Here is a 118142-nt window from a genome sequence, read left to right on the forward strand (position 1 = left end):
ATTTTGTGGTGACCATGATACAGCATTAGGTTTAACTTTAATGTAATTTTATTTCGGGCGAGCTAGGGAGGTTCTACAAATTCCCTGTGTTTGGATTAACAAAGACAAGTAAAAACCAGCATTGCAATACCAATTTCAGGTAGTTCATAGAAATTAATATTTTTTCATATGTTTTGATTCAAAGTCTAAAAGCATTATAATTATTGCATTATTATTATTATTATTATTATTATATTATTGTTGTTGTTGTTGCTTTTTTGACTAATGCATTTGATTGCAATATGCGAGTGTAATCTTTTTAAAACTAGATCCTGAACTAAACATCTAATTTTGCCAATAGTATCTATTGACAAGCTGTCAATTACATGTCAACTAAAGTTCAGAGAGCCTCGGCTACGGTGGCCGATGAGGAACAAACCTTATCATCAAACAAAAGCGCAAAACGCCGTCACCTCCAGTCAGAGCACGCGGAGAAGCTCAGCAGCCTCATTACCGAAAGGAAAGCGAGGAGAGGGTGAGAGGGAGACAGCGACAGAGAGGGAGAGAGAGCGTGCGAGCATGTGAGAGGAAGAGAGAAAGGGAAAAGAGAGAGGGGCAAAGCCAAAGCCAGAGCCAGGAGACCAGAAAGATAAAGCGACGACAGACGGAACGATAGACGTAAAAAAAAAGTATATAGCCGCTTTCTCTTCTTTTCCCCCTTGTCAGTTACCACCAGAAAAAAAACAAAAAACAAAAACTGCTTGGATGAACCAAAACCTATCGCTCTGTCAACACTACACCTGGATTCACTGACCGGCCACGCAGCAGGCATGTCCCGAAGGAAGCAGAGCAACCCCAGGCAGATCAAACGTAAGTTATTTTCTTTTCTCCTTTGCATGTTTTATGTCAGATCTGCAGAAACGATTTCCAAAAAGACCCCGAATCAGCTCAGTGATCGGCATTCGCGTAACGCACGTCACGATAAACGCGCTCCCCTCGCACTTAAGTGTGTCGGTTCTGCAGAAAGGAGTTCTGGTGCAAATCTCGTAGTGTCGTCTCGTGGCTCAAAAGTTTTACTAAAGGTGCAAACTGACTGAGTTCAGTCACTTGACTTGGGTTCTTTGGTCCGACTTTAATTTGTTTCCATCCACAAACGTGTCTTGTTACTCCATCAGCTGTATCAGTTTAGTGTGCGTGCATCCTAATTAAAAATGTCAAAATTAATATCCATGTGTCCACAAACATTCCAAGCGAGTAGCTTCAAAATACTGTACAATTGTAATTGATTTGTCTCTTTCGAGGCTTTAATTGACGCTCATTGTCTCTGACCCATAAATACGCACGCACTTACGCACGAACACGCACACACACTTAGTGATTGATCCTCTCGTACAGGTGTGTGTACCTGACTTGATACACACACGATTTACTTTTAATAAATGCTATTTGACGATAATGTTATCAATACACATTTCTACTAATTTATGTAATGTGCATTGTTTATTCAATAGATTATTTTTATTTACTAAAACAGTGTTTGGGTAATTTAGTGTCAATGCTCATACCCTTTGCACAGTCGACATATTTTAATTGCAAGTCTCTGAGTGTATTGGGTAGATTGCCTTATTAATATTTTTTATAATTCACTATTTTTATGATGTTTATGAAGGCACAAATCGTTGGCCTACACTTGAAAATTATTGGAAAATAGGTTAATCTGTAGATTGTTATTCTTTTAATTAGGTTATAATTTTGATATATTTGATGATTACTAAATTAGTGTATTTCAACTGTTACACTTACACAGTGGCACATCACCATCGGAATTCTTTAATCGTAAATACAGCTGACGTGTGTGTTCAGTAAGGATGTTTAGTGTTGGTGTTTCTTTCAGCACTTCAGTGCTGCAAGCGGTTGACACACTTTGGACAGTAATTGGAGCTCACAATATTAAAAGTCCACTGTAAATCATTTTACTTGAAGTCATAATATATTTGCTTCTTCACCATTACAACCACTTTGAGCGAAGGGCTAAAAATAAAAAGAGAGACTGAAGAGAAAAAGACTCAAGTAGCGTGTGTTTGCATATTTTTGCATACACGTTGCATGCTCAAGTTCATCTATCCAAGAGAAGACAGAAAGGTATTAAATAGCTTTTGTTACTTTTGTTCCATAAAAATAAGCCCCAGAGCCAGAGGACTTTGTGCTATTTTTAATTCTAGAATTTGTTCATGCATCTAATTACATTTATTGTTGTTGTTTTTTAATTTGGCCCTGATTTTGAACTTTACGTTCCAACATAAATGATAATTTGTTATCACTTTGATTACAAATTTACTATTGGAAATATTTGTTGCATTTTATATCATTTACATTTAAACTTTTTACTCACTATAACTTTTTTCCTTATACCTAAAAATAATTCATTCAACATACAGGGCCTTCCAACACTGGAATCTAAATATCAATTCTTTAATATCAAAACAGAAAAAAACTTTTGAGGAAAAGGTCGAGTAAAAATAATGCAAATGTATATTTATTGATGTTTTGTTTAACTGTTAGCTGAACATAGCAAAGCCTTGAAACATTTGATAAACAACAAAACACGAGTGATGGACCTGTTCATGTTTGAGCTAATCCAATTGCAGCATCCAAATGTTGTTGTCAAGCGAAGGAAGTCGAACATTTGTGTTGCAGCATTGTGACCCGGCCGTGTGTGAATTAATATGTCATGTGTAAGATCATGTTAATGTGCAGCCGATGTGCGGCTGTATAATCAAGCTCTAGTTGCCACCAGAAAGGTCACGAGGAGCCTAGATCCTCTCTCCCACCCCGGGAACTCTGGGGAAAAGCCACTGCATCGAAAGTCAGCAGAGACAGTCATTCTAAAGGACAAAAAGGTTGTTGGGCGCAGTGCCCCCACCAGCAGCGCTGCCACCCCCACCCTCTCCTGCATACATTGGACTGTTATCTAAAATTGTGATTTATGCAGTATTTTAATATTTTGCTTATTCTTTCCCCTTGGGTGCTCTCTGAGCGGTGATAAAAAGGCAATGCTGAAAGAGCACCATTAATTTGCTCCGATGACTGGGGAGATAAGGGCAGATAATGGGAAAGATAAGCAGGGAAGATATACCATCAGAAACCCGATTATTACCATTAAAATTCCAGCCTAGCAATCTGCAGCTGCCTGATAATTCCTTCTCCGTTTCCACCACTTTGGATGATAAGGCAAAAAATAGTCACTCAGTACTCTTGATTAGGCTGCCTGGATATCCTGATAATACAGTGATAAATTATGTATTTCCCCCCTTGTTTTTTTCTCTGCACTGTTATATATATATATATATATATATATATATATATATATATATATATATATAAAAAATTCTTTTCAACCCATTTTCTGTATTGTCCACCCCTTTTCCAAGAAAGCGAAACCCCATACACTTTTATTGTAATAGGAGTTTGATAGAAGAAGAAGATAGTGGTGGAGGTGTTTTGTGTGGGAGCACATATCAATGTTATCAGCTCATCTCCCTGGCCCAGCTGCTCGCTGCTGTTGTTTTTAGCCTTATCACCCCGTGCCAATATGCCAATAAATTGCCCAGATTGTTAGGCAGGTCGGTAGAATTGGACAGGAGTGATGAAAATATCGCTGATACTCTGCGGCTTGCGCTTAGTTGCTCTAATATGATGTGTGAATGCCACCAAGTTCTCTGTATCCTCTCTTCTCACCCCCACCCTTTCCTCCTTCGCTCTCTCCCTTCTTCCAACGGCTCCTGGTGTCCATACCTCTATTGGAACTGAGAGGAGAACATTTTGATGCTTAATAGGAAGGAAAGATATGAACAGGCTGAATTGAAACAGGCCCCTCGGAGTAATTTTTCTGTAAAATTGCCCCCCAAAGTTTCACAGCATAAAGCGGAATCTGGATGATGTAGAGGGTGTGCCTTCACTATTGTTTATGGGAACATATTGAAGCAGCCCTCTGAGGCCATGCTCAGGCATCTAATGTCAAATGTGCTTATTAAGCTGACTTAGTACTTTCGCCTTAACTGTTGTCATCTTTATATGGACCACCTGGGAATTTGTGCAGCTTCTTTTTTTCTCCCTTTACTTCTCATTATCCGATCAAAACGAAGTAGTGATTACTGCTCTTCAACGACACGGTTGTACAGCACCCGTTTCCCAGGGCTGAACACTATGTCATACTGTCATTATGATTAAGCTACTCTTGTGATAGCGATCTCAATTCCGAAAAGATAATCCAATGCAGTGTACAATCATGTTTCTGTTTTTTGTTTTTTTAGCCGTAAGCTATAGTACTCAATGGAAAAGTTGAAAAGGGGTCATCCTGATTTTGTAGATCATAAATGATATTTTAAATGAACATCAATTTTAGGTTTTTGCTATTTAAACAGCATTGTAAATTACTAATTGACTTGTACATTTTGTATATTGTTTTGGATTACCCTAATTTCAATAAAAACACGGTAGTCAGTTTGAAGCAAAAAGAAATCAAAATTTACAAAATATTTGTTTTTATTCAACAATTTTCTTGACTCACTGTTAATCTTTACATATGGCCACTTATGGAACACCAGCAAACTGTTATCATATGAGGTGACATTTCTGTCTTTGAGGGGCATTTATCAGAGGCAGATTACAGTAGTAAAGGATAAGAGAAGTGTTTACTGAATTGTCTGCCAACATCCTGTGTGTGCTAGTGTTTGTGTGCACGTGCTTGTGTATACATTAGCACATGTGCAGTACAGTACGACAAGAATGTGCTTGTGTGTTCAGAGCTGTAAGATGTGTTGGAGTATTTATTTTGTGCAACTTTAAAGGGAGCGCACGATTTTCACAACTTAGTGCACCGTTCTTGTGGAGATTGCTGTATACTGCAAGAGTTGTATCGTGCTGCCTTTCACCCTTGCCCACAAACGCTGGCAACTGTGGCTGTCACATGTTTCGGGGGCGGGAAATCATAAAACGTCTGTGTGTCTGCCTCGCTGTATGTTTAAGGGTCTGTCTTTCATTAGGTGACAGTCCTTTTGGTTCTCCTGTGTTTTTTCCTCTTGATCTGTTTCCGAAGAGGAATGGTTGCTGAATGCCAACTTTCACGCTGACATCTGTTCCCTGACAATAACAGCATGTGTTGTTTCCCTGTCTTATACGGAAGGATACACAACTGCCTCATTACTTTTGTTGCACACACGCACGCACACACACACACACGTACGTGTATATATATATAACGTAATATTATATATATAGACATACTATATATATAGTATATACTCTTTATATATATGCACTTATAGCAGTGATCCTAGCTACTGTTATGTAGAGATATATGGAAAAGATGGACAGCAGCTGTTGTTTCCTTTGTTAAAAGAAGCTGTGTGTCATGTTGGATGGGTTTGTGCTTAGTAGCCGACAGAATGCCAGTGTCTAAAGTTGTCCTCGGTGGCCCTGCAGCCTGCAAAGCCTAGACAGTGATATGATATGTGGGCAGGGTTGCAACCAAGGCATAGGTCACTTCCTCACATGGTTTCCTCTTTATCGTCCTCTTTCCTGGATTCTTCTGTTATTATTTCAATAACTGCTTGCCCAGGGCATGATTGTGTAGGTTTTGTTTTGGTACTGTTGCTATCCTAATAATAAAAAAATAATAAAATCACTTAAATATTGTCGATTAAATACCTTTATTATATATGTGATATAATGTCTTCTAATACTTCTATTGTCACTTTGTGTTGTTTTTCTGTGACCCACCACCGTGTAGCTTTCTGTTTATTCAGATTTGATATCAGGGTTGCCTATTGAGCCTCTAGGTAACAATGACTTTCAGCCTGCTTTAAGTTAATAGCCTTGGCTCCTGCTTGTAGGGATCAATATTGGTAATAATTAATCACCATTATCAAGCTCAGGATCTGGTTCCATTTGTTGTTACATCAGGAAAATATCAATAAAGAAGTAGACTCCCTGATTGTCATGGCAACTTCATCTCTAAGGTCAAAGAGAGTTTATCTTATCTTGCTGCTGAGAGTGGCAAACTGCGTAGGAATCTAGTTTAGACTCAAAGATCATTGATTTAGGCTTTCTTTTACCCCCACCTTGTTGTTCCAGGACAGGGGGGGGGGGGGAGAAAGGCAACATTCTAATCACAACAGAGATGTAAGATTTAAATATTGATGTCCAAAGGCCATTACAAGCAAAGAGGGCCTCTGGTCTTGCTGTTGTTCAAGTACGTCCTTTTAAGGCCCAGACAAAGCTTTGATTATCAGAGGTGTCACTGTGGAGTGTGTCTGGATAGCTGACAGTGTGGGACTGCAGGGGAGATCAGTTTCCTGCAAACACAGCCACAGAATATTAAAAGATCCTACTCAGCACCCTACTCTGTATAACTGTTTGTTGTTATGACGTATAGGATTCATTATGATATAGTTGAAAAAAAGTCATTGTAGCAATATTTTAGTTTTTTTTTTTTTTGCATCATGGGATAAATATAGATAAAGAAACAGAATAAATGAAAATGAATAGAAAGCCTCCATAATAGTAGTAGATCATTTTAGATTTAGATTTCACTATTAATGAACCAATTCTATTCCAGCTGACTTTGGGTAATACATTCTGAAATGGTTGCCAGCCAATCGCAGGGCTCACATAGACAAACAATCACACTTAAGGACAAAAGAGGATTCTCAATTAACCTACCATGCATGTTTTGGAATTGTGGGAGGTCACCGGAGTATCGGGAGAAAATCCATGCAGGAATCGGGACATGCAAACTTCACACAGAAAGGCTGGATCCGGATTCAAAACCACAACTTCTGCACTGTGACATGCTAACCATTCGACCCCCGTGTCGCCACATCTATTATTATTAAGCAAAGATCTAAATGTATATCCAAGTGTACGTCATCTACAAATGTGTGTTGACATTCCTGTACTGACATTCAATGTGCGCAAAACATGTCAGAGCCTGGACTTTTATCAACCGATCTTAAATCAAGTCAAATGATGATTTGAACTTAAAAGAAATGATACTGTCTGCAGAAATACAATAACTAAAAATCTTGTATGTTGGTGTTGCTGGAGGTCAAAGTGTCATTATTCTAGGTCTCAATGTGTTTCATTTGTAACTGCAAGTAAAGCGGTTTGTTTTCAGCAGAGGTACTCTTCATTCTGAGCTATTTAGGTAGAACAGCAGGGTAGGGTGCTTAGATGTAGCTCATCATGCTGCAGAATGTTCCTTAGGGTTGGAGCAGGGGCAATGCCTGCTTTTATTTTTTCATCCTCTTCTTGCCTCCGGGACACAATTGCCTCATTTAACATTCTCTAGCCCAGCCAAGAGAGGAAATAGCTAGGCTGAGAAGAGAGGCTGCCACACATCATGAATTCTTCTTTCATTTAACTAGCACTGTTCCTTTCACCTTGGTGATGCACATAGATTAGGAATGAAGCCATTGCACAATTAAGGGGTTGAGGGGTATTGAGGTTGTTCTAATGCCACCAATTGGTTTTCATGTTCTCTATTGTGAATACATATTGTGGTTTCATCGAGCTTCGCTATAGGCCACAATTGTTTTAAAATTGCATACAGCAAGAGAATATTTCTGACAGTATTAAGCTTTCATTTTGGCAGTCTTCCACTATGTCTTTAAAAATAATTTGAGTCAACAGGCCCTATTTTGGTAGACTGTCGCTAATTCATTTTCGTGCCGGGGCAAGTTTCCCTTGTTTGGGATTTTTGCAGGCTGCATTTACGCCAATTTGGGCGTTCCGGCGCAGAGAGATGTCACTCTCCCAATGTACTTGACAATTTGGTGACTGTGCTCTACATAAAAACGGAGGCATTATCATTTTTGTGACCACTCCTTGCAGAAATTGGGGTGTCTTGCACGTTCTGTCGTGTACAGACTTTTTATGCAAATCAGGCGCGCCATATTTTAATGGATGGAAAGAAGCCGCTTGATGACGCCCACATGGTGCCGACAGCCCCCCGTTTCCCTGCGCCCAGCTGCGTCGGTCTACAAAATTGCCAAAACTCTGTCTGGCCCCACCCCATCCACATTTTTGCTGCGCCGTGCGCTAGACGTGTGCCTCGGATGAAAATGAGTCTAATGAGGTCATTAGTTCTGTTTGATTGATTTCAGTCAATCAAAGCAGCAATACTCAGATATTACATTTTTGTTTTGACTGAATTTTGGATGATGAGAGGGAACGTCAACCCTGAAAAAATAACTCACCTTTTAGACATTGTCACATTATATTGTAATGAACAGAAAATGCATTCATGTCCAAACTGTCATGAAGGGGATAATTTAGTGAACACCATTTACAAAGAAGTGTAGTAGTTTGCACATCACAGAGTGACACACTAATAGCTGTTTGGGCCAAATCTGTAGCTTGGCAGGAATTACCAGAGATGATTTTTTTTTCTTCTTCTTTTTTTTGCGTGAGGGGTGGGGGGCAGCACAGAACTTTACATTTGGATGAAATGCACCAGAGTGTAAGGATAGTTAGGTGGCAACAGAGGATTAAGGCAACAAGCCTTTCAGTTCAATTTGTACATCAGCATTTTCTGCCAGACGAACGGCATAAAACGCAGAGCATCTTAAGGGTTCAGTGGAAAATAGCTAATGACAAGGCTTTGTAAATAGATAAACAATTTATGTCAAATATGCTTAAAATATAAAACAAACTTCAAAACATGTTAATGTTTTTAAAAAGCTGTGTTTTCATTTCTGCCATTTCAAAGCCACTAAAGCTGTTGACTGCGGAGCTTACACCTCATGAAATCGGGGCCATATCTTTCTTCAGACGATTAGCGGAAAGTGCTGCAACATAAATAGTCGGAATGCAGTTCTAATCAAAAGTGGTTGATAACGACTGATTATATTTTCGATGACTTATGAAGATCAGATAAGACAGTGTTTGTGACAAAAGAAGTGACATGACGCAAAGTGCACATCTGCTCCTTATTATCTCAAACGGGCCTTGCTAAGTGGCTAAGTGAGTAAACATCCAGGGAGAAAAGCTTTCACTATTATTTTCGAATTAGCCTATTTTCTTTGTGCATTTCAGAGAATGCTTATCTCGTAATTACTGAAAACTGTTGACACCGAGCAAGTGTAAGCCAGTTAAAATGGCATTTTTTGTTCCATGCTATCAGATTGTATTTTTTATCTACGCTTCATGCATTCCTGAAAACCAAGGATAATAGGCTCAAACTCGCGATTTCCAGAATGACAGCAGAATTAAGTGGCAGATATTAAAAAGCTACAATCATCACATAAGGCGCTCAGTTCAGAAAGTGACTGTGAGACATACATTTGACCATAATCAAGTTTTTTTTTAAGCTTCAGAGACAGGGTCAGTTGATAATCTTGAGAAAAACAGAAGGAAAAAAAGCCTTTTCTGATAGACGAGGAGAAAATCTGATTGATTGATGTCCGCCGGCTTTGCCACCGTCACAAGCCAGTTGACAGTTAGTTTGGGATCAGATGATTTCACTCTGAAGATTGGGCTCGAGGGGAAGCTAGGCAAATATGAAGGACACAAAGGTCAATGGCTTCTCCCCTCTCTGTATCTATCTCTCGCTGGCTATAGCTGGCTTTGACAAACTGTAATATGTTGCCAAGCTTTGTGGCAGCAGGACACATGGTCGTAGTTTGTACAGTAATATCCTATTGCAGTAATCTCACAGGGAATGATTGAAAGTGGTGGAGGAATCTGGTACCAACAGAGACCCGTTGACATCATCAGCTGCAGTCGACTGGCAGATGTCTCTTGACTTGTTTGAACCAAATGTTCCCAGGGGATGGAGTAAGTTAAACAACAGCTTTGACTTGAAGCGATCTGTTATTATAAGCAGAATCTGATAAGACAGCACCCCCATACTATGTGTTTGTGGAGCGGAGAGGTCAAAGTGTGTGTGTGTGTGGGGGGGTCCGCAGTAAGTGTTGGTTTGTGGTTTTGGAGAAAGACCAAACTTGATTTATGACAAAAGATGATTGGATGTATATTGTAAATAAACACAATGATTTCTCGGTTGCCTCTTACCGTCCTCAGTGTCTCTCTTCTATGCAACATTTGGTCTTTTGTCACTGTTTAGATCAATTTTGGTGATGTTTAAGTGGAGCCGTATGTGCCCGCAGTGCTGTTTGATATTTAATAGAAAGCGCTGGCCCCTCTGAGGGTCCATGGACATAACTGACACATCCATTAGCTTTGTATGGAGCTACTTTCAACATCAAGGTCTCACTTGTGATGAAGTGGCTGTGTAAATGGAATTCAAATTCAACAAATGTGAATCTTCTTTTAATCAAGTTTTCATTGTGCAAAACGTAGCCTCCATTCAGAGCCACTAGTCAAACAATACAAATCATAATCTCCCCATACCAATGGAAGTGGACATCATTTATGTGAGGAGACAACAACTCTTTTGTTTGTTTCAAGTGGTGGATATGACAGTGTTCTTGTCAAAGGCTCAGGGTGAATAAAATGGGTTTGTAATTACCTTAATTATCTCTTATATGTTTTCAACTAATGATGTCCATTAAATGCTTGAGGCTTCATTTGGAGACTGGCTCGCTGTAGGTTGGCTTAGGCTGGCTTATAATACAGCATGTTACATTACAACTAATGAACTTCTTTCATCGAAGATGCTTATCATACAGTGCCTCTTAGGGGAAAAGCCAATATACTTCAGCCTTTTGTTACAGTTGGATTAGAACAATTCTTATAGTTCTTACTTATCTTTCAAATTTTCTCTACATGTGATAGTAACCCAATTGGCTTCATGTCTAAACAGGATGGCGCTCTAATCTGGACCGCTGCTCGCTTCATGTAAAACATCTCATTTTGTGGCTCAGCCCGGTCGCTGTCTTATCGTTACACAATTCACTGAACTCTCTGTGATTTTCTTTGTGGCAATTTATTTAAATTCCCTCATGTTTATATATTTCCTGTCTTCTTTCATTCATAATGATTGCCTTTCATAAGTTCAAAGACTCATCTTCTCAGACTTTTGGTAACTTTGCAGATACGGAGTCACAATGGGGACGGGAAAAGCTGCTTTGTGGCAGTGTTAGTATGCTTGACGGCCATCGCTGTACCGAGACGGGATCCTGGGCTAACCTTGATATACAAGGCAGATTTAAGCGCTCTAACAGTTTGCACCTCAGCAGGTACAGAGATCATGCTTGAATTCGTGCGGGCTCCTCTGTCCAGCGCTAAAGCCTTCAGTCGTGTATGCCGCTTGGCTCCTGTGGCTGCTTTGGTCTTTGTCCATCACCTATCAGCATATCAACAGTGTCTCTGAAGCCCCGGTTGTATAATGCACCATTTATGGCTTTGTGGATGGAGATGGCGGTTGGGCGGTGGAATAGCTCCAGGCCTTTCCCTCAGTGAGTGGATTAACGGCGGCCTGCTTTAGTGCACTCTGCCACGGTGTGAAATCGGCCTCGCTTCGGCGCCGGTGCTGCGGCTTCCTCTCTCTCCCTTTTTTCTTTCTGTCTACTCTTCTCTCGCTGTTTCCTCACCTCCATGCAAAGCCTCTCACTGCCATCTGTGAAATGTGGAAACTCTGTGTCTAAGTTGAGTTCAGATCCCATCCCCTTCACCAAGCTGAAGCCAGGAAGCAAATGGGTAGCCAGTCGGTAAAAAAAGGGGGAGGGGGGTTGCAGAGGAGGTGGGAGGGAGAGCTCAAGAGATGAAGCAAGGGAGGGAGGGTGATGAGCTCACTGATGTTGTGCCGCGTGTGCAGGAACCCTGCCTGTTCTCCGCGGGCGAGTTGGAGGCGGGTCCGGGCCTGGGTGCTGGCCGAGAGATCTCTGGTTCCTGCGAGCGGGTCCAAATCCCCCCTCTGTGTGTGTCTGTGTCGATGCGAGGCGGTGGCACAACTCCCCTGAGCCCCTGCCCAGTCCTTTGAAGATAAGATGGTGATACAGAGTCCCTTTCGCTACGTTGCTAACTGATGGTCTTTGTGTGACATGCCTCTCTCCACTGGAGCCTGCAGCTAAAACACCTATGGTCTTGACTGAAATGAATTGGCTCTAAGGCCTCAGGTCAAATGAGATTATCAAAGGCCAGCTCGTTTTTCTATATAGGACGTTTCTCTTTCTTAATCATTATTTAATGCTGATGCATCAATAGCTATTGTCATTTTTGTTCAAATTAAAGATTTTCCAAAATCCCAACGAACCAAATTATTGTATTGGGAAACGCGATGCAATGTGGGGTTTGTGGGCACGTGCTGCGCTGCTGGTGGACGAGCCATCTTGAAGGACATCATGTTAAAGTTTAAGAAAGGGAAGAGGATTGACACGGGAAAAAAATAGACCGTGCAGCAAGAGAGTGATATCCGACAAATGGATTAAATCCGGACAAAATGCTTAATTACTAAGAGTGGCGCACCCACTGCATTTCGTTAGATGGCCGATACATCTGTGATGCAACGCACTCTGATGACACAATGCCGAGTCTTGTTGACCATTTTCAACACAAATAAAATAGCATGTCCCTCCTGTACATCAATATTATTTTTAATATTTATTTTGTGGCACCCAAGGGCAATTTTTTGCATCTTTGCCACTGCACTGTAGCTCTTTTTAAGCAGGCTGCTTTTAAAATGATGAACTCAACATTTCCTCTCCTTTTTTTCTATTCTTTGCGGCTTTCTGGTTAAGATCAACGCATAATATCTTGTGATTGCACTGCATTATGATGGCTCAGAAAGCTGAGTCGGGGTCCAGCGACACATCATCTTTTTCCATAGACATTGTGAATCTCTGTGGCTCATCAGGGATGGGGCGTTGATTGCTTTTTGATACCCCTCCAACATGGATGAGGTCCTGCATACATCAGTTAATTAGCATGTACTTACAGTGTGTGTGGCAGACCTGACAGACCCCACAGTTGTCATCAGATCCTCAGTCCAAGTGCTCTAACCACACTCACTGAAGGTTTGGTCGAATGCCTCGCAAGAAAAGCTATACGTGTACTATACGGGTTAATGCTTTGTGACTGTACGTTCATGTAAGTGAGTGTATGTGTGTGTGTGAGAAATGGAGTGACTGCAAATCATGCAGACACAAAAGCAAGCAGTATTGTCTAATTTGTATGGTTTTGGGTTACGCACAAACTGTGATAGCACCCTGACGACTCTCAACTTCTTATGCTCCTACTCTATTGCTTAAGTTACAACATGATGACTGTAAATTTACAGTCTAATTCTGATGCCACCATGCATTGGTTCCGCAACAGTTCCGCTCAACATGTTGGTCGTCATTCAGATAACTTCATCATCCACATAGTTAATGTTGGCTGTTTTGCTTGGTGCTTTAAATGGATGGCGCTGCGGTGGGCAAGTTGCAGCAGTTAATTAGGCCACACAAATGACTGAGGAGTATCATTCTGTGAACCTCAGTGATAATGTGTGTGTAAAGCATCACATTAGGTCCAGCAATGCCTCACTGGCATTTTGGATCGTGGGTCATTAAAGTAAGTCACGTTAGTTATTTTTGTTGGAGGCCAAGCAAACACATGCATTGAACTGTGGAAGCTACTAGAGAATCGCGATATATTTCATAAAGGTATCCTGTCACACTCCCATGGCTTGTGGTAAACAAGACAATGTGATATGCTCCTTAGAATAAAGTGGAAGATGTCGCAGGAGAACAGACATCTAACTGCTTTTTCTACAGGTAATCTTGACTTGGATCTTAACTCCAATACTTTTTCTTTTTTTTTTCTCAGCACAAGCCAGATCTAAGCAGGAATGAACACTCCACTCCATATTTCTGTGGTCATACTTTATTGAATATCATTTCAGATAAGCACTATAATCCTTGGGTGGAGAAGTGATGTATATTGACCTGCTCAATGGTGGCGATACAGTGCATGTCTCAAATGTGGAAACAGTAAATACTGATTTGTGTCACTGCTACAATCATGTAGCGAGGAATATTGAGGGCAGCCCTTTTTGTTGTCTGTCATCATTGACCCCAAGTAGTTAACATAGCACTGTTATTAATTTGTATATTCAGCTGACTACTGCAAATGAAAACATATCAGGGTGTGGTAAAACAAATGTGCTGAACTGTACAATGAAACATTTAACTCAAAATCTGGGGTGAAAGTACAGTATCAATACTGTACTTAAATTACATGCACCAATTAAAAATGTATATTTTTAAAACTCATCTATGAGAGCTTACAATGGGTGAGGCCTTGTGATACGAGTTTAATTCATTAGTGAGTACCCTTTGAAATAATCTTTCCTATTGACATGAATGGAAATGCCATTTAATTCATTGGGCCTCCCAAAAGAAGCCAAATAATGTTTTAGTAATATGTTTTTTATCACTGTATAATATTGTCATAATAAAAAATAAACAGCTCGGAACTTCAATTTTCTTGCCTAAGCTAAACCTCCGCAAGCCAGTCTTCTAAACTGCTGCTTGTTGTGAGTTGAATCATCGCGACCTTACAATTGAACCCCAAATTTTGAAGGAGACTTGCTTACCACTCAACTGCCACAATTTGTTTTATTTCTAAATCAAATCAGTCAAATCAAATGTTTATGCCATCAAGCAGTAAGGTCAATACCACATGGTAACACCTCTTCTCACCTCTCCTGGGTTTCCTCCAAGTGAGAGCAGAACTCTTTGCTTCCTCATGGTTCATTTCATCAGGATTTCCTTTATCTTGACCGACCAGGCCCATGACCCTCACAGCACTGATAGTTTTTTTTTAAAGCATGAAACAGAACTTAACTGGGATAAGTTCTCCCAGTTAAGTTTGGGTCATTGACCTGTACATACAAAATGTCGTTTCAAATGTTTGAGTTGAACTTGAAAAGTTACAAATGTTCAATAATTAATGGAGCGTGAGAAAACATGCACATCTTTATAAATGTGTAGGTCAGTAAACAGTAAAGGTATACCCCACTGAATTTAATTTTTATTTTGAAAATAATTAATTGTACTGTATTTGAAGAATAGCAGTTATTGTTCAAAATGTAATACCAACACCTTTTTATCACCATTGGTCCAAATTGAAGTTTGATGATTTTGAACATGGTTTCTGAAAATGCTTAAGATTTCATTTTTTAGAGGTAGAAGGATTTTTCTTCTTTTGCGTAACATGTCTTAATAGTTATTTGCATTTGTAGTTCTTTTACAAATGGTCCATCTTTGTCACTGAAGTTGTCTTTATCATGAATGCCACCGGAAAGAGCCTCATTATGTCATTGACAATTTAAACATAAGTTACTTGAGTAACTGGAACAGAGTAAATGTATAATATATTGCTGTATAATTTAATTCTGTAAATAAATGTATAATATATTACATTATATATTTATTGACGGTATTTTTTGTCATTATCCTGGAACTTTCTCTTTTTGTTCGCCTGCAGAGTATACAATATATGAAAATTGATGCAAAGTTTTTTGGTGCTTTCTTTATTGTATAAAGCTACGGCGATGCTGCTGAGCTGGTGTTTGCCATCTGACTGTTGTTTGAAGTCAGCACAAGTAGACAATATTTGCTTTGCACCAATTTCCGCCCACTACGTCTGACTGCTGCGTTTGAAAGTGCAACCTGTGTGCACTCTATCAGCGCACGGCCTTGAAGAAATGGTTCAAATTTGTCGTTTGGTTTGCATTGACAATATGGTTGTTGGGAGTGAAGGTTTTTACCGTCATGGCTGTGATGGGGTATATGTGATAGGCAGGTGGGGGAGAGAGAGAGAGAGAGAAGGGCCAAGTGTGATGGAGGTTGCAGTGCACCAGATTGGGCCATTAGGAAATGGCAGATACCCTCAATTCAGAACTGCTGGGGTGCGATCTCTTGAAAGCCCCAAACTGGGCCAGTTTCAGTCCACACCCTGACTGCCAGGAAGAGAGGACAAGTCAGACAATAATGAAGAGAGACAAGAGTTCACAAATCACAAACACCTCTAGAATTTAAATGAATTCCAATCTAAAACCTTTTTATTTTGTTTATGAAATTGAGAAAGTAAAAAAAAAATCTATAAACAGGAACCAATTGAATTGCAGAAATTGTTGACTTGAGGAATACATTTTTGTATTGCAGATGTAAAAACTGAAACAACCTGAAGTACCCAGTGGAAAAAGTAAACCCCAGATTATTGTATTAGCCTACATTCCAAGATGTTTTTTTGTTCATTAACTATTTTACATGTATTACTATCAATTCAGAGAATGGATGAAGGCTTTACCAGTTTATACGTACAGTTCAGAAATCCAAAGGCTTTCCCGGTGTATACAGTTCAGCAGTCCAAACAGTATACAGTGGTAACTTATATTTGTAAAATATTTTTATTATCTCTCTCTCTCTCCACTGATTGGCTGTACTGCATTATTTTTTTTCCATTTTGCATTTAGATCATAAAGTGCTCTGTCAAATAGCCTCAGCGAGCAAATGTGTATGAAAGTTCTTTTCATTCCGAGAAGTGTGTTTTGAGGGAAGGCTAAGAGGGGGCTGCTGAGACCAACAGCGTTATCAGCACCAGATGCAGGTTGACTTCAGACTTCCATTGCAAGGTAAAGAAAAGAGAGGGAGGAAATTAATGAGAGCTATAAAGCCAGCAGGATAAATAATTAGCCAACTGCTCCTTAGATCTGTCTCTCCATTTGCAGCGGCAAATAAATCCATCTTGCAGTTTATTTGTCAAAAAACGAATATATTATTTTTGTGTGATTTAAGCCTTCTGTTGGTAGTTCTGTGTTCTTCTTTCTTTATCTGTCAAATAATTACTATACCCAAATCACAAGTTTCAAAGTCTTGCCACTATCTTCCAAACATTGTCAGCTGCTGTTGTCCGTAAAGTATTATATTAAAAATTCAGTCAACCTCATTCTATTTTATTGAATCTAGTTTTAGTCGACTATAAGTCAAGCATTTTAGGATTTTCTTTTTAGTCTTAGAAAACATAATTTTATTTGTCTAGTTAGTCAACAAAAAATGCCAACATTTTAGTGTAGTTTTAATCAGGGCAATCATATTTTACCCTTTTACATTTTTGTCAGCAGATAATATTGAACATTTTCAATACACATATTGTATTATATGTCTGAAAATGTAGGTTAAAGTTGTTTTGTTTGGCTTCAGCTCCACAGTTGCCTGACCAGAATAACAAATCTCAGCACAAATTCAACTTCACACACAATTATGTCAACAAGTGGCCACTATCATGGCATGCTAAAAGCTAGTAAGTTAGTCAATATTTGTTTGGTTTTATCTTATGTTTGTTTATAACATAACCCAACTTTTTAACTTACCACAGTGTCTTTGTGGTCTACTGCAATGTGTCTCTTTAGGTTTGTTGTTTTTCCAGCTACCCCATGCCCACATGACATCTTTTTGACTAAAATCAAGGATAAGTATGCTTTTCTCGACATTATTAAATGTATCCAATATCTCATCTTCTCTCTTTCCCGGATCCTGTGCAAAGCTTGTCCATGTCAACTTTTACGCGGTGGTTATTTTGTCTATTGAGGTCTTGTAGTTTTTCTTCACTGCTGCTTTCCTATGCCTTCGTTAGGATCTAAAGTAATTTCCCTTGCATTTGAGGACATAGCATGCAAGTTTGCGTTGATCTGGAGTGTTTACATGGAGGCTCACTCCCTGAGGATTTTGTATTATTGTTGTCACACTATATGGAGCACATCCACTTGTATTGTTCTAATACTCCACCGGTAGAATTGAAAAGAGCTGAGAAATCACCAAGAGACTTACATTATCCTCCGTCTTTGAATGCTATTCATGTGTCTTGCGTTTACTAATCTCCCCCTCTAATCTCATTCAAAGATATAAATAAACAAGTAATGATGCAAATGGGGAAAGCACATGAGTGAACAGCTAGAGGATTATGGTAATTAATGATTATAGATGTTTTCTTTTTTTTTTACTTTAATATTATGTATCTGGGTAATAAAAATAGTTTTTGTTTAAATCCACACATGCAACAAAATATGTTGTCAGGTACTCGTCCACAAAGGCAATTCACTGTATCAGAACGCACCTAGACAGACACTGCATCTGTCTTGATAGACACTCTGCTCTATTGATCTGCCCAATCGTGTATGAATGCCATCCAAATCGATAATGTTGCATTGCTAGATTTACCACCCCCGCATCTCTTCAGTGTGAAATCAATCATGTCTTTAAAAAAAGAGTTCAATGTCGGCCTCCGTCAGCCTTTTATACACTACATTAGAAAGTAAAGAAAAAATGACAGCGGATACCAGATCCATAAAAAAAGACTTTGAAATAGATTCCTGGGAGGGTAGGGGGTGTGGGGGTCCACTCTGGCACAAGTCGTGGCATTGATGCCACAGCCCCTGGGCGCAGGGATAGTTGGCATGGACAAGTTGGTTGCTGGGCTTGTATCAGTGGGCACGGGCCCATCCTGTGGGAGCTCCTAAGCCATGCTGTCTGAAGAAGGACTGATGAGTTTGGCAGCACATATGGGCATACTATGGGTTTTTATTTCAGTCAAAGCAGTGCCGATGTTATCATCTTCGCTTCCCAGCATGCCAGCGTCACCGAGGCCGATGATTGGGCTTCACAGGGCCCAGCCGATTTGTCTACGACTGTTTCTAGTGTGTATATTACACTGAGGTGACAATTTGTTCCAGCTAATTGGAAGTTTGTGTCGGTCTTCCCAGAACAAAACACCAGCCTATCACAAATTACAATGATATCACAAACATGGATTCAGCCCGCCTCAGCTCTTTTTCCAGTCGAGACAGGAAGTCGACGGCTGCCTCGGTTTGTTGATAAGCATCCACAGGGTAATGAAACTTCCACTTTGATGAGAAGTTGAAAAGAGTGTGTCCATGTTGGTTTGGCAGAACATTAGACATGGCTTCAGGCAGGTGGGGCAGGCGAGGGATGGCGCCGCTTTAATAGGGCTCATCCAGAGGTGAAAGGAGCACTGCTTGCAACGAACTAAGGGTGGGCGCAGGGGCTGCCAGTACATGTCTTTTGTCTTTCATTATCTTTATTTCCTTATTATTTTAAATGGCCATCCTCTGCACGTTTTTTTTCTTCTTCACTAGAAGCTTTTTTGATATCCATTTAGATTGGAGCTTCATTAAAAACCTCAGACAATGGGGTGACTTCTAATTAAGTGGCGCCGCATCTGGCCTCTGGCACCCTATCCCGTTGTTCCATCTATTTTGCTGCGGAGAATTCATTTGTTTCTTAATTAAGAAAAACACCAATAGCGTGGAAAATCTGCTTATGGTACCTGAATTGTAATTAGTTAAGTAGTGAGGGGAAGGTGAAAAACACCTACCAGTAGCTCCAGAAATGAACTCAGAGCTGATAAAAATGAACAAACTAGCCCTGCATATATCGAGGCTAGGGAGAAAAGTGTACCATCATTATGGCTAAGACAATATGCCAAACTATCTTCAAAGAAATCAAATTGCTAGAATGTTTTCATTTGCATGTATTAACCATTAACATAATGAGGAGAAGTGACATTGGACCCGGATTGCGTGTCTGTTCGGATTGATAACTGCCGCTTCTGCAAATTGTCTCCTTTGCAAAATTGCTAGTAGTCAAACCGATCGGTGTTGAACTGTGAATTGGACAGTGAACCTGATGCATTGTTGAATCTGACACATTGCTCTCTGACGTCTATCCCTAAACAAGAAATGGTCTTTTTTGTTTCGAAGGATATGCGGAAAGCTTATTTGCATGTGTGTGTGCGTGTGTGTGTTCAAGTGTGTGTGAATGGTTGCGGCAGACGGTGTTCGCATGTGGACGGTTGCACATTCGGTTCTCTTCCCCTCCCTCCTTGTACATACAAACAGGCACGCACATACTGTAGACCTAAGCCAGCGTTCCTCTGGCAAAAAATGAACTCACACATCTGAGTGCTAGCAGGCTACCAAAGGCTTATCAGTTCTGCAAAAACTCACCCTGTAGCCCAGTTGGCGAGTTGGCGGGCAACCAGCCATATCCAGTGTTTTGCAAAACTGTATTCAATATTCCAAATACTGTAATTTTCTGTATCAACGTGCCATTTCCCCACATCAGCATCGTAGGTCAAATTATTCAATTAAGTGTCTGTTTATTACTGATACCAAAGCTGGATGGTGTTCCTACTTATCACCTTTTTTGCAGATTGGTGTTTTTACTGAATACCATCATAAAGATTGTCTTGGCTGTAATTAAAATGGCACCGAGACAAATTTGGCACACGGCTAAGACACAGTGAAATGAAGGCGGTCAGGGGAATTGCAGAGGCTATATTCTGTCATCCATTGAATCGGTTTAGGCTGTAAAGCAGCAAAAGTATTGTCAAAGTGCTACTGTGCCCCTTGGAGGAAGAGGGATGAGAAAGGAAAAACACCCTGCGGTGGCGTTGTTGTGTTCCCGGTGCTTTTAAGAAAAGGTCATCAAACTGGCTTTTTTTTTTTGCTTTGCTGACTTAAGACAGTGAATGGCGGTTGATGGTTTTGTGGCGTCCTTGGAGCCAGCCAGGCTTACATCCATCCATCCATCTACAAGCTTGTGTGTTTGATGCGCTACCGGCAAGCTATGTGGACACGTGTTTATATGCCTCATGGCAAATACGTATGTATACCTTTCACCGTCTTTGACTCCACAAGCCTGTGTGACTTCTCAGTGAAAAATGAAAGAAATCAAAGCCCCAATAAGCTGAGGGTGTTAAGCCACAGAGGGGGAAAAAAACTGAGCGACTTTGGATTTTGACAGAATCTTCCTGCGCCCGGTGACAAAAATTTGCATTGTTATCGCTGATAACTGGTGATGTTTTACTTCGTTGTACGTTTTTATAAAATATGTAAAATGTAAACCAAGCCTCCAACGATTCCCTTAATGACACGGATCTAGCTTTTTCTTCCCCGAATCGTCTTAGCGAGCTTTTCAGTGCCGAATGTCTGATATCTGAATATTAAAAAGGAGTTTCAAGCTCATCTGCAAATGTGATTTTCACATATCACACTTCTGCAGTCTTCAAGCTGCTTCATCGCCAAGCTTCTGAGAAAAGATGGCTGAGGAAGGGGGGTCGGGGGAAAAAAGAAAAACAAGATGCACATATGGGTTGCGATTGATGTATTCCATTTCTGACCTAATTTAAATCCCTGCCAACTAGCTCATATGCATACTGTACATTTTCAAAATTACTGAATATTAAAAACCTTGACTTCTTCGTGCAGATAGTTATAATGTTGTTATAATGCACCAGCAGTAAATATATTTGCAACCAATAATAATGTAATGGAACAAAAAATAATTTGGACATCATTTTGATGCCTGATAGGCCCAAGGGACTGGCCAGCCGAAAGACGGTGGCCCATTGACATGCTAGCCTCGCCAAGAAATAATTATGGCTGCCTTTCTTTGTTCCTCCCAAGCTTTCTCTTCTCAGAGCACTAGTAATTTGCTTGTGATATTTTAGTTTTATAAATGACTTATTCTCTGTGGACTTGAGTATTACGCGGGGGTAAATTAAGGCGCATATCAGCTGCCCGGTTGCCACATTTTACGGCTAGAAACAGCAGAAACACCATACCGAGAAAAGTAATTATAATCATAATTTATTGTGACAAGTCTAGATGTATTGAAGTGCTCCATTTGTAAAATTTGGACACAACCACACCCCACATGGCCAAACGCTATTGTGCTGGAAACACTGTGTGGGACATTGGCCGCAGTTGGAATATCTTAAGAGGACGCAGTGTGTCAGGCAGCGGTTTGTTGTCATGATAATCCCCTCATTTATAATGTCGAGATCAGCAGGTTACCGCTCGCCACGTGCATGCCATGTCAAGACTTGGGACAGGCGTAGTGGATTGTCATTTCTCAAGCAATATTTTGACAGTTCCTTCACTTTACTCATATGCTGCAGCTCAAAGGTCAGCGCTGTGCCACTTCCATTTACTATGAGCATTCAATCCCTGAGGATGAGGAATGGTGCTCTCGCCCCTCTCAGACACACAGACACGCAGACACCCACAGTCGCTTACTGCATCTTAGTGTATTTACTTTTCGCTAAAAGCCAAATATGTCAAGATTACAGTTAGTAGGGAAAAGGCTCCAGATGTTTATTGTTGTACCAAAATTTAACAGCGATTACTACATATTGCATGTTGTCATTTATCGAATTCATATTTTCCGCTCTTGCCATCAGTCTAATTAGAGTCACCCTTCTAACTTAGCTACGTGTCACATTACCAACTATTTTAAAGTCAGGTATGATTGCTGCTGTCTCAGTGGTGTAGCTGTCATCCACTTTCCAGTGCGATTAGTGCTACTCCGCAGGTTATGTCAACCAAAAAAGGGTACTTGTCACTTGTACAAAAAAAAAAAAATCATTGTTGCTGTCCCATTGTTACCAGCTCTTCCAGCTATCATATGGAAATTGATGGAGTGACGGTGTTTTAGCGAGAGGAGCAGTTTTGAGAACCCAGGGGGGTTATGGGTGTAAATCTCCCTCATACAGTTCTGCTTCAGGCCACGGAGAGCACCATCATTAGCAACAGCAGATGGAGCGGCTTCCGCAAGGGGTTTCTGTCACTTCTGATAGGCTGTCTCCGGAATTTTCGATGACAAAATGGATTTGGGATGGAAGTAAGAACGATGAAATCCACTTGAGATCAGAGAAAATGAATAGCAACACCCAAAACAAAAGGCTTCCAAACTCTTCTGTAACTGGTGAAATATGTTAACAATGCAATGTTATTGCAAAATACAATATTTTGTCATTATCAAAATCTAAAACCTTTTTTTTTGAGTGTAGAAATTTTACATTTAATTTTACATTGTGCTATATACACAGAAAATGCAAGTCAATCTAAAACCAAATTACAGTTACCAATATAATCTAGAATTAATAAATTAGATTAGATTAATTAATTAGAGTTCAGATAAAATTATTCCATGCATTTATACATATAGTTTGTATACATGTGGTGCGTATTGATTCATCAATTCAGATTTTTTTTTTTTTTTACATGTCGCTATCAAATAGTATAGAAACTTAAAAACAATTTGACATTCAATGGAGGAAAACATAATGTTTTGTTTTTTCTTTTTTCTTCTGTTTTTTTTTGTTCATTGTGGTACTTGGTAAAAACTACAGTACTGATATCCATTTTTATATTGGTACAGTTAAATAAACTAAAATCAGTGTATATTTTAGAAACATAGAGATGTACAGTTTTTATATGCAATAAGCACTTTAGAATTTTACTGGTTACAAGGGTGGCAGGCCTGCTATCCAGGAAGTGTGTGTGTAGTGTGTGTGTGTGTGTGTACGTGTGTGTGCGTGCGTGTGTGCGTGTGTGTGTGTGTGTGTGTGTGTGTGTGTGTGTGTGTGTGTGTGTGTGTGTGTGTGTGTGTGCATGCGTGTGTGTGAAGCGCTGGCGCAGTCGTAATCTTCCAGCAAGAAGTTTCACAAGGCCAGATCAAGAATTAGGAGAGGCTGCGGGTGGGAATCGGGGGGTTGGAGAGAGAAAAGCCCAGCTCACTCTCTGTTTTAAAGGACAGTGCTTGCTTTGAATGTCATTTGACAATTTCCTTTTAATTAGAACCAATTTACAGGAAGATGCCCAGCAGCTAATCTTAACAGGATAATTAACTTCTATTTTCTTTACTTTTAATTAAAAAGTGGAAAAGATTGAGCTGATCCATAAAGAATTGTTCTTTTGAAATGTTCATCAGGCTTCACACTTCTTTTGGCATTGGTAATATTTAGATCATATCTGCAGCTCACAGTCTCTTCTGAGTTATTGCCATGATTTGCTCTCCTTATCCGAGGTATTAAGAAGTAGAACTATCAATAGTATAAATGGGAACCAGAGGCAAATAAGAATTAAATTAATGAAGAATTTATTGCTTAAGACAACCCCCTCTCTACATAATAGAATGGAATTGGAATCACAGATTTGTTAATTTCTTTGAAATTCCTTGATGGAAAATATTGTTTTATCTACATTATTTGATACACGTAATACTCTTTTGTGTATTCCCATTAAAATAGGTTCTACTTTTGAACTCTATTACAGAACACAATGTCATTAATGACCCCCTCAAAACAAAAAAGCATCTACATATAGATATGTATGTAATCGTTAGGATAAAAAAAAAAAAATTCCCCGGACAATCGCAGCTGGTGAACAAATAGATTTTTTTTCGCCACTGTTAGCGTCACCCAACTGACTACACTTAGTGGAGATAAAGTGAGGCAGTATGAAGCGAGCGTGCTTTCAACAGTGCCTCCACTCGTCTGCAGATGAGCTGATGGCTGAAGATGGATGCCCCCACTTAACCATGATAGCTCCCCGGAGGAGCTGCACTCAATGGCTTCATTAAAAGTCAACGTTTGTGTGAAAAGCTTGCTTAAAAAGCCGTAATTAAAGCCAAATATATTTTACCTGCTTTGTTTCAGCTGTCATGTTAGGTGTACAGCACATGCTTAACTTTTATTTCCATACAAAAAGCAGACCGAAAGCAATAAATCATCTCGCTGGCACTATGGCACCTCTGCAAAGGGAAATAGATTCCTTTAAAGGAAGAACTAACAAATTCTATATTATTAAATTACAATCTCTGTGACTTTTAAGTGCGCAAGCCATGTACCAAGTCTGCTTACACTTGTATGTGTAAATTGCAGGGGGGGAAGCAGGACCCAGCTAACCCCACAGAGAAACTGGCTGGCATCTGCTAAAGCCTTCGGGCATGCTCAGAGGTGCCTCCAGCATTTTAATGGTGTAGTCAAATGCCAGCATGTTTTTAAGCCAGTCCAATTCCAATTCACTGGATAAAGAAGCAAGCGCGTGTTATTCTCCTTCAATAGACCATACTGGGCGCAGCAACAGTCAACCCAGCAACTCGGAAAACACGACACGATCCAACGTTGGGTCTGATACTAAAAAGAATTTTGAGACACTATTTGAGACAGATCATAGATTTCTTTGAAATAGTATCCTTCGACATCTGGGTAACACCTTCACATGCTCTCCTCATTTAAGAGAGGCCTCACTATCAAACGGACGGCGTTTCACTCTATGATGTACAAATATAAACATCGTCTTAGGCCAGCTAGATGCTTGATGTCATCTGACTCACTTTACGTAGATATTATCCATATCTCCAGATAACTGTAACCCAACTGGTGTCTTTTACGAGAATGTGAATGCCCAGGAGATATCCACACCAGGCCTTTTTGTCGCAATTTTCCAACCAAAATCCTTACTGCTGCGTTCCAAACAGTTTGTTGACTGTTGATTGTTGCCCAAATTTAGAAAGGCTGCCATTTCCACCCTTGGGAATTAGATTGCTTAGCAACTGGATAATCAAGTTAAACAATACCATAGCTTCTTCACAGTCTCAGGCTGTGACTTTGAGAACACGTGATCCCAGCACACTCTCATTTACTATTTTCAAACAATCATTTTATGTACAAGCGGCAATTTACATAGCATTGGCTTCACATTTATTTTGATCAGAGAAATACTTCAAGAAATACTTCAAGAAAGGGCTGCTTTTTTGTAATATGTAAGACTTATAGGGAATGGTTAATTCCTCTGGGGGTTCTTGTAAGATATTAACCTATTAAGAGCAGCATAAACGCTATCTATTTCATTACGGTGATCAAGGATTAAATTAGAGGCCTGAGCCCTGTAACATATACACTAAGTCTTCTACAAGGCCGAGAGAGCCCTCTACTTCCCAAAGGTCATTAGAGCTAAGCACAGAATATGGCCCCAAGTCTCTTCTTGCATTTCTCCTCCTTCACTTTCTCTCCCCCCTTACACAGGTGTGTCAAAGTCTGGCCCGCGGGCCAAATACGGCGCTCAGTGTAATTATATTTGGCCCACGAAGACAAATTGTGCATCGACTTTGTGGCAATACTAAAATTCAAAAAATATTTTTAATTTTAAAAAATAGAGCTGTTGCTAGGAATTTTATAAAAAACTAAAAACTCCAATCGCTCACATTGAATAAACTTAGTTAAATCAATACCCATTTCATTGTCAAGCAAAAGTGAACGTTTTCATCTTTGTAAGAGCAGAACATTTTACAAATGTGTTTTTTTTTTTTTATTGGATATCATTATATTGTGTATGTGGTTATGTTGTAACAGATTGGTATTTATTTTTAAGCACACACCCAAAATGATATCCATGTTTCTAATCCATGTTTAGTCCTAGTCTCTGCCATTGTGGTTATAACCTTTTTTTTTTTTTTTTTTAAAAACAACACATTTCCAGTTGACCCTTTGGGTGTAAATTTGTATAGATGGGCACACAAATGATTTCCATGCTTATAGAGATCGATAGCTTTGTTCTGTCAGATTCAATTACCTAACCTCTAATTGGGGAACTATAGAGGGGGCCGGAACACACATCACACTGTGAAGCCTGCTCATAATACGAGGTATAGCTATCACAGCTTGGCCAAAGGAGACTAAAAATGCATGCCATTAAATTAGCAGTTACTCATCCCACAAATGATTTTGTTTAGCAACCTTCTTCTTTTGTCATAGTGTAGTTCTACATATTGTCCATTTTTAAATCTTGTTTGAAGACCAATTTTTATTCTTTGGCTTTTGACTGACTGACTGTTCTGCTACTGTTTATACATTTGTGTCTTTTGTCTTTCTGATTAGTCCATCACTATATGTGAAGCATTTTTCTACAGCTGCAGCTGTTGTAAAATGCGCTATATAAATAATGTTGTATTGTATTTAATTGTGTTATCAACGGCCTTGATTGTTAATTGTGTTGTTTCCATATATGGTACATGTGTGTTTTTCCCCCAATTTCCTGTTGTAGAATTTTTCCTGTTAAATACTATATGAAGCATTCCACAGCTTTCTTCTACGAATATCCCTTTCCTTTGTAACTCATTAATCCTCTGTCCATCATGTGGTCTGCGAGTATCACCCCATTTTTTAAATTCGGTGAGGCCATTAGCATAGCCCGTGCTGGAGCGCCACTCTGCATGGGCGATCTCTATCAGACAGAGGCCATGCCACGAACAAAAGAGCCACTGTGATCACCCTGCATTCAGCGACCAATGTCTCTATTAACATTGGCTGCTCCTGCCCACTGCTCCCACCACATGATTATTAGAAAAGGGCGATGGCAGAAGAAAGGCTGATGATATAGTTCAGAAAGCATAAAAGAAACAGATCGAAAATGTACATATATATATATATATATATATATATTGCAAATACTGGATTTGTATTTGTAACAATTTCTAAAATTAGGCCTGTTATAATGTCAACCATCACAAACTGATTGTGTTGTTTCTTAGATAAAACGAAAAGCAAATACTCCTTCTTTGGTGTCACTGGCCAACTGAACTCTTGAGGAGTCATAAGTGGGTGAAGCCGAAGCTTGCATGCAAAGCCTATCAAAATGCACCAAACAAGCATGGATCACACACTGAATGTGACAGGATTTTAAACAGTACACAACTAAATATAGCAGGGACACCACTATCAGAAAATGAGTTAGGAGTGTGGTGCTAGTCGTTTAGAAAGTCATTATTCTTATCATTGCTGTCTCTGAAATAATTTCAGGTCCCTCCATGCAATGAATACTGTATAATAAACTAAATGTTAGAATTTGAACAAACTTAACTAATCTACGTAGTTGGCAAGAAGTTGCCATCTGGCCTCTGTAATGGCTCTGACCGTATGGTGTATTTCATTTTTTCATATTCAGATAAACCTGCAGTATCTCTATCGGTTGGAAAATGCTCCATTTAGTTTTTATCTTTTCGAGAGGGGAAGTGAGATGCCCTTATTCAGAGTCTATTAAACTGCAATTCTATCTCATCTTATCTACCTAATCTTTGTGTCTTATTGACCATGAAGTTTATCTTTAATCTCTTTTCACCCTTATTATCACACAACACTGTGGGTCCATTTTCTCTGGTATGCACTAGTGCTGCCGTATTTGTCCGCACCGAGGAAGAATAGTTTTGCTGCACACACAGCTCTTATTCAGCTGTGTAATAGAATGTGTTTATCGAAATGTATTTTCCTGCTTTCTTGCACCTTCTGTCTCCGATTGCCTTGGCGCTAGCTTTTAATGCCAGTCATACAATCTCCCCTTGATGCTGCCTTGTTTATCACTCCGTATCATCTTAAGTGATACTAGAGTCACGTCACGCTTCACTTCACTTTTCAGCAAATCAGCAGAAGGCATCCGATACGATCATAAAACTGCATCCCGATTTAAGCGTGGCATGACGACTTTTGCAATGTCTATTTGAGATGTGCGCTAATTCTTTTCATGTCCAGCCCTCCTGCTGATGTAGACCTCTACAAAGGAGTCATTTATAGGACTAATGAAAAGAGCAATCAGTTTATGGACATCGGGGGGGGTCTCTTCTGTGGCTCTGATTGAGAGAAACATGAGAGGGACAAGTGCCGCTGAACTGAACTGAAATCACTGCTTTATTATAGCAGAGGGATTCACTTCCACCACAATAGAAGAAACATATCGAGAGGTGTCGAGAGGATATCAGCGCTCTGTGTTTGAGCTTCAGAATGATGCATAAGGGGCTGCAACTCAACTCATGTGACGGGGAGAAACCGATACAGCACCCAAATGTTGCAGGCAGCGAGCAATGAAAACACTTCAAGCGATGATTACCCTAAGCTCAAGAGGGATTTTTCAGAAAAAAATAAATAAAATAAAATAAATAATGCCGTTTTCTTGCTTGCACTGTATTCTTTCCAACTTCTCATTCGCTGAGTCTTTGGTATACAAACTCTGGAGATGTGTTGTGGTGTGAAGGAAAAGTGGGTGAGATTATCTTAATGACATTCAAAGGCTGGGTGAGATGTTTTTCACAGCTAATACAATTCAAGTTGCAAAAGAGTAATTCCATCAACGGCCTTGATTGAAGCAAAATGGTAATATGCAAATTCCAAAATAGATGTACAGCTACAAGCAAAACTCTGAAATCATTTAGATTTAAAGAAATAATACTGCACGGGAAGAGGAGGTATGGGGGGTTATTAATCACAGAGAAAAGTGTCTGCTTTAAGATTGCACTGGTGTATTACCTGGAGGCATGGAATGTAAATGGAAAACCTACATTGTACCCTGTGATAAGGCTAACAAATTAATAAAAGTATTTTTATTCCCGCTCCCGTGCTGATGCCTGTATAAAAACTCTGGAAAGGAACTTTTTTTTCTTTTTCTATGTGACGTTTTGTTTTTCACGGGCTGTAATTAACATCATCGCTGACCTTGGCTGCACTACAACTTCCCAACAGAAATAATAAGTGACTGCTATCTCCTATTGACAGTACAATAAGACTGCACAAAAATAGAATGTGCATTTGTATTAGCAAAGAAAATGAAACAAAGTGACACCTTTTTTTTTTTACTTCTCGAAAGCCTGAAGGATCTGATGAAACTGCTTAACATCGGCTTGCATGTGTGTGTGCACGTGTGTGCGTGCGTGTGTGTGTCTGTGTGTGTATGTGTGTGCGTATGCGTGCGTGGGCGCGCTTGTGTATGCACCCTCAGGTCCTCTGGAGGATGGCCTGGAGGAAGAGGATGAGGAGTGTGTCTCTGAGGAAAACGAGCTCCTGGCCAAAGATGAGTTCTCAGTGGAAGAAAACTTCCCTGCCGAGTTTGATACTGAGAACATGAGCTGTGAGGACATGGAGTACTTCTGCAACAAAGGTTAGTATCGTTGACTTATTTGAAACCGATCCCCCATGATTCTCCACAAGGCGTGTGCGACGCTCTTTTTGATGCCTAATGCCTGACAATATGTTGGGGAAACCCTTGTGCCAAGACATCAAAAATAAGTGTGACGCATGCCAAAGGCTTTTAATAAAAGTCCTGTTCAAATCAAGCCTGGCTTGAATATTTTTTTCTTGTACTTTTCCAGCCTCATTATCTACAGTGGAAACTATTCTTTTTGATATTTTGTTCCCACAATCCCCACCTAAGAGCAGTGGTTTGATCTGAGAGATTGGCAGACTGATAGTGCTATGAAGGTGTGTTACGGTGCACCAATGCACTGGAGAGCGTGGCGGTTCCTTTTGAGGTCGTGCTGACTCCACTAAGCAGCACCTGCTACTGCTTGGAGGTCCAAGACTAGAAAGAGCAGAGCTTCGCCGGGCAGGTGCTAGTCTTCTTTGAACTCCAATTCAATTAGATTTCGTCTTTGTGTTGTTTGTTCCATTGTGGTCATACCGTGCCATCACATGAACTAATTTGTGGTCTTCTCCAGGTTACAGTGAGAAGATGACAGAGTTGTCCAACCTCATAACAACCCCCCTCCAACCCCTCCACCCACCTGCTCTTACCCTCAGGTCGCATGTCTCTGCTAGCCCAGGTGTCCCCCTCACCGATGCCATATATTTCAGTTTTTAATGAAGCCACCGTTCTTTTGAATGAATGGCCTTGTTTCTCCTTTCAAATGAAAATTGTTTAGAAATATTTCTTTTCACACTTCTAAACTGATGTGCCTCGTGGGATTACATTACAGACGGAAAATGAAACTTTCATGTTTCAGGTAGGCTATGCCCCAGTAATTGTATCAATGTCTTCCTTTTGTTCTCTGGGAAAAGTTGAACGGCGCATTTGTTTAGAAATTGCAATTACCAGCAACACCGCGTCTGCTTTTAGCCTTTGTCTCTGACACGATGTGTCCTTAAACTTCAAAGTGGTGTGTATATAGGCTTGTAATTGCCCACTAGCTATGATATAGATGCCGCCTAACACATTGGAGGCTGCTGCTGCTGCTGCCACAGCAAAAGAGAGGAAACAAATATTCGGAATATCTTCAAAGTAGTTTGTCAAAGCCCGTGGTTTATCCTTTGTTTTGGGTAAAACCATGTGACTAAACTTGGCCCCAAATCTTATTTTCATGTCCTGCGTTTATGAATAAAGTTAAAACTAAAAAGTCAAATGTGACATGCCGCTTTTCCTGGTGGAAAGTATTAATCGGCTCCTTGTTATATACAAGCGCTACACGTCAGATTTTTGTATTACTTCTGTGTCTGCACTTCCAGTGGCTAAGTCTCTTTTGGCTGCTAACACCCGAGTGATACTTTATCCACATTTTTTTTATTTTTTTTATCGTGGCAAGTTTTACGCCATCGTCAGGTGTAGCCTCCATGATCCCTTTCTCAATTAGATCTATTTAAAACTAATGTCAGAGGGGCTTAAATGTACCCCACTTGTGTGAAAGTGCCGTGAATTAAGAAAGACGCATTTCAGGCAGCATTAAATGGTTTAAGTGTGTTATTACTCGACTATAGGAGGAAAAGGGACCCCTTGATTAACTAAACCCTCTCAAATGCGATGGCGTGCTGTAATTAGCCCTGTGCGGACTTGAACGTGGATTTTAAAGCAGCCACTCATCCCATGGCCTTTATCTTGTGCCGCTTTCTGGAGAATAAGGTCTCCCGTGTAAGGTTCCTCCACTGAGCAGCGACTCTCTGGTCTTAGCTTAGCCTTGTATCTGTGTAGTCATTCTATGAAATGGGCTTGTCAGGGGGACCTAAAACCTCCATTAAAAGTTTCAGTCTATAATAGGTATTAAAAAGCTGTTGGAACACAAAGAAGAGTACCAATTTTCATTAACATATGAAGCACTTATTAACTTTGATCAGAGTGCGGTGAAGTAGTAAAGCTGCTTAAAGGCGCAAAGGTCAGGAAGTTGAATGCCACCAAAGCCTCAGCCATTTTGCCTTACCCTTGCAGAAAAGAGACTAGAGACTCCCCAGATAAGTGTAGGGAGCACCTTCATGTCCCATGTCTTGTTCTGAGGCTTGGAGGTCTCCACATGAGGCAATGGTTGGCTTCAGAACCTGTTCAGCTAATGGCGGCATGTCCTGACTGGTTTGGGTGAAGCACACACAGAGCCTAAAGCCACAAATACATAGAATTTCTACCTACCAAGGTTTCTGTGTGGTGGAAAATAAAATAAGATTAAGAAATAGCCCTACCTTTTCCTAGCTTCAGAGCCACAAACTTAAAACAGTTTCTGATGATAATAAAAAATGATGCTCCATAATGGAAAGATTGATATATGTACGTATGTACACTGAGTGGCGTCTTTCATAGTGAAACCATAAAATTTAAACTAGCTGTTCTTACCCCCTTTGGATATCCTCAATGTGTTCCGTTAAGTGCCTTTCAATTGCTGCCTTATGACAAATAACGAGTTTGAAGGCTTCGTGACAATTTTTAAAACCCACCCTTGATTCGTACCCATTTTTCAACCATGTGCGTAACCGGTAATTTTCTCAATCAACCAATACAGACAAAAACACAATGTACAAAATTACAAAGCTTGACCAAATTGACCTGCAAAACGGCAGAAGAAAGATGACACTTTTCTCCACACAAGCAATCTGAATCTCAAGCAGTGGACCGGAAGGTTTTCTTGGCTCTTTTGCCACAGCTGCTAGTGCCCAGAATGGCGATTGTGGAATTTTAATGCACAGTTGATGCAGGAGAATATGGGGAAATGCTAATTTGTGGTGCGATAAGGTGAATCAAGTCATCCCTTTAGCCCCATTTGACTCAGTGGAGGAAATTAATCATTAATGTTTGTTAAGTATGACAATCTAACTGGGCCAGATCTACATGCCCAGAGACGGAAGCAGAGCGAGATAAAGACCCAGGCTGCAGACAAGGAGGAAAACTGCCAGATTCTGTAATGATGGGAATTTATTGGCATTTAAAGAGACAGTGGCAGAGCATTTCACTAATAGCTTCCCTCCATTGGAGTTGTCTCGCTGCAACAAATTGAAAATAATTTCAACCTATTTTCCGGACTGCAGAGAAGTCCTACAGCTCTGCTTGACTTTGGAGAAAAAGGTTGCTTATGAGAAAATGTAATCTGTGGTTGCATATCCATCAGCAACTAAATATGCATCATCAAGTTCGGCTTGAAAGTGGCATCACATTCTGAAACGTACTGCACACGACTGAGTTCTTCTCAAAAGGGGGGCCTCAGGGTCAAAGAATCCAAAGTTGAATTTAGTAATAAAGGACACTCGTTTATGAAGACTTGAAAATGCTTACAGTATCTTCAATATTGCTGAAATCGTGCCCTGTCTCCAGCCTCAGTGGTCAGGATTAGAAGGCTCTGAGCTCCTTCAGCTCACACACACGGATTGACATTTTCAAGGGCTTTCTTAGCAGAGACAATGCTAAAAGGCACAGAAAAAGCCAATATGACTTTGTTGCTACCTTGCTCGAGGAATTGTTTGTGTAAATTGCCTATAAGCTTATTGACCTGAATGCGTGTCACACCGTGTGTGACTGTGATTTGGCTCGAGTGCTGTCCTTTGATAAAGCGGCGATAGGACTAACGTGAACAGCTCACTGGGTCCTCATACATGCCCGCCAACCTTGCAAGCAGCAGGCCACCTCACTCACCATCCTTTCTGTTCTGGTTAGCCCTCTCTCACTCAACCTTTGGTATATCCGCTTGAGTCTGCAGGGAAAGGAACCGCAGCCAGATGTAAATTATGATGAAGGCGATAATAGTAGAAAATGATCATTGACAATCTGTCTTCTTTGATAAGGCTTCAGCGGGTCTCAGTTCAAGTAATGAAACTGGACATTGTCTTTATTACTTATTGTAGACCTCTGTGAGTAAAACTGAGCACCTCAATAAATCTATTCCGATACATGAGTGGTTACAATACCATAAAATGACATTTCTCCTTGTTCCCGGCGACTGTGCAAAGGACTGCTGCCACAGCACATCCTCTCCTCCTGCTGTGCTTTTTCCTCATGACATTTGTGCAGGAAACTTCATCAAAGCCCTGTGACATTGTTCCCTGTAAGGCTGCCTGGACGATTGTGTTTAAAATGCATTGCAAACGGTGTTAGATAGAAGGCAGAAAATCCTTAATCACTCCTTAATTAAGGAATCATCTTGTAGCTTCATTTCCCGGGCTGTAATTAAACACTTCCAATACATTTAGTTACAGGGCTTAACATGTTCGCCTGAGATCAAGGTAGTGCCTTTAATGTTATCTCGTCAGCTTTTTTTTTCTTCTATCCATTGGAAGGAACTGTAGCTGTGTGTCGTTTGTTACCCCATTTTAATACAAGTACGGTATGCAAAAGAGGTTCTCCGGTCCTGACAATAAATGGGGGGAAAGTTGGCTTAGTGGGCTTTCTGATACCATACAGGGAGGGTAAAGGAGTGAACGGAAAGAGATGCTTGACCAAGTAGACACTCACATAAACAAAACCGGGTCGTAATGACCTCAGGTGCTCTAAGTAGGACGTCTGAAGACTTCAGTGCAATATTACTTGTCTTTCTTTAACATCCATTCAAGTAGGAGGATGACAACTGATCCTTTTGGCAGTGTTTGCCTCCTTGTTTGAACTGAACCAAAAAAATCGAAACAAACGTGTGTCTGTATGTGTGTGCCTTCGTGTGTGTGTGTGTGCTTGATTTTGAGATTAACTTTACCAAGGATGGACATTGTTGTCTTACGTCAGCTGTCATTTGAAAATTCTTAACCAACACCTGCTCATGCACTTATAGGGGAATATTGGAGCTATAAATCCACATGCGTTGATGTTTTCTTTTTCTTAAAGATGTATTTTATTACGGACTGCAATCACCCAATTTCAAAATGATTGTTTATATCTTGCTGAACTGTAGGGCCATACTAACTCGTATGAAGTGCTGTATTTCCTTTAAACATTACTACTTCACTTGATGTCCTTTAAGGAGACTTGCAGCAGCTGCGAGTTTGGTTAAGAAGTGCCAAAACATTTGCATGACAATGATGGGCGCCAACAATTAACAGAACACACAGAACACAATTATATCTCTGTAAATATGAGAGAATTAAAAGATAAGTCCATGTTCTCTACACACTGCAACAGATTTACTTCACGTTCCGAGTGACGTCATTTTTCTTCTGCGCATGTAGGTCACTATGGGGACGCGTATGTTCACGTACCCGGACTAAAATTAAGAGCATATGAATAAACAAGACCCAAAGATCATTTGTATATACTTTACTCTTCATGATGCAGAGCTCTGCCTCCCCTGATGACACGTCCCTTGTAACTAAGCATGCAAATTTTCTTTCAGTAAATGCATCCAAGATGTCTCACCAAACAATCCCTTCACTGTCACTGCTGTGCATTTGGAGGTGGTGTCGATTTAACAAGGGCTTTAAGCCCTTGCTTCCTGGAGCGAGATACCCAAATATCCCTAAGCACGGTCTGTCTGAATCCAAAGACGGCAAATCAGCCCTACATCCTATAACACACATTCTCACTCGCTCCACAATAGATCAAACGGTAATAAATAGCCACCTCTCCCCCCGCACATGGCTTTCCTTCCTGTTTAATGGCACTTCCTCCTTTTCCTGCAAGAACTCATGGGAAATCCTTTTACATAAAAGTGTGCAGCTGGACCTGGTGAACACACGGCTCAAGCTAATGTACATACTCTGCCTTATTCTCAAAAACATCTTATCAGGTTATTACTGTACAGTTTGTGGCAAACACAAACTATATGGGGGTGTTTCTAATTAATATTTATTTTTCGTGCAGTGCGTCATACCGTATTTGTGCTGCTCATTTTGTGTTTTGATTTTTGTTGGATTTGTTTTCCATTCTTTCAGGAGAAGAGAATGGCAACCGAGAGGCAGGAGAACCAGAAGTGGACAGCCCGGCTGAGAAGACGAGGCGTACTTCAGTGGGGCCGGATGAATGGGATGGTCCAAGTAAGCAAAGCATTCACATGGGCACTGCTTGAAAACCTTTGAGTGCCATCAACACTTGCAATGCACAAAGAATGCCCCGAATAGGATGCCAATGAGTAGAACTGATTGGGCTAGCAAAGTAAGGAAGCATTGTGTCTTCGATTACATGGTGGCTCAATCTGTCAGATGTTTGCATGCTATATTGAGTTGGAATTTACCAGCGCTTTTATTCATAGACAGCATTCCTTTCTTTTTTTCCTAAATCTCCATACAAGGCAGAAGATCTGTCTAACTGGAAAGGTGTGTTTTCTCAAATTGTGTTTTGCCATTCTACCAAAAGGTGACTTCATCAAAGTGACGGGTAATACATTGAACAGCCTGCCTACACGCTGCTGAACTCTCAAAACATGATTCCATTTAATGTCTACAATGACCTCAATAATGCATTGCAGGTAGAGGCGTTTGCAAAAGGAGTGAGAGAGACCAAAAAAAGAATAGAGTGAGAGAGAAAAAGTGGATTTGGGCAAGTTGTGCTTGCTCGCTAAAAGCCCCCTGGGGTGTGTATTTTATACTGACAGTGAATCAACGTTATCACACCTATCAGATAATGCATTTATCATTAAATTTCACATTTGCATTTAAATCTGGGGAAGGAAATGAGCATTGCTGGCTAAAGATAAGAGTGCCGGGACGACAGTAATAAACCATCACTGTGATCAGTCGGGAGACAGGGCTGAGGGGGTCAGCTCAGAACTATGGGGGCCATGACAAAAAGAAGGCATCACATGCAGAGAAAAGACAGTTTGGGCCAAGAAATGCTGAGCTTAAAAATATGACTTTGAAAACCAGGAACGGATGTGCAGCAGCGTGGTCAGATGCACGACTGACTGTAATTATCGCTTGCCTTCTACTTACCCGTCAGAATGAGACTTAGAGGCTCAGAAACACACAGCTCGACTGGCAGTAGAGACGCATAGGACTTAGTCTCTTGCATATTCTCCACTGCGGAGGAGGTTGTGTGTGTTGCCCATTTCATGTTTTACTAAAGTGCAGCCTGAGTGGTTCTCAGCTATCAAGCAGCCTTTGGTTTGTCGACTTCCACACAGTGCCCTAATCTCTGGTGTATTACATCCGGGGGGAAAAAAATAGCTGTGTCCAGCTCTTATACATCCTGCTTGCACTAGCTTCATCTTGACAGCAAGGCTTGAAAAAGAATCCTGTTTAAATCAATATGTTGCTGCAAATGCGAAGCTTATGTCACCAGAATAGTGAGTTGACCCTGTCTTTCCTCTGTTTTCTCGTTGGCCCGCACGGAGTAGGCAGAAATTAATCTTGCAGAATAATAATGCCATTCATTCTGCCATCAAGGCGGCCATGAAAGGTCATTTCCCTTTTTAATTTTTCCCATTGTGCTGCAAAAGTCAGATGGGCATGTTATAATTTGAATAAAGAGGCAAATCAGACAATCAGATCGGGCCATTTGAAAAGACATGACTTCCTGTTCAAAGCGATTAAAGCAAATTTATTTAGTTTGTGATTGTCTACCTTTTAATCTCTTTGTAAATGTTCAGATAGCTCCACATTGAAAAAGTTCTTTGTTAGTGGCTGGCTTAAGTTAAAGCAGGTGTGATTATGATCACCCACAGGTAATTTTTAATCACTCCATGCGTGCATCTGAATAGGACGTGTAATGGCCGTTCCATTACAAAAAAAAAGCGACAAGCCTTTTAATGAGGCGGGTTAACTCGGAACATGCCCACCTGCTTTGGTGATTCTATTGAAACACCTCTGTACACTTTCCCTTTTGCTGAGTAACAACAAAAGCCTTCACAATCCACATTCTGTAATTGAACATTTCTTCTCTTTTTTTTTAGTCGCTGCTTTTCATCTCCACTGTGCACATATCAAGTGACTGTCCGTGATTGGCCCTTGTTCTCTGATTGGTTCTCTGTCTGCAGCAGCAGAGAACCATGCACGATGACTCAATATTAATCTGATAGCTGTCTCTGTTGTTCCGAGTGCAGAGTCTCTGATGTGGAACACCCAGCGAGCTGCCTTTCTCTCCCCTTGTCTTTACAAGTATGTCCTCAAGCAAATCTGCACGCTGATCTTCTGTCTCGTGTTCATTTCTTCTCATGGCACTTTTGCAATCAGCCGCTGATTTGGGAGATAGCGTGTCATGCTATTATTGTAATTTTCATGGACGAGTGGTGATAGGAATCTCGGTGTCTCGCTCATCCCCCTTCGCTTGCTCTTCTCGAGGCTAATTGGGAAAGGCGTGTTTTAACTAGCGAACTTTGCTAATGAACTTGTTCCCAGCCTTATCTAAGTGCTTGTGAGTGTAAACCACACCCCCTTTACAATGCCATAGGAAGATTGTGAAAGAAGTGATTCTGAGTAATTCTGAGTTAGCATTTACTCTCACGAAAACTGACAGTCATGGGGCGTCAGCAAAACCTGCGACGACAAAATTCTGTGAATACCAATGGCTGAACTGCAACGTTGCTTTTTCTTTAGCTTTTCAAAAACCATGTTATCCCGAAAATAGCTTTTTTAACAATACTGCATTGAAAAATGGCGGTACGGAAGATGAATGAATGAAAGTAATTGTCCTGATCATATGTCAAAGTGTAGGATTTGTGAGTAGGCAAGTGTGTGTTGTGTCCTCAGTCGTGCCTATTATCCTAAAAAAACTACTATGATTAAGAATTCAAATGGACTTGCATTTAGACCACTATGGTAAAAATCTGTGATTGTGTCTGGTTACCATGCAAAAGGTGTTGCAGGACCAAAGTCTGACAGAATGGAGCAGAAGCAACGTGTTCACTTTGTCCACAAATCTTTTCGCTTGGCTGTCCTCGATGTCAGCATGGCCCACCTTGCTCAGCTCTTGCTGCCAATTGGCCATTGGCCAATGGGTCAGCCAATGGATTCTATCTGACAGCCACAAAGACAAGAATGGAAGTTCCATAGCCACCCGCTGCTTTCCTTCCATTTTCAAGACATCAAAAACACACATGCTGAAAATGCAGCTTTACGCAGATGTTAAAAGCCTCATTTGTGACTCCATCCAATCCAGACTGCTCTGTAGCCAATCCGCTTTCAGCATGCCCCCACTTCTCACACACCTCCAAAAACATTTCGGGTTTAATGCACATATGTCATACGAGGAGAACAGGAGGACCAGATGGCCACGATACTTTGGCAGGTGGCTCAACAAATGTTTGTGGTTGCCCATGCAGCTATTTATGCCATGGTGAAACAAAGACACGCAAATATTTGCTAAAGGACGCTGGGACCTTTTGTTGTGATTCAAAGAGATCACTTCTATAAACCAGTGGGTGAAAACCTTAGTGCATCAATCAGTCAGATGAACTTTGAATTCCCTTAAGCCTGAGGCACACGGCAAGATTTTAAAATTGTCGGCCGACTTCCAAACTATCCAAACAAATGATGAGAAAAAAAATCACAGGTATAGGTTTTGAACATACCGTGTGTCAGCCACACGGCAAGAGCAACAAAGAGGCGACAGTTTTTGGTTAGGTTTTAGCAGACAAAAAAGGCCTTGGTCAAAGGAGTGAAGACAGAACGAGACCTTCGCGAGATTTTGGATTCCCCACTGCGCTTCCCCACCACCTCATCAATTTGTCTTCTGATTGGCCGCATGTCACTGTCAGACGGCTGCATGCTTGTTTGTCCTCGGGGGACACCGCACAGTTGAAGTCATGCCAAAACAGTCCAACATCCCCGGTTTGAGGTCAGGCGTCCTTCTGAGTGGCCGAAATCAGCCTGAAGGCACCACACACGGCATAATTATCTGCCAAGATTATTTATAGAGGCATTATTAGAATCTGGGCCGACCTATGATTGGAAAGGGGATTTGGGGCATATATTTGAGATTAATGTTTCATTAAATAAACAACAACATAAATGTAACTCAAGAGTTAAATAAGAGACACATTCGCAACACATATGAACGGTAAGGATTAGCTTCCATACTGCAACAAGTCAACATGTGGTGGAGACCTCAGCACAAATTGTATGCACGCCTGTCTCACAAGCAACCAATTAATGCTAGCTGGTGTAAAATAAGCTTACTAGAGTTAATCTGAAAATTTACAGTCTCTTTGGGGCCTTAATGAAGTTAATATTCAAATGTAAATATATAGCCATTGACTGTTGAATTATGAGGCTAACAAGTACATTTCTGCTAACAACTTAAAGCAATGTATTTTTGCAATTTGACTTTATGAAACTCAAAGTGAATTTGATGCACAGAATGAAGAGCAAAACTCACACAGCAACAGTCCAGTCAGGTTGTTCATTCTAAACAAGGGACTTTCCAACTTGGCACTCAGCTCTTTTCTAAAGTCCGGGTGCAGTCTTGGGAGAGAGGGATACGCCAAAATGAGAGGAGAGAGACAAACGGAGCACCCAGATGCAGATTAGGCTGCAGAAGATGAGGGTGTAAAAGGGATTTAATGGTAGGATGGATTAGAGAAATCCTTGTAACAATGTTAAATAATTATGGTTCCAGTCGAGATCAAAGCACCATTGATTGAACCCCTCAAGCCTTCAGCATACGGAGTCTTAGAAAGCAAAGATTGGTAAACTAGTGCACAGACCACTCTGGCTGCTCCACTTAAATTGGATTGGAAATATTAGGATACAGATGAATCCTTCAGGAGGCTTTCGCAAAGCTTTTGTCACCAGAAATGTAGCTTGGGAACTGTATGAAAGGTTTGATAGTGTACTGTCTCGACAGAATCATAAGACGAGGGTGTCACAGCTGTCTCGACTGATACCTAAGCTTTTTAAGTAGACTTATAGACACACTTGACTGTTATATCAGCAAACTGGAAACTTTCTCTGCACGATACCCCCCTCCCACCCCTCCCCTGACTCCCCACCCTCCTCCCTATTTGCCAGCAACACCGCCGTCTTGTAATCAAGAAATTTGGATGTGCATCACAGCATTTTTGTCTGGGAAGAGAAAGGTTTTTATCTTGTACCTGAAGGGGTTTATTCAAACATCTTCTGACAAGTCTGACAAAACTTGAATGGCGCTGATTTCTGATGCTTATTACAAAAGTCCATCATCAGCTTTTGTGAAACTTTGAACGATATAAAACGAGTTATCAGTGAAAGAGGTTTTTGCAAATATTCTCAACGTGTATTTGTTGTTCAAGGCATCACCTGTGCGAGCAGCAGCCGCACACACTTTCACAACATGTGATTACATATAATGATGAAATATGCAAGAAGAGATTAGACAAATCACTGTACTCCTGTGCTGCATCGCCTTGATGCAAATTTAGTCACTGATCCGCAATACTAAGAGGCTTTATGGAGGAACTTCATGGTTGTTAGTTATATAATCTAAAATAGGGCAAAATGTAATCAATGTTCTTATCATCTCAGGAAGATGTCACCACGTTCAGTTTTATACAGATGTGTGGGATGTAGCCTAGTAAGAATGCCTTTAATAGGATAATTCAGTCCCAAGCATTTGTCCGCATATCATCGGAAATTATGTCCACTTAGAAGACAAAACTCACAATACTATCTTTTTACTGTGATTCCACATGAGCAAGTCTAAAGAATTCCGAGACAAAATGTGGGTTGTCACTAAATATAAAGCCGAGCTAAAACGCGGCTGGTGGTGCAGTTTCTGCCCCGCGGCCCTGTCACCAAGTGCGTCTTTCTTTAGCGCTTTGAATGTGGTTGCTCGGCAATACGTACCCTTGCAGGCACTCTGGGCTGCACACATTCGAGATGTAGCATTGGCACAGGTTGAATATTTGATGTGTTTATTTAGTATTAAGATGGAGACAATGCAAGCTGAGAGTGGGTAAATAATACTTGATTGCTTCACTGGAACTGACTTGGTTGTTGAAATACTCTTTTTTTGGAGGGGGGACTTTAAAAAGAAGTCCGTGTATTTTTGTTTTTATTATGTGTGACTTTTGTTCTGTTCAGATATTGACTTAATACTGCTTTGCTTGTATCTAGTCATAATTTTCTATTCAGACAATCCAATTCAGTAAAACCCCAAACTCCATCCCCCTCGAGATCATTTTGATGGCCATGCCGATGGAATATATCAGTTGGTGCCCTTTGGTGTGAAGGCCTCTCGTTAGTGATGCACAACATTACCTACTGGTCAATCCTCTTCTTTTTTCTATTCAAGAATGGAAGAGGCGGAAACATCTTGTCAAAGGGAATTAAAATACATAGTAATTGTATATGATAACAATAATCAAAAGTTCATAAAAAAAATGCATGTTCCTCCCTGATTGCGCCTGTGTTGCAGTATTCAATTATGCAGTTTTCATTGGCATATTAATCATCTTTTCAACAAACAAGCCACTGTTAATTAAAGCAAAGCATGGATAAAGACGTGTTGCCGGATCATCACTCCGTTTATCACCACGTACAGACCCAGCAGTTAAGTAAATTCAGGCTGTGGGATGAATTTCAATCGTTCTTTCCGTGTGTGCGCGTGTGGTTAACCATTTGTTTCTTGTCACGTTAGACTGTGACGTTTCACACCGGTTGGTTGGTGTGTGAGTGAGTGTCAAAAGCATGTAAGAGTGCACACCAAGAATTCATGATGAAGTCTGTAATCTCCTTTTTTTTCCTGTATATCTCAAATGTTAATAATTTGAAAATAGCCTCATTCAGACTGTTCAGTCTGTAGTTGAATGGATTTAGATTTGAGTGGGTAAAGGAAGCTGGCAGAACCATATGACATCTCTGTACACAGAGCTCCTATCTTTCTTTTCCCCATGTCTCCTTCAGTGACTTTTTTTCCTGTTGCCTCCGTGCTCATTGATGGAAGGGGATGGAGATTATTCAGGATCTGGGCTTCTCTAATCATAACTCCCTTCCTGTACTGTCATTCAGCACAAGTGAGAAAATGTCTTGGTGACGAGAGCAGTCAGACAACCATGCAAGTATTTAAGTTTTCCGGGTAGGGAAAAAAAAAAAAAACGGCAAGCCATCTGTAAAAGCATGTCGCTTGTCCTCATCCTACACTGCGAAGCAACATTATCAGCTCGAGCCGTTCACCCACTTGCTGAAGTAGAGGACCGGTAGCCCCTTAACTTAAACACAAGATCTTTGTGGTTTGAAGCACTTGGCTGCTCTGCACCCAGTGTGGATCTGAAAAGCAAATATCATTCGAGTGTTGCTGTTGCCCATCAGAAAAATCACAGCTTGCGGAAAAGTTACTGCTGTACTCATTTGAAATCAAATGCACTCAAACAGGCTGTTGCGCAGGATCCACCCCTGCTCCCCAGTCACCCTTTCACAGATAAAGAGGTGGCAAACTGAGAACAGAGGAGAAGAGAAAGAAAGAGAGTGAGCAAGGGAGAGATGGAGATGGAGGAATGAAAGCGAGGGACGGTGCAGAAAAGTCAAAAACCTCCACATGACAATGCCAGAGAAAAATCAGAACATTTTCCACCGAAAGATGGGCCATTTCCAAATCCTTGTGCCCTATCAGACAAATTAAAGTAAATCAAGCATGAAATGAAGCAGAAGAGCCCGGAGATAAGGCTCCTTTAAGTCGTTTACAGATTAGGACAGAGAGAGAGAGGTGCATCTGGTCTCTGGCAGTGAAGGAGGCTAGTTTCTCATTTCACAATAGCAGCCTGTGTATAGGATTACTCTCCCCTGTCACTGACATGAGGAGCAGTGAGGGGAAAGATGTCCACAAAATGTGTCTAAATATGTCCCGGTGGAAAGGTTTTGGAGCACAAACCTCTCAGTGCTGGCCTGATGTGACATCTGATAAGTAAACATGTTGGGAGTTTGACCCTGTGTAACATCATTGACTTGTTTGTTATGTTTTCCGCCACCTCACCTTTCTTTTGCTCGAGTGGCTTCATTGTCGTGTGGCTTAAAATTCAAATGAACGACACAATATATATATACATACATACACACACAACACACACACACACACATATATGGTAGATGCTGGATGGCTCAGTTAACGGCAATGCTCAATTTGTTGCTCATTTCCTATTTAATATCAACAGATTAACTGCTGCTTTATTTCAGCACTCCCAAATAATCAAAACCTAATTATGAAGCCAGTTGCTCATGAGTGGATTTTTACAGTATACAAACACACAATGGCAAACGCGCTCACCCATTGCTGCGCGCACACCAAACTGGGACAAGCAGGGACTAAAACGCTCTTTTTCTTTCTCAGGCACACATTTGCACCCACACAAGGCGAGGGTGCGCCGCTCTTTGAGCTCTAGCTGGATTTTGTTTCACTTCTTTCGTGTATCTTTTCTAGGAGTGATGAGAGGTTGGCTTGACGACGGCGCTCGGCTCGCTCCGAGAGAGAGGGGAGCTGGCCTGTCATGGGGTAACTGCTCTCTAAAGCTGCGACCTTGACCTTCCAAGCCCAAGTCTTAGGTTTAGCTCCTTTATCACACTATCTCCAGGCATTTAAAAATACTCCTGAAAGTCAATGATTTAACCCGCTTTTACGCTGTTCACATCAAAACTGGATGAAAAAAAAAAGCTTAATCCATCTTATCTGTTGGCTGTCAAACTGCTGCTGCTAAAACCTACTCACAAAAGACAACTAGGTCACCCAGGAAAAAAAAAACACTGAATTTGCCGTTACCCAGGGGAAGTTGCAGACTGGTAATTGACTTGGGAGGAGATTCAAGCCCACTTCAGAATTAACTAAACAATGTCACTGTGCAATGTTAGCTTCAATCTGAAAAAATAAAATTATTGTACGTTTAGGTGGGTTGTCATTTGGGTCCTTGAAATCGAATGCTATGGTCCCCAAATTTAGAATCTAATATGCCGGTGTAGGTACCACATTTTAGGACCCTGAGCCGATGTGAACACCCGAGTAGATGTGGTACCTACACCGGAACACCACACTACATGGTGGAAACAGTGCTTTTAAGTTCAACCATTTGCCATGCAGTGTTTGAAATATTTTATTTCTGAAAATACTGAACAAAGTGGATGGCAACTTCTTCTTGCCCCTTAAAATTCATGCCAAGTTAGCAAGCCCATCCATTTCTCAATCATGCTGACATTCACAAGTAGAGTAATGACCTTTTGATGGGTTGGAAATTTTGAGTAGAACATTTAAAAGAATTGGATTGCAGCAGGGGCGGTGTGTGTCCTCTAGATGTTGGCGGCGATATGGGATATATCTTTGTGTGAGGACAATCATTCTTTAAGTTTTTCTGTCTCTCTTTACATGCAATCACTCAATATTGCTGTGCTTCTCCAACGATGGATGTCTTGCAGATTGTTGTCAGCAGGCTGGCTGTTCACTTTGCCAGGTTTTTGATGGAAGCGGCTACTTGGCAGCTGGGTCTAATTTATCTGTTCAATGATAACCAAAGTTTCAGTTCAGTGAAGATTCGCCATTTGAATATTTGAAACTCATTCTTAGCCCGTCTTTGGATTACCGTAATTTTCGGACTATAAGTCGCGTTTTTTTTTCATAGTTTGGGTGGGGGGGCGACTTATACTCAGGAGCGATTTATATACATATATATGGGGTTTTTTCACTTTTTTGGGCATTTTATGGCTGGTGCGACTTATACTCCGGTGCGACTTATAGTCCGAAAATTACGGTACTTAGTGTACTTAATTTGTAGTCTCAAAAGAATTGATTTGGTGCTGCATTCAGATGAACGATGCCAAGAGAAAAAGTTCCTTAAAAAGCATCTTCAGTTGCCTCACGACTTATTTCCAGTCCGCCGAAAAAATATTTATTTGTAGTAATGTGTGGTAGATTCCTGCTTGTTTTTTATTTAAACTTTGTGTCAGATCCGCCCATGGTGATACCTCATCTGTCCATCAACACTCAAGGTTGACCCATGATCAACATATCAAATAGGCCCGTGCCCAGACAAAAGAAATGTGTGAGCTGTTTGCTTAAGTTTTAATATACAATATATGTACAGTAACCATTACGCTTCAAAATCTGACAATACTGTCTGTATTCTCACACAGTTGGGATGCTGACAAACGAAACAGTTCCAGTCGATAAAAAAAAGAATCTTTGCCTTCAGCTCTTCCACCATTTCTGTTTTGATTGATGGGAATGTGACGGCACAATCAGCACAGGAAATGGTTTACTGTGTTGACAGTTCAGATGTCACAGTGTCATAAATAGGACAAATAAGTAATGTTTGATATTCTCAATTGTATGGTTATTTTATGATCAATATAAATAGTGATCCACCCCAATCTGCAAAACAATTGGAAAAAAAAAAAACTATATTTTTGTTCGTTTGTCTATGCCTATTTATACGTCGCGTAAAAACAAGTCTGACCCTAAGTGAGCACATCTTTGCTTTTTCTTTACACACATGTTGAACAGAATCATGTTGCTGCCTGGGAACAATCGATCAGCTCCTTCTTCCTGCTGTTCAAAAGGAACGGAGACAGGAGCAGTACCCTTTAGGCTTTTTGGGGATAATAGAGGTGGGTGCCGAGAGTGAGCAGGAGGATGAGATGTACTGTGTGCTGGATGAGAGGTGTTTTAAAGCAAGTGCCTCTCACAAGAGATAATAGTGGGAGCTGTGGGTTATAAATGTTGCATTTTGCTCAGTGAGACCTGATAATAGTAGTTTGGGTAAGGGGAAGCAGAAAGTTCATCGCTCTCTTATCAAAGCACTGTGACATTTCTCCTTCAGCTGTAAAATTTCATATCTCATAGGCCTATCTGCTATAAAGATGTGACACCTCTTGTTGAACTGATACAGTGCATTCTATTTCACCCCATATGCCTCTCCTGTGGTATATTAATTTATAGCCCATTTGCTGTCTCGACTGCGCTGCCTATCAGCGAGGATGACTGTGATTCAGTAGAAACATCGCAAATGCCCCATGCGAGTTGAACTTTGAACAGCAGCCATTTATTAGCTTTAATTCAAAGCTACGGCTTGATATCGAGTGTCTGTCTTTGATTCATGATTACATCTGCCCTTTCCCATAGGCTAACCAAGACCATCTACCATGTACTTGGCAAACCTTTTGTCATTTTCAAGTCATTTTACCACCTTCAAGTTGGTTCTTTGAACTAGTGAGACAAATTAAAATGAATAAATTAAAGTTTAGATGGAAATATTTAAAGCGCTTCCACTGCTATAAAAAAAAAAAAAAAACTGTTCTGCAGGAGCAATTTGATTAAGTAATTTGTCTTCTCAAATTATTAGCAGGGCCATAGCTCAAGGTGAGAAATTACATTTCAAGAATTCATTGCTATATCTAACATGGAATAAAGGAAGCATCATACATAAATATGAATATAGCTGGCTTAATTCGATAGCTTTACTCAGTATAGTTCCATTGAGGAAAAAATAACTTGATTACCAACAAACAAAAACAGATCTAAACTGGCAGTGCTGAATGTAGATGGTGGTTAGATGGTTTCATGGCCTTCATGTATAAATAGTCTACAACAATTTCTTCTTTAAAACATACCAGGCTGGCACTCTGCCACCAAGAAACCTATTTGCATTCATTCATATGCTACTGAAGTGAAAGAGGAGCTATCCTATTCTTCAGCACAATAACCAAAAAACAAAATGGACACCCAAAAACAAACAGATGCCAGCATGGACCATCTTGAGTGCTATCTGAGGAGGATCTATTCACACAAAGGGACATTCATTGGTCTGCCAAGTATCTGTGGAGTGCAGGAACAGACCCTAGAGTCTAGCGACAGATGATGATCTTATCGAGGGAGGTCCAGTGGGGTGTGTATGTGGGGGACGGGTGACTGCTAGGTGCAGTTGGGAGGAGTAGAGGGTGAAGGTGGCAGGGAGGTGCTGATTGCAGGGTGGAGTAAAGCCTCGTTATTGTATGTTAGTTGGCGAAATATTTGGCATTTAGAAATAGGAGAAATAGTGATCTGTCATTTTGCTTCATTTACCATAATATTTGGACTATGAGCCGCGACTTTTTTCTCAAATTTTGAACCCTGCGGCTTATAGTCCAGTGCGGTTTATATAGGATGTTTTCTGTGATTTTTGTGATGACTTGATCACTTTTATACACTCGTAAAAAGGCTGTGGACCGCTGTTGTGCGGCACCGTTTTGCTGGGCGGAGGGATATATGGCACGGTCACTGGCAAACACAACACAAAGAAACTTTCCAGCGCCAAAGGAAGTGAATTATCATTCACAATCAAATACACTTGACAGCAAAATAAATTTATAATTTGAAATATTCACAAAAGTTACAGAGTATGACTATGGGATAAATCCACTCGACATAAGAGGCTATTGACTTGAGAGTGAGTCCAGATTCTTCAATCTGTTTTGTTTCAATTTTAGAAACTGAAAAAAATGAACATGGATCATACAGATATATAGTTCATGAAGGCAACTCATTATTCACCCTTGGGTGTTTTTTTTTTTGGCGGAGAGGGGGGGTCCATGAGTACCTGCAAACAGATGTGACCAGCCATCTGTGCACCGAGGTCCTCCGGCAACATTTGTTGTGAGATGCACACAACTGGAACCCAAACATGGTAAACCACAAACCATACAAAATGCCCCTTAAACACCCGCCTCACCCTCCCCACGAGCAGAACCCCACTCACAAAATGGACAGGAAAGACCAAAGAAAGGAAGAAGAATAACTGGCTGGAGGTTGGTTGAGCTATGTGTCAAGTAGTGCTAAACAGCAACTTGCATCCAAGCGGTTAAAGGCCGCGGGTCTTATCTGAGGACAAACAGAATGCATCAAGCGGTGGCTGTTGATCTCAGTGATGATGACCAGCTGTGCACCAGTGTTTAATTATTTCTCCATAATGAGCTTAACCACCTTCCACTGCAGCAACAGGGACACAAGAGGAGAAATGAAGAGGTAACTTAAAAATTGCGTAAAGTAGATGCATGCACACATATTTGCAGATATAAAGACGGACTGAATACTGTAGCAAATTACCATTATGTGTGGCATTTAGGTTTTCCCTATTATGCTAGTGATCACAATTGATGAATCAGCACTGTTGACGAAGAATGCGATTTGATGTTCAGATTATTTTCAAGCATGTAAGAAGCATAAAAGCTTTCAATAGCATCACACCAGGCACATACAATAGTGTGCTGTAGATACGCATCTGGTATTTAAAAAGTACTGAAGGCCTGAATAGTCCATTGTGGCCCAGGACCGTTGCAAAGTTCACACGACATCAGATCATTGACAACGCTACATTAGTGGCCATTTCCATTACATTTAATTTATAGCAGTGATTCAATTGCAGAATTAATGTGTATACGTGATCATATCCAAGATAATCCTTCTTGTGCTGTTTTTAGACCCATTCTCCTGGTGTGTAACTTTCTGACTTCCTGTTCCTGCTGGCCGTCTGTCCAGGGGCAGGACGACAAAAGCCTTTAGTTCATCATTTAAACAGTGTAGCGAGCGTGGCTGGCATATGGAATTATTTCTTTGACTGCCTGTGGGTCAGTTGCATTCTCGAGCTATAATTTAATTTCAGTAGTGAATCATTCAGGACAAACTACAATGCTAGAAATCACACATAGTATTGATATTGGTTAATCCTAACAAAAGATCAGAAAGTAAAGGAGAGCACAGTTGTATCATGACTGTTACATTTGAATTGTCTAAAGTTTTGGGGATGTACAAATTTAATCAAGGCTTGGGCATTTCTTGGACCTTGCCACAGTGCGTAGTTTCATGTGTGAGTCTGCCAGGAGAAGGCCACAGTTTTGAGCTGCATTCACTCTTTGTACAATATACAAACAAACGTGCCCCCGCAGAGAAACATCCGCCTCAGTACACTGTGCAGCGGCCTGACTTGGAGTTCATCATAACTATTTGATTAAACACCATTCCTAAAATGTACACTCAATCTAAGAGATAAGATAGCTGGGGGTGTCAGGGAGGTGAGCACCGGTAGTACTAACAGTGCTATCCGGTTTCACTGTTAATTAAGTGGAGCGCTGTGAAAAGCTAACGAGGGCCCTGCCTTCCTGGAATTACAGAAATAGTCTTGCCACTATCCAGCCTGCTGTCTGCAATGTCTCACAGGGATTGTCTCAACAGAAGACACCTTTCAAGTAACGTTACTGCACAATGCATCTGAGGCGCACCATCAGATGGCTGCTTGCTTGATTTGTTTATCTATTTTGAAACTGCTTAGCTTTAACCTTTAAATGTTTATACTGCAGGGCTTGGAGATAATCACATGATGGCAAATGTTGGTTTGACTGAACGTCACTGTGATTTGCCGTGCAAGTCCTGGACTAAATTGAGCTGTGTGCTTAACTGTTATGGTTTTGTGTGTTTTCAGGGGAGCTGGACGCGTTCCTTAAAGATGGCGAGCGCCGGATCCACAGCCGTCAGCAGCTTCCTGTGGGAACAACTTGGGGACCCTTCGACGGAAAGATTGAGATGGGTACCGAGAACGTCACACTGGTATGTTCCTGTTATATTTTAATTACGTATCGGGAGAAACAAGGATTCGAACACGAGTGGCCCGGAATGAATTTGGGGTGCAGGGGGTGAACATACATTATGCAATTACTGAGATAATTTTGAAGTCCCACCTTCACGTGAAGGTTTATAATGACAATGCAGAAAACAATATCTGGGCAAGGCGATGCCAGTTTTATTTATTCACTTTGCAGATTAAAAAAAAGTCAATCATAAAAACTAAAAATGAATTTAAATTCAGTTTTTGGCATGCAATCCATTTTAGTCCCACTGGTCATACCTACATCTTCTTTTCTAACAATTTTTGAAGTATGTTTCAGTACTATAAAGTTCCATAATTGTATAAAAATGTGAAAACATAAATGATGTTTATGATGTTAATATAACGTAAATATTAATCTTTTAATCATGTTTTTAACAACTCGACAGTTATTGGCCACGACATTAAGTGCAACTGATCAATCTTGACATAAAATGTTATAATGGATGTAATGCAACTTAAAACTTCACTGTTCATAAAAGTATATTTGTAAGTTTCCTTAGATTAAGATAGGAATACAAACTATTTTAAATCCTCATTCAGCCAAGCCTAGTATAAAACACAGGCTCGCATTTACCAAAGAACATGCAATTCCCTCTTTTGAGAAGGCTTATGTATCGAAATGATGAAATCTGGAATTTATGTGACAACAAAATTGTGTTGTCATAGCAATTGCAGATTTTAAAAAGAAGTCAACTCAATTAAATAAAATGCATTTGACCCAGAACTGGGCGACTTTCTATCTTTGGTTTCTAAGATCCAGCCAAGCTGAGTGTTGACCTGTTGCACTGGTGGAGAGAAGAGTCCTCCATGGGTTTGATACGCTGTTCTACATTTAGAGTAATTAACAAATTCCTATTAAAACTGTAACCAGTCCCTCATTCCCCTTGCAAAGACACATAAGGCAACCCATGAGGATTTAGGACTCAGAGTCTCACCACCGCCCATCCGCTCAATTCGCCAGATTGTTACAACACAACTTTATTAAACCATTTTCAGAGAACTTTCAAATGTTTTCTAAGCTGTCCTCGTCGTTTTGAAGTCATCAGTGGCCTTAAATAGATTGAGCCCTATTATAACCATGAAGTGTGGCTGTTCCAGGCTAGTTAGTTATCCTTGAATTTGACCGAACACCTCCAGTGGACTGTCAAACAGAGACAAATTCCCATTATAACCAAACTTTAGCAGTCCATAACACTTATCAAAAGACAACATTTATGACTTTTATGGCTGCGAGCAAACTTGAAAAAGTATCATTACCAACCTACGGGACAAAATGCTTCAGTTAATTGTTGATTCCTGCTCCTGGCAAGAGTGATGTGTTCTTAACTAAGTGCCCTCCAAGGAATTCATCACTACCTTGCAGATCCTCATCCTGTTCTATCATTTTGTGAGCAAGTTCTAGTCATATGCTTTAATTGGCTGCATGGGGTTACAGAATCTGCCAAACCTTCCTTGCAATTAAAAGCAAAGGAAGAAGCTTCGGCATCTTGCCTGTAAGGATCTCTGGTTTGGCTACTCTCACGGGACCCTTTCAGTGCTTTGCTTCTTGCCCTCCTCTTTTCCTAGGTTCCATCTCTCATAAGGATACAGGCTGTTAGCAGCTCCTCAGTATGTCTCATTAAAGGCTAGGTCAGCACAACTTGCAGAATTGTCTTAGTGAGCTTCCCAAGGTTTAATGTGACTTCTTTTTGCAACGATCCATCAATTTTTGTATTTTGGGCGACAAGGGACCGACTTGTTTCAACCACAACTCACCATCATATAGTTTAAAATGGTTTGTGTTTACGGAATAAGAGTTCATTAGGGATGAACGTGGAAAGTTTTGGACCGGCCAAGTCCATCTCTAGACTGAAAAACTATAGAGTATGCATTTTTCAAAGGGAAAAAGAAACTGAAGGGAGCAACCCGTAAAACATGTTCTGCATGAAAAGGCTTTTGCAAAATTAACAACTTAAAATATGAACATGCTATGGCATTTTGTCATCACTGGAAACTTGGCATCTTGTCTTTTAAATGTTGACCGTACTTTGTTCATTACAGTGAACACACACATACGTGTAAAGGCTATGCTAGTAAATTTTCTGATACAACACTCCTTAGAAGGCTTACGGCGAGAGACTGGAATGGGAAAGAACCTATTTTTCATTTTGCTTTGTTGCTCACAAATTATTCTTTGTCAACCAACCAAAACACCACAGGATGTCTTCAACTTTTAAGGCACTGCAGTTGGTGCCCAGAAATAATGTGCCCAAAAGCAGCTTTTAGCACGAGTCTTTTGTTTTTTAAAATGTTTTATTTTAGTTCAGTTTGTCTTAATTTTGGTTTTGTTTGTTTGTTTGTTTTTAAGTAATAAAGTAAAAAATAATAATTCCCACAAATAAAACATAAATATATTAACGTTAAATAATAAATATATATAATATATATTCCCAAATGAATGTTCAAAATCCCTTCTTTTGTACAGCAGAAAAATATTGCTGAAATAAACACATTTAAAATGAACCACAGACGCTCATATATATATCATATTAATAGCCAGAAATGAACATAAAGTACAGTTTCACTATAGTTATACTTATATAGTTTTTCTAAAAATACTTAACAGAAATGTTTTGCCAGTCCTTTTGTTAGTTTCGAGCACGTTTTAATTTGTCACACCATTCATAACCCTAACCCTCCTAAATCACTGTAAAGCACAATACACAATACTCATTTACATGCACCCGTGTGTTGTAATTGAACATGATAAAAGGAACATTGTGTAAAAGCAACATCGAAGGCAGCAAATGGCTGCGTGAGCTAGAGCTACGCTGTCGTTTCAAAAGCAATGAGTAAAGGCCTACATATTCTGGCTGCGAGGGGATGACAGATCTCAGTGGCTGACCACACCAGAGTGATGGACAATACGAGAAAGAACAAAGTGCAGAGTGTTGCAAGCAATGTGCAAACTAGCCTACAAAAGACACATAAGGCTTGAAAAGGTGAGAATGAAACAAGAAGGTGACCGGAAGAAAAAGAGATGATTCAGAAAAAAAAAAAACTGAGGGGTAAAAACCATAACAGGAAATCTGATCATCTGCAGGCCAAAGATAGGGTCATATCTCAAACGTTTATCAAAGAGGAAAAGCAGATTTCACAGATGATGGGTTGTATGTTGCTGGTCTGCAGAGTTCAGAGACTCAGCACGGTATTGCTGTTACAGACATGTTGACTAAATCATGTTGCACTTTTTTAGATGTTTGACTAGACTTTTATGTTTAGCTCATAATGGATGTATTTGAGAGATACAGTACAGTCACATTAGGTTCACATGCACAGTGAAATAATATCCAAAACAAGAGCTGTATAATTATATAAATAAATACAATATTTTTTACATGTGTATATATTTATATATATTTATATATGTGTGTATATGCGTGTCTGTGTATAAATATATATCTATATAATATGGATCGTAAAAATGCCATTTCTTTAGATCATATATATAGATAATATCATGTAACCCTAATATATTGTACATACATGTGCAACTTATTAACTATATAATAATTACAAGTTTTTAGAAAAGAAGTAAAGACAAGATTTGGCATTGCTGCTATGCCATCTCTATGGCCCCGCCTCTCCTTTTGGTCCGACTGATCGAGCTGCCAGAGCACCGTCTCATCCCTCACTTCTCTCTCTGATCAATCAGACCATTAGAGTGCAATTACAGCAGCGGTCGTGGCGCAGGTGAACGACAAGCACATTCACGCGGCTGGCTGTCCAAAACACCTCCACTCAGCTCCTCACGCTCTCCAAATTAGCCCAAATTAATAGTGACACTCGGACATAAATGTCTCCAATCGGGGAGCTAAATGAACAGTCTGGGTCGAAGCTATTGAGTAGCAGGTGTCTTTAAAAGCGATAATTACCTAGACAGGCCAGAAATGGGACGAAAAGACGGCTCACAATTTGCCTGAAGTAAGAGGCCTGGCCCGCTTGAGCCCGGCTTCTGTTGTAGGTGTTAATAATTGATTTGGGGGCAAGCTATTAATGAGAGGCAGATTTCCAGCTCTGTTGTAAATGTGTTGATGAGGGTGTTGCTGTCTCTTGTAATGCCTTACCAATGCTAATTACAAGAGCTTAGTCAAGGTGCACTGTAATGAGTCTATAGAATTCTAGTCCTGATGTGTTTTGAGGGCCTTTTAGAGTAAATTACACAGCGATTAAATGCATGAGACATGCTTAATTGTCGATTAAAATCTCGATATCTCATCATCTATTTTAATATAATTGTTACACATCAGTGAAATATGCTGTGAGCATCAAATTATGATAACATTAAAGTAGAAATCAAAGCAATTTGAATTTAATATAGGCAGCGTGTGCTGGCGGTTTGTCCAAAATAGATCCTAATATTCAGAATAATGTGTCACTATACTATGACAATACCATGGATTTTTTTTTTATCTGTGCATATTATTTAAATCAGTTCATATTTGGTTATGACAATTGTATGCCCATATTAGGGGAAGGTGGAACCATACAGAATGTGTGAAGGCAGACATGTTAGTGCATCAGTGTGTGTGTTTGTGTGTTGTGAACAGAGAGCTTTAGCTTGTCAACTACAAAAGAGCAAAAATGTCAAGATACTGTCCTAATTTTCTCCCGGGATAGAGAGAGACGTGGGGACTGTCAACTATTGGAGTGTGATTATTGTACAATTCACTACAAGGGTAGGAATACGGGCATGTGTAAAAAAAAAAAAAATGCTCTAGAAATTATTCAGCCCATCACTCAAGCCATTTATCTCAACCCTTTTTGCCCACCCTCTCCATCCAATATGTTTATTGTTAGCTACCCCTAAACTTTAACAAGTGGTGGCGGATTTTTCTGTTTTAGAAATTATATTTTTCTTCTTGTCATTGCTTCATTAATCAAGAGGAGGCATTCTGAAAAATGTTTTGTTTTGGTGGCTGCAATCTATTTTGTGTGCGTGTGTGTGTTGTAGTTAATCTGCGCCCGTGGCAGGTTTCCCCTCCGAAACGCAGCGCTAAGCAGCGGTATCGCAGGCCTATTGTTGTAGCCTCTGTCATAGCAAGGAGAGCCTGATGCAGGCCTGGGCTCGCCTGATAAGGAAAAGAGGATTCAACATGGCTGGAAAGGAGAATCAGTGGGACTTGAGAGTGGAGTATGGATGGGGCAGATGCACTCACTCGCTCTCACACACATACACACGCACACACACACACACACGTATGAACAGATGTACACAAACAAACACATTTTCTTCACACATGAGACAAGACACAAATCATTGCCATAATCACCCTGGCAAACGCTCAGCCAATTATTTACAGTAACACCCAATTACATATGCAAGAAGGCACCCCAGGATAGGACCTATGGAAGACAGTCTAAAATGATATAAATGCATATTCGCGGCGACAAATATACACTCGTATTCAGAGAAACTGTTAAGCTCAAAGAAATCAAAATGTGGAAGTACAAACTGATTTGTGTTGCCGTATTTCTTTCCCATGCAACAGTCATGCACTCCTCCATCTGGTTGACAAACATCAGACGTTATCAGGACTAACAGGATTTGAATTTCTCTGGTGCACACCAACATTTTTGGCACCAACAATGTGGTTTCATCTAATGAAATAATGGGCCCATATTTTCGGCACGGAACCATTATGTGATTGCATGCATCAATTATTTCTTGGGTTTAAACCAATATCAGGGCTGAGGTCTCCTCAGATGGCTACAATGGTAATTATTTGGCATGCTTTCTCAACCTAACTTCGCTTAAAATATGCTATATAAAAGCTATTATTTTCAATAGTAGTCGTAGTAGTAGTAGTATTAGTAGTATCATATCCGTTGGTCACCACCCTTTGTACAGTATATGAACATGAATTCTACGGTAATAAATGGCTCTAAACAACTACTTGAATATTAAAAGAGTTGTTGATTAATTTGATAATCGATTACATATTGATTAATTTGACAGCTCTAATGAAATCACTGACATTGTTGCATTGAAAAGGAAAATCTTGGACCAGAGAACTAAAATAGAAATGTATTTAATGTAATCATTATTGGGTTGTTACTGCTAGCAGGCAGTGGACGGTAGCCTCCACTAAATGCGTATATTACGTGTTTTGAAATCATGTTGGGAATTTGTGTGTGTGCGTGAAAGGGAGCTCGAAGAGAGGTATTATACAATGTTGACATGTGACAAATATATTTGAAAGATTACGTGCACACACTGTATATGCATAATCTCCATTTTCGGTGTACTGTAATCGCAAAATCTAATGATTTGCCCAGTACAAGCGGTACGCACAAAATGTGTGTAATTTGTCATATTGAAATGTGATTTTCCTTGTATTCTGATCCTATTTTTTCATTAATAATGTAGTCAAAATGCATAACAACTACTCAATAAATCAGATAAGTCAGTGAAGTGTCTAACCAACCTAGCTAATAATAAAAAATATTGTTTCATTAATAAGTCTTTGAAAGTGTCCATTAAAAGTATTATCTTCATAAATATTTTGTACAGAATTTGGTGTGAGTCCATGTGTACCTAATGTTGAGGCCATTTGTTTATTGAACTCACTCAAACATTGAGCTTGCATCGTGCACATTGCCTAGTTGAACAGAATGCAATATGTCCATCCAAATGAATGATTATTCAACACCTCAATACACAGTAGACCTCCACTGAAGCTAAGGCACAAGTAGAAGAAGCAAAGCGAGAGAAAAATGAAACAAGTTTGAGGGGTGCCAGCTGCTGTTCCATCTGTTGCTATCATGGCTTTGTTGTGATATGTTAAAACAACTTCCTTGACAAGTGCTGCAGATAATTCTTGATTGTTTACATTTGAAAACCTGCTTGCGGGCAGTACTGTGTTCCAGTGCTCACCTCACGCTAAGAGTTGTGTAGTATGGACATGATCTTGGTGTGTCTGTGTGGGTTCTCTCCAAATCCTCGGCAGAGCAGAAACATGTTTTATAATATAAATATAAATTGATGGGTGTGGTTCTCGGATGAGTGCCAGAGGTTGTAGTTTTATTTTTTCCTGTAAACCACCAACCTAATGGCTGAACTTCAAAACTTAGAGCACATCCGGCCCATCCGCAGTTTGAGCTTTCGGGAAGTCAAACATCATGTATTCACTGCTTTTATTTTGACATGCATGCGTGTCGCCGCCACAAATGTTGTTCATATGCAAGGTCTACTTCAAAATAAAAGCAAAACAAGCAATGTAATTCTTTACATGGATAGCAGCTTTTATTTTGAAGTTGGACCTCAGAAGCAAACGTGACGGTTGATTTGACTTCGAATTGAGGTTGACCTGACTGAGCTGAAATATGCTCACTACACAAATGCGCAGTGACAGACTTGAATCTGGTATGCAATTTAGCATTTTCAGTGCGCTTGTTTTTAATCACTAAACAACAGACATTAAATGACATTATTTTGTAATACACTTTCATACAAAATAACATGTTATTAGATTATTTGATTAATCGATGGAATAATTTATAGAATTATTGATTCTACAAATATTCTATAGTGGTAGCCTTAATTCAGTCTTGATTGCAATGACGGCATGAGAAGTGGAGGAATGTTGGAGCTTCACTTGCAACATCAGTTAGTATTTGGGGGGGGGGGGGTCCTCGGTCCTGGCTTTACCGCCCGAACCTTTGCATTATTGTCACTGGACTTCTTGATGGATGAACGACCAACTCCAAATACTTTTAACGGCAAAAAAAAAGAAGATTATCATGGAAGATAAGCACTAAGACGGTTGCTGGAGAATATGGTCTAGATAATATCCATCACTTGCTGGTGGTCCAGCTGAGTCTCATTAGATGGGTATGTGGCTGTCAAAGTAGAATATTACACCACTGGGTTCTCCGCAAACTAATCGGGTAACAAAGACCATTTTCAACCTAGGGATCCAATCTTATAACAGTCCATGTGCTGAGACTCTGATATGAAAGTTCACGTCTAATGCATTTAGTAAGGGGCAAGGTCTTTATCTTATTTACTTAACGAAATGTAAATATTGTCTGTGGATTAAGTAAGGCACAATTTCCCTAAAGTGCACGCCGTACTGAACCTATAGAACGCTGCAGCACACTGCAGATGATCAGACAGTGTATGAAAATTAGCAATACTTCAGAATCTTGTTCCATTTGGTTCTTCTTTTTTCTAGCAGTTCACTTAGCAATGCATTCCATGTGTTTCCGTTCATTGTTTCGAGGGATTTTCCACTTTTAAATCTAATTGATATTCTGTAAATGTAGAACCATTTCTTTGAATCAAAAAGTAAGATTGGCTGCTCACAGAAAGCCTCCTGAAATAGAAAAGCACACACAGAGGGATGCCATTCTAATACAACGTGAAATTTCTCAGTCACCCAGAGAAAGACGAGAGTTCAAAAGAATATTAAACCTAAAGAAGGGCAGAGAGGTTTATCTAAAGTCAAGGACTTTATTTGAGAATCGTGCCCACCATTTTATTTTTGTCTATATTTACAGCGTCTGTCTGATGTGTACGGTTATGAGGCCAAGGATTTATTATGACCCCGATGAGTGATTGACTCTTGAGTTCCCTTTCATCCTCTCTGGGGATATCCACATGTTTATTTCCAACAGGAAAAGGGTAGATCTGTCTTGAGAATGTGTCACCTGCCGCCGTGGCCCCCAGGGACTGCATTAATATCCGTACACGTGAACATTACTGGCTCAGAGTTTCTCATTGTGGCCCCTCACACAACTTCTCCCTGCAAGCTCTGGCAGGCAGTCCTTACATATAGTACATGTAAAAGATCAAACAACCTTACCAATTGAATTCAAATAGGAAATTTCTTGTAATTCAAACAGTGAGTAGTGTAGCAGCAGGGATGTTCTCTGGCCAGAGCAATACAGCAGGAGTACATGTTTGAACATGTACCTCCAAGACATGATTGAGACCTGCAGCACGAGCATTACAAATGCACTACTCTCTTGTTTAAAATTCCAAATCAAGTATCTTGGGAAGAAATGTTCTGCATAGCGAAAAGTAGCTGGGGATGTTGAATTGAACATGTTGCCATAACGTTTGGGGCATTGTAGAATAATTTGGTACGGGTAGGAAGAAAGGAAAGAGGTATTTTCAGTATTAAACTTTCTGACCCTAGAAGAGCACCTTCAAGTGTCTGTAGTGTCTTAAAAACAGAGACTTCTGTTCCCTCAACATTCTTATTTCGTATTTATGTATTTAAGCTTTATTTATGAACCATTTATCCTTAATCCGTGACTCTTTTATATGTGAATTTACTTATAAGTTTAAAGATTGGATTGTTGATGATTTGTCCTTGTTTTGTAAGCAAAATCTCGGGTAAGTGCTCATTTGTCTGCTTTATTAGCGCTTGCTGTATGTCTCGAGCCGAGTGAACGGCATGCCTTGCCGCCCATGGTCAAAATAAATACAACCCTGTGTGAGCAGTTCAGCGAGGGTGAAATAAGCAATAGCTTAATGCTGCATTTGTACTTTGAAGCTTACAGTCCAGCCAATGGGATAAAAGGTGAATTAAATGAGGAAAATATTTATTCCTTATAGCGCGGCCATGATAGCAATGGCAAAAGCATGTGTGTCCCTTCAAAGATTCTGGGAGCAGCAGCGACGCTCTCAATTTAATCGATTTTAAAATGAAAAGTCAATTTAAGAAAGTTGAAAAGAGAACGATGGGCGAAAGGAAGGGTGGGGGTAGCATTCTCTTGCACTCAAGCAGTAAACTAACTGCCGCACAGAGCAGGCAGAGATTTCAGCTGAATTATCTCCCACCTCACATTTGCTCTTAGGCAAGCAGTTTAAAAGCCAAGCGATTGAGCCAGTGATCCAATTTGAAATGCAGAAATGATTAGAGCAGCTTGCCTCATTTCATATCGAAATTCTCTGATTTATGACAGGGCGCCAGCCAAGATCTATCTGTAAAGGGAATTAGTGTGCAATTCCTGCATATTTCTGTTATTTAGTCTCCCAGCAGCAGATGCTATAGCCTTGAAGGATGGGGTGGGGTGGGGGGGTTGTACAAGGAATTGAAGCATTACGTAGGTATCTTTTCATCTCGGCCAGATGTAACCATGACCATTTATATGAGGCATTTCCCATTTTGTGTCCGATGTTGACAGAGAACCTTATTTCTGGAAGCAAGGGGAAAAATAGAAAACTATGTAGCACTTAACTACGCATATACATACAATTATGTGCAGCGTGAATAGGAGCGAGATACAGGCTACAAGGTTAGCTTTGGCCAATTATTTGAAAAAAGAAAAAAGACCCTTGCAACCCATCCATCCTTGAGGCTAAGAAAATATTAAAACGTGCGGCGATAACGAGGGCTAGAGGAAAATCTCTCTTAATGAAATTTCCAGTTGACCACATGCAATTTGTTTCATCGCAGTGAACAACTAATTGCAATGGACGTTATCAAGGTGTGAGTGTGCTGTCTGCTGTAAACTGACTGGTAAAACAGGTACAAATCCTTTATCCTCACTCCCATGTTGGAAACAAATAAACCTGCCATCACTGTATTAGCTTGTTTCTCTTATTTGTGCCGTTAATGTAGTCCAGAGGACATTTGTGCAATGAAAACATCAACTGTGGTTGGGTAGTAGGTTTGGCTCATATTCCAAAAGACTCGTGAGTGGCCTATTAAAGCTCAAAGTTATATATTTCTGTGACCATTTTTAGCTTTTTTTTTTTTTTTACCTAAACAGTGTGATGTTTCCAGGTGTTTTTCAGAAAGAGAGAGAGAGAGAGTGTGTGACTCACAAGTCCAGAAAGCAGAGAATCGTTTTTTTTCCGTAACGTTTGTTTTATTTTGCTGTTGCTTTGCAATAAGATTGAGATGAATGGAATGAATGCCAAATGGAGGTAATTTTTTACCAGGAATTTTGGCCATAACACAAATTGCTCATAGGGGTCATTTGGAACCTGCGGTTCATCAAGACAAAAATAGGTTGTGTAAAGAATGTTATAACTATAAAAGTATTTTGTCATTTAAAAAACAATCCATTAGTAATTGATGCCCTCCCCTGCCTCAAGATGGTGACAAAACCCATGAACCTATGGTACACACGTAACTGACTTTATGTAGAAATTAACTTTTTCAACCCAAACAAAACACCTTCACGTAGGCTTATCAAATAGTATTAGTTAGAATAGCAGCCTAATAAGTCGCGGGCGCAAACTGAAGTGACATGACATATGGGCAAACAAATATGCACACTACTGTCTGAAATATGGACAAATTTTATTAAACTTAACAAGATTACAACAGATGGCATCAAATTAATACTTTAGACCTGAGTACAAAAACCGCTGATAGATTTCAGTGAATAACGCATAATTATCTGTGAATAAGGCCCAACCACAAATATGCAATTGTTTACCGTACGTATTTTGCTACCGTGGTATATAATTAGCCTTTGGATCAGTGATTAAGGTGCATGCAGCAAACAAATACTCCCCTCCACTCCCACCAAATACTGCACCTGCAACTAAGCAATCAAGAAAGGGCCAATTATCTGAATGTAACATTTTTAGCCAATGCTCATCTGTGCAACCAATCAAAAAAATACAGCTTTTCTTACCTTTGATATGTTGATTTTGTTGGTGTTGACTTGCATAATAGAGCTCTTCTTAACCTATTTGTCAAACTATGGGCAGAGGTTTTATTAATACAAATGAGTAGCACTGTTATGTCACAGTGGGCGGAATTTAGAATGGCTCACTAACAGACACCTTTTTGGGAGGAGGCAAATTTAATTTCACACTTGATGCCTAGGCAAGCACGCCAGAGACCCAACTGTTTGTATACAAGGAATTAAAAAAGTACTTCTTCCGTCATATGTCCTCTTTAAAGTCAAAGAAAGCCATGAGATATTTAGCCAGAGCGATTTTGATCCCTCAGTTGTCTAAATCCCGCAGCTCTGGGATCAGAAGACGGACTCGGTGCCAGTCAGTGACCTTGGTGGAGGGAGCAAGAGAAAAAAGCATGAGGAAAATAATCATTGCCACCAAGGTTCGTATCGATTTCACCTGCCCTGACCACGGAGCAGGTTAAGAGCAGCCACTGGTGGTGAAATGGTCAGCGGTGATATCATTAGCTTGTTGTTTACACAGGGAAGCAGGGAGTTAGAGGCAGGCTGAGTGTCACAAGACACTTTCTTCTTCACCTCCTTCAGCTGATCAGAGGATCATGGTATCAAGGAGGGATTAGTAGCGACTTGGGATTTGTGTGATTGGTTAATTTATTGCGGTGATGGCAGGTCTTTCATCTATGGCAACATTTAATCAGCGCAGCCACAGAGGCTATTACAGGTTAGCTCCTTTCTGGAGTCAGTCCGGCTGTGCCGTCAGCTCTATCACAATTCCCCTGAAATTTCCAAATTATCTGGAACAGGCTTTAGCTTCCCCGTAATAAAAATTAGAACAGATTCCTGATAGAAGCTTTTGCTCACACAGGGCCAATTATAAATAGTGCAGCCCTGCCTTGGAAGACGGAAGGGGGAGGTAGAAAAAAATCCAACTCTGAGAGATGTGCACGGAACTTATCGTTCAACCCCTGCTTGCTCTGATCCAAATCCGTGTGGCTGAAAATTTATATTAGATTTTATCACAGACACCTAAGTCTCCAAAAATCAATGAAGGTTATCTTTTATGTTGCAGCAACTTGTGGAAATATTGATTTTCATTTTATAGCGAATTTGGCGCATCAGTTTGTAATCACTTCCTCGCTGACTACACTGTTTGGGTCGCTGTATCTCTCGCACGAGGAAAGGTAACAGAGCTCAGGAGAAAAAAGCCAGAGAGTATTGAAACCAGTGAGGTGAAGGCTGAGGGCGGATATACAATAACACACAACTTGTTTGTGTGTGTGTGTGTGTGTGTGTGTGCGTGCGTGCTGGGAGCTGGATAGGTTCTATCATCTATCAAGTGTGTTTTTATTGTCTTGTAATTAAAAATGATATCATCCACCTACATCATGTTTAGGTCACATGTGTGTATAGTACATGTATGCCGAATGAATGGCGAGTTTGTTTCTAAACGACCCGTTCATCATATTCTCCCTCGCTTCAGGGAAATTGTAATTTTCTGCCTGTCAATCTGCATTTCTCTGCATAGTAGCCACGAAGGCCAACTGATCCGGTTGTACAAATGTTTTCATTTGCATTTGCAAACACTCCTCCCCGCAGTGACGCCACACTATCTTAATCCTAAATATGTTGCCCGCACTTGCTCTTGTGCATCTCTTTGTCTTTGTGGCGGCTGCGACACGCATGCTTCCAAAGCACACTTTTGTCACTGTGGATGAGTTATGTAAATCTGCAGTAAGAAACTGTCATCACTTGTTTGCTACAAGGGTGAAGCAAAGTAAACTGGAATTGACGGTTCACTCAGTAATATGTAATACCCACTGTGACAAAATTAAAGCAATGCATGGAAAGAATAAGTAGTCAAGTTAGGCTGCTGTTCAGTCTATGTTGGCTACTAGGAGAGAAGCTGGAATATCATAAATTCCCAAAGACTCTGGGGGATGGCAGGAAGGCCTCTCGCTGCTGAATAAGAGATGGCTCCAGTCTGGAGATCTAAGAAAGGGTTAATCTGATTCCCATTTCAGATAGTCGTCCTAGCAACAATCGGCCAGTCTGCTCTGCTTCTTTGACAGGGGTGTGAGATTTTCAGGTTAGCCAGATAGAGGACTTTATTGTGAAGCTAATTTGAAATGTGAAATCCAGGATGACTTAAATTACAGAGGTCGTCTTTCTCTCATCTGCTGCCAAGGCAGGATAAGACGATGCCAAGAGATGAAACCACGCAATTTACTGTCTGTTTTTTATCACTCGGGCTGTGCAATTTCTGCAGTGCAATTTACTGTAAATGAGTTGTGTATAAATCTAACATCTTCATTTGGAGTTCATATTTGTTTTACATTTGCAGCAGACAGATATCTGGGTGATTTTGTCAACAACAACAAAATCTGTTTGTCCTCTAGCCTGTGACTAGATGGAGTTCATGGAAAGAGAAATGGGTGGGGGACCTTCGCAGGAAGAAGAGGAGGGGGTATGCGCACATACTGCCCCAGCACATCTTATGTGCATATCTGTGCCAATGCAGACCTTTAACATGCTCAAGTGACATTTGCATTCATCCTCGGAGGTTGTTGCCAGGCTCAGAAATAAATAAAAAGCATGGGAAAGGACTAGTTCATTTTCCGTTGCATTATGCAGATGGGAAGAGTCGAGATTGCACGACAACCGATTTTGGCAAGCCATTACCGTTTTTGTAAAATCCAAATAAAGAAAGGCCTCAGGGTCGTAAGTAATGGCGTTGAAATATTGATGCGTTTCCTTGAAGTAATAGACTTCTATACTCAGGTGCATTAGGACACGTTCCACAACAGCATTACACAAAGCCCTAAAATAAAGCATACATAGAAAGGAAAAAAGCATGATAGGTGAATAAATGCGGCCAGCACATCGTGTGGCACTCTCGCACGCGAGCCTATTAAGAGGATGTTGTACTCTATCCGTCTCTTTTCTTTTTCCTCTCAAAGAAAAACCCACGTTTGACCTCTGACCAAGAAGAAAAATGACTTTACACATTCAGTATAATTTTTCAGCATATTATAAAAGCTCCAACCTCAATCGCCCTTTGAAATAGATACTGATTCTTTAAATTCTTCCCTACTTGTTTCAGGAAATAGTGAGATCCCGCTGATAGCGTTCTGCAATGTGCCCAAAGTTCACCACGGAACACTCCCTTCCTTCTTTCTGAAAGTCATCTCCCCTTTTCTTCATACTTTCTTCATTTCAGAGGAAGCGGAGAGTCTCGTTTAAATCTCTTTGTAGTCCGTGATTTTCAATCTTGGCTGACTTCTTTTTGATTCGAGGCAATGTATTTTTTTTTTTTCCTTTCCAACCACAAATGCAGCCTTTTGTCTAGTGGGTCATGGCCAATATATACATCCATAAATATTTTGAAAAGGATTGGGATGGACTCACTGTATAGTTTCTCCAATAATCTATATATGAGCGACCATTCAGAGCGGCGGATGCGTAAATCGTTGGTTATTATTGTTTCTCTAATCACCAAAATAGGCAAATGATTAATGTTTGTTATCTGTCCCCTTCCAGAAGACGAAGAGCACGGTCCCGGTGGTGCTGAGCGCCGGCCCCAAGTGGCTGCTGGATGTGACTTGGCAGGGAGCAGAGGACAACAAAAACAACTGTGTGGTGTACAGCAAAGGTAAGCAAGCAACACGAGAATCGTGTTATCTCTCCACACTGCAACACAACACAGCACAGCATCGCAGCTAAGACACAGACGATCCTCCATCCACTCAACTCCCACCTGCTTGTCTCCCGGTCCTCTTGTACTTTCTCTCTTTTGCGGTCCTTGCTTCTCTGAGCCACACACCCTCTCAAATGTTCAGAGGAGCACGGCCGCAAGGATGAGCGCACGCAACGTAACATGCACACTCTCTGGCTATCTGATTTTCCTATCCGGGAAGTCATTTGTATCATTAAAACCCTGATTAAGAACCGAGAAACATCACTTGACACAGAAAGTTATTTGTATTTAGATTTCACTGGTGTAATTAATGCCCCGCCTCTTTTATACTGTGTCTTGGAGGAGATAAAGAAGCGTGGAGGAACTGGGGTGGGGTTGCCACTACTTCATTTGTTCATTTACTGTGTACAGGTAAATACAATAATGCAATTAGATTTTCACAGTGCTGTCCAACAGTCTACGGTCATCATCTGCTTTTTTGATTGAATTAAATGTGAATGTTATTTTCACATGGTAAGTATAGATAGACAGGGAGTTGGTCATTTTCTACGGTGGAACATCAAATTCCTAAACAGGTGCAGCAAGGTTTTTAAAAATCAGATATGCCAGCATTTCATAATGCGCCCTCGACCAAAACAGAGCCCCCAAACCTGTTGCTCATGGTACACAAGATGCTTAATGTGTTTGAATTTGTTTAGGATTGCATGGGGTGAAGGGAGGTGACTATTTCTCACTCTTTAAAAATGATTACCCCCGTGACAATACCCCTAAAGCTGAAAATGGAGAGTCTTCTGCCTCAAAGTGAATAAAGTGGCAGGAGTGGGATTTGCAACCCGGATTTTCAGTCTCCCAATTCTCATCTACTAATCACTCGACTGCACTGGGGAGTTATCCTCTTAACCGGCTACTTAACTTTGTGCTCTTTATCGCCAGATCATTAAAGTTTTGATAAGCTGTTAAAGAAGATTACGTACTTCTTTAAAATCTTCTAATCATTTTGCTTGCAGACTTACAGTATGAAACAAAAATGAAGCGGCAATAACAGGATTCCACACTTTCTTTTTTTTCGAGTCGGACAATTTACTCCGCCACTCTTCAAACATGCATGAGCGAACATGCATGTCGCATACATGTATGATGAGCATCACATGCAGCACTCTAACACTTACTCCGCTCAGAGTTGCTTTGTTTGTCACTTTCATTTCGACCTTATTAAATTAAACACAATGACATCTCCGCATATCCCCGTGTGACAGTTGTTCTGTATTGTACTGTTCATTATTGGGAAATCCTCCAAGCGAATCATTAAACGCTGATGTGTGATAACAGAATCCAACGAATTAATTTCAATGTAGTCGCAGAAGTTCAATATGTAGTACATCACAGAAGCAGCCCGTGCGTGTGCGCACGTGCGGGTGCAGCCTCTCAAGGGAAGGCTGAAATGAAAAAAAAAATGCAAACATTAAAAATTAATTTAGAATTTGGGTCTTTTGGCAACAATTTGTGAAATGGAATGTTAAAGTGTCACCACTATCGTGTGGGTTGATTAAAGGCTCTTCCTCTCTTCAGAGTCCAACTGCAACTTTCCTCCCACCTTAAAAAGCTGAGGCCCAGATTGTTTATATCTTTACCCTGTGCTGCTTCCCCTCTGTCGGCCGCTTCATTGCTCCTTGAGATGTGTTACTTATGGAAAACAGGGAATATCTCACTGCACAGTATGCTTGCAGAATATGTTTTGGCTCACGTTTCAGTGGTCTCGGCTTTCTTTATGGCTGCCTGCGAAGATAGTAGCCGCTCACTTTGGATCTCTGCCAGTTTGAATCTATGGGGGGTATCTGACTGTTGATTGGTTTGAGTGCTTACAGTTTACTGCAGTGTATTCTGCGCTGTGATTTCAGCTTTACACTTAATATGACTGCTCATCATCTTCCAGAAATGAGGGAAATATGTGGAGTGGGAGTAAGAAAGGGCGGGATTCAGCAGAAAGAAGCTTGTGAGTTGTTGCAGTGTTTTATGTATAAAATATGCAGTGGAGAGTGGAACAAGCAGGAGGATGGCTGGGGAAGTGCCCCATGGGGCATCCCTGGTGATCGGCACCATGGCATTTTTTTTTTCCCCGGCACCATGGCAAATGAGCTTTATGGTGTAACAAAATAACCAGTAAGTTTTTGCTGCTTATTATTAGTATCATTTTTTATAATATCATTAAACTTATAGTGTCTTCTCTAGCATTTAGTGTATCTGTATTGATTTTTTTTAAATTACAGAGAATGTTTAGTAATTTATGGAAAATAATTAGAAGTTGGCCAAATTTGCAGCCTTTAAGCATTTAAGGCAATCCTTCAAGACATGTTAGTGTTGTGTGGTTTAAAAAAAAAAAAAAAAAAAAGGTTGTAAGCAAATTAAGTTTGAAATTTTCATGCACTATTCTGCCCTCAATTCCAAAGTACTTATTGTTGGACTCCTGAAAAGACTCTTGCAGTGTTGATAATATTAAGGTAAAAGTAATCATAAAAGTAAAAATAAATAAATTTAAAAAAAAAGAGTAATTGCAGGTGTGTGTGATGTATGGTACATATTCTGCTTTGTTGTGTTAGCTTCGTTGATATTTCTAGATGGGAAAGTTTCAGCCCCTAAATTGTGGAGGGAAAAACCTTCGAGGCTTGAGGGATTGGAATGTCTCAAATTCATGAATACAAATTATTTGTGACTAATTTTCATTTGTTAAAAAAAGAGGCTGCAATAGCCCTGAAGTGGCATTGTGGCAAATGCAATATCTGCTTTTCTCAGGCCGTCACTGAGGCCCTGTTTGTTTTACATTAAACTTCCATGAAGAGCCTTAGCAGCCAGCCATTACTAAAACGCTCAACTCTTACCACTCTGCTCTCATTATCAAGAAATCCACCTGGAACTCCCACAATGCTCTTCTCCACACTCTGACAATTTCTTTGAAGCACAGAAGTTCTAGAAACAGGCAGAAAGTCTGCAGAGTAATTATGTGTTACAGTTAGAGAAGAACGCCAGGAGCGAGCGAGGATGACAGACAGGGACATGGAGAGAAAGATAGGGACCAGTTGGGAATTTTCTCTGCAGATAAACAACAGATTGATAAACTCATTTAACAAAGGCTCAGTTCATACGCACCCTGATTGGAAGAGTTGCGTCAAACTGTTCAGTATGCGACTGGTGCTGTTCTTTATCCTGACCCACAAAATTACATTTTATAACACGCTGCTATGTATTACATTCCTTGAGTAACTCTACTCAAACATCTCCAAGAACCATATTCATCTATGATAGGTGAGATTTTACATCTTTAATATTTACAGTGAGTATATTCCACAGTGGTAGGGGTTTGGTTTATTGTCCATTGTTACCTGATATTTACGCCGACTGAAACTATACACAACCTGGCCATATTATCTGGCATTATTCAGAGGTCATGTAAACTTTGTAAGCCTCTTAAATCAGGCCACATTCGGATTCACCATGTCCTACAAGTCTCCAGAGCAACTTTGTTCCCACAGAAATCGACCAGTGTAACTAGGATGTTTTACATAAGCCCGAACAGAGAAGAATTAACTAACTCGCTGAGTCTTTGTATAATTTCTTTGTCACTAAGTCCTCACAATCAGATCCTTTTTATGCTGCCGTTTCATTACTATTGCTGGCCAACTGATGCCCTGTGAGGCAGACGATGAACTAACATGGCCTGTGTGGACGATTGCGGCAATTTCTTTTGTTTCTAAATGCCCGCTTGAATGTTTGGTATGAAGCCATTCCCACTGCATTATTTTCATCTGAATGAAACCTTGAATGGGAGTTAAACATTCAACCCTCTTATTTTAAAAAGACTGCGGCAAACAGGGCATGCGAGGGTTTATGATCCGTTATCTTGGAACATGGCAAAATGGCGTGACTGAATAAGAAGTAAACAACTGACACAATGTCGAAATTTCATTATCGGTGTATTAAAACAAAATTGTACCCTAAAGGAGTCCCCACCACAGCTTAGAGCAGCCGACTAATTATGTTTAATTAAAAGACAAGAGCGATCAACAGAATCGTTTTCATTAGGAAATTATTAATGATTCCGCTGCAACAATAATTGATTGCACTGAGCCATGCGATAACTCGGTGCGGTCAGGCTCAATTCAGAGCTGGGTGGAAAGGAGTTCTTGGGTCTGAAGTTGAAGCTTGCACATTAGTAATTGAGATGTTGTGAAACTGGCTTTACGGAGACAAAAGGGGGACAGGAGAAGGTGGGGACGGAAGGTGGAGGAGAACAAAATCCACATGAAATAGTAGTCATATAACATTTAAACAGTGACTCTGACCTCATTAATACAGTCCCAACATGTGTTGATTTTTTTTCCATCGTGGGTCTATATTACATGTACATAGGCGCACAGTGGCACTTTGTCAGCGCTCCATTCAGAGCCATGTGAAAGCCGTCAGCTCCAGACGCTTCCTTCAGCAGCCTTTTATGTGCATTGTTCTCCCGCTGGGCAGGCTGTTTCCCTGCTAGACTGTATAGTGCAGGCACCAGACGACACGCTCTGCCACTGCACCCACACTTGCCACACACACACACACACACACACACTAGACGCCATTACTGAAAATTCGCATAATGGGTGCTGACACATAAATGTCCATCTGCATTCACCGCAGGCTAAACCCCCAGACAAAAACAACAATAGAAGGAGAGCATGTAAAAGGAGTGATGGGCGCTGATGAGTACTAAATTGTTTCTTCATAGATATATATTTTTTTTTTTTCACGTTGTATGCGCTCTTGCATTTTTGAGACGTGATCAGCTCGTGTGTGTGTCGGCGAGAATAGCCGCTCGCCCTTGTATCAGTGCCATTGAGGGTGTCGGGCTAATGAGCGTGGGCTGTCCTTCGAGCAGGAGGGTTTGGGTTGTGCCATTCACTCTGCATATTTAAATGCCTTGTAGAGCTTAAGTAGGCCCACTTTTCCATGTCAGGGCAGCGTTCAATCCTGCTGCGGCCATTAATTATGATACCTTTGTGCTCCAGTGTGGCTAATAAGAGTGATGCATTGCACCCTCGTGGCATTATAATCATCTGAGTGAAGTACCTGGACCGCACTGAACTCGTTTTAAGCACCGCATTTAAGGGAAAAATACCGGGAACAAAAACAGCAGTTGAAGAGGATCCTTCCTCCTCGCTCTCCCCGGCCGGCTGCAGTGGTTAATGTGCCCACATGGGAGTGTGTCACACATTTAACGTGTCCATAATGGTATAATCAATGGTGTGAAATACTTTGGTATTGATCATTCAGGAAGGCTCATTTTGTGCGAGAGAGAGAGGGAAGGCAGCAAAGACACACACACACACAAAGGTTAAAAGAGCGTATTAGTCAGTTTTGCCGCTCATCCCTCCATGTTCACACTGTCTGCTGCATTAGGATTTACTTTCTTATTACTTTCTCTGTCTTTGAACAGGGAAGTGGTTAACTGGATTTTGAGGAGCTGCTTCTTAATATTTGGAGCATGTCTCTCTGGTGTTGAATCTGTTCGTTACAGATGGGGTGTAAAAGATCACATTTTATTACATTAATCACCACAAGTTAATGTGATGATATGCACTTTATATTTCCTCCTCTTAACGGCGTAATCAATGACCATTTTTATATTCATTGAAAAATCCCGCTGATATGAAAATGAGCCCCGACTCGCTTTTTAATCTACTCTGGGATCTTGAGTCAGTAATTAAAGAGTTCCTTCAGTGTGTATCTTCTAAAAGCCCTTAGCTCGCTTTTCGGGCCTGGTTATGATCCAGCCCACCGCCCCCATCACTGCTGTGCTAAGTAGGTGTGAAAAGCATTGTCACTGAGCTTTAGGATAAAACCCTGCTGTTGCGTGCCATTGGTCAGATCACATGCACACACACACGCATGCAAGTATGTTGTGAATGTGTGTCAATGCTTTTTTAACGAGAGACAAAGCACTTTCTGTACATCTAAACTGATTTTAATGTTACTATTTTTTAGGTGCAGGGTGGGGTCTGTGTGACAGTACATCCATGTGTGCTGATGGCAAAGCACATGGTTTAAGCCTCGGTGGGGTTGATATAGGTGAAATGTAGTGAAGCAGGCTGGGGATGATCAGGGATATGGCGTCCGGGGTCCTGAGAAGGAACACCACATGCAGCACTGACATAATGCTGACTGTTAATACGAGAGAACCGAGTTGCAAGCATTCTATTCAAGCCATCTAACGGTCACATACAGCTTCCATTTTTCGGTCGATAACATACTATATATATCTCTTGAAAATTAATCCTCAGGTTGGGCAAATCATAATCAGATTTTCCTCAGAGAAATAGCTCAACACATTTTGTGGGGTCGCTGGTGTGTTCATGAAAGAGAACTTGTTGATAACCTTTATACATAGCTTTGCAGTTAATCCATTTTATTGATTGTACAGCCACCTGCATGAAAAACAGCATAGTCTTTAAAGAAGCGTATCGGTGTGATATCACTGTTTTTATTCTCTCTCCCACCTCTAACATTAGTACCTTATCTGAGACTCGGTTTATCGGGTGATCTGGTCAAAGGATCTTAGCAATTGGACCCCTGTTAAAGCACGGAGCACAGTGACAAATGGCAATGGTGAAAAGGGAGGCAGCAACTATTTTTGTTTCAAACAGTATGTAACGTTTGAATAATCCAGCATCATCTACTATTTGACTCCAGTAGTAATACAGGTCCATGTTTGAGCACAATTTATACCTTGACAATGGCCTACCTCTTTGTTTCAGATTTTAAATCTTTCTCAGAAAGAAACTTGTTTCCACACTATTTCTTACGACAAAATGCGTGTAACTCCTTTGGGGTTTGACTTTCTTGTTGATTATAATAGAGGGGAGGGGATAGAATGCCAATCAGTAAAGTGCAGACCCGTGCCAAACAATCTTATTTAGGATCAGCACCAAATTGTGCACATTTAGATTGTACTGTAAATCCCCGTATATGCCTTGATTATTTATTAGATGGAATTTGGTTCTATACTTTTGTATAATCCTTCCCGCAATGGATGAAACAGAGAGCCGTAAAAAACTGAACTAACTCGGTGGAAGTAACAACCTGCCATGTAGTTCTGAACACTGCTGGTTGACAGAGATGGGTGCCTCTTTACCATGAAAAAAAAATGTGAGTGGACATAGTGATGAGAGGGTAGACAGGCGTGCTGTAGGTAGAGAAGTGTGGAAGAGCGGACATCAGTGTCGCCCCGGTCAGACAGGTCCATCCATCCTGAAGGCCCGAGGGAAGGAAGGGAGGGAGCGGGAAGATGGGACAGACAAGAAGAAGCATCAGGAGAGAGGTGGAAGAAAAAAAACGTGTGCGGAGGTAAAGAGAGAGATGGCGGGGCACTGATGCAGTCTTTCTCCTAACTCCGTCAAAGCCACTTCATTTGTGCTCCCCTGAGCAGTGAGTAGTAACCAATCTTTCATCGCTCCAGTGACCAGAATAGTCAAAGAGAGCTGGACGGTTTGAAACACAAGTCTATTCAATTTGAAATGTAACTGCAATGTGAGCCTTTTGGATGGCTTCTTGAAAGAAAAATGATGTAAGACTTTTGAACTCGGCTCACCCGCCGACTGTGAAATGGAAGCCATGGGTACAGTATTTGGCTCTGCCCGAGAGAGGTTGCAGTCACATATCTGTCCTATTTTCACAGAGAGGTGAACCACATGTTTGGTTGATGGAACTCTATCCAAAGCATGTGAGGTTTGCATAGGCATGAAAGGCTCAGTTAAAACCTTCGACATCCCCCCCCCCGCTTGATTTCACTCAGCGTGGTTGGCCTTCTTAATTTAAAATGTCATTTCCATTCACGGCATTGGCAATATTTAGACAATCAGTCACACAGCCAGCGAAAGCAGAAACAAAGTTCTCGAGTCAGTCTGTGACTCGGGCAATTATAAGAACTTTCTTTGCTATTACAAGTCCAGTTTACCTTGTACTTGTCACCTTCAGCATCCAAGTGTCACCGAGCCAGCAACGCACTACTACCTGATGCCCCGAGAATGCTAAGCCTGCATACTGTTGAATGACGACCACTAATGCCGTGTCCCGATGCCATATAGAGTTATGTCTTTCCATCTCTTCACAGGAATCCCCCTTGCACCATTTCCCCTGTAATCTCCACACTACTCACTGTTATGGGGCGGCTCGCCCGCTGCTCCCGCCACGATTCCGCAGCCCCTTCCTTCTTATACCCAGCACCTCCACCATTTTAATCCCTTTGACCCAAACCCTGTGCGTTTCCCTTTATCAACAGCTCCTGGAGATTACATCCTGCTTGCTTCCTCACCACTGCTTGCTTCAGTCACCGTGGCTGGCCAGGGTCTTTGTCAGAGACTGCTGGGTGTGATAGCCACTGTGGGCCAGTTATTTGGTCCGTCTGGACGCCATACTTACAGGCCATCTGGGCGAGGAAAGAGGAGGGCAGGAGATGTGAAGGATGTACAATCAGAAGCACATCACATGCTTGTGGGCTTCCGGTTCTCCTTTTGGGGGTACCCGCCATTTTAAAGAATTATCAATTACAATACAATTACTAGTACCACAATGTGATTGTTTGATCCTGGACTGGTCAATCCCAGTGTAAGTATAGATTAGAGACAGATAAGTATTCACACGATTTTCCCTAAACCCATAAAAGTGACCAATCATAGCTCTGTTCTTTATTCTTCTCATAAACATACTGTGAAGGTGCATCTTCTCTTACTTGCTTTGTCCCTATTTGGTGAGTTCCTTTGTCTCAGCAGTGTGCAAAGACAAAAACCACAGACAAATTACACCACAGGTTTCTTTTTAACACTATTCAAATGGACGGTGGTGGCAGAGCATTGAAAAATATATACACACTCCATCCTGTCAGAACGCTTTTGGCTTATCTTGAGTGACTGTCAAGGCTTGGAATATCAGGGAATGGACAGAAATATATGAAATTAATAAGCCGCTGGATGTTGTCGGGAGTTATGATGCTTCATAAATCCTGGTTTGATCATGGCGGAGAAGGCTTAAACGCACAGCTACCTAATGCGCGCAGCAGTGTTTTGGACTGAATTCTATTCTATTCGAGAGATAGACGCCCTTAGCCAGCAAAAGTAAGATTTATCGTAGACTCCGCTACTCCCCTTTTTCTTTCAAGAGTGACAAATATTAAATAGAATCCTTACGGGAATTTGGCAAGCATTACCTTTAATAGGACAGCATTGATGTAACAAGGTGAAACTGAGGCCAAAGGCAACAAGACACAATTGAGTGAGAAGCAAAAGAGGAGGAAATGTGCGCTAACTTATCAGCTGCACTCACTTTGTCAGGTCAAGGGTCTCGGAGCTTTTGTTTGTTTGTTTGTTTGTTTGTTTGTTTGTTTGTTTCCTCAAGTGGAGGGATGGAGGCTATCTCTCATGCCATCCACGCAGGTTTGCTCAGTGGAGGGCTGCAGGTAATATTTCATGTCAGGAATTAAACAACCGTCGGAATGCTCGCTACAGTTGCACGGCCGATCCATCCATCACCGTCCCTTCTCTTTCTCTCGAATGGTGCCTTTGTCTGTTTCACTCGCCTTCCTTACACCCCTCGGTTGGGATGTGTAAGTACTGTATCGCAGAGACACACTAATTAGACCACCGTTTGTAATCTCTGGGGGTTTACCTGTCAATACTAATGTTTTCTGTGAACAAGAAGCCTCTTTAAATGAAAGGCTTCGCCATTTTGATATGTAAAGTACTCTTTCAGTCTGCCACATCCCAATGAGACAAGTTGTCACCAGGAGTACAACAATGACAACAAAAACAATTTTGCGGAGCCCAATCAAAATAATTCATTCTAATTCAAGAGCTATTTTTTATGTGTTGTTGTACTTGGGAAAGGTCATGCATATTGAACACGGGCTTGTACGTAAATGTATTCCACTATTTCTCGCAAAAAAAGTAATGAAGTGTTGGTGATAAATACAATAAAAAGAGAATAAATTATTTTCCTCTAGCTGCTTTTGAGTCAATTAGCACATTGCACAGAGTTTTTGACTTATTTAGCCTCTCCATAGTCAGAATCTGACTTTTATCCAATTACATTATGTCAGGTGGGCAAAACGGGCACAGTGCACATAATGGAGAATTCCATCTTTGGTGAGATATTCTGCGACACTTTTCCTTTGCATACGCCGATGGCACTCTCTATGAATTATTCAAATACTTCATCCACACACAAGAGAGGGGAACTCAGCTCCATAGTAAACAGATTTTCTGCTCACCATACTCCCAAGTCTGAAGAGTGGGACATTGTAAGTGCCAAATAATTACACAGTGCCCCTTCTTCCCTCCTTTCTCAGTTCACCTGGATTCAGAACTGCATTTGCTCTGATTATTATTTGGATGTTGGTGAAATCCTGCAGGGAGGTTTTTACTGACGCCATGCAACTACAGATGTAGAAAATTGCATGATAACCTTTTACGCATATTTGCATGTGAATTAATTGAAATATTAGGTACCCTGAGATTTATGTCATTGGGGAAATAATGGACCCAGAGGATCTGCACCCTGCTTTCCCTCTGTTGATAACTAATACAATAAACAATAGACTCCAGCTTCGTATAATCATATAGTATATGAATATATAAATAAATATATATGTTTATATATTTATATATAAATATAAAAAAAATATATATATATATACGTATATATCTTTTTTTTTTTTAAATAAGCACATTCAGAGTGCCCTACTTTGTCCAATTAACATTTTAATAGTGACATTAACACACCATGAAATATAGTATTTTAGAAAATCTAATATTTTACATAGTCCCTGGTATAAAAATAAAGGTTTCTACATAATGTCTCCGTCTCTCTTCCCCGCTTTGGGGATTTGCCCTGACCTTGAACTGGTTGTATCTTCCAGTGCAGATCTGTGGTAGTGACACATGTCATGTGTTGGAGAGGATTGAGGAGGAAGAAGAAGAGGAGACAAGAGGGAGTGATCTTGGTGTGTTGCCCAGTTAGAGTCAGAGTCCCCCCTTGTGTCAAAGCATGGGCATGTTTGGCCAAAAACACAGACTGCACCTTGTCCACTAATCTCAGCACGAAAACACCTTCCTGGGGCTGACAGCCTGACGAGAACATGCACATTTTACAATGTCGAAGAGCACCGAGAGGCTTCAAAGCCCTAAATTCTTGTGCTGTTGGGGAGGGACGCCTGTGCAGGAAGAACAAGAAAAAGAGTGAGGGGGAGGGATGGATTGTCATCTTGTAAAGCAGACCTGGCTGAATCGAAGCCAAGTCTTATTTTTTTCCTCCTGTTCAGCATTAGAGAAAAAAAATCTCACAATGTTTGTTCTTTCTCACTCGGTAGTAAATACAAAAGACTTGAAGTTCTTCATAGAGCCATAGAGACAACCTCTTAAGGGTGCCATCCTCCTCCTCAGATAGTCAGCTTTGCTATCATGTCGTCGAAAGCACATTATCACATATGAATGAAGTTAACGTGCACACGGACCTGCGATGCCTGACTGAACGCTGCCTTTTCACCCAAACAGATTGTATGCAGCCAGCGGAGTCATTTGTTATTGACTCAAAAGCGGCTCTGAAATACAGATCACAAATCTACAAATCTCTAAAGATTGAAATCTGCATATCACAACAATTTGCAAGTGTCACATGGTTGACAACCACCATTATGTCTGGCTTTCTTTCAAGGCTGGTTACGTTTAATCATGACACGGTACCAGCGGGAGCTAATTGATAGACTGAAACCTTATTGCTTGTGTCAAGCACATGCTTTGACTTCACATTGTCTGTAAACAGAATAAATAAGCCACAGTTTTTTTTTTCTTTTCCCCCCTCACAAACATTTTACTTTGTTTTGTGTTAAGCGCCTTTAAGCATAAGGCTAAAACCCCGAAGAGTCCAACATTTTGCAGGGCTCTAAATTGCAGCTCTGAAGTTACATGTGGGCTTTGTCATCACGCTTGAAGAATTTCTTTTTAATGTACTGTAATGTGAAATTCAGTGGGGACAAGTTTAATTGAGTTTTACACAAACCAGTTGGGAGTAGCGCTGGAAGGTAGGTGATGTTGAGGTTTTTAATCTCTGGCTCCGGAGAGGCATGTTGACGAAGTGGTTCTTTCTCTTTGTGGAGAAAAAAAGAGGAAGCCTAAGAAATGATACAACCGTGGATAAAACCAATTGGCAACCCTCAAAGGGACGGAGGGTGATAAGGCAAATCCAGCACTTGTAGAGAAATAAAAGAATCCAACTGTTCATTAAAATGGGAAACAAAACAGGCGATTGAGAGGGAAGGCAGACTGCTCAGTGGTGGAGAGAGTCAAACAAACAGAGCCAAAGATATCAGAGGATAGAATTGGAAAATAATCAAGGATTTGTGAGGAGAATTAATAAGGAAGATAGGCACAAATAATCATTTTTGAGACTCTCTGCAAAATTAGCCAGGATGGACTATAATTATCAAACAAGGGAAATGGCATAAGCTACATCAACACCTAATTATAAGTGATAACCAAGATATAAGGGTCGCAATGTTTTTATTTTACACTGTGACTGTGCGGCAGCGTGTCTTGAGTTCTTATTACCTGCCAAAAGTATTTGGTTTTATTTTGAGAAAATGCTGTATTTTAATCTTGTAAAGCACCTGAGCGGTATTTAAAAATAGTGAGAATCACAGGATTTTTCAGACTCTCAAAAATCCACTTGAAGGAAAATTATCATTTATTAGTTGTGTTTATCAATGTATTTGTAATTTATTTTGCTGAAGAAAAGTCTTCATTTTTGGGGTATAGGGTATAATAGCTTCTGATATCAATATGAACCATTGCCTTTGTGACAACTGTGTGGTTTATTTCTGACAGTTTCTGTTCTCATGTAGGTTAGCTGTATGAGTCCCCTGACTGCTTTCTCTGGCTTGGCCTTTTCTCAGAGTTAAGAACGCAGAGTAGGGTGGCATGAACTTACCAAGTCCGGTCTCCCTAGAAACAAGCTGCATACCTGCCAACTTATGCATCCCGGGTTTAAGCTAACGAACAAAAACAACATCCGAGTATTCCGTGTGTGCTTGGTTTATGCATACTTTCAATTCGCACAGGACCCGGTTGATGATATTTTACGAGATCACAAGGACATAAGAACGGACCAGAATGCAAACCCAGAAACTGTTAGGGACTTAAGCCGATGCTAATGAAAGAAGAAAGCAGGGGAGGTTGAATAAATGACAGGCGAGAGGGGCGATGGGGTGAAAGAAAGTGGCAATGAAATAAGCAGCACTTGTGTGATCAGCCACATCCTATTGTTGTTTTGTGTGCAGGGGGGAAAGTCGTTCATCATCATATCAATAAAAATACGCAGCTGATTATTATTATTGTTTGCTTACTATGAGCCACTATCATAAATAATGGGTCTTCCGCTGCTGCTTGTATTAATTATAATTAGAATGCTGATAATGTGTATGCTCTTTTATTACAGGAGCTGAATCAATTTTACAGTCTAATTCAGCTCCGCAAGGTCACGCAAAGTTGCCAGGGCAAGAGATGGCTCCTTGTAAAGTGCCTCTACTATCTGAGCTAGAAGAGCAGAACAGAGAGAGACCCAACCTGGTCAGACAGATTTATCAGCATCTTCTCATAGCTGCTCCTATGAAGGTTTTCTTTCTTCTTTTTTTTCCATCAATGCAGTGAAGCCACAGCACGGATGGATTGACCAGAAATGTTATTTGAGTAACTTTGCTATTTTTTGCTATGGCCATATAACCTGGCATGCTGGTCATGCTTTGGTACAAATCTTATTAACTCCATGATGTATTGATTTGGATTACTGAATTATCCATTGTTTTACTTTAGATGTATGATTTTAGGGGACAGCAAGAACAAAATGGCAGCTTGCAAAAAGAAACAAAAGTACTCTTCTGCACACAGTTGACTGAAGAGTGTGTTCAGCCAAATTTCAACTTAGTCTACATTCATAAGGCACCCCACTGTCTTGTTTCTCTGTTTGGTCCTTATTCTGTCAGATGGCTTGACTACAGTGGTGCTTACCAGCCAGAAATTCACTTTCTACCTTTTATCGCCGACAGTGTTGCGTTTGAAACAACATTACCTCGGATTTACAAACTTAATAGCCTGCAGATTGGAAGTATACACATTGGTTTGTCCGTTGTCCACATTTGTAAGTGGGACATATTAAATTAGATTCCTCTCACTTACCGTCCTTAGCCATCTTCTTTGTAATTCAACTGTGAGTACAAATAAAGCCATAATCTTAACAATAAACATGATCAGCCTCATTAATGTAATGCATACACAGGGATTTGTCCAATTAGAGGTTCATACTGAGGTGGAGAGGATGTTTCAAAACAGCATGATGAAAAATGCTCATGGTACACTTGCATTGTACTTTTTTGATTCACTGATCAGTTTATCCAGTTCTTTGAAAACACTGATTATTGGAGGATTGATTGTGCGTGTTGCGTGATTTTTATTGTTCTGACAGTCAGCTCAAATAAGGTAGGATATTTGACTAGATCCTTTCAATTACACCAAAGAGCAGCCCACAACCTTAATATGAACCTAGATATGAACCCTAACCACACCCACCACTTTTTCCGGTGCTGCTATCCAGAATTCTTGAACATGTCGGAGACTGGAAAACCACTTGGTACTCTCCCCGGGCTTGCCACTTATAGGTCGAGGCTCTTCCTGGATGCCAGATCTGGTCTGCCCCCGTCACCGTACACCCAACCTTGTCTTAAAGCTGCCTCTACCAGTCACCTGTCAAATGCACCCCACCTTTAAGTGGACAGTTATTTTCCATTGGTTTTAGATGTCTTTCATATCATGGCTCATTAAAGCGCAGCATAGTAGGCAGCATATTTACATAGGCTACTGGGGGGTTTTAATTTGCGTTGGTACGGAGCATGACCGGAACTGAAGAGTTCAGCAGCAAAATGACTTTTTCACAAGACCCCCCCCCCACACACACACACACACACGCGCGCGCGCTCGTCTGCACTCAGCGTTCTCCCATCCGTTCCCATCTGAAAACACGGAGCTGGGCGTAATTGCTCGAGCGGGACACAAAGACAGAGGCAGAAGGGGCCTGAGCCTCCTCAGCGGATTGTGTTTGTGATCATTCTACAGTGCAGTTTCCAAATGTATACATGCAATTTTCTGGCCACTGTGTTTGGCTCCGTCCAGAATCAGACTGTTCGGCCATCTGCAGTTCCACTTTCATCCCAGTGATAATTTTTTTAACTACTGGATATTATTTCTGTATTTTTCACTGATCCCAATCACTGAAGCGTGAGCTTCCAGCAAAACTATTGCGACTAATGTGTTACTATTTTTCTTTTATTATTGCTTTTAAACAACCGTCTCAGCAATCTCTATTGTGTTTGCGCATAAGACGTCTTTTATTTTATACAAAACAGATGGAGGAATCCTCTGTTGAATTATTTACATGACAAGATAGTCATGCTGCCAACTTCTGCAATTTTATCTCACATTGTGAATAGCAGAGGTATCACGCAATTTCCTTCTGACAAGATTTTGAGCAGAGATTTCTCCAAAACAGCGGGCCTTTCACGCTTTTGCTGCGGAGAGACTTATATCAGAAGAGATAGCACTATCAGCCTGCAGTTCAAGATTCTATTGAGAGAGACAAGGAGGGATATGGGCTAATATTGTCATAAGAGGCTCTGTATCACTCCCCAAAATACACGAGCCAATGGGAGATGCAGCATTTGCAGCATCTGCTCCTCAAACATTTGTTCTCCTCCCACATTTCTCAAAGGGCCCAGCACTACAAAATGGTTTCTCCAAATCGCAGGCTGTTCATCATGCATTGCCATAAGACAGGCTCTTTTCTCACTCCACCCATCATCATCCTATAGAGACACAAAAGAAAAACAACTCCTTGCCATGGAATCCCAACTTCAAACGCTATCGCTTGGTCTTCATCCCATTCAACACCACCGTGCTTCATCATGCCAAAAGCGGCGCACCCCTCCTTTTCCAGTCCAAACACTCTGACAACGACGGCTGTGATGATATGGAAAGCATAGATCGTCAGATAGACAAGCAGACAGACACATAGAGCATGTGATTTCCGCGTAATTTTGGAAAGCATATTGACAAATTTTGCCATCTGTCTGGGAGGGAGAGATGGCAGCGTGGAGCTCATTTTCCGTCTGCTTGCTTTATTGCAGTTATATGGAAATACAATTTTTGGAGCAGGATGCAAACTGCTGAAGCTGACAGGCATGTCCATACTACCGCATGTCTTATGTCCAGACCTACGTGCCGAATGTAAAAAATGTGAGAAAATATGCAAATTTACATCAACAACGTGCATTACTCCTATGTTTCAAATTTGGGAATTTCCTACCGTTGAACAGTTTTGACTGTGTCTCTTGTGCCACCAGGCCATTGTTAATTTGATCCAGTGAGCCGCAAATGGTCATACAGACACACACATTGAGGATCACGTCTGGTTCAGCTGCTCCTTGGCTCTGGCATTAATACAAAGCAGATTGGTGGAGATCTGCAGCCCTTGTTGTTTGATCTTTCCTCCTCTTGCCACATTTTCTGGCATTGCCCTTCTGCCACACTGCGTGGCGCAGGCAAGCCTGGCATGGCCTCAACGTGCCTGCCAGGTTTGTTCTCTGTCTTCTTCGCCTTCCAACTTATCCCCTTATGCCTGCTCCGTGGATTCACTCGTGCACATAACAAGAGTTCCCTTAGCCCCAGCAACAGCCTGGATTCAGGAGACCTCCAATCCTCTATGCTGTCGTCAACAAATAGGAGGGACGGTACCTCGGCCTGTAGCGCATGGATGGCATGATTCTTTGCTCAAAAATCTAATGTTGGACGGTGAACTGTAACGGCTTGATTTAACATCTGGTACAGAAGAAACCTAATCTGAGAACAAAAGAAAGTTGTTAGTCACAATCAGACACCCAAAGCCTTGGTTTGAACAAATACTGTATGCTCTTGTCTAGACGCCCATTCTATCCTACTTTCTATTTACGCAGCACAGTAATTTGACCGCTTATGTTTGGAGGTTCTATAGAAATTGTGTAAAATGTCCCAATTTAATGTATTATTTCACACCAAATAGATCCTAGGAGTAAAGAGAGCATCAATGGCATCTTCGGAATCTATATTATTTGGCCAAATAATATTGTCTATGTGTGTCATGAGAATCGGCAGTGGAAGACACGTATTCAGTAATAAGATTCCATCTTTGCACTGGTTTACAACAATCTATCCCCACTTGTGAAAATCCGTTGCAGATATCCAATTCACGCTCCTTTATGGTTAACTGCTTCATTTGTGACTAATGACATGCACTCGGTAATATTGCCCTAAATTACTCCAAGTTTAAGATGAAAGATTGGATACAGCGCAAGAGACTAAGTTGAAGAAGAGAGCAAGTGACACATTAGTTAAATGTGGTAGATCATTTTTTGGCAGCTCCAGGGTCAAAAGCAGAGTTGGAATATAATGACAGAAGATGGGAAGAGGTAAACCGCTATACAAACAGTAAAGACAAAAAAAAGAAAGAGAGAAAGATTGCACATGTCATGAACATCATGATTGTAAATTGCTGCAAAAATATTGTGCTCATCTTTCGTTGGTTTTGCCCCGATGTTGTGAGACAATGTGACACTGAAATAATAATTGCATTAATCAGCCTCAAAAAATGAAAACAATCCATGACCATTTAATGATTCATTAATTGTATGAGTAATTTAAGGGCAACTATCAGCAATGTGGATGCAGCTTCCCTAATGAGTCTTCTTTGTTATGCCCGCTGTTATTTGGGTGAAATATCTCTCGAGCTCCGAAAAACAGAAAAATAAAATGCATTGTTAAATGAACTTTTTTGTAGAATATACTATAAATATATATTTTAATTTTATTTGGTTTTCCTCTCTCTCTCTCTCTCTCTCTCTCTCTCTCTCTCTCTCTCTCTCTCTCTCTCTCTCTCTCTCTCTCTCTCTCTCTCTCTCTCTCTCTCTCCCATTTGAGCTACAAAATGGGTTCTCCTTTTGGGGAGTGTCTCAAGATGCGCACAGGATCAGTAATGGTCTCCAAGGCCTCGCGGGCAACATATGGAGCCCTCCAACTTAGTCTTCAACTTGCCAATGGCTGTTGTGAAAGGTGCATCAGAAACTCCAGCCCTCGGAGAGCTAATTAGAGCCCCTTGTGCTTAAACCTTGCTCAGAAGTTGCTGTGGGCTGCATCAGCCCCACCTAGGCAGGATCTCTACTGCCTCCAAGATAATACAAACAATTTGCATATGTCAACGTTTGACATTCCTCAGCCACGGACGGCTTAGCTACTCTCAAAAAGTTTGCAACGCATTTGATCATTTACAGGCTTTTGTATTTGACAAGGATATTTAGACTCATGCTTGTATTTTTCATTAATATTTTGATGCTTTAGTGATCACTAATTATCACTCCCACTTTATTAAACTAGTGATTTGTAGCCGATATAAAGCTTGACATTTGGGGTTTTGACAATGCGTACTTGGCTGCAGAGTAATTAAGCTCGAGCAGCCTTCATTCATACCTGCCAGAGTGTAGTACTGAACGGTTACACAGTGACGATTTCAATTAATGAAAACGTCTAAAGCAGCATGCACGTGGGATCACTGTGCTGGGTCTAGCTTGACGATATTTGTCATGCGCTGTAAGCCTACACAATTACACAGACCGAACATAGTAATTGCTGTGTAGAAGCTCTCCCAATGTTATAAAATACAATTACCTTGACGGAAAGAGCTTGTGGATCTAGGTGGAGGAGGGAGGAGGAGAGCAGCGCGGGGACAAAGCAACAACCTTTAACCGAACTGTACATCATGATTCACTTTTAAGAGGAGGAAAAAATAAATAATGTTTGAAAGTGCAATGATTTCTGTGATTTAAGGGGGCTTTTGAGAAGCGTATTACGAGAGGTGACAGCCTGTGGGAGATAGGCAGACTGTGTTAAGAGGAAAGGATAAGAGGCTATGACATTATGTCTGCAGGGTTAAGGTGTCAGAGTCAAAGTGTGAACCACTATTACTGGATCAATACTTCTCAGTTTTGGACTTATCTGGCCTGATAGCTGCATTTCTGGATATACGCTAGGACGAACTGCGTAGGAGTGACTCCTTTCTCTATTTGCGATACTCAAAACAACGGAAATATCCAAGGCCCTTTATTCATCAAAGATCCCATTCATGTAGTGATGGATGGAAGATTCTTTGGTTATTGTGAATGCGTAAGAAGTCCATTTTTTGCTTATGGGTTAAGAAAACTAATTGCACCATAGCAATGTCCATTCCCGAGCAGAAAAAAACAAGTATTGTCGAGTCAGAGTGAAAAATTTCAAGTCTCTCGTTAAACTTCAGAAGCTTGTGAGTTAATCCTTGTTGTACACAGAACAAAAAGTCTGCATTCAACAATTTAGAAAAAGCCAAGAGAAGAAAAGTGAGAGGGGGGAACTGGCCTGATCGCTACGTATTCATATTCCGTTGCAGGCGTTATCACTTAAAAGGCTTTCTAATTACAACAACAAGACAAAAACTCCTTGGATTCCTTCCAGACCCGCTAAATGATAAAATAAGCTTGCACTCTCTCTCCTTCTTAATCTCTGCAAAGCACCTTGGAGCCTCATCTCCCAAATACAGGCGAATGAATGTGAAAATGCCATTTAGAGATGCAGGTGTGACATTTGATAAGAAACTTCTGGATTAAATATGTTCTGCTAATGAGCAACCCAGCTACCCCATCAGGGCAAACTATTGGTGGGATTGTGTGCGAGCTGATAACATTCCACATGCAAACATCCAAATTCATTATTAATAAACAGCCGCAGTCTCTCTATCATACAGACTGTGTGGATCCTTCAGTGGAGAGACAGCGATGTTGCGTCTCATTAAGAGAGCCAAAGGAATAGAAGGGGGAGCTATGGGTGGGCTATGTACACGCGCACGGGTATCATCTGTTTTCATATTTAGACGTTTGGGGCTTTTCTGAGGGGGAAGGGAATGGAGACCATTTCAAAGGCTGTGTTAATGTTGCATTGACTGCTGGAACAAAAGGCTCGAACGTTCCGGGGGATCTGGCAGCCATCGAACGGCTAATTCGGCAAAAAGGGCGGACGGCCTCGGCAATCGGAGAAGTAGAATCGGAAGTCCCCGGCCCCGACTTGACATTTAGAATGATTTGGTGAAGATTAAAGCCGTATTACTGCTGTGGCTGTTTATGTGGCTCTGTAATGAGCTGGGAGTGTGTAACTGTCTTGCCCGCCAAAGTTGCCCGACGCTTCAGACACACATTTTCAAAGAACGGGAACTCTTGACGGTATCATGGTCATCTTCTCTGGCTGCAAGGCTCAGTGGCAAGGAGCCGGGGGACTCATGGTAAACTCCAGAGAGGGAAGCTTCCTCCGTCTTGTCAGTCTAAACCAGCTTAGTTCAGCCAGCCAGCAAAGTGTCTCGGATTGACAGGCGGCACTTTGTTATTCGGACCAGTAACTGGAAGTCCATGTCTGCAGCATGCCTGGAAATATTTTATATTCAAATATAAATTAGAAACGGAATGTGTTATTTCAGGCCCAGCAAACGGCTATGCACTCTTTCAAGGTTCACGCAAACCTTCTTCTAAAGGGAGAAGGGGCGAGGGGGAAACAGCTTTAGGAATTTTGCCAGTGCTCTGTTTTGACAATTATTATTTTGTCCTGTCGGCTTTTTGCAGAACACACGAAATGACACCTGGTGGCACCAATCCTACAGAGAAATTTCAACCTGTTTTTCTAAATCCATGTTATCTGCAAATAAAAGCACAGGTAATTTTAGCATGTGCAAATGAAGGTTGCAGGTGTCGTCCGTTCGTCGGAACGTGCTTTATGATGTTAATTAGTTGTTCGCGTAATTTGCAGCCACCGCCGTCAAGCGTGAGAAGTTCAGAGACCTGCTGTTAAGAGAGAGTCAATGCGGTGGCACTGTTTCAAGAGCTCCCAAACAGGATGGCCGGCGATAACGAACAGGTGATGGGGCCTGATGCCTATGGCGCCGCAGCGGGATATTGCAAAGACAATTGAATTCATAGCGAGGAATGAATCTTCTGGACAGCATATCAAATGTTAAAACAACACGCATTGCATGCAATTTGCTTATGCAGAGCTGTGATAAACTGTGGTTATTTAAAAGATAAACAAAGAGGGGATCTAGCGCAGTAAATTGTGCATGTGTGTTTATTCCCGATGAGTAACGCCAGAGGTTTATAGTCCCCGACACAGGCAGCAGTACTTTATGGCCTCTCTGTTTGTGTGATAGTAGTATTTATGATATTAGAATTTATGTCGTCCTGTACTCACACTGTCTGTGTCTCGGTCCGGGTGTGTATTTAAATCCACTTGGGGAGATTTTGTATTTGTCTTGCGTGTGAGTTAAAGTCTCTGGATAACGAGAGGTCAGCTTGATGATACCGCATTCCCTCTGAAGGAAATCCAGTTCGCTAAGGTTAAATACGACGTTCGGCGAATGAATGCCATTCATTTTGAAGTGTATCATTTCCACGGCCGGCAAGCCGGCAATGGCTAATCGTAACCCCTCACAATGACATTTCCAGTCCGCTTCACCCGACTCCAGACATATTTGCTCACCCGTTCCACTTGTGTCCTGCTAAGATTTAAACGGCAAACATAAAATGTAGACGATAACCTGGGGAAAGCTATAGAGGGGCTTGACAACATTATTTTAGAGACCAGATCCGTGCGCTGCAGCACAGCAGTCGGGAGCGATTATCTACTGTGATCCTTCTCTGACGCCTCAAAGTCATTCATCTGCCGATCCTTTATGCCCCCCCCCCCACACACACACAGGCACACCAAGCTCTATGCAAAAGCGGACCTCTAATCATGTCGACACCGTGTGTCAGTGCCATGGATGAGCTAGGCCTAAAGATGAGAACGGATGTGTAAACATGGGCAGGCAGCTGGGAGCTTCCCTATATTGCTCAGAATAAGCAAACGGGAAGATTTAGGGATTTTGCCACGGCCTAAGTCGGGGTCTTTTTTGACGATTTTCAAGGGTGCCGTCTATGAAATATTGTTCTTGGCTCCTGCCTGTTATAAGCTGTCTTTTGACAATAGCATAACAGAATGAGAGGAATGTTTCTATTTTTTTTCTGTGCTGAGAATTGATCGCTTGACTATGTTGCACACATCTACCCCATCCTCTGCCATTAACCTCATTGACCACAGTATTCATAAACCATTTTACCCATTACTATTGATTTGAAACTATCATGAGAGTTTAATAAATCGATTGTGCAACAACTGTGCTCCTTCCATAAACAGACTAATACTAATAGAATTGGCTGTGGGATGTTTATTAACAACACTCAGATGTGTTTTCTCCCTTGTCGGGATTCTATTATGGAGAATGCTCCCGCCTCTTGTTTTGATACAGTAGTCATTTAAAGAGCGATCTTAATTGACTTATTTTTTCCCCGCACGTCTGTCGGAGCTTGTGCATCCAATGCGAAAAGAGCCTGCTTCCTTTATTGGGCCACACACAAAGTACCAAGTTCAATTTTACCATTCATAATGAATGCAGCCTCACCATTCAAATGCAGCCATAAGCACACAGCAGATAAGAATTTAATTAAATGTAGATTAAAACCAAACAGGAAAACACACTTGCTGATAATTTTTTATCACATCCCCTGGTCATATTTTTTTACCCCGTAATACTTTCGACTGGTTCTTCCTTGGGCTACATCTTTTCAGCTTGCCAAAAGTGGCGAAACACCTCGCACATCTCACCGTGGCACTGTGAGATTGTGTAAAATGCAAAACGAGGGGCGGTCACACGATTAATCAGAATCCTCGTGTCTGGGGAGGATGGAAGCTGGCGGAGGATTGAGGGGAGGAGGTGGAGGGGGTGTTCCGAGGTGCAAGGAAGGAATTAGTTTCTTCATCCTAAATTTGCATCATATTCCAAAGGACAATCCCAACACTGTAGGCAACAGGAAACGTATCTTTCTTTCTGCCGCAACAATTAAATATGTTCTACAATGCTGAATAAATGTCACCTTCAGTATGAAATCGTCCCTACTTGCTAAACACGATGTTACACTGAGCTCCCGGAAAGCATGCCGGAGCACACAGAGCCGCTGCTGAGTGTAGTAAACATTCAGGCGTCCACTCCGGTGAGGCAACTTTGTTCATTTTGGGTTTATTTGAGGGGAGTTCAGCAGTAGAATCATTTATATTAATCATTAAAAATATGATTGTGCCAACGCAATAGAGTATTTTTATCGGGCTTCATTATGTGTTATTATTTGGTTTTAAATTACATTTGTTTTGGTTTCATATCCTGGTTGATGCACCTTTTTTGTCTTACTCGTTAGGTTAGTGGGTTACCTGTGCTGCTCTACCTGGTCCCTTGTGTTAACCAATCAACTCCCTCGAACCCTTCGTGTCCCAGGTGTTTTTTGTTATCGCATTAGTTTGCTTGTATTTAGTTCTCAGCTTTGTTTGAGCTCCCTTTTGTTGCGTTGTGGTTGCTGTCATGTTTTGTCTCTTCTGGTGGTGTAGTTTGTTTTCTGATGTTTCGTTGTTACTATGAGTTCTGGTTAGAGTTTTAAACCGTGCTCCTGCAAGTATTTTAGTTAATAGTTTTGTTCAGTACACCCTGCTGCATGACAGACATATGCATATAGAGTTATATGTTTTGGTTTATTGGTTTGTTGAACATACAAACATTACATGAAATGATTAAATTTATGGGAAAGAAAATAAATATTTTCTTGAAGATCTAAGTTGTTTACATGTTCAAAGGGAGTAGGTGGAAGTACCTTCTGCCTCAAATTGTGAAGCTATAGAATTGGAAAGAACCTGTAAATGAACATTGCTATTGCAGTAATGATCTGGGATCACGAACAGGATGTTGGTGATGATGCATTAGGTTTGAACACCTCCACAGTGGCTTCGGCCGTGCCCGCCCGCATGCCCGCTGCCCTGCAACTGCATCGGAGTTCCACTCTATTACCCTCACGCAGGCGTTTGGCCTTTTCTGTGGGGAAAAGAGCAATTTCCTGTCGCAGTCTGTTTGATCAAGTGCTAAACCCTTGTGATCAATAGAGAGACAGATGTCGGCTCCAGATGGCCGCGCGGTGATACCTGGGGCAGCGCGGGGGCTTGCCAGGACGACCGAATGGCAATGAGCTAGGGCAGCGAGTGTGCTCCCTGATGCATCAGCTACCGAGACAAAATGCGATGGACGCAATTAGGCCTTTTAGTCCCACATTATTTCTTTTTCTAACAAAATGACAGAAAATTATAACCATCGAATACTAATTATGAAGCAATGTGTAGAAATACAGAGGGCAACCACGCTATGCTGATGTATACAATATAAAGAGTTTTAAATATTGTTTTAAAATCCTAAATTAACATGTATAAAGTTAACACATTCAACGAGCTAATTCCAATCTTCACAACCCGAACAATAACGTTTGAATTCCAAAGTGGATGACAGGTGCATCTCTGTGGCTCTGTCCTTCTGGAGAGTAAGAAAATAACTGCCAGCACCAGAAGGCCAAAATAGACCTCTCCAAACGAGAGAGACAAGGCAAGAGAGTGGTTCCCAGTTTTTAAACGGCAAGCATTTGCATTAGGCTGGCATCCACCATACACCCCCACACATACACCCTCCACCCCCAACACACACACAGAATGGCCAGCCCATGTGGTGTAGGGCCGGAGCCATGTTGGAGAAGACACTGAGGCACGTGGCAGCGGCTTTGCTGCTCTCCCAGAATAAAAAAAAAAAAAAGAAATGCCCAACGTGAGCCCTTCACATGTCTCTGCTGAGCCATGATGGATAAGGGAGGAAGGAGGCTGTGTTTTGGGGAGGAGGGGGAGCACAGCTGGAGGGAAAGGAGGCGTCTGCACCGGTAGTCAATCAAATTGTGACCTGTCAACGAGGGGTCTTTTGGTCCCATTAGTGTGGCTTGGTCTGGACAGGTTTGCGGCGAGCCTGCCGCCCCAGCAGGGGCCGCGGTAAACACATGTCGACTCGCCACAACCAGGACATGAGCAGAACTACCCGCAGAGAGGGATACTTAATAGAGTCCTCAATGGGACGGACCTGTCCAAAAAAAGAAGAAAGCAGAGCAGAGTGTGGTAGAAGAGCCAGGTGGAGCTTTGCTTAAACAGTTTGTTTTTTCTCTCTCAGTATGTGTGCGTGCGTGACAGCGAGAGCTCGAGCAAACAGCTTGCAGTGTAGGAATCTGTAACCGTCTGATTGACAGCATAGAATCCATTTGAACCCAAAGTTTAAATTGCCCTCTTTACTTTATAACCTGTGCAGCAAGAACAATTCATTTGCTTTGAAAAATAAAACACAAAAATAAGTGTAATAAATCCAGCGAGTAACGGCCTTAAAAGGTTTCCTCTTGAGATCGTCAAAAATTGACGAAGCTTAAAGTGTGAAAAATTAATTTTTTCAATTAAACGCATAATTGGAAAAAACTATTTTTATATGGCATATTAGACGAGAAATTGCGGCGTTGTTTGCACTCTAATAGAGCAAAATAGATTCACATTCACGTCTGTTATGTTCTCCTTCAGAATTATTATTATAAGACTATTAGCAGGCAAACATCCCCTGCCAGAGTCATTCTCACTGGATAGAAAATCTCCAGAGACACGTGTGACAAATGTTTGAATTTCAGTGTCAGATTTTAACGTTTGCGCAACCATATCCCTACTCAATTCTCATCTTGTAATTCCTTAAACAATTAATAATAAATTCTTTTGACTGACATTTTCCAGTAAAGTACAGTGGCAATTGGTTATGAGTGTGTACTGTAAGGAGGCGTGTGTGTGTGTATCTTCTCCCTAAGGGACTTTTTAATTTGCAGAATGTGGCCTGCGTGTCATTCGCTCAAGGCCATCCATTAGCTTCTCAGTATGTCGACAAAAATACTCAATGCTAAAATTTGTCTGGATGGGGCATTTGTAGAGTCAGATGGCAAGCTGCGTGTCTGTAAACATACAGTATTTAAATGTAGTAATACTTTAGTGTGTAATGCTGAATTAACATTTATGGTGCTTGTATTGTAGGTATTTAGTTTTTGAGAAATAAATCAGCCTTTTATTGTGAGTGCTGTCCAGGTCCAATTTGTGTGTTGAAAGATACTCTTTGATCCAAATGCAGTTCTGATGACAAAAAAAGATCTTTACCGAGAAGCAAAGATGTAAACGCTCATCTTATGTGGGCTCCATCTCAGCATCACAGCATCATCTACTCGCCAGCAGCTTGAACAGGAGAAGAGTGCCTCCTAGTGGCCGTCCTGAACCTGAGATGTACAGAGTTAAATCTGTCAGTGCCTAAGTGAAAATGCCTGTCTACAAATTTGATTTTGGTGCATCATCAATAACAGACTAGTTGAAGTGTGGGAGTGGCATCCCCGTCTTGCTCTATGTGGGCTCACTTTCATTTCTGCTTGCTCTGACTGTGACGATGGTGTGACAGCGACGAGTCACCCGAGTGTGTGCAACTTAGCCAGCCACAAACAGTCCAAATATTTACCAGTATTCATGAGGAGGGTTTGTTTGGAGTTTGTGTCTGCTGTCAGGTGCAGATGCAGATATTAGTCATCCCTCCATTAGTGATTCATCATACGGCGTTTACTTGACCTCCAACGTGGCTTTATTTAGAATGGAACAAAAAGAAAAAAAATGACATTTAACAGCATGCAGCTACTTGATATTCGTAGGTGTGTGAAGCTTGTTCCCATTTGACCAGGAGGAGTTGGAGCTGATTTGAAGACAAGAAGACTAAGGTCTTTAATTACAGCCCTCACTACAGCTTTAGGCACCACTGGCTTCGCTTCACAATTATAAGACCAGCGGCTAGCACACAGCCAATAGAGAACGGAGCTGTACGCTGCTCGCGCCTGGATAGCCAACACAAAGAAAAATGTTTTAACAATCCTTATTAAGCTCAGCAAGACGGTGTTAGAAACTTTTCTCAATAATTTAACGACTTTGATTGCCCATGTCTGGTTTTGGAAACAGTTTAGGAAATAATGCCGATCGGGGTTAAATTTCGATTTAATGTTCTCTTTTACAATATGAAGAATGTGCAAAGGGTAATTTAATTAAAGTTTATTTGTGCCACAAAAGTGATACAACTCATGCAGTTTGTGGTCTTTCAAGAAAAAAGTTGCAAAACATACATGCAGAGAGTTCTTTGCCGCTCGCTCAACTGAGGTCTTGTGGGGTATCTCATTTTATGTCCATATTTCTTCCTCCCCAATGCTGGTCGCATTCCACATTGTGCAACTTGAGCTAAATGTTAGAAGTGAAAGGCCACTCGTACACCTTGTTATAAATGACGTGGTGCATTCCTGGGCCTCCGTTACTTTTCCCATGTGCTCCATTCAAGCCGTGCTGTCATATGTGCGACTGTACTCCAGATCCATAATGGCCTCTGCAATGTTAATGTGTTTGGACAGATGGCAGAGGCAAGTGCTGATGTGCTTAACTACGCATTTTACAGCTAAACTATTAAAAGTGTTGTGCTGTTTACACACCAACATTTGAATACCTGTCTTCAGGCCAGTTTAATTATCCGAGCCCTTCTGTTATTTCTGCCGCTTTGTTGTCTTGCAGCTTTGCACAAGGCATGAGATTTGTTTGCGACTTCATTAAGATACGGCAGCGCCGGAGCTGTTTGCAGAGAGCAAAAAATAAAAACATCCGGCTCATGTATCTCACTTGGCCCTGCCTCCCCCCACAGATACTGTACCTATTCTCCTCCATTTAAGCGTTTTCTTATAAAGTCATTTAACTTGAGGAAATTAAAAGAAAATGCCCTGTGATGTCTACACTTTGAAATCTCTTGTGGCACATGCCCCCGGTGATTCATCCTGAGACGTTTGATTAGTTTGTAAGTACTTACAGAGGGTAGGTGGGTGTGTGTGTGGGGGGGGGGGGGTTTGCATTATAAATGTGTTTCATGAATTTGCCTCATATGCTCATCTTCAACTGTGTGTTCAAATAAAGCATTAATCAAAAGGAAGAAGGGAAGAGGGCATTTAGCCAGCAGAGCTATAGTCTCAGGGCCTCAGTGAGCTGCTGGATATGGTATTGAGAGACTTTAGGAAGCAGTGGTTTTTAATTATCTGGACCACGTACAGGATGCCGTTTTGATTGTTTTAATGAGGCAGCTGGCCTATTGTCTCGCCTTAATTCCTCCATTGTTTTTAGAATATGTCATAGTTCTTTATTCTTTTATCAGGTGCTCTGCAGGAGGATTTAGACAATAGCCTTCATTCCAACTGCATTGGCTACTGCACAAAGGCGGCTTCGCGCAGACAGTTAGCAGGCAAACAAGTGCAAATCACGAGCTGCACTTTTCTCAGCCTTTTCCCCCAGTTTCTTGACTTACGTTTGGACTTTCGCTCTCACTCTTGACCTCGGTCCTCATGCATTCATTTGCACAAATTGCGCTATTCTTATGGTCAGCTCGCCGGCTTTCATGATTTCAATCGTGATTTTTGGGAACACTTGTGCATTAATAAGACTGCACCGTGATTGAATGCTGTTCTAATCCTAGAAGTCTTATGAAGGTTGTGTAAAACCTCCTTTTTAAATCAATATATACACTGCTTCAAATTAGTGCTGCAACTAACGATTATTTTAACAATTGATTCATCTGTTTATTATTTTGTCAATTCATTGATGAATCAAATAAAAAAAACATGCTCTAATCTCCATCACTTTATTAAAAAATAGGACACTAGTTGAAATTGAAAACAGGAATTATTTACGATTTAATTAATGCTTTGGTCTGTAACTTGTTGGAAAATTGGAAAAGAATGATCAACATTTTTGCCAAAGTAAAAAGCAATTTTTTTTATTTTGACTCAACACAAAATAATCAGTTTGCTTTTATGGAGGTAGACAGCGATCTGAGAATATTTATTGTTGACAAGCTGAAACACTGAAGATTTGGACAATTTAAAATTAAAAAAAGGTATCCAAAGATGAATCCCAAATCATTGATTAATTCAACAACCGATTAGTTGTCGATTAATCGATTTATCATTGTGCCTCTACTTTAAATTATTTAGCATATGTTATGTATTAAAAACAATAGAATGATTCTGTATTGTTTAATGAACACATCTTATTTTCTAACTTTAACCCTTGATCCAGCAGTTCCAACACATTGCAAATGAGTGACAAAATGTGTTGAGGACAAAAAGTGGTACATCCCGTTCTGATTCTCATTTCCAGCATTTGCGCACACAACAGATGGATCTGTCGCATCCTTGGCTGAAGGGCTGCAATCTGACTGCATATTCTGCTGTCAAAAGCAGTAAAACATTTCGACACACTCCGCATAATCTGCCTCCTTTTAGCTGAGGAGACTCTACAGTGTCTTTGAAAGCCATTGATCCAAAAACACTGATTTGTATCTCAGCATGCGGGACCTTGTTCATAATTCTCTTTGTAAGGTATGAGTGTGCCGTAGCTAAAGAGATCCATTCAGAGAGAAACTTTTGTGGCTATGGTTGTGATATATTCCCCTTCATTGTCAGTCGCCGTTTGTATCTACCTTGATTGTAACTTGGGCAGACAGTCGAGAGGAGTTTTGTTATTTTAATTAGGAGATAAAAATTCAAAGGGCCTCTCCAGGCAGTGTGCGGTATGACAGAATCAAAACGATGAAGTGGAGCGCCCTGAAGTGTGCGTCTCGTCACAGTCGATTGGCCGACAGATAGGAATTGCTATTTAAATGTGTGACGTGCACACACACACACACACACACACACACACACACACACTCAAAGGGAGGAAGACTGCACACATGGGTGGCATATTTTAATACCATTTCACTTCTTTGACACATTTGTGATGGTGTAATTTTCAACGCTACAGATAGTAAGTGCTCAAATCAAAACCTCCAATTTTGCATCAAAATAATAACAAGGCCAGATCTGGCACATTGCTGTAGACGCCGGTGTTTCACCACTTCTTCCAAATCCACCTGGATGAAGTGGATTGTGTTCATTGAGAAAGATTGTTTACGGGTGGTTTTAAACCTAGCGTTTTATAGGGTTTATGTAAACATGAGTAATCAGTGTTACACATGTGCGAGGGCTTTCTCAGCGCATACCCCGCACCCCCGCCTTCACGCCTCTCCTCAGGACTCTCTTTATTCCGCATCAGCTAGGGCTCAAATCACGTCCCCTCTCAGCCTGACACTGCGATGGTATGTTTGCACATCTTTGAAAGCTAACAGCGTGCTTTAATTAATTGTCCAGCTTTCCGCAGAAACAATGTCCTAATTCTGCCATTTAGCGGGAGCGTATCATAGTTTGTTGTTATCTCTCCAGCCAGATTTCTGTAAATAGTCATATTAAAAACTTTAATCTCTTCAATGGAAAATGGAGTGCGGCTGAAAACCTGTCATGTGCTTAGATAAATATTATCTAAGCTAAAGCCTTGGCTCTCTTCTTTTACCTCCCCTTATTCACCCCCAGCCCCCTCCTTCTTTATGACTTAATGAATACGTTTGGAAGATTTTAAAATGAATGCCTACACCACCAAAACACAATCAAATAATATGGAGGGCCTATATTATATATATATGTGAGGGGCTCATGTTTTGTTTTTTCCAAATTGTGACGCTCATCTTTATTCAATGTAAACATCTTTTAATTCATTTTCTCCGTGTCTGTTTTGTTCAGGTGGCCAACTGTGGTGCACCACCACCAAGAACATGATGGAGGGCGAAGAGCTGGTGGCTTTTGCAGTTGACTTTGACTCCCGTCTGCAGGCAGTCAACCACATGTCGTTGAGCGAGGGCATGTACCCGGCCAGGCTGCTGGACAGCATCCAGCTCTTGCCGCAGCAGGCTGCAATGGCTTCCATCCTACCCACTGCAATTGTCAACAGTAAGCATCTGCGCACCACCATTCACGTACACTGCGCTCGGATAAGATGTGCTTTTGTTCAGACTCACCCAAACACACACACACACACAGCTTGCCCATAGTCACCTGCTTAACAAGGAGCGTCGTCTCCACAAAGCGTAGATTAACCCAGATGAGTGTCTGCATTGGAGATAAGAACCAACGACCTTCAAGTTTTAGGGTTCACATAAACACTCAGAGGATCGGACTAACATGTTAATTGCAAAATACAGGCCTGATGCAAATAGTGCATTTGTTTACTTTGCAAGGGCTATCTGGGTTCAGCTCAACGGGGAGGTAAGCAGATGGTCCAGTGTTCTTGTTTGCCCTTGAGAAAGGGCACAAGCCCAGTGGTAGCAGTGCAGCAATAGGCTGTGGCTAAGAATTTAGAGGAAAAGCTTTGAAAGACGGGCTTTGTAGAAATGCAGAGAAGCATGCATTGGACAATGCGCGTGTGTTGAGTGCACTGTTTTCTTCATCCTACCCTGTACCTTTTCAAGTACGTATCCTAAAAGGTTATTATCTTCCTGTTTGTGTCCCTTTAGAGGACATCTTCCCCTGCAAAGCATGTGGGATCTGGTTTCGCAGTGAGAGGAATCTTCAGGCCCATCTGATGTACTACTGCAGTGGGCGGCAGAGGGAACCTGAGACGGTTGTTGAAGACAATGACACTGGGCCCCACCAGAGCTCCAGCATGTGCCCCTTCCCACAATGCAACAAGACCTTTTCAGGGGCCAGGGCCCTGGAGATGCACCTGGCCACCTCACACAGTGGTGAGTGGCATCAAGAATGAAAAGATTGTTAATCATTTTCTATTTTGATCTTGAAGACAGGGCTTCCTTAATTTCAACAATGCGACAGGACTTAAAAATAGACTTCTCCTCCTGTCAGCAAGCATCATTGACAATACGTCCCTCAGCGATTAAAAATCAAGTGCATGGGGGATATCCTTGGCATAATGCATGAGTATTTGATGGTTTGTACAGTTAACTCTAAGGGAGAACTGGGAGGCGAGATTCTGAGCTTGTCCCTTTTATCTCTTTCGCAGGTGTCAAAATGGAAGAGAGCCTCCCTCCTGGCACCAGCTTGAAATGCACAATCTGTAACTACACGGCAGATTCTCTTATTACATTCCAGCATCACATCATGTCTCACCTGTCACAGGCGGCCTTCAGATGCAATCACTGCCATATCAGCTTTCAGAGCCACAGGGAACTCTTACAGCATCAGGACTTACATGGACATGGCAACAAACTTCACAGGGAAGGCGACGCCACCGAGCATTCCCCCAGGGGGTCCGAGGAAAGCCTCCAGCAGCAGCAGCAGGCCTGCGCCGAGCTGGCCAACAGGAAGGAGGCTCTGCTGGGAAGCCCCAAAGGGACCCTCAACAAGGAGACCAGCACAGACGGAGAGGCCGACAAGGCTGAGAAGAAGCCCGTGCTGTCTGCTCAGAAGGGAGAAGCCCACCCAGGAAGCAAAGCGAGTTTTTCTTACACTAGGATCAAATCGGAGCCCTCCAGCCCACGTCTGGCCTCTTCCCCCGTGCAGCATAACATGCCTACATTTCCCATGGGCCCCTTCTTGTCTCAGTTCGCTTTCTCCCAAGACATTTCAGTGGTCCCCCAGGCTTCCGAGATTCTCGCTAAAATGTCAGAGCTTGTTCACAGGAGACTACGTCATGGCGGGAACAGCTACCCGCCGGTCATCTACAGCCCTCTTATGCCCAAAGGAGCCACCTGTTTTGAATGCAATATCACCTTCAGCAACCTGGACAACTATTTGGTCCACAAAAAGCACTACTGTAACAGCCGCTGGCAACACATGACAAAGTCGCCTGACTTCTCCGCCCTTTCTGACAAGGTCCCCGAGTCAGTGAGTCCTAACAGTGGCCACACTTCAGTGAGCATGTTGACCGGCTGCCACCCCGCTGAAGGCGACAGTCACCTCATGCAATCAGCCTGCCTGAACTCCAGCGTGTTGGACATGATCAACGCTGGGGGGGCCAAAGGGCCTGATAAGGATCTATCGGGGCAGGTGAAGAAGGTCTCGACACCGACCGGGCTTGAGGACAGGCTAAACGGCAAACAGATCGACGGCAAAACCCCGAGTACCGGTCTAGTTGAGAGCGACAACGACCCGAACAAGACGACTTGTGACGCCTGTAATATCACCTTCAGCCGCCATGAGACCTTCATGGTCCACAAACAGTACTACTGCGCCACCCGTCATGACCCACCCATGAAGCGCATGTCCACCAACAAGGTGCCCTCCATGCAGAGGAACATGAGAACTCGTAAGCGAAGAAAGATGTACGAGTTGTGTCTCCCGGATCCGGACCATCAAAGGCCCCCCATGGGACAGCCAGGTTTCCTTGGGGTCCATCCTATGAATCCTTGCACGTCCCAAGAAGCCGTAGACGGCCTCGGCGATCGTTTCCACCCCCGCTGCGACATCTTTCCAGGTATGGTCCCTAAACACCTGGAGGCCTCTCTGACTGTCACTAAACCTATTTTGACTCCCAAAGGCAATACAGCCGAGCCACAAGAGTTGGATGCCCCCATTGATCTCAGCAAAAAGTGTTCCCTACTCTCTGATAAGACGTGTAGCTCTCCAAAAAGACTGTTGGACTACCACGAATGTGCAGTGTGCAAAATAAGTTTTAACAAAGTGGAGAACTACTTGGCACACAAACAGAACTTTTGCCCAGCTACGGCTGCTGCTACCGCTCAGAAGTCGCAACAGCAGCAGCATAACGAGACGGGCAACCTGGACACGACCACGTTCCCAGATGTGAAGAGCGAAGGCAATAACAACACTGGTGAGACCTATGATAAGAGCCCAAGCAAATGTGAAAAAAATGGCAATGGGAAGGTGATGGTGCAGAACGGAGGCCTGTTTCCACCTCACCTGGGGCCCGTGCCGGGCCTCAAGCCTTTTGCCGAACCCCAGCTTATGCCATCAAAAGATGACAACAAGAACATGTATCTGCCCCATTGCCTTTATCCCGGAGCAATAAAGAAGATGAAAGGTTCCGAGCAAATATCGCCATATTTCGGGATCAAGCCGACCGACTATGTGAGCGGAGGTCCTGTGATGCAGGCGGAGGCCAGCGAACAGGAGCAGAGCGTTAATGGCGGAGGTGTGGGGGGTGAGGCGGCGACAGCGAGGGAACCCACCCAACAGCCTGCTGCTAATGGCTGCCCTCATCCTGGCAAGGAGCCTCTCCCCCTGCTGCCCAAAAACCGAGGCATGGTCATTGTCAATGGGGGACATAAGCCGGAAGAACGTTCGGGCACAGCGCCGCAACAGGAGAACCAGCCCCAGCCAGATGGCCAAGGCACTAATCCCTCACCGACGTGGGCCGCGGAGAACCCGGCAGACTCCAACGAGAACATGTCACCTTCCTCCAAGTCCCCGAACGAGGACGCGGCACCCCCGGCCAATAAAGGGATGAACGGCTCCGGAAGTAGCAAGTACTGTCGCCTCTGTGATATCCAGTTCAACAACCTGTCAAACTTTATTACCCATAAGAAGTTTTACTGTTCATCACACGCTGCAGAGCATGTTAAATGAGAAGAAAGATTCTTCCACTCAAACCTCTTTTCTCCCTATCCCCGTCACATGTTCTTAATTTCTTTTGGTACACTGTTTGTGTCTGGAATAGTGCGTCACGCACTGCTTGTGGACAATCAAGAGAGGCTCCTCCTGTCGTTTTATGACTTAAACATGCAAAAACCATTGGTTGAGAAGGAAAACGAGAAGAAAATGAATCAAGAATAATAATGGTGCCACTTTCACATTAATTTATTTTACAATCAGTATTAATGAGTAGTGATTTTAATTTAAATTCAAATGAAATTTATATCAGAGTTGTTTGTAATGTTATTGTATAGTCATTCTTGTGTAGCACACACATTGTTTACATTGTAATGTAGGCTCAATGAAACAATAGACATGACAAAAATGAGATGCATTTTAGACATAAAAATAGCTACTGAGGCACTTGTGTATTATTTGCTGTAGCAAATTCAGTATATGCCCCAAATGTAGATTGCAGACTGCCTGCCACTGACGGATTGTTCACCACTTGGTGGTGACGAATAGGCGCAACTCTGCATTTGGCATATACACATGGCTTTGCATTCCTATGTGGCTGTTTGTCTGTCTTTTTTCTTCGAAACCAGATGTGGATGTTTTCATAAGGATGGCAGCATTCTTGTATAGTACTCGTATTTCTGTTTAATGATACACTTTGGTCTCCCTTTTTGAAAATTTGCTCTCAATGCAATACTTTGTAAATGAGGGAACATTACTGAAAGCAGTATTATGAAATGGGGACTGTGCATATAATTATTTGTAACCCCACTGGGGCAGAAAAAAAAAAGAATTATGTTTATTGCTAACAAACGAGAAGGGTGGGAGGTCAGTGGGAATACTGATTATCATTCCAGTGTCCTGATAATGGGAGAACATGTTTCTTAAAATGTTGTTGCTATGCATGTATATGGATGGAATTAAATTCCAAATCTGTTGGAAATTTTTATTTTGATGTGGTGTCATAATTAAACTTAAATCCTCAGGATGAACTACTGATGTCTGCTTTTTTTCACACATTCAAGCTTTTGTTTGCAATAAGTTCATTTACATCTTAAATTGTAAACAAAAGAATTGCAGTACAAAAATTCACAATATTTATTCTGTTAAATTAGTGAATGCAATTATCCATCTCGGAAGTATGTGTCTGGCTGCCATCTGATTTAATTCTAATGAACTGAAAGATGGCAAAAATTAATGGAAACGATAAAAAGGAATTCAGTGTTATAAAAGTCTGCACACCCCTATTGCAATGCCATATTTTTGTGGCATCATATTATCAAATCAAGAAAAGTATGTAAAAACTGTTTCCACCATTTATGTGAGCTGTAAGCTGTACAACTCAATGAAAACAAATCTTTTACAAGGACAAGGGAAACAGATAATGTTGCTGGACAAGTGTCTCTTATAACTGTGAATGTGGCAGACAAAATCATCTTGAATGGGAGTCAGCACACCCATTTAGAGTGCCTCCGATTAACCCTAAATAGTTCAAATGTTCCTGTAGGCTTTTCCCATTGAACCGTAACAAATTTTTCACGTACCTTTGTGAGATTTCAGGTGTTTGTTGGTTTTTACTAGAAAATCTTGGCTTTATTTGAGATTTATCAATGCCACTTTAAATGGTAGCAGGTGTGTGCTGACTAATTTAACACAAGTTTTAATGTCTTTAGTTGTTTCTGAGCAAATCACATCCAGTTTTAAAAGGGTGTGTACACTTCTGCAACTGCAACTTTAACCGTTATATCTCTTGTCCTTAGGGGGGGATTCTGTTGTACAGGCTCTGGATCACAATGGTGGAAAGTTTTAAAATGATTTGTCTGCATCTAATCTTTTAACCTGGCATTTGAAAACGTGTCTAGACTTAATGTATCCGCTGTATATACTTTAGCCTATGGTTATTACATTTGAGCATATTAACACAACTGCATGATGTCAAAATATCAGGTTGAGCAATGAAGTGTGTGGCCATTTCAATGATAAGAAGCAAATGCTTATTTCTGGTATTGGCCAATCAGGGGCCGAAATAACAACAGATGATAAGATTTCCTGAGTCCAATGAAGACAGCAAATATTTTATCAAACTGAATACCCTCCAGTTATCCCCAACTGAAGCTCGCAACACAGCAAAAGTAGTTGTGGGGGTGAAAGAAAAAATGTAAAACTGACTACATGACAATCTTCACTGGTCTTGTAGATAATCTGGACATTATGCTGGAGGGGGAAGCAAAAAGATATCTTGAATGTTTTCCATGGTAATTATACAACATTTTATACAGTTTCTTTTATATTTATATCTTGGCCGTGGGTCAGTGGCTGTGCTGTTTGGCTTGTCGCTGGCTGACTAGCTTCTTGAGGTACTGGCTGATGGCAGATGGCTTCTTGTAGATCATTCGACGGTCTACTCCTTTTATGTGAACGTGATCGACTGATGGGTAGGACTCCTCCAGAAACTTCTTTTGAAGCTTAGATACCATCTGGTACAAGAAAAGGATGATTTCTTACAAGTTTTACATGATTGTCCTGAAATTAAGCTCATCAGCATACAATGCAGCATAGATTTTCTCCAAAAAACAGACTCACTTGATTTAGGTGATTTGGGATTTGCTGGTCAAAGGAATCCCCAGTGATCACACTTACAGAGGTCCTGCTTGAGAGGGGCTTATATCGTGTAATGTCCCTTAAAAAAAAAATACATTATTGTTTTTTTTATGTTCATTTTTTTACTCACTTCACCTTAATAAGATAATATTTTTTACCTTACTTGAGCTGCACTTTCATTCAGAAAGTAATGTTCATCCACAGCACTACTCTGATGGGCAGGGTTACTTAAAAGGTATTTCTAGTCAAGACAGGAAATACAACATCATAAACCTACAGTAAATGAAAATGGCAGAACATGTTTAGGTTCCAAAATACAGAGTCTATCGCCAAAAAAGAATGCAATCAGATCTGGTGATAATAATGTAGCAGCAGGTAACTGTGCTCCAGTTCTGTTCAACAGTAGTTATAGAACATGCCCTTCAGATATAAACTGCATGCTCTACTGATTTTGGCCAGCTTGTGTGCATATTATAACCTTCATGGCTTGTCTACAAAACCTTTTCTTCGTCCTTGGAAAATTCAAGCACAATGATGTCCTTATCTCCTTGGCAACAACTGTAATACTTGAAAAGCTGAAATAGGTCCCACATCGCAACTCCCATCAAATTGTGGGTGGGAGGCTGGCAAGCAGTGAACAAGAGATGAAACATACTGCTCATTTTCACCCACAAGCAGACGTCATTGCATCATAAAGAGGGTGGATATAAATGTTGAACATGCCGCATAGATTTTATATTTCACAAATGTCACACATTATGTCCATTGTGTGTAATCTAAAATTGAGTGGATCAAGAAGTACTTAAAACTGTACTTGATATAATCTAATGGAAAAGGAGTGTTGAAAACATGATAATGATGTTGATTGACTGACAAGATACAGTAAATGCGAGTATAGGGTATCAGTGCATGGATTGTTGCGGTCCAACATTGCCTTAAGGAAGTTATTAATGCAGAAATCTCACTGCTTTTGTTTTTGAAACACAGCAGCTCTGACTACAAACAAGTTGAAAATATGAACCTTCCCATGCATAAAACCTAATCGGACATTCCCAGCAAACACACAGTTTAATATTAACTGCCACTGCCTTACAAACTAAACTGTACAAGTCATCGGCTGACACTAAAACAAGAATATATCAGGAGACATTTGTGGTCGTGGCGTCTCCGGGAACATGTTCAATTCTCATGCTTTTAAAATGACATCTGGTATTGTCGTCGTTCCAAATTCACATTTTCTGAGAGCTTGAAAACAAAAGGCAACAAAAGCATCAGCCAGTGCTGAGGCGCCGCAATGATCAGTCTTGCAAGAGCCCCACCCTGTGGCAGAATAGGAGCATTGAATATGTTGCTTGCAAACCTGCCTGTCCTCAATTAGGCTAAAAAGACCTCAAAAACATACAGTGGCGACAAAAAAAAATGGCTCTGCGTCATATTCATTCCAACATGTGTGGCGTTCAATTTCATATCCATTCCCCAAAGCCTCTATCTATTTTTCAGCCTTTTCTTCCTGAGTTTGAATAATCAATATCATGTCCTGTGGGGAATGCTCTTTTGTGCCTTGCGATGTAGTGTGTTTTCGAGAGTGTGCATTAGCCTGACCTGCCTCTGGATGATCTCCTCTGAGACATTTTCTTTGATAGTTGGTTCAATGGCTCCCAGGATAATCAGCAAGCGGCTCAGCCCGGAAGCTGCTGAAAACTGCTTGGCTTGAAGGGATGGCAGCAGCTTACCATACCTGAACAAAACAAAAAAAAGAGAAAATCTTGAAATATTTGCATGAAGCTCATAAAAATCTGCAGATTTCTGTCTGTACACATTGCTTAGCATCAATGTTAAAGCAAAAAATTGCAACTAAAATCCATAAACATTTTTTTTTCTTTCTCCTGTACATGGGGAATATGGATAAAACACTTTTCAATGTTCAGACCCTTCAAACAAAAAAGCAGCTATTAACAAATCTAGTGACTTTTTCTGGTGTTCACTTGGTCAGAAATGCGCCATTGGCTAAACTCAGAATCCCCATCTTAAGAGTAACTTTGCTTTCTACTTTGCAATAAATGAGGTTGATCCATAGAGAAAACCACAAGCAGAGCTTTCTTCTAATCATTGTCACTGAGTGAAAACAGAATTATTCCCGGTATCGCTGAGCTCAGTGAGGAGCCTCAAGCAGGATCAGGTGCCTGAGTTGACAAAAAGCTATTTTAAAGCTTGAAAAGAACCAACTTAAACGAGTCTTGTGAATACTGCCGGCTCAAAATATGAATCGAAATCATATTCCTGTTTTGTTAAAAATGGCACCACAGTAATTGTAGAAGTTTGATTGAATGTCGCTGTTCATGTTCACATGTCTAATGGTTGACCAAAATCTGTTAAAATAAAAAAGTCCAAAGTCAAGTATTAACATCTAATTAAAATGATGGAATTAACTATAAAACAACTCATTCGTGTTTTAATTAGTCCCGTGGCTATTAAATAGATTACTACATTTATTTTAAGCGAATTTCTTCCATGGAGGAAAATTCACTTTGTATATTTGTAGTGCTGCCATGAACAACTCTTTTAATAATTGATTAATCTGGTGGTTATTGTGTTGATTTCAATAAGTTTACAAACACCTGCCTTTACTTTGGAAAACATTTTTGCCTATTTTTTGAGATATTATGCCATTAATCAGTAATTGAATCACTTTATGTCTGTGAATTTTCCACACGGCCAACTGGTAATAATAATAATTATTGAATGATGGAAATTTAAAAAATGATTCAGCAAAAAAAAAAAAGAAAACATCAAATTTAATCAAATTAGACACTGTACACATTACATGATTGATTAGTGCAAAGCAATATTACAGGAGTATTACAGGTAGTGTTTCTATGAAGGGAAGGCAGTAGTCATACAAGAGTTTTTCATTCCAAAATGCAAAACTTTCTCAGTAGAAAAAAAAAAAAAACGCATTTGCCTGGGGAATAAAAAATCCTCTTTTTCTGGGTGATGAAAGAAGAAGAGCAGTGCAATTTTGTAACTCAGGAGACCTAATCGGTCTTAGCTCACTGGTGCTCTGAATTGGCTGGTCTCAGCCGGTGGAGCCCAGTCAATAGTGCCATGCGCTCTCTGTCGCCAACGCCGTGCCACGCAGCACAGCCTGCCCCGAAATGCTGCCAACACACCGTAGATCATCCACCAAGCACCAGGGGGACAGTCGTCCCTGTCTTATTCCTGAACTGGGCCAGACTTTCCACACTTTAGGTCCAAGTTTTTAACAATCCTGTGCCTGCTTTATGGAGGAAGCAGTTGTGCTCATAAAACTGCATCTTGCCGCTTGTATGTGAGTAGTTGCACGGTAAATATGATGGTACATGGGCCGTGTGTGGGGAAGGCGTGGTGTAGGTGGTATGTTTAAAAGCAAACCTGTTTGTAACAATTTAAAAGACTCATAAATCAGGAATGACTATCGAATGAATTCAGTTCTTCCTACCCATCACATTCACAGCGTGTGAAATTAATAATATTTTTACTGCTGGTCTACAGATAATCTTTATATTTCTAGCATTTAGTATATCAGATGTATGAATTACACGTCGGGTTTATGTTGTGTTAAAACTAGCACCATAAATTATTCATTAAAGCATTGTAATTCCTGCAAGTAATTTTTCTCAGTAATTCAGTGAAAATGTAGGGAAATGTGAAATGTGTTTCAGTATGTAAAACCTCAAAGATTTCCTTCAGGACCACTAGAATTTTAAGCTAGAGGTTATTGTGCTCCTAATAAATAAAGTTAGTCTGGAAACCTGCTTTTTGACAACAGTAAAACATGAAAAATATTACTTTGATAATTTTGAAATACAAAAGGAGGTCGACTGACTGTGCCTGATTTAATGAAGGCTTAGTTATATGAAGCAATTCACCGCAGTGAACAAGATTCTACAAATGCATAGATTTGTATGGTCATATTTGAATAATATTTAACGTGTATTTTACAGCATGTAGATTAATCAAACAAGACTGAGAAAGAACTGACATTCAGCTGCTGCAAATAACATTTTTCAAAGACAATTTAGCAGTTCTATTCGTGGTACAGCAATCATTTCAATAATAGTACAAGTGAGAAATAAAACAAGTTGACTTTTTGTAATTTCCAGTCTTTCACTGTCGAAAAACTTTTTAAATCAAACCTCTGAAAAAATGACACTTTGACATTTTCATCTTCCTTTGCCACAGTTTTTCCCCGAAGTCATTCTGGCAGTACAAATTTGACCTGACTCTAAAGGGAGTTTAAAGTGGCTGAGCATTTTCCACCTGTCACCCTTTTCTCACTCCTTGATTCCAAAAATAACAAGGAAGGAAGAAAAACTTCTATCAGCCCCCATTTCAAATCTGGTCCAATCATTCCAGGGTCTGGCATTGAACCTTATTTCAAGAATTCTCCAGCTACCTGTCCAATTTCTTCCTGTTCCCCCCCTCCCATTTTTAATTCTGCCCTGGAGTGAGGATTATGCGAAGCAAGGCATGCGTGTCAAAGGGAAATTTAGTGGGTAAAGACAGCCAAGATTGGCGGGATGAATTAAACAGATAACGTGAGGAGACGAAGTGGGGGAGCAATGTAGAGCCTTGCCGATGTTGGTCATTTCAGATGGGCGGCACCCCCCCCCACCCCGCCCTCCTCCCAACAGGACCGAAGAGGCAATATCTAAATTAATAAAGTGATGAAATGAGTTTGTGCTGTGGACTTTCTGCTGTTTGACTTTCCCATCTGGATTAGTGCAGGCTGAATGGACGCTCTGTTACTTTTGTTACAACTGCGCAATTCACTGTCGGAATTTGGCCCTGTAGTGATAAGCCTCCCTTCCTCCTCCCCCTCCTTCCCCCCCTCCGCATTACCATCTCATTTCATATGCAGGGCCTCAGTTACCTGAGAGCCTGTTCGAACAAAAAAACACAAACTATTACACGAGCTTCTGCCAACTATTACAATGAGTAGAGAACATTTCAACATAGCCTATTACATGGGATCAACTAACTATTAAGCGTGAGGGATACTAAAGTGATTACTGCAGTCTTTTGGAAGGAGGGGGGAGTCACTGTCTCACTGAAGGACATTTTAATATGTGGACATAAAAAAACTACACTTGTTGGATGAGCTGCACCATACATTCACTTAGCAGCAGTTCATCTTTGAACTGTTTATCCTCATGAGGGTCGCATGCGTGCTGGAGCCTATCCTAGTTTTGGGAGAGAAGTGGAGTATATCCTGAACTGGCCAATCGCAGAGCTTCGTAGCAGTCATAAATTTGTATGAAGAAAAATGCAGTTGTAGTGTTCCATTCCATTAAGCACAAATTAGAGAATTTGTTGCCACATTCAAGGCCAGAACTATGAGGGTTTAAGTTATTAATAATATAATGTCAAAAAAGAATTCAACACTTCCATTTACTTTCACAAAAAATCCAAATGTGGAAAAAAGGAAAAATATTTTGACCGAAAGTTAAGTCATATAATTAGATTTAGAATGACAATATTTATCATTGCACAGTGCAAAATGTTAACTACATTTATAATTATAGTATTTGAAATGGTTTTAATTATAAGAATCAATGATGAAATCAACCAATACTTTCCAAAGCACTTTTCATACTTACTGCATGTGGAAATGCTTCACAGAGCAGGTAACAAAAGACAACAAATCCTCCAAACCACCTGCTGTCTCTGACCCCCCATTGCCTTGGCCATCCAACCTCACTCGTCCCATGTGCAAAAGCAATTATAGTCTGAGAAAAATCATTTAAAATCTGTGAAATGGATGATAAGACATGTCTGGGAACACAGTAGGGAAGCGAGGACGAATAATTGTTATATTTAAAAAATATATATATATACTTAAAGGAACGTGTAATACTTTTATTGAGCACAAGGTGTCCTTATTGCACTACAACCAACTAAAGACTCAGCCGTTCATCTCGCCTCGAGATTTTTTTTGTTCATAAATTGGAAACAATGTAAATACATGCATGCTGCAAAAGTCCATTTAGGAATGCTCATGGCTATTGTTAAACGCTGTGCTTCTGAGTACAATTGTTTCCATTTCCTGACTGATCTAGTTGGTATGCATGCATGTGTGCACGTTTATACAAACATTTGGCTTCATCTTAAAACGGAATGCTTCAAGGGGGATAAAAATGAAAAGAGAATATTACACAGAGCTGAAGGGACTAGGAAAAGAAGCCCAAGTGGTGCTATTGTGAGTTTAACTCAACACAATAATGGTAGATTAAATTTGAAGAATTTTCCAATCAATCAGCATCCATTAATTTGTAAAGACAATCTCATCAGACGGGGGAACAATCCCCACTGTCTCTGTTTTCTGAGCAAATATATTCCCCATGGGGTGAATTAGTTTCATGGTCCACACACACTTGGCAGAGAAGAGACACGCCTGATTGCCCAGACAAAATGAGAGAATTGTCAATGTAATTTCTTAACAGCAATTTACAATACACTTTGACAGTATTTGTCTAATTTCAGCCGCAGTTTTTGTTAATAATGGTCAGTCTTGAGAGTCTGGACAGCATAATTACTTTTACTGCAAATGGACACACAGAATTTAGCTAGCCACAAGATTTATCGAAGAGATTAAGCTCAAAGCTTTGCATGATTTGCAGCTAAAATATATATTGCTTATGGAATATAAGCCCTTTGAGAAAATACTTTATCTTCTCACTGAAACAAGCCATTTTAGCCCACTATTTAAGGCAGACATTAAGATGTGTTTTCACATACATACAGTTCTCAGGTGTCTTACTAACATGTGTGACATGTCTCGGTTTAAAAAAAAATAGGACGTTTTTTTTGGGAGAGGGGTGGGCATAGGACAGGGACTTTTGCTTGCTGTTTTGTCTTTGCTGCGATGAATTTACGCATTGCCAGTTCATCACTTTAAAATATCAGATCATTACCCAGCCTCGACACCAAGTCATGGGTGTAGAAATTTACTGTGGCCACGTATTTAAAAAATAACGCGTTCAAGAGAAAAGCTGAGGTTCAACAATACATCCATTTCAGGCAATAGTAAGGTGCCTTTAACAAGAATATCCTACATTTACAAACTGCAGTATATCTATTAAATTAGCAGCAAGTGTGCCATCTTTCGACTGTCAATCCTGTGACGGAATCTGCAGCAAAACTAAAAGCCATCTGCCGTTAGGACTTCTGTTATACAAAAATGCAGCAGAGAACTGACTAGCTCAAATCACCGAGTCTTGTTGTGAATGCAATTTGTCTAGACATACACAAGGGGGCTTACACTAATCTCCACTGCTAGATCCACTGCCTTATTTCTCATCAAGAAGCATTTTCCATGTCCAGCAGGAAATGAATAACATGCTGAGAAAAGTCTCCATAAGAACACTGACCCCTTCTAAATCCATATAAGTGAAGCCACGCGAATGCCTTCCCATGGACAGAAAAAAAAACGTTCCTGGGAGACGGTAGCCATTTATTTTGTAGGACGCAACAGAACAAATGTTGCAAGTGAGCCTCGGTTGATGAACAGAGCTTTGATGTGTAAATCCTTCCATTCTCCAGGGCTGATATGGTCTACCCAGATTCCTTCTCAGGTATTACATACATGTCTTGTCTCTGGATAAGGACAAACAGCTAATAAAACCATATCTGAAAGGAACATACACCCACATGAAGACTCCATTGAGCTATAGAGACAAAGAAAGGAATTAAATAAAGCTGGCTAATGCCAGGCCAAAGGCACTGTAATGCTGTGACACAAAGATCTCTACTGCATTACTTTGAATCTTTTTACCGCTTATCCCACTCCCGTTTCTATTTTTACTCCACCATGCAAATCGGACAGTAATGATGAAATGTCTGAGTAAATAAAGTCTTTGCTTTATTTCCTTCAATCACTGCCTCAGTAATTGGATTCTGGCAGGACTGTCATGTACTATTCATGGCGATGAATGCATATTAATCAAAACATAATTGGACACATACAGCTTATAAATGGTGCTGCTCCACTTAGTCACATGTAAATAAGCTAGTTGCAGGGATATTTATTTATCAGACTTGCATGGGTCATGCACATATATATAATCTGCACACAAGTATCATCGAGCAAAAAAAAAACCTGGTGAGGTACACTAACCTCCAAAAGTACTGGAACTGTGAAACAACTGCCATAATATTTTATTTATTTATTTATTTATTTATTTATTTATTTATTTATTTATTTATTAAGGGCAGCAGAAACCGTGGTCCCATCGACATTAACAGAAATACTTTGATAGCAGTGAAAGATCGTGAAAGAAAATATTTATTTAGGGTGCCATCATTTTTTTTTTTAATTAAACCACAATTCAAACTGATTTGCAGTGGTTAATTATCGTCATGCTTTTTATTTGTCATTAACAAAGCTTTCTCAACAATTGTGTCCATGTGCTCATGAAACTATGAGACAATGGGAAAACAATCAGAGTCATTGTGAAGGTGTCACGATCTATTGACATTTCAATCTCTGTAGAAGATGAATGCCTTTCACAGCCATGTTCTCTAAGATTAAATGTCACTGTACATGTAAACATCCCAACAATCTTTTTAGATAATCTTGCATAACGGTCATTTAAAACACACACACATCTATAAAAAGAGCAATTAATGATAAAAGCCACATATGACGGTAATTGCTTAATGATTTAACAATGACAACCAAGACAAACCAATTGATATGAAGTAATATCCAGAATTAAATCAAGTTTTATGATGCATTAATACAGTCTGTCTTAACCACATCACAACCCTCGCTCTCCACTCATCTGTTTCACGCTAAAAGATTGAGACGAGCAAATTACTTTCTTTTGTCTCCATTTAATCAAGCTAATGATGCCCGCGCAGCAAGATAATCAACTATTCCTACCACAAGGACCAATAAAGAAAGAGTATGGAACTTGGTTCACAAAAAGCCAGCGCTCCTGCGCCTAATCCTCTTTCTCTTGAACCCTGACACACTTTTTTATCTACTCTTCTCTGTTCTTCAAAACTGCTGAGTGACCTTGAGGTCCTCTGCCCATCTCTTTCCACATCCCCTTCATAAGATCTTCTTTAACCTCTTGATGTTGTCCTACAATATGCTGAAAAATGTGCATCTACATGGCATATATATAAAAATAAACTCACCAGTGGTCTTTCCACTGCTCCTCTTCAAAAATGTCTTCTGGAATAGGATCTATCAACACCAGGTCTGTTACTTGCCTGACAGCAAAGAGGACACACATGTAAATGTATACGTGTTGATTCTTGGTGCACTCGTTTGCAATGGCTCTGTGAAGTTGCTACCATGTGGAATTGGAAAATACCGTCGTACAGCCGTTGTGAAGATAAGAGAAGGTAGAGCTCCTTTTTTTTGTACAATAGGAGTTAGAAACACTATTTATACTATGTACTATGTTGTATTGTGAATTTGTGATATTTATTGGGAATGTAGTCAGATATACAAATGTTTTTTTTTATTTGAAAAGAAAAAACGATCCTAAAATGATCTCTATAATGTACAGAAGGTTCTCTATCTTATGAGCACTAGTTAGGAAGCGAGCAGATGCATTGCATATTCTCAGATATTTTTATCAGTGTTTGTTTTGTAATTTGCAATTTTTGAGGGTTCCGTTTTTGGGGTTTATGAAAAATGATCAGAGTGATGTCGGGGGCCGCATGTGGCCCATGGGCCCCCAGTTGCCCACCCCTGTAATAAACTCATGACCACATGTGCACCTGGTCCAAGGGTAATATTTTCCGTTTGGAATTGTGTCAACTCATCACTACTTAATTTTCTCCCTTGACAGCAGCAATGCCATCCCTGAGTAAACACTAAATCTTTCACCCGCAGTACGAGCTTCTTGTCACATTAATCACTGCATTGTCACTTGGGTGGCTGAGTTATGGGGAACAATAGGAATGGACACTAGCATGTTAACGCATGAGTGAAATCGAGAAGCAGGGCAGATCATATTTTAGAAAATTAAAGCTTTGATTCCTACTGTTGTTTAAGTTTAATGGTAATTTTTGGGATAAAACATATACTTTCAATTTGCCATGTAGCTGAAGCTTGATGGGGGGGTACAAATTGTGATTACGAATCAATATTGCAATACCTGCTACCTTCGCCCACAGTCGAAAATGTTCGCCCCTCATCAGAATAACGCCTTTAGATTTGATTTGAACTGCTCAGTGCAACGTCACATTTGGCATTTTTGTTCTGTTGGTGGGTGTTGCATGTGATCTAATAAGAATGTCATCTTTTACTGGTACACCAGCATGTTTGAATATAATAAAAATTATTTGGCAAACACAATCCCAGGTGCAATCGACAAGTAGATCAGATTCCACATCTGTTTGCAGGAGCAATCAAGTTTGGAGCTGTTTTTATACACATAAACCTTTAGTTAATCAGGCCTTCTGTCGTAAAAATGGATAAGACATTGAAGTAATGCTTCTAAGAATGAATGTTATACTATAGGTTTAAAATATCAGATGTCATTAAAGCATTCATCGCCCTCTAATCACAAATGTCCTTCTTGAAACTTACGCATCATGTATGTGACTGTAGAACCTGCTGTTGAGCGTGCCAATCTCTGAGCCAACCAATATCAAAGGCATGGCAATTCCGGCGGCAAGCAGCAAGCGGTGCAGATCGTCCACCATCCTTGAAGACACAAATCATGTGGTTGAAAAATAGCATAAAGCCAAGCAATCTGACCTCAGAGGTTGGGTTATTAATCTAGGCAGTACTTTGCATATGCATTTCATCACTGAAATTAATAATGAAACCTTGTATGTCCTAATATCATGTTTATTTATTTCTTTAAAAAACTATGGACCCCAGAAGATATAATATTAATAAAAGAAGCACAAATTGTATGTGAAAATCAACCCATACAAATCTTACTGTTTTTGAATGGTGCGTTAACAGAATAAAAATGAAATAGGCCTGGACAAAACTGATGATACTACTAGACAAAACTGAAATAATATGGATGAGTTAAGATTTTTATGCTGATTAAAACTAAAATAAGATCAAAGTAAAATCCCACAGGTATGACTGGTGCCAGTCCATAACATTATAATCACTGACAGGATAAAAAAAAAAAAAAGAAATTGAGTCAAATTAGTGACTGTGGGGAGATGATGTGTTGATCTCGTCGCAGTCTACAATAGCAATAGAGTATAAGGTCAAATACCAGCTTTATTGGAAAGATGCAAAAAATAATGTAATTTCAATTAATAATCTTTTGAACAGGTAAATATCGAAACCACTTGAGAGTGCAAGATGCTTAAGTATGTAAATGAAGCAAGATTAAAAGACATCCCATTTGACATTTCATATTGCAATTGGTATTCTTGTATTATTAAGTTAACAAAAACATCATTATAGCACTGCAAGGAGCATAATTATTACATGAGGTACAGTATCTTCTCTCGGGTATTTCACCTCTGTCCTCGGCACGGCACACTAATCCATCAAGCTCATGGTGTCCCATTGGTGTCAGATTTCACAAGACTGACTCACTCAGCGGTTCAGGTTAGGGTGTCATCAAACCCCGTGAGATATTGAATTCTGGAAAATTGATTGCTTGCATCTGAAATGGATGTTTGTTGGCCAAATGCCAAGGTAAACTAGACTGCTGACACTGATTGGTGCTCAAACCCATGAGCAGATTTAAAGATCAACAAACAAGGTCCAATAGCCAGGACCGCAAGATTTAGCACCTCGTGCCAAACAGAATCAGATAGGGAAGTGCTAGAAGTGTCACATAAGTCACTCGTGCCCATTTTTTTAACTGGTCGATTTATACTCTAGTGCAACTTGTAGTAAAAAAAAATACAGTACTATATAACCCGAATGAAACTTAAAGTGACACATTAGGTACTAGTTAAGTACATCATCTATTAATAAATTTGTACAAACACTGTGAACATGAAACATCTTCTCACTGTAGAGATTCATTAAGACTGTTCACGTTAGAAAATGTAAATACTCACCGTCCAGTTGTAGAAACGCCCCAAACTTTCTCAGTTCCCATGGTTTCATTCTGCATCAGACGCTTGCTAAAACCCAATCCCATTCGGTCATAGGTACAGACCTGCAAAGTGTATAAGACATGGGTAAGCAGATTTTTCGCCTATCTTCAAAACTCGGTCCTCAAACTCTACCCGTGACCTAACTTTGATCTTATTTCATACAAATAACATGGAGCAGGCTGTCAGACCCAACTTTCTGCTGCAATGAACACTTGGGAGCAGATGGCACAGTCACAGCAAGGAACCATCCCGAGTAGGCTCGACGGAGAAGGAAAAAAAATCTTGCCCTAAGAAATAGTAGCTCCTTCTACAGATATATCTGTCACTGTGAATTTAATCAATGCTATAACACTGTCATCCTATTTGAAATAAATTGGTAAAAAAGTTGGAAGCCTGTTATTAAAAAAAAAGAAAAAATGTACATCAATTTAATCTACTGCATTAATTCCTCACCTTTGTTAACGTGGCAACACTCTCTTGGACATAAAACCAAATGTCTGAGGACATTCCAGTGGGTGCATCTAGTATAACTAAAAACAGGGATTGATTAGCATGATGGCACGAGGCAACCACATTCAGAAAGATATGCTATAAAATGGTGTCAGCTTTCTATTATTAATATACAACAACAAAAAATCATGACAGATTACCAACTGGTTTTCCCTGTCCTTTACACAAGAGATGCATCTGTTGACCCAAGCCGACATCTACAATCTGGCCATCTAGATAAGATCACAAAACAAAAAAGATGAAACTTTACAGAACCTTTGATTGCTGAGATGTTTGATTGTTTCATTTTATGTGATGTTTTTACTCAAAGCAAACTGGAAATGAGGAGGAAATTTGGGGATTTTCATTGAAAACCTTTTGGCAGCAGCATCTGTCCTTCTCTTTGCAGCGATGCATAGTTCAGGAATGGCGGGATGATGATGATTAAAAGCAAACACTTTCCAATGTTCATGAGCAAAGAGCTTTGAGAAGGTTGGCTTTTAACCTCTGCTTTGCTGTGTTGTCCTTCCTTTTCTGCTTCCTAAAAATTTAGAGGGAGATGAGACCGCTGCAGTAAATAACTGGTTAAGACAAATTAGTAAGTACAACACCAAAACAACACCAAAGATACATGATATATGTAACCATTTATATGATTTGCAATTATATTAAGCATGAAGATAGAAAATATGCATATAAATACGGTCAAAATATGCACCTGACTAATAATTCTGCACACAGTGTATATTGAAAAACAATGTTCGAACTATGGTTTTGTTGGCAAATAGTCACCCATTTTGATTTTGGTGCCTGCACACGTTCCAAAATCGATCAGGGGGGAAAAAATGCGATTTTGCACAATTGCAATTTCTGCACTCTTGCGAGTAATCAGACTGACTTTGTTTCATCAAACTCACACACATGCAAACAGCTGCTTTCGCAAATATCCTTGACAAAACAGTCTTCTCGCACTTGTTGCAAATTTGATTAGAATTTGTTAGGAGGTGAAAACAAATTATATTTGCAAAGAGACTTGCACTTGCACACTTTGACAGTTTTCTCCTGACGTTTAGTAATTCACTAGTATTTATCTAAGTGAAGATTCGGCGTGCATTACCTTTCTAGCAGCACCGGGTTTAGCGTCGGGTTTTTTCTTCATCTTAAATATAGTTATATAAATCTAAGCAGACGACAGATACGCGGAGTGAAGAAAATGAAATAAAGACGAATCGTGAAGTCAATGAACCAGTCGTTTCCTGGTTTCAATACAGAAGCTGCCGAAGGACAAACAACTCATTTGCACTGTAATTACAGTGCTATTAGATATTATAACAACAATAATAATATTATATAGTACTATATAAGTATATACCTCGATCACTCATATTATAACAACAATAATCATATTATATAGTACTATATAACTCGATCACTCTAAACTAGTAGTAGTAGTAGTAGTAGTAGTAGTAGTAGTACGCACTCTGGTATTTAGGCCTGCAGGGGTCGCTATATTCCACACACTCAATCAACTTTGAGCCCGAAAGGCAGTACTGTATAGTCCACTACTGTATTGATAACATAATCATCAGTTCACCATGCAAAAATGCCATCATCTCATTCTTTAAAGGGATTTAGCCATGAGTGACTGCAGATATGGAAAATGTCCTCCTCCTGAAATAACTATGAATATGATGACACCTAGAAGTTGAGTTTTATTGCACTCATTGTAATTCCTCAAGGGACACTTCAAATAACATTCTTCTGTATATTACACACCGAACAGAACCAGATCACACAGCAGGCATGCAAGGATGTATATATGTTAGCGTAAAGGGGGTGTGCAAAAGGTTCTTTTGACCTGGGAGGATAGGGACAGTGCCTTGCTCAGGAGCACGTCAACAGTAGCCAGGATGCCAGCATCTCTCCAACAACTAGTTGCCGTTTTGTCACCACTCAGTGGGGCTCTATCATTCGCCCTCTGGCTGCAAAACCCAAGTCGTTTACAGATGAGCTACTCCCGCCCCATGTCGGCTTGTCTCAAAGCATCCAGTCAAACTCTCCTCATTCATTTATAGTGGCCTAGACAGCTGTTAAAAGAAATAAGTTTCTCCAAATCTCTGTTTTATGCATTCATATATGTGTGATGCACCAAATGATGCTGTTTGGATGATATTTGGTTTTAGTCACAGATATCACATTGTTGCAGTTTACAATTTGAGTCATTGACTCAGCAGGCTGTAAATGTATGTGGATGTGGGTGATTTTTAACTACTTCAGTCAATAAAAGTATTTGGTGGTATAATCTGGCAACTGTCTTTTCCTAACATGGGACAATTACTTGAGGTTAAAAAAAAGTCAAGAAATAAAAGTCAAAGATTTGGACTTGAACAAGGTTTACCCAATTACCTATTTATTTTTTATTTAGCATCCACTTGCATTTTCAGGACCCCTTGTGTAATCCCTTTATTATTATTTCCTCGATTGTCAGTTTCAACCATTGAAAAGAAAACTGACATAGTTCTTAATTTCATGAATAAACATGATGCAGCATATTCGTTAGTACAAACCGAAAAGAAGAGAATGTTCTTTGCATTTCGTGGCTTTGTAGACTTTGGTATTCTAATTAGCTATTTCTCAGAACAAATAGAACAGCTAATTTTTCTTCAGGCTGTGTGTAATATGCTCACATATGATGCATACACTGCAAACGGGCATCCTTTCACTACCAGGTGACCTTGACAAC

General features: G+C 40.7%; 2 protein-coding genes across 2 annotated transcripts; one reads left to right on the forward strand and one right to left on the reverse strand.

Moving 5' to 3' along the window:
- Positions 1–462: 462 nt before the first annotated feature.
- Positions 463–101220, forward strand: zfpm2a (zinc finger protein, FOG family member 2a). Its single transcript, XM_037275033.1, has 8 exons — positions 463–849; positions 29558–29716; positions 35659–35760; positions 50067–50191; positions 65439–65550; positions 96410–96616; positions 97180–97407; positions 97683–101220. Exons 1-8 carry the CDS (start codon positions 810–812, stop codon positions 100205–100207), a joined length of 3498 nt encoding a protein of 1165 aa, XP_037130928.1. The 5' UTR covers positions 463–809; the 3' UTR covers positions 100208–101220.
- si:dkey-122a22.2 lies at positions 100867–116665 on the reverse strand. Its single transcript, XM_037275034.1, has 11 exons — positions 116517–116665; positions 115775–115940; positions 115561–115632; positions 115364–115440; positions 114872–114972; positions 113418–113534; positions 112013–112087; positions 104432–104567; positions 102988–103070; positions 102812–102908; positions 100867–102705 (listed from the first exon to the last, which is right to left on the reverse strand). Exons 1-11 carry the CDS (start codon positions 116556–116558, stop codon positions 102538–102540), a joined length of 1134 nt encoding a protein of 377 aa, XP_037130929.1. The 5' UTR covers positions 116559–116665; the 3' UTR covers positions 100867–102537.
- Positions 116666–118142: the final 1477 nt, after the last annotated feature.

The sequence above is a fragment of the Syngnathus acus genome, chromosome 16 (assembly GCF_901709675.1).
Source record: "Syngnathus acus chromosome 16, fSynAcu1.2, whole genome shotgun sequence".
In the NCBI taxonomy this organism is placed as follows: Eukaryota; Metazoa; Chordata; class Actinopteri; order Syngnathiformes; family Syngnathidae; genus Syngnathus; species Syngnathus acus.

What these genes read in the sequence shown, in the direction of transcription:
- zfpm2a (XM_037275033.1), top strand. Translation starts at nt 810, where the DNA reads ATGTCCCGAAGGAAGCAGAGCAACCCCAGGCAGATCAAAC. An exon ending in GTACCGAGAACGTCACACTG is followed by an intron (nt 50,192 to 65,438) that starts GTATGTTCCTGT and finishes GTCCCCTTCCAG; the next exon opens with AAGACGAAGAGCACGGTCCC. An exon ending in CTGTGTGGTGTACAGCAAAG is followed by an intron (nt 65,551 to 96,409) that starts GTAAGCAAGCAA and finishes TGTTTTGTTCAG; the next exon opens with GTGGCCAACTGTGGTGCACC.
- si:dkey-122a22.2 (XM_037275034.1), bottom strand. Translation starts at nt 116,558, where the DNA reads ATGAAGAAAAAACCCGACGCTAAACCCGGTGCTGCTAGAAAG. An exon ending in TACAGTCACATACATGATGC is followed by an intron (nt 112,088 to 113,417) that starts GTAAGTTTCAAG and finishes CTTTGCTGTCAG; the next exon opens with GCAAGTAACAGACCTGGTGT. An exon ending in GAAAGTGCAGCTCAAGTAAG is followed by an intron (nt 102,909 to 102,987) that starts GTAAAAAATATT and finishes TTTTTTTTTAAG; the next exon opens with GGACATTACACGATATAAGC.